The following is a 138,278-nucleotide window of genomic DNA, read 5'->3' as shown; positions in this document are numbered from 1 at the left end:
GAATTTGGTACATTAAATGCTTTGTTCAATCATTATACCCCATGATCTATACCAAGTGCTGCAGTGATGCAACTTGGTGGTTTTTGTTTTTCAGTCTGAATTAACCTGTACTCTGAGCAATTCTCTTTCATATGTACACAGTGTAGAATTAATTTTTTTCAGAGCAACATGAGATGTATAAATTTGGAATCTTGTAATATATACAACAATGTGAAAGATTCTAAATTAAACTTTAAGTAAGTGCAATTTACTTTGTGCAAATTGTAACTGACTATTATCACAGTGATATATCTGTGATATCAATTCCGAATCTGGTATTGTTTTCTCTGACTGAGAAGAAATATACCATTTGTTTGATATGGTGAATGTGTGTTAATTAGGTCCAGAAAAAAGATGTGAAGCAGTGTAACTATAAGTTAAAGAAAAAGGAATAATATGCCATTTTGAAATATAGAGATTTAGGATGATCAACACTTGTAATCTTGTGTACATTACTTATTGAATGTCAGTTTAAAAATTTGTTAATAAGTTTTTGATGCATTGATTGATGCAACAGTTTTGTGTGTTTTTTTTTAACTCCATCCCACTGATTGTGAGGTCACAGAATTTTGAAGGTATATATTAGATGATGATATATTATGTTAATGATATAAAAGATGTATGTATGATATTACAACTGTGGCCCTGTAAGTAATTCAAATCTCAGCAGTCAATTGCTTTTCATCATTAATTTGATCTAAGAAAGGAGGAAATTGTCACAGATCTGAGTATCAATAGGGATTGGTTGCTGAGTTTTATATCATAGGGTCCACTTTACAGTCTGTGGTTTAAAAAACATGACAACAACAACAAAACAGGAGGGAAGATTGCATCTGGGTGTTACGTACACCTTAGTGAATGCATAAATACGTATAACTACCATTTGTAACCCATAGACAGTAAGGTTAGCCTGTAAAATTCTAGACATTGAAATGGAGATGTTTGCTACCAAATGAGCACCCAGCGCATAATATTGTCACAAGGCTTTGCATATATTTTCCAATCTCAATGGGCTATTGTAAGGGTATCCCTTGTGTAATCAATGAAGAGTGGCCAAAGTCCTGTACCTTGTATTAATTATAGCCGTTGTGATGGTGTAATGTACAAGCCCTATGCAGACATACATTTCTATTGCCCTACTGAAGGAAGCAAGCTTCTCTTTTCTGTGGGTTCATTACTAGTTGCTCCATGTACTTGACTCAATTTTTGCCACAATGTAGTAAGATGTCTTGTTACCATCAGATTTAGTTTGTGTAATAATTACATGTAGTACCTGTAATGTAGGACTACAAAAAGTTACTTTAACGTTTCTCCCATATTAATTTTTGCTGTTCTCCCAGAATAATTTTCTGAAGAGATCTTGTAAACAAAGAAAAAAGAGTGTTCAGGTAAATTTGCCTCGAGGTAATATGTACCATTTATCATTCCAACCATGTGTACTTCAATGCTTTCTCACATAGATGCTTTGACACCTTCATCAAATATGTTGAAGATATCTCATTGTTCGTTTTGATGGATATACATGTATTTATTAATGTTATACTCCATTTTATGGCTGAATAATTCATTTCTACTCTTTGATATAGAAAAGTAGATTTAAGTACCCTGTATTTATGTTGTAAGCACAACAGATTAATACTGATGTTTCATGACTCAGTTTGGTGAAATCAATTAGTTATTGTTACAAAACACTGTATTATATGCAATGAATAGATAGATTTCTGATTTCACACTGTCATCTCCCGTGCAGACAGGCTGGTCTTAATCACAGGACTGCCTCGCTGTCATTTTGTCACTTGTTGAATGCAGGTCTTTCCTCATCGTCAGTGAGAGTGGAACCTTCATAACCCAGAGACAGCACCCCTCCATCGCACTCATTCGCCCCTCAGTGTCAGAAGACAAAAAAGCTCTGGTGATCAATGCACCGGGGATGCCCACGATCAGGGTTTCTCTCGTCAACAAATTGGGATCCATCGTTGATGTCAGGTGTGAACAGATCAAGATTGTAAATGCCAAAAATCACAATTAAATGCATGAAGGAAATTCCTGATGGTAGTGTCGCAAGAACACAGACTGAGACATGATTTGTTTTGCATGCTGTCGTATCAATTGCCGTAAAGTTTTCCAGTTTCGTCAACAATTTATGTAGTAGTCATGCAAAACGTCCACTGCGTACCACAATGTTCCTGTTTTCAATGTGTTTGACAAAAACTTTAGTACCGGTAAGGCTAAACTTTACTGACTGTAACTGGTGGACCCAATTGTTATGCCACAAAATGAACTCTGTAATATATACGACTAGTTCCTTATGAGTTTTTGGTCGAAACTGATTTATACAGCATAGTAATATATATATAATATATATATTTTTTTTTTAAAACTTCAGAAGGCCCATCTTGCTAATTTGCAGGTCAGATAATCTCTCTGCTTTCTTATCCATGATGTACATTTGTTGGCAGGCATGTCTGCCATACAGCATAGTTGTTTAGAAACTAAAGATTGATTACATAATCCTTTTAGTCCCAGTCGTGTGAATGAGTTGTCAAACTTTCACCACATTCAAGCCCTTGAGGGGAGGGGTCCATTACATGGAATGGCTTGGCAAGTTACAACTAGGTGTATGGACTTGTGAATTAACAGTGTTGGGATACAAGTCAGCATGTTATGTCTCAAGGTTTTTCTTGCTGATTTGCATTATATTTTACCACCTGAATTTTCACTAATGTTGCACATTATCACATTGCTTCCTAAATACCCTTCCCAGAGATCTTCAAAGTCAGTGCAAAATCCTTATTACCATTAATTGTCAGCAACAAACCAGCACCATGCTTGTTATGTTGGCACTGTGTGCTTTAATTTCCCATCCCTTCTTAATGTCTTCCTCAAACTGTAAATGAATTGGTATTATGTTGATAGCCCTATTGTATTTTAATAGCCTTTGTGTGGGACTAATGTGGTATGTCTCCACCTGAATGGGTTGCTAAACCAACAATAAGCTCAAGCATGTGGGGGCGTTAACTGAAGCCAATAAACTGGCACCACATGTTTCGCATGTTTACACAGCAGTAGATAAGGACACTTAAAGGGGTTAGCCTACAAGTCAGCAGGTTGCTTGAATGATCAAAACCTCTCTTGGTGACTTGTGTTAGAAGAGGGAAGCTGCCATGATGGACATGACTGAGAGTAAATGGCTCTCTGTCTCTTTGGCTGCACTTCAGGGTGTGGAAACTGGACCTGAAGGGCGAGGACTGTGGGGATGAGGTGGGTCAGTGGCTGGACCAGTACCTGGGCACCACAGGCTACCGTCTGCTGCGACACCAGGACAAACTCGGTGGGAAGTTGATTCAAAATGACCCAAAGTGGGGCATTAAGGCCAAGAGAAATGAAAAGGTGAGATTGATGTCAGTCACCATGGCTGAATCGTGTTTGCATTTCACCCTTTTGTTTTAAGGTTTGTGAATTCAAGGAGACTTTTCTGAATGAGGTGAATTGCTCCAATTGAAATCAGTGAAATAAAAGTTACACAAGTGACTATATCTGCAAAGCCATGCTGTTGTTACCATAGTGATGATGAGGATCATTCTCATCATTGATTTCTCCCTCATCAGTATCATGTTTTTGGGGGGCAAATTAACAAAAATAAAAGGAAAAGGTGTGATCGTTGCTTCCATTTTTAATAATCATTTAGTAAAATAATGTGGGGTTCAATATTCACATCAGAACAGAACAGCTCTTACAGTGGCATGAATAACACAGATTTCACAAACTCTAAGCACTGCCACTGATGCAAACCCATAATCTGCAGTGCAATATATGTAATGTCATTATACGATACACCTTTATGCATCTTCCAGAAAGAAGCCACTTCTACTACAGTATGTGCGTTAAATGAAGAGTTTGAATGCTAAAACAGATAGATGCAGTTTTCAAAGTGTGTCAGTAAGGTTATCATCAGATAGAGAAAAATTGAATCTTTTCAATAGTACTATACTTAGTACATTGATAAATATTTTAAAAGATGTTACCGGTATTTAAATTGTTGTATATATGTTCATTAATTTCTTTGTTTTTTTAGCAGTTTCAATCTCATATACCTCTATTTGATAAAATTGATATATCAGTTTTTGCTTTTAAAGTCTGAAGACTCTTGGGTATGAACTTTTTCTGTCCTACTTGTTATGTATACGTAATCTATGAAAGTCAGCTTGACCCACAGAATGCAGTTTTTCATGGAATGGTGAATTTGTTTGTGTATTTGAGAGTTTGTGACAGTGACTGTACAATCTAGACACCCTTTAAAACATTATTCCATGAAGTGACATTGAAATCTCCTAATTAAATTTTGATATCCCGTAATTGGCTTTGTATGTATATTCAGTTATTTAGTTATCATGTACAATTTTGTGTTCTTCAGTTTTTCTATATGTAAAAATCCTGCATTGAGTTTCCTGTAATCTTTATTATTGGATGATTAAAAATGAATGGAATGGAATGGAATGGAATGGAATGGAATGGAATGGAATGGAATGGAATTGAATTGCCACTGATTGACAAGGAATCTCTAAATGTTGATGCAGGCTGTGTACCAGGATTGTGCCCAAATCAACATCTTGGGAATGGCTTCCCTGACTGACCTGAACTCGCGCCTGGAAAAGCCTGTGGACATGAGGAACTTCAGACCAAACATCGTCGTGGAAGGGACATCTGCCTTCACTGAGGTGAGCTAGGGGTCACCCCGAGGTCATACATGCTTGCATAGTATAGCAACCAGATTGTTCAGCAGTGCAGTGCGGCTTTAATTATTTTTTTTTTCTCTGCCACAAGTTTCGTTATCAGAATGGCAGTCTGTCACCCAATGAAAATTCTTGTCTAGATCCTTGCCTCATGTTAAGATATTATCTTGTCAAATTTCTGGCATACATTCGTTTACAATGCATGCAGCTAGTCATCTGCCCAAAAGCTCCAGAGCCCTGAAATCAAGGAATATTCAAAAATCTTCTTCTCTCGACTCAGAAGTATTAGAGCGAAGTTAGTGCTATGAGAAAGTACATTGGTGACTGTAGTTTTAAGTTTGTTCATGGAGGATCCAAGAGTACCCCCTCGGGGCCAGGGGTGGGAAAACCAAATTGGTGGCCAGTTTTCACATTTTCTTCATGTCCTGGAGAACACATCGTCAGAATTTTCTCCAAACTTGGCATGTATTTTTGCTGGAATGATGGAATGTATATTTGCATGAATGGACACTGTTGCCCCAATTTGGGCAATGCCCAGAGAACCCCTAAATTAGAGAACCTTTAACCAAATCTTCATAAAACCAGAAATTCTCTGAGTACCGGTACCAGTAAATACAATGTACATTGGTGAGTGTACTTTCAAATTTGTTTACAGTAGATCAAGGAGTGTCTCCCATAGGGGCAGGACCAAATTTGGAGATCAGTTTAGAAATTTGCTATGTCCTTCTTAACAGATGATAGTCTGCAAGAATGCATCAAAGATGAATTTTCAATACTGGTACTCCCGTAAGAGCTAGCCCCACTGGGTCTTTTAAGGTGTTTTTTTTTCTTGTCAGATTTCCAAAGACACACCTGTCCCCAACATACAAAATGCCAGCTGTTGCAGATACCGGTAGTTTATATTGGAGTCTTCTTGATTTTAACCCGTTGAGGACGGATTGATTTTGCTACAACACGTATTTCCCATAGACACCTGCCCGAGTATACTCGGGACTCGTCCTCAACGGGTTAAGAGGGAAGTCCACTTTAATATTAACACAGTTCTATCTATCTCTGTTTCCTCCCCCTTGACTTTACCAGGATGAGTGGAAGTATGTTCGCATTGGGAAAGGTGTGCAGCTGCGGACCACACACATGTGTGCCAGGTATGTCATTATAAAGATGTTTAGGGCATTCTGATTGGTGCAAATTTATAATGGACTGGTACATGATGATATCCTTTGAATGAAATGTGCAGGCTTATTGTTCTTTATCACATCCAGTACTAGAATCTAGAACGTAGAATCTAGAGCACATCCATGTAGGATTTCTTATTTACTTGGACTCGAGGACGGATGATGTCTTGGGATGTTGATCAAACTAGATTGCAGCAGATGGGGTCTGGTCTGGTAGCAGAGCCATGATATGACATTCGCACCATGAATATGCATGTACTGAAGATCTAAATGAGTTGAATCTGGATTGACAAGAGGAGTGAATGGCAACCATATCATATGGTTGCCATTCACTCATGGCTCCCCTGGAGAACCAGAAAGATACCCATACCTGTACACAGAGGAACTTTACAGACATATGGCTCATTAATGCAAATGAATGGTTTAATAGTCAATAGGTCATAATAGTCTTAACCCGTTGAGGACAAGTCCCGAGTATACTCAGGCAAGTGTCTATGGGAAATGCGCGTTGAAGCAAAATTAACCCGTCAATGGATTAATAGTCATCTTGGTTTAATAGTTACAAAGAATACTCCTGCATGGATATCAGCCATTCACATAGCAGATATCTTGAGCAATATTTCATGAAATTGATTGAGCACTGTGTTGGTAATATTAAGTCGGACACACCCATGTCTTTGGGGTAATACTAAATATTTAGTCCATTGTAGGACAGAGTGATATATATGTTTGTTGGGTTTTTTTTTCAGGTTTGAGCAGTTTCCACATTTAAGCAAATGTAGGCAATGTGCCACTGACCAGTCAGAAAACATTTAGGGCAATTTCTTATGCAATGTTGTAAACAGTGGCAGCTCTGAGGACTTTTCTTGATGTTGCTGCGATGATATCAGCTTTTATACACTTCTCCCAATGTAGATGTCGTCAAACGACTGTTAATCAAGACACAGGGAAGTTCATGGAGAATGGAGATCCTTTGACCACCCTCAAGGAGTAAGTATTCGTAACAAGCTTTGATGCTCTTTAGCTGACGACTTTTCAGTGGCTAAATATGGCAGATGGGGGAAGGAGGTCTCAAATAGATACTGAAAAAACAAACATTTGCCGCATGAAACTTTCACGAATTGTCACTGGCATTCAGTGCATTGTGTAAGCAAACCTTTCGTTTGCATTTTACTTTCACGACTTTGGCTCCTCGCGAAATTTGAGAAAGTTTTGTGTATGCGAAAATTTCTGTTTTGACAGTATTAACTCAGTGTAGCTCTTGATATCCAGGTGTGTGGTTTAAATTTTGCAGCAGCAAAATAATTTTCTCAGTGAACACCTATCTCTATTTTGGGACCATGGAAGGACATTTTAATCATTTAAAGACAATAAAGGACTATTCAAGGAAGGAGCAATTTGGCTTTCTCACTTCTGAGTGCTCCTGTACTTTAAGCTTATATGTGAATTCTGGAGCCTACATTCCACATTTCTTCTCTAGAGGGATGAAGAGAAACTTTAAAGGCTATCAAGAAGCCAACTTTCAAAGGAAGCCTTCAATTGCCAATTTGACTCATCATTAAGGCCGTTGGAAAAATGAGCCAATTATCTTTCATGGTCTTATGATGTTTAATGTTTAAGCAACTGATTTATGCATATGTCGTACTGAATAACCTGCAAGTTTGCACCTGTATCTCAGCGGGATGTGCAATCATTTACCCTGTTTCTATTGTTAGTGATATCTTATGTAAGAATTCCTCAGATACAATTGATAAAGATAGAAGTGATATGGCTTCACCAGCAAGCCCACATACTAAATAGAATGCAACAGTTTGATGTAGGGTCATCTGCAAATACACTTGTACAATGGCATATCTGATATCTAGTAGGTATCTAAAGGCGTGTCTTCATCAGCCCGAAGTTTCAAAATAGCGCGCTATCTTGCGGTTACCAAACTAGTCCGATGTCAAAATAGCGCGCTATCTGTGTAGTGAAGACGCAGATAGCGCGCTATTTGATCGGGAAAATTTCCCCCAAAATCTTGGTCTAGTTCGTCAACTAGAGCGCTAATTCGTGAAATAGCGCGCTATCTTGGGTGCGTCTCCATCAGCCCGAAATTTTCTCGATCCCTCCACGCTTCTGGTTAGCCAGCTGGCAATGGAAAGCGCATGTACAAGCAGCTAGTGATTGTGTATAGTACTTGTTTGTACATTACACACACGGTGTATTCAAGGATCACATGTGTGTACTATAGGCCTGTTGTTGTCATCTTTAAAACCAGGGAGGTGATTTCTCTCACCTCCCTATTAAAACTCAGTGCAGTGCATGCTAACTGTTTTTTGTAAACTTCTTCTTCTGGTCCACTCTATCTTAGCTGAAGATTCTTGCAGATTGTGTGCATTTTGGATTTGTTTAAACATTGCAATTCGTTAATTTCATATAAGATGCCTCACTGGACAGAAGAAAGAGTAGCGTTATTAATATTCCTTTGGAGAGAATTTGCTGTACTGCTCACCTTCCTGGTTGTAGAATCGTACATACTGTGATATAGGAGATTTTGAGCAGGGAAATCCACTTTCGAACCGCGAGCCAGGCAGAGTAATATTGCAAAGTGCGCATGCGTCAATATTCGGACTAATTTCCCGAAGCAGGCTGTTCGAGCTGATGAAGACGCACATTCGCTGTATCGGGCTATTTTCTAAGACCGCAAAATGTCCCGCTAGTTTGAACTTCGGGCTGATGAAGACACGCCTAATGTGATATCAACCTGTTTCTTTTTCATGCTGTCTCCCCCCCCCCCCCCAAAGGGTGCTAGAGACACTATTTATAGGAAAGGTAATATTTGTAAAGATAGTGCCTCTATTTGTTCCGCATGTGATCTTGCAGGTTCCGAATGCCAAGCTCAGAGGACCCTGACAAGCACCGTTACGGCCCGTCTCCCCTCTTTGGAACCAACCTGGCAGTGGAGTTACCTGGACGTATCAAGCTAGGGGATGTGGTCTATGCCTCAATGGATTAAAGACATCTCCATTCTCCTGTGTTGACGCCACAGAAATAGTGGCTAAGTATTAGTTCATTTATTGTTACTTTATCTCATCAAAATTAAGAAAGTGAATCTTGTACTGATTATTTTGTTTAAAAAAATACAAACAAAACAAAAAAGATTAAAAAGCAATATAATTTCAATGAGGTAAAAGATATTAAAATTGGATAATTTGTGTAGTGCAAGGTAGTGGTAGATTTGATAGCTTGTATTCAGTCTTCGTGCATATTCCATGTCGTTCCTCATGCAACATTCCATGTGATTTAGAAGAGACCATATCCCAGATGATTTTATATTTCATTAAGACATTAAATAAAAGCAGCTGATGAACTTGAAGCTTTATGAATTCAGAAAGAGGTGGGTATTGCAAAGTTATGGCTATGAAATTTATATGTCACATAGTCACAAGCTTTCCACAGACATCATGAAAAAATGGCATGTATGTCGCGTGGTCAAGGAAGACAATTCTTTATGGACTCTGTTCGACACGTAGCCAATGCTGCACACTGGCATTGTTCCGACGGTCCAAGACCAGTAAAATCACTGTTGAACCAATACCTTTTTCAGGAATGGACCAGTAAAAAGTGGAAAAACTCGGTACCTACTGGACCGACAGACAGGTTGGACCAGTAGAAAATAATGGGTTAGTGTGCAGCCCTGACTTGGCACTGCCATAATTAGTTTTATTTTCCCGAAGCATGCAGCACGAAGGGAAAATATTGTCTCAAGGGAAAATTATAACTACCAAACGACCGTCTGTGGTATATTACAATAGACAGGGCAACATACCCTATATGCCATGTACTTAGCGAGTCTGATTTTTTATTGAATCGGGACTTCCTGACAATTTCTCAAGCGGTCAAATTTGCAATCATGGAGTACAGTAATGAATGCAGAAATGTATGCATGCACTTTGCATTTACCTGTATGTTGGGATCAGAGTTGATAATTCCATGTGTTGCTGAATTCACAAATAGCACGCAACTTGCGAAATGTGCAAAGTTTAAAAACCCTGCAAATGTATGGCGTATACCGTAAGGTCGGCATAATTACCTCTGCCAAGGGAGGAGGTTATGTTTCCGTTACTGTTGGTTTGTGTGTTCGTTTGTTAGTTAGTTTGTCTGTGTGCAAAATAACTCAAAAAGTAGTTAACGGATCGGGATGAAACTTGCAGGAAAGGTTGAGAATGACACAAGTAACAAACGATTAACTTTTGGTAATGATCCGAGAATTTTTGGGAAATTTATGAAGGATTTTTGATGTTTTGGCAGGTAGGGTCAATGAACTTGGGAGTTCAGGCTGCGCGTATTTGAGGTTTGCCTGCGCGCACTAAAGTGCGTGCTGTAGTTTCTGCTGAGACGAGGCGCGCCGTGCAGCTGAAGGCTTATGATGTAACAAAGGCTTCTATATTTGGAAATCTGGCGACTTTTAGTACCGATGTTGTGTGTACGTATGATATCTCTATGGAAGAACAAGATCAGTGTAGTGGTGGAAATAAGCTTCATGCTTGGCGGAGGTCTGTGCTCTCAGAGTACTTTTCTAGTTACACATCTTTTCATTCTCCCCTATCAGCAGCCAGTAATATTCTGGAATAATGATGCTTGATATGATGTCACTGCTTGCAGTAGAACGATTTTGATCTCCACTGCATTAGTCATGTGATGACATTGTGACCAATCACCAACCAGTATTCATGTAGACCATGTATACCAATATTTCATGATCCCAGTAGAATGCCACGTTACAGGCATGTGCCATCCAAAAGAATTGTGGGTCAAATGGTAATTTCTGTGGTACTCCACTGAATTTGCTAACACTTTCAGTGATCAGTTACTTTGAAGTAATTCATTCCTGGCACCAGATCGAGATGTCGTTTCAACCAGCATTCTTTTTGGGGCGACGATTTATTTTCATGTAAGTAGCATACTGTAAAAGTGGATATTTTTGCGTGAGTAATTATTTGCGCTTGGCTGGGTAAGATGAATTTTGCGTATTTTTATTCCATGGAATCAGGACATTAATTACTCAAACATGTGGCATGCAAATACATTTGTGTGCTTTCATTTTCACGCTAGCTCGTGGTTGCGCTAAATGCCCAAAAACTTCCACTTTTACAATATTGTGTAAGTAGATTGTGTAAAACGTATATAGCGTATATTGAGGAAGTGCAATGAGAAAAATTGCTCAGGAATAATATCTCACCTTAATGACTAATCCAAGCAATGTGATTTGTATGGCATGATTCACTCAAGTACAGTATTCTCAAATAGTAAATGTTGATTATGAATGTGCAAAGTTAAATGAAATCAGTCGGTGTGAAATACAATGTGCATGCATTGATGCAAAATACCCATGACATTTGATGTATGCATTGTAATTTATGGTGAAGTGCTTAGTAAAGGGAATTCATTTTATGATTGTTTTGCATATGTCATGTTCTCAGTCATTTCGTTTTACAGGTAAAGTATTAATTAACATATGGGTAAATACATTCTATTCAAGATTGATTGAAATTAACTTCGGCAATGAGGTAATACAACAAAGCATTTAGAGAGTGAAAGTAAGATTGATTTTGTTTACTTCATGGCATTGAGATGGTGGTGAAATTTTGATATGTTGTGTAAAAAAAAAAGTCTGAACAATCCTGCAGTTGCATTTGTATAGAACCTGTCATAATGCATTGATGTTGAGCCTAAAATGCAGATTGATTTAGTGGTGTTCACTTCATATCAGACGAACTGAATAACTGAGAAGTGCACAAATCTTTGTTGTGTCAGTTTAAAAGAAATGAAACTTGACAATTGTTATTAGTTACCTTTGCAATAAACATGCCAAAGTTTGTGTGTGACTGAGAGGCCAAAGAAACTAGTGAATATATCTTGAGCTCAATCAAACAGGGGCAATGTAAGTATCTAACGTGAATATGATTGGTACAGGTTTTGAATATACAAATGTACGTCCTAAATGGATCAGAAACTTGCTGCATGGGTTTCAAGAGCTCTTATTTATGAATCACATGAGGCAACGGTGTAATCAACTCACATTTCCTTCATCTGGGCATAAAGTGTATCATAAAATAATTTCTTCATCAGTAGTATAATTGACATTTATTTCCTCCTTACAACCCACGGTGGTAAGTCATTTCAAGTCTTGAATTCTGTGATGCATAGGATCAAAGAAAGGCAAAATGAGTGTTAGCAGGTCAATGGAAGTGATGCATCACTCTAGAAACAGCGTTAAAGAGACTGTACAGTATTGGTTGAAAAGGTGATTCATGTTTTGAATATTTCTAAGTGGGATAATGAAAAACCTCTCATGAAATATGAAAGATCATGTAAGTTTAAGAAGGATTCAACGTTTATTTGATGAAAATTGGTTTTCAAATGGCTGAGTTATCTAAAAAAGTGATAATAATACAAGGCGACAGGCCACGCCTTTTATTAGGATCTCTTTGTTTCACGTTGTTTTGGGATATCTCAGCCATTTCAAAACGGTTTTTCATCAAATAAACTTTTAATACCCGTTAGAATTGCATGCTCTTTGACATCTCATAGAGTGGTTACTGATTACCTAAGCTTAATCTTCACCTCGACCAGAACTGTACACACCCTTTAAATCACAGTAAAATGGATAGAAATGTGGCGTGAATGGTTGTAACAAACAACAGCATGTTGCACTGATACAACTTGCAGAATACATCTGTTGCAGGTCATCCTGCCAGCATCCAGTGCTGAAATTCATGTGAAATTATCAGACATGCCACCCAGTTGATAATTGCTTGTGCATTTGGATCTTAGCTCCTCCTATGCTACTTGTTATAAGAGTAATTTTGTGTTTGCAGGCTGCTATAGCATGTATGTCTTTGGAATGAAGTAATGATGTAGAAAGAGCTAATCTTGAATGTAAACTATGGACACAGATATACATCTCATTTATGTGTTAGGCTATACATGTACTTTCTGGCATCAGTGTCGGTGATATATGATTCCTAGTAGAAAGTAGAAAATGATTTATATGTATGTAAATGAAGTGGTGTTGAGCTAGGTAGGGAGGGTGATTCTGTACTTTACTAGAGCAGCTGTTCACATTTGATTCAACTTGTGATGACAAAGTGAATAGGTAACTGTTGCAACTATCAAGAGTATGAAGATCTTGCAAATTATTGTGGAGTGAATACAGACATACAGACCTCGTGAAGTGATAATCAGGGTATAGCTGAAATACGGCCCTGTCAAATTGTTAGTGTAATCAAGTGCCTTTTACTGTCAAAGCAATACTGTAAGCAAGCATTCCTATGTATCCAAGTTATGCTGTTCTTTTTAGTCAAATGGCTCTGTGAGATGTTGCTCATATTGAGCAATTTTATATATATACGGCACATTTGATTTGTCATGATTATTGGTGTATTCATATTGCATTAAAGTTCGTTAGATGCCGTATGTCCACATGATCCCTCAGTGTAAAGGTTTAAGCTGTCATATGTGCATATCAATGGAGCAATCTTGAGCAATAAAGCATGGATGAAACAAACCACAAACAAGGTATAGTCCACAACATCGATTATTACAATGAAGCTCTAAATGAATGACTTCATTGTCCTTTAAGCTGACCACAGCTTCTACATTAACCGTAAGAGGATCATTGCCTGAAAATTTAAATTGAATATTGTATAAGCTGTTATTTTCGTGACGATTTAATTTTTGCAGAATTTCGCATATCATAGTTTGATCGCTAGTTTAACAACACGCTATGGAAATAGTGCATTTATAATAGCATTGGTGTCAATTTGCGAAAAACAACATCTCGCAAAAATACATCGTATCTGTAACCTCATTCGCAAAATATCTGTACGCAAAAATAACAGCTTACACAGTAATTGAGAAAACATGAAAGTAAACTTAAAGCTTAATTACCTTTTTCCTCACTTTTCAACAATAATAGGTGTCAAGACAGCTTTCATTGAACCATAGCAGTTTGTAAGGCACCCACTGTGTATGTACCCATTCATTGCAAATCATTGTCAATGTTTTCAATTGCATATGTCAAGATGAAGATACATTCATAATTACGCCCAAGTGAGTATGTTCCTGGATGCGTCTTTTCCAGTAGACATGTATTGGTTCGAGTATTGAATCTGGAGATGGCAGCACTATTGTAATCACAATTAGACTGGTCTCGAGATGTAATGAGTTCGCAAGTCATTTGAAAGTTCTTTTTTTTTTCAAACATACAGTACTGCTGGGTTGCAGAGAAGTGATACATTAGAGTGTAAAAACAAATTAAAAGCAATTGCAAAATTTAGAATGAAAGATGATTATGATAAAAAGCAAGGGGGAAATTCAAAATCTTGGAAAAATTCACATTGCTGAGCTAGCAACATGGGGTTGACTTCTGGTACTGTATGTTGCATGGCATCTCACTGCAAATGTTGCTTTCAGACAAAGTATTGGGGGGGGGGGGGTAAGCTGGATCAGGCAGGGAGGGCATTTAACCCTTAGACACTTTCTTCCATTGTATCCAAACAGCAGTCAATAGTTGCCACTGAGTTAAAAAAAGAAACTTCCCATTGGTATTGGCCCAGAAAATTAAATAATAATAATGAATTAGTGACACTTGGTCTTTATTCGCTTGTCAATTTCATTGTGATAATTATAGCAATTGCTGATCCCGTCACACCAGTCCATGCGAGATTAATACAAAGTATTGCAGTTACCACAGCAATTTCAAATGAAAAGGTTTATGTGGGTCTGTGTTTTGTTTGTTTTCACATGTGCCGATGTGTTAATCATATTTGAGAGGGAAAGAAGAGAGAAAGTATTACTGACAATTAAATTCACATTTGTAACATCTCCATGCACATATGGACATTTATATTTAAAATGTAGCTTGACAGATAAATAAATTGACTGAAAGGTAGATGGATATGTGGGTACGAATTGCTACGAAAACAAAGAAATGTCTTGTGAATGATTTGTAGGGTCCATTTCTTTAGATTTTATTTTATTTCTGCATATTTATTCCATATAATTGAAAATAAATTACATCTTATTTGAACGTATACAATGATTATCATACATATAACATGGTAGCTACAGAAATAGTACAATATGTCACACTTAAATTGGAAAAAAGCATTAGACTGTGATAGTGAGCTAAGCATAATAGAAGCCCCAATATGGATAAGAAAAGAATGAATTTCGATGTATGTATCCAAACTCACACTATGCATTAGACTGTGATGGTGAGCTAAGCATAATAGTAGCCCCAATAAGGATAAGAAAAGAATTAATTTCAATGTATGTATCCAAACTCACACAACAAATATATGTGTACACTTGTATTTCTGAAAGAAGAGAAGAAAGTTGTGTGTTAAATAATTTTGCTATGTATGCATTTGAATGTGTGCCTAACACAAGAGACACCATTCTGACAGAACTCCGCCACGATGTGATATTAAAATGAAAGCTGGACATCTCCGAGAGCTAACAAAAAAAAAAAAAAGAGCAATGTCTTTATTCTTTTTATAGAAGTGTTGACATACACTTGTATTAAAAGAGAAAATTTTGTTAGTCATCATCACAAACTGAGACAGCATATTGATTTCCAACTGTAAAGAGTGCCACAAACCTCACTTCCACTTATACTTATACACTCCCACTTATGTACTCTTTTCTTTCAGGTCCAAGAAAAGGTGACAAAATTAGAACATTCGTCATCTCTCGGACTGTTTTTCACACTAAACTCACAATGTGTGCACTATCTTTCATTCATTCAAATTTCTACCACAATTGGCACAAAATTTCAGGACTATACGTTTCACTAATGCCAGATGCAGTATGAAGAAGACGGCCTCAGTGGGAAAGTGTGAAGGCATACAGAGAAGAACTACTGCAAGAACAGATTAATGTCTATATTATTGATGCTTCTTCCTGCTAAAACACTGTGAAATGTTAAGCAATCATATTTCACTGTAGAAACTGCATGTGCCGTGGCACTCAAAGAAAGAAATGAAAAATTCCCTTTTCATCCATACGTAGATTTGGGACGAGGCTTGAAAGCCCCTGAAGTTGTGACCAAGTGCAATTCAAATTGTTATCATCGCTCTGCACTCACAAAAGTATGCAGTTTGTGACACTGAATTGAAACTGCTTGTTGATTTACTATTCTATTCGGCTGTCTGGCAAGGATGGAAGTTCATCAAAGAAAAAAGAAAAAAATACTTCCACTCAAGGTCATTGGTGGATAAATGACTCAGAAATTTACACAAGATGTGCACTTACAAAATACACGTAATATACACTGTAGTACAAATATTCATCATTGAGATGCATAAACCAGACTACTGTAATAAATAGTCAGCTGAGAATGAGAAGGGCAAGGTGCTTTGAACACCATGGCTTTTGTGGCAACCTAAAGCCCTTATCATTCTCACCAATTGAAATAAGCTCACTAAATTAGGAAGTCCACAGAATGACTTGCTCAAACTCAAATTGAGTGAGATTTCCAGTACCATAGAAGAAGAGGAATCTTTCAGATTCATGCTTTTTTTTTTCAGCTCAAATTCTTGCATGAGTAGTTTTTGTTTGCCTTTTTATTGCGATGGGGATGGAAAAAACACTTTAAAAAAGACAACAAGATAACACCACTTCACAATTACATGTACTATGGCATCAAAAACATCTTACAATGTATGTCAGAAAGCACAAAGGCATCTTTTGCCTGAAGAATAAGACTGCTTCAAATGAGTGGTTTCAGCAACAGGAGTTCAGGTAATAATATCTTCTAGTCTTCATCATCTGAAAAGACATCTGTGGCTTGAGAAACAGAGGTCAGCTGCCGGCTCACTCCAGCTTTAAAAATATAAAAGAGAGATATACCGATGAATTGACAGGAAACACTCTCTGGACCACAATTTAAAAAAATAAAGAACAACAGAAGGAGGAGGCCCACATAACAGTACACTTACTTATGCTCATAACTTTCAGTGCATATAGTCTCGCTGCAAAATTTGGCAATTTGCTGTAATTCTGCTCACTCGAACAATACGGTATTATAACTAGTGGAATCAGCCATCATGTACAATGTTGAGCCACTTTCTATCAAAACAGAAATTATTTTACCAAGCTACTCTGGCTGGAGCTATTTATTAGTATACCCACCTTGCAAAGGCGTCGTCTTCGTTGGTGTACCAGCAAAACCAGCACTGTAATAATGATAAAAGACAAGACAAACCCAGAAATTTGTCAAATTTTGTGTGTAAGCTGTGAGAAACAGATGTTGCAGGCTTGCTCTAAACTGACATACAGCGTACTAATATTATCGAGTCAATACACTCTAGTGCTCGACTAGATAATGTAATCACACTTTGAAAATAATCTCACCTATACATTTCTAGGTGCATAGCTTATTTTTCAGCTCAAAGCACAGCATTAAAATTTTGCAAAGAACCACTGTGCAGAGACTCCAACTTCCCCGCTTTCGACGGGAGATCTCCCGCCGAAAGCCCATTTTTGCAGGATCTTCCGTCCTCCCGCTGGAGATTCAATTTCTCCCGCTTGAAATGATTTCTTACTTAATTTCAATGTATGTTGAAAAATAAGTCTTAGATAGCACGAGAGAGCATCTAGAACCCTAGACCGCAAGGAACTTCGTGCTCGTATTGTGCGCTTTGCGCACAACAAGTTGGAGTCTCCCGTTTGATAGGGGTCTCAGGCGGTAGAATCTCCAGATCAGAAGGTGCTTCGGGTTGGAGTCTCTGACTGTGATCATTAGTATTTACACATATAGTAATCACAGATGTTATCAAAACTCCTTATGCATTGTCTTTCATACATTCTTGCTACACAGAACTCAACAGAACCATTCACTGTATGGAATTCCAGATATTTTGGTTGCATGCGAGGTACCTATATGCACCCTTGTGCTGGAGTGTACTAAGAAGTGTGGCAAGAGGATACTATCTATACTCACTCCCGCTTTGACTGATCCTCTTCTGCCTCCTCATCTTGCTCGGACCCAACAGGGGCAAGCGTCTGAGGGTTGAACTGGTTCAGTGGCTCTCCAATGATGCCGATACTGCAAGATGAAATGAGACAGGCAAAACGAAATCAATCATCAATAAAAGCGTTATTCCCATAACGATGCATAATCACTGATGTACTTTGTTTTCTTTTCAGAACTATCTCTTCCTCCCTTTTTATTGCTGCATTTTTGACAAACAAAGTTTGGGCATTCCCATTCCTATTTCTACAAAGTCTTCAAGGTGTATATGTGCAATTCCTAATAATATAAAAATATAATAAGAATGCAACAAAAAAATCAACAATCTACTCTCTCTCTCTCTCTCTCTCTCTCTCTCTCTCTCTCTCTCTCTCTCTCTCTTGTTTAGCATTGAAAATGCAAAGATCAAAAATTGGGATGCATACTTGTGCAGCAGTATACACAGTCAACATCAGGCAAGAAAATGACAGACAGATCAGTATGGTTTTTTTTTTAATGTATGAAGATATGTCATCTAGATTATTTTCACTTACTTTTTCTTGAAAAATGCTGGTTTGCCCCTGGGTTGAAGTGATTCTGCTGGCACTGATTGGTTTCTGCACAAACAAGCAAGACAAGAGATTAATGTTATGGTAACATTTCTTTGAGACTTGCTTCTATCTGAATCATATCCAGATAGAAAAAGAAGGAACATTTAGCACAGCATGAGCACTGCACATAACTGCAAAAGTGGTACTCTGTTTTATGAGACTTGAATGATGAAGGGGTGGGAGGAGGGGAGGGGGGAGGGGGATGACAATTGTACAAAGTGTCTTAAAAATCACTTCACTGCATCCAAAGGTAGAGTATGCAGATGTGACAGAGGAGGTTAGCAAAAATTCATTCAGTCATGACAATTCTAGTACTCCCAAGTGGTTTTCTCCCAAGACCAGGCATCATATCGTCTGTTGAGAATGAGAAGGGCGTTAAGTTGTCTCGAACACTATGGGTTTTGTGAGAACTTAACGCCCTTATCATTCTCAACCGACGATATCTGCATTTTGTGACAGAAATGACATCTACAAACCCACACCAACCCCCCCCCAAAAAAAAAAATAACAAAATAACAAAATAAAAATCCATAATTTCAACTTTTGTCACACATCAGGATGCTTCACACTTAATTGTTCAGTCTAAGATTGAATAAGAAATATCACAAAACAACATATGAAGGAAACAAGGCAAGTGCCATAATGTGTCTCGCCCATTCACGTACAAGAAATTGTACGCGAATGGGATATAACGGATAAAAAAAGAGATATAACAGATAAAAAGAGATATAAAGGAGTAAAAACTTATGACAAAAAAGAAACGTGCCATAAAAACTTAACATTGAGCCCTTAAAGTTCGTTGACCCATGCCTGTGACGTTTGACCTTGTGGTGACCATCCACTCCCCAAGAGACATCTACCATCCAATTTTGGATCAAACGGACCTATGGATCAAAAGTTATGACCCATACTAGAAACGCGCCATTAACACTTAACATTGGACTCTAAAAGTTCGTTGACCCATGCTTGTGACCATTGACCTTGTGGTGACCATCCACTCCCCAAGGGACATCTACCATCCAAGTTTAGTCACAAATGGAGTTATGGATCAAAAGTTATGACCCATAATAGAAACGCGCCATGAAAACTTAACATTGGGGTCTAAAAGTTTGTTGACCCCTGCCTGTGACCTTTGACCTTGTGGTGATCATCCACTCCCCAAGGGACATCTACCATCCAAGTTTGGTAACAAACAGACCTATGGATCTACAGTTATGACCCATAATAGAAACGTGCCATAAAAACTTAACATTGGGCTCTAAAAGTTTGTTGACCCATGCTTGTGACCTTTGACCTTGTGGTGACCATCCACTCCCCAAGAGACATCTACCATCCAAGTTTGGTCACAAATGGAGTGGATCAAAAGTTATGACCCATAATAGAAACGCGCCATAAAAACTTAACATTGGGCTCTAAAAGTTTGTTGACCCCTGCCTGTGACCTTTGCCCTTGTGGTGACCATCCACTCCCCAAGGGACATCTACCATCCAAGTTTGGTAACAAACGGACCTATGGATCAAAAGTTATTTTCCATGTACCATCCAAGTTTGGTAACAAACGGACCTATGGATCAAAAGTTTTTTACTCCTTTATATCTCTTTTTATCTGTTATATCTCTTTTTTCATCCGTTATATCCCATTCACGTACAATTTCTTGTACGTGAATTGGCGAGACACATTATGGCACTTGCCTTGTTTCCTTAATATGTTGTTTTGTGATATTTCTTATTCAATCTTAGACCGTTTCATTTGACAAGAAGTACACTGTTACTTTCCATTACAGTCTTTCTGTTACTCACCCTGAGGAATCTAGTGTCAGCTTCCCAAACAACCACTCATTTGCCTCCTTGGGTGTAGGCAGTACGGATTTCAGCACTGGAGACCTGGTTCTGAAACATATACAAGTAAAATTCACAACACTGCAGCATTAACACATGAATGGAAAGAACCTGCATATGATATCCCATCATACATCTGAAATTTCGCTCTACACTTTAATCTATTTGCATGATAGCATGCCAGTCAAACTGCTATTTCAGGTATACCAAATTCTTTATGCCAAATATATTCAATGCAGTAAGAGAAGTTGCTACACATAAGTAATAAAGAAACAATGCCAAGTTTGAAAAACTTCTCAAAAAGCAGGCACACATCTCGCAATAAATATTCTTCATGTTACTATCATATCATATAGAATCTGATGAAAAAAAAACCCAGGAATAAATCTTGGTAAAGAACTTCTGCAAGACTGTCTTGATAAGTTACATTTATATTTCATTTCATGTCATTTCAAAACAATTCCACAACATCATCATATGACAGACTGTTGAAAGGTTGTTGATCACTTACTTGACTATGCTTGTAATTGAGGGCCTGTCTCTGTTGAAGGAATACAAAGTCATCAAGTTAGTTTACTTCAACATTCTCTGGCCTATACAAACAGAGGTTAACATTCTGATCAGGTGCAGCATAATCAACTTAAATTTAACACAGACAATATACATATAATATGATAGACACTAGTTAAGAAATACATCAGTAAATGTGCACAAACTACATAGTGCACTACTTCTGCCATTTTCCTCTTTTTGAAAAAATATATAAAGTTTCACGGAATTTGACGGAAAGCTTAATAACATCAAATTATTCTGAACTAAGATATGTATTCAGTTAAAGCTGGTTTATTTTTGGTTGAGACCTAACTTCAGGTTTCTATATAGCATTTTTTTTTGTGTGTGTGTGTGTGTGTGTGTGAGATAATGAGAAACTTCTTATGAAATGCCAATAGGGGATATAATTCTAAGGGGAATTCAACGTTTATTTGATGAAAATTAGTTTTATTTTGAATGGCTGAGGTATTCAAAACAGAGCGATTCTAATAAAAGGTGAGACCCGCCTTTTATTAATCGCTTTGTTTTACTTTGTTTTGGGGGATGTCTCAGCCATTCCAAAAACGATTTTTATCATATCATACACTTTGAATTCCTTTTACAATGGCTTGCTCTGTAATATTCCATAAGTGGTTTCTTGGTATCTTGCAAAAAGTTAAAAGCCAAAACCTCATCTCCACTAATACTACATCATCCCTTTAAGCACTGATGGCCACATTTTGTCTAGTTTTTATTTTGTTTTTGTTCTCTTTTATGTGTGAGTGTGTATATAGTGTTTAAAAGGAATGTCAGTATTGTGATCATGTACTAAGATTTTATATAGGTATCCGCCTTTAAACATGTACCACTTCAGAGGTAACATTCAATTGTGCATAGAAACATCTACACACTTTTACCAAACACTTTTGACTTTGCGCATCTGAATGCTATTTGTAAAATGAATCCTGCAAACAACAAGCCAATGTGACATTGACTGACAGAAAACTTCGGATTAATGCTTCGCTTCGAGATTCATCAAATAAAAGTACCTTTCACTGAGTGTACATATGTCATCAACTAACAAAGCATACTTGCTGATTCAGTTGTCCACATTTGAAGGCATTCATACACACTCATACACAAGCACACAGCATCCACTGACCTTCATCACATAATGTAATAAATAGCCACTTTGATACCTGTTGATTCTTCTCCTTTCTGCTGGAGTGATGCTTGGGGTAAATGTGAACATGTCCCTGGCCAATTCCTCATCATTTTCATTGTCTTCCTCGGGGGAATTCTTTATCCTCAGTGCTGGGTTGAAGACATCTGACCGCAATACCCTAGTTCGTCACATGGGGAGAGAAAATAATAGAAACGTTAATGGTTAAATGCGTCTATGTATTCAAGAAATATTCTAGAAAATAAGACATAAAAACAAAACAAACACAGGACCAAAATGTAGATTCGTAGAAGTAATGGCATGAACACTGATATTTCAAAAGTCACATCATCCTGAAGAGAAATTATTCAAAAGCATATGTCAAATCAAATCGAAATGGAGAAATGATCTGCATATTTTTTACATTAACCAATGTAAGAGTAAAAACACAACAATAAAATCGATAAAAGCATAAAATAATGGATTCAATTAAAGATACATCTAAGCTCTACCTACAGGATATTGTTCTTCTGAAAGGATTAGAAAAAAGAAATCATTCTACACAGAAAACATCACATTAAAAGGAAAAAAAAAAAAAACCTGCACCATTATCACATCCACCTCACATTGCTTGACAATAAATTTGTGACGTTGTAAAATCAGCTCACCTCCCGAGTTCTTTGTTAATGAGGTCGTGATCTTTTCTGCGGAAAACCAGCCAGACGAGATAAACACAGAACTTGTACAATGTCTGAAAAAAGGTCGGATAAGCAAAGAAAAAAAAATCAAACATTTCTCTGGTATGGTGGAATGAAATTTTCTTATCACCTGCAGAAAATTTACCTCATTCAAATAACTTGGAACACAGAATATTCAAGAAAATAATACTACTCATCAAATGACACCTAAAGAGCACACAGCACCATGATGACAATGAATTATAACTTACAGTCAGATCATTATTCAATCAATTCAATTACAATCGGACTTTCTGCAATGATAACCTTAAAAGTAGTGAATCAATCAAACTGCAATTTTAGGGTATGAAACTTAACTTATTACTACATCCTGAAGAAAACCTCACTTGATTTGCTTCAGTATCCACAGACAAATGGGGATCTTTGTAAAGCACGTCAGAAGTCCCTTCCCTCTAAGTTTTGTAAAGGAGACACCTTATCCATTCTGTTCATTGCACACCTTACAAATACCAACTTGTTCACTGCGTTCTCTGACAAGAATCTCTTGAAAAAGTGACTACTTGTTTCATTTCAACTAAAGAAATGAGAAATGAATTACATCAAAAAGGATGCAAATTTCTGAGTTTTGCAAACATTAGTGAGATGTGAAAATGAATAATTAAGAAAGATATGAAATTGTTAACTCATTGAAGACTGGATTGAGGTCTTCCTTTTTGACTTTTTCTTTTCTTTTTCTCTTTTGTTTTCATCAAGATGATCATTGCCCTGTTAGTTGTGAACAAAACATTTTCATTCATATGGATGCCAGGAGCATCCAAGTGCTAAACTTGGGAGAAATGGACCCATTACATGTACAGTATTACTAAGATCCACATTTCTTCATAACCACTGAACCAAATTGAATGGGGTTTCCTGCAAGATGTACATGACAAGTTATAGTTTCATACCCTGAAACAGCACTTAGATTGTTTGAATATTTTTAAAGTTATCAATGCAAAAAGTCTGACTGTAATTTTTTTTTTTTTGGACATACTGTATATTTTTGATTAGCTGACTACAGAAAATTATAGCATTTATGACTCACCTCGTATATCTCTCTGTCTTTGTATGTTGAAGACTGCCTTTTACTGCAAATGGGGATGAAATGTGTGTAAGACTTTAAATCTACATCATACCGAGATCATTATAAACTTTGGGTTATGGCTGATTTGTCTGCTTTATATTTCTTATAGCTTTGCTTCAAGATTGTGGATTGTATTTCAATGGAATCATAATGTAGTTAATTTTTGACATAAGATATCATCATATGGACACAGATTATCCCTTACAGCAACATTCTACAGACTGGACACAATGCTACTAGATCCCTGGTTCATATACATACTTGCCACTACCCATGTGATGATGTTCCTGCAGGCCCAAACCAAGGATGAGAATGCAGTAACTTTGTGCAAGATGCCTCTTAGCAACATCCATGCGTTCTGTGATTTCTGCCATGGCCTCCTGCTCAGCAGCACTTGGCTCCCTACATCACAAGAAAGTGCAATCGTATAAATCATATGAAATATGCAAGCATACCACCAACATTTGAAAAATACATGTAGTACAGTAATAATAATTTCTTTACGAATACAGAGAATGTAGGAAAGTGGACTGAATTACGCTGTGTATGTAAAACAAAATCTGAAGATTATACCTTAGGTACAATCTATTATACATAATTCTTTATAGAACCAAGGGCAACACCAAACTATTATCAAATATTTGTAACATATTCTTGGCAATGATGCAGGGTCCTACATCTCACAAGTTTATCTCTCATATCCTTTAGATATATTTGATTTGAAGGGATACCGGCATGGACAGACAAATAAGGAGAAATTTCCTTATAACAGGTAACCATCATGGATTTTCAATGATAAAAATCCTGCTGTAAAAAGGCTTAGTTTTTGGATAAACTTAACTATAAACACACTGACAGAGCAACAAACTCTCCTTTACGTTTTCATTCACTTTGCACTTGACTGAATTTCATCTTCGCATCGAACCTGTCATGGCATAATATGGTAAGGTCACTAAAGTATTTGATTTTGAGCTATTTTAACAATTAAGCACATGATGATCCAAATGATACTTTTCCAAGATCTATGGAAACACATTTAAAAACTTACGTTGTCATTTGCTTTGGTTTCTTCTCCAAGGTAAGTTTGTCAAAATAGCTGGCAAAATAGTTCAGCAGACCAATCAGGAACTCATCAAATTGTCCAAGCCTTATGAAAGAAAGGCATTAAAAGATTATGTATTGGAATTTGAGGAAAACATCACAAAAACAAACAGTAGAAATGAGGAAATGTTAAATAAAAATACTAGTCTTGAAACACAGTGACTCAAATGCAATACAAATCCTCTTTTTTTGCAAATGATGCAACTTGGCAACTTGCTTTCACAAGTTAAATGGAGTCAATATGAAAGACTATGCAGGCACATTACCTAAAACATGTCTTCTCATACAGTGACTTTCCATTAATTGGAAAACAGTGACTCACACGCAATGCACACAATTTGCAAATGCAAAGCGGTTTTCTATTTTTTAGTAGAGAGTCACAGATAGACTATGACTTTATTTTGTCTCATTCTTAAAGTCATACTGTTATATCAACACAGATTCTTGGGGTAACCTACCGTAAGGCATGCACACACCATGTACACTTCTAAAAGCATGGAAGTTTAGAAACAAACCTAATACAATTAGGATTACCTTGGATCTTGAAAACTTTTGGGAAACACAAAACTTGGATTACAGGCAAAATAAAAAAAAGAGAGCATTAAAAAAATCCTATATATTTGGTACACTAATTTTAGAAAAACACACTACTTGAAAGCAGATAAATAGAGAAATGGTATCATTTTACTCTATTCCATTATGCCTGCACAATCTAAATTGGTTTATCATGAGAGATATGCAAGCACATCACCAAATGAAATGTCTTAATTCCTCATACACTGACTTTCTAAAGTTTTTCTGCATAATTTCAATACCACATCATTATAGATCTAGGATGTATATTTAATCTGCTTGGCAGATCTTTGGATCTATACAGAATATCTGCAGTTCAAGCAAGGTTACTGTAATCTGCTCCCATACTTACTCATACAAGCACATCTCAAAGGAGTCAGTTGGGAAATTCACTTCATTTAACATGAAGAGAGCAACAGCTGAAACAAAACAGAACATAATAGCTATACATCAACGGATAGCAATGATTATGTCTACAAAGGCATTGAATTATATATTCATTTATCATTGCTCAATCATTCTAATTAAATGCACTGCTTTTTTCTCTCATAGTTCAGGAAATGCAGAATTTGAAGTAATTAGAGAGTGCAAGTTATTTTGTAAAAATGGTATTGACTTTGTGATTTGAAAAGGGAAGATAACTAAGAGCATGAGAAGTCAGTGCTGACAAATCTCTTACAGCAGGCAGAAAGGCTGATGAACACTTACATCTAATTGACTCAAAAAGGAATAAAATCAATTCACATTGCAAGTTATTACTAGTGAGAAAAAAAAAATGATAGTGAAAATTTGCCAACACATTACAGTACAGCAAATCTATAAGCACTGTTCCTCTGGGATCAGAGATTTCATATGAACACTTGGCCACTGTCCATCTTCTACTTTCACGTAAAAAAAAAAACAAAAAAAAAACATATGCAGTTGAGACATTGGCAAACTTTGTGGACTTCATGTAGTCTTCATAAGTCCATTCAGTGAGACATACTGGGTGATTTCAAGTGCGGTGCTAGTGCTAGTGCTAGCTCCCAAATAACTGCGTTAAATCGAGCTCCAACAACGGCGGTCAGATTAACGAAGTGATACCGATCAAAATTATCTATCCCAACACCGAGGTGCTAGCATAGCACCACCGCGCAGTCCGCGAGAATTGTGCGACGAAAAAATTGTTGCGCGTGACTACAGGCAAATATTACAAGATGCAGCCATGACTGCTTAGTTTTGGACACATAATGAGGAAGACTGATTAAAATACCACAAATTTCATCTCTTCTCGAAATCACAATTACCTTAATTTTGCTCTTATGCTCAGATTTATATAGCCATGTTGAGAGTGTTTGTGTACGTTACGTGGGCGACCACTGCATTAGCATTTAGACTTTGCACGTAAAACGTGCATCTTATAATGGAAGTGAATGCAGGTTTCGCACAGCAACGCTAACACCAGCACCGAACTTGAAATGACGAAAATGATAATCCCTAGGGGCTAGTGTTAGTCAATAGGGAAAAAGAACGTAAATCGCTAACACAAACGGCGGAGCTCGGTTCAGCAGACGACATTCAACACCGAGCCCAGCACCAGCAACCGGACATACATCATAATTTTGAGGTCAACTCCCAACACCGACGTGATTTCAAGTTCGGTTTTATCGCCGGTGCTAGTGCTGAGATAGCACTAGCACTAGCACTAGCACCGAATCTGAAATCACCCACTGTGCATCCATCACTATACTTGTTTGGCTAAAACTTACATTTGACTCTCTGCAAAGTGACCGAGGTCTCCTTCTCTGCCTTGTTGGACCTGGCTGACCTTGCTCCTATACCGCCTCCCTGAATGCCTTTAGTCCCTCCTTGACCCTTCCCATCAAATTTGTTTGGTGTTGCCCTGGATTTGGAGAGAATTTTAAGAATTATAAAAACAAGCAACTCATGGTGCATGAAACCACAGCAGAAAACATCTAGTATGTATGGCTCACTGAACTGAATTTTCATATAGCAGCTCTAACTATGGCGTGAAAGGGTTTTTTTGTTTGGTTTTTTTGTTTGGTTTTTTTTTTGCTTGTTTGTTTGTTGTCGTTTTTTAGACATCCATACTAATAGTTTGTATGTTGAATTTCATTCTCATTCAAGAACCAGGTATGTTGTTATAAATATTTTTGTTCACCTGCCCTTCTGGGAAGTTAGAGATGACTCTCAAGTGCCATCATGTTTAGAAGAGACACTCACATCAATTAACATACTCTTGGTTATAATAGTCACAGAATTATCATTGATCCTTTATTTCCCCAGATATGATTTCCACCTGTTTCAAATCAAAAGTTAACTTCTAATCTTATATTAGTTAACCGACATTTGATCAAATAAAGACCAGGCACTGTCAACCTTACGCTATCTTTGGAAGTTTATAACTCTTTGTGTACTCTGACAGTAAATTCCTTTCCACCTGCAGCAATCCTTTTATTTATATAGCACAATAGTTCCTACAGCAAAGTCACCCCTGCAAAAGAGAATCTTGAGAAACTACGTATTAAGGTCACACATCCTTTTGATAAATGTCACAAAACTTTGCATGGTTGAAGAATAATGTCTCCCTACATTGTGTATGATACAATTGTACCTTACAGCAAGACACCACAGAGATTTTTAAAAAGAAATGAAAAACAAACCTGATATCACTTGAGAATAAATCCCCCTTTTGTATCAAGAAAAATGGTTTGAATTTTGCAAGGTCCGCATAAATTCACTTGAAATCTGCGGTACTGTTTCCCCCTTTGTCATCAAGAAGTTTCCAATTTCTATTATTTTGAGGAAAGGTCTGAACTACCTACCACTCAATGTACCAGCTTAATTATGAAAGGAATCTGATTTTCAAGGTTGCATAAGGGACAAATGAACTTTAAAGGCATAATTTACCATTTGCGGATGATACAAAAACCCAGCATTAGAGCTTCAAAAGAGTTTTAAAATGTGAGTCAGGAATATCAACAACCAATGTAAAAATTTGAACCAGTATAATCGGTGTTAAGTACACTGTATTGTTAAATGTACAAAATGTGAACAATAGTTATAATAAAAATGTTTTCAGACTAAACCGTCTACAGTTATGGTTTAGTGAGAAAATTGTGATATCTCCTCATATCTTACACTTTATTTAAAAAAATTTTTGTGATACAACTGGCCTACACATATGCATCAAATGTGATATCTTCAACATTTTTTAAATCACCGCTCCCAAAGGTAAACAGGACCTTTAAGATACAACAGCTCATTGTAAAAGTTCCACAGATAAGTCTCTAATCTCCTTGTTATATTTTATACATTGTACTTACCTATCCTTCTTGCTTGTATCTCCAAACACATGAGTTTTCTTCCTCTGATTCTTCTTATCTTTTGGATCTATGGGCTGTGTTGCACTGCCACAGAATTATAGAAAGAAAACAAAAAACTAACATGACAGCAACTACATTAATCACTGTGAAAGTGCTGGTACATCTGTATAAGTGCACTATTACCATAATGAACATGGTTATCACAAAATTCTTGTAAAAATGGAAAAATGGAAGCAATCTGGGGTCCCTTAAAATCTTTGAATAACTGCCTGCTCGGCTGTATTTTCTTTTTTAAATATATGACGAAAGAAAACTGCCAGTCCTGAGGACTTCATTATAATGGGAGTGGCCTGTATACTTCTTCTTTCTTCTTCTTCTTCTATACCATGGACATTACTACATCAAATGATTGCATGATAAAGATATCTTCTATTAGCCATTCCATAATAACAACTGTATGACTTGAATGAAATGAGTCATTATTACAACACGACATGAAATTGTGTATTATTTGCAATAAATGATTCAAATCCAATGAATCTGAAAAATGAACCTGTCAGACTTAAGTTCTTTTCTTATGATTCAGAATGACATTAGTTGGAAGCAATCTGGGGTCCCTCTATATTGTAACTATAACAATGTAAAAAATGTGCAGCAATGCAATGAAACACATAAAAATGAATTCCATTTAATCAGATATCTACCTTTTCTTTCCATGTTTTAAAACAATCTCACTCTCATGGTTCAACCACATATAATGCATTGTAGGTGAAACTGAAGTTCATGTCACACATATCCTCGGCAAAACATGTAACTTGTAAAGGCAAAAAAAAAAATGAAAATAAAACAAAATCTGGCCTCGTATACTATATATCCATATTCCGATATTTCACTATTAGGAATTTAATAACTTATACGTTAGTCATAGATAGAATAAAAACATAGAATCTTGTACAGTCACTACTGATATTATGAACAATATGAAATCAATATAACTGATAGTGATAACAATGTAATTATTGCTTGCATAATTTTCATAAATCATGTTACTATTTGAATAGTATCATTATCATCATTACTACAGGTTTTCCCGGCCAATTTCATTGTTTTGTCATTCAATTTCATATTTGAAGTATTCATTTCTATCAAATACGCTCATGCAATGAGCGTATTTGATAATATTTTGTCATTATTTATACTATTACTAGATCTCTTCTATTCAGTACTAGTTATATTGCTATTTGAATAGTACTGCTACGTACTGCTAATATCATTGCTATCCTCATCATTACTACATATACGTGGCTATCACTTTATAGTATTCTACTAGCTAAACCTGGTTTTCATTATTTTGAAAGAAAAAAAAGGAAAATAAATAATTTTCTTAATTATGGATGTTCAATTCTAAATGCACTGCTGTACAAAAGTATAAACACACAGGCGAGTATTGAGAGGTTATTTTCTAAGAATACTGTTAATGTTGTGGAACATCTTTTTTTTTTTTCTTTTCCTTTTTTTTTTCTTTCTTATAAATGTAAATAAAATGACGGCAAAAACATTTTGTCTTCGCCCGGGTTCGAACCGGGGACCTTCTGCGTGTAAAGCAGACGTGATAACCACTACACCACGAAGGCATTCCTGCCGCTCACAATGCTTGCATGATATATATACGCAGTACAGAAGTTCGCCTTCGCTACGAATAATCGACCCAAAACAAACCTTGGTTGAAATTCCAAGCTGTTGGTTTCTTCCTTCCAGAACCATTTGCCTGCGGCAGCGATTGATGCCTGAAATAAACAATGAAACAATTCACGAAACTATAATATGAGCTTGTGACGAGAACAGACACATTTATTCCACTATTGGCAACTTCGATCACGAAGAAGACGCAGCTCGCAGCAGCAGCGCGCAGCGAGAGTAGCATAGTGCATCACACAGCACAGTGAGCACTAACATGCAATCGACAGGCGTGCAGCAGATGCTGAACTCGACTGCGGTCGCAGCGGGGCCGGGTGCGCTGCAGTGAGCTAACCGAACGCCAAATATGAAAGATAACACCTTCACAAATGAAACTAATTAACAAGCATTGTAATTGGAACTTACATCATCAGATATTGTAACAGTCTTTGCCATCTCCGTCCTGTTTTCCTACATACTCAGTTCATGAAAAAAATGATGAATGCTCACAACAGGTGACCGACTCGCAGTAAAATTTCGCTAAACGTTGTCATGGGGACTGTATAGGTCTTATCAATGAGGGCGGCAGATAGAGATTCTCTTTGATACACACGTACTGGGGTTACGGTTCTGGAGTTTTGTTGTGATGCTCCGTTTACCAGACAGCGTGTGTACTCACTAGTCAGTTTTTTACTTCATTCGTTTTCATATACACTGTAAAAATCGAGAGGCTGTTCAGCAATACCACTTTTGAAACAATTATTTGTTAAACAGACATCGAAAGAGAACATTGTCACATTTACATGATTACCAGTACCTCAGTAACAGGTCAAGGCAATTAAAAGTTTGTGATATAACTTTTACATTATTTTTCTTGGGATTGTTCTACCACTATACATGACGTAAAGAGAGGACATCATATTGAAATCAGCATTTAAAAAAAAAAGCAAAATCATCAATTTTGAACGATTATGTCCCCTTAATGTTTCACTCTGTGTTTTAGCTATATCTATTTTAGATATTTTGTGTTTGGAGAAAGTTCATATTTTCAAAACTTCCTATTTCTCCGTCCACGTTTTGCATCAGACACTAGTAGTACAACAAAGACTGACAAGCTCATTGTCGTATTAGTTACTCATGTCCTTCAAATCATTCTCTCAATCCATTCATTATAACAGTACTTTATCTTACGCATGCAAACTGTTTTCCCATTGGGAAAGAATGTCAATCTATTTTAAGGACAAGAGTCCATTTCTGATTAACTTATATTTGTGAAACAAATAATTAAGCTGTTGATCTAAACCAAAGCCGAGTGAACAAGAATTGACGCATAACACTACATAGGATTAGTCCAAGGATTGCCTCCAGTTCAGGATGCATTCCATTTTTGTTTCAACCTTTCGTCCCTCTGATGATTTTTTAAAACTTTTACACTGGTAGGAACCCTAATTTGTTTGCTTGTTTAACCTGTTAGAACGAATACATTTATGATATAGGGTAAGCCTACTAAAAAAAATATATAAACACAACTACTTCATTCCTCGAACATAATTTTTTACAACATCTCTCCCCCTCTCTCTCTTTCCTTCTCTTTCTTCCCCTATCTTCCGACCACTTTTTCCTCTCTCTCGTCTTTTGTATATATAATGGCACATTACAGTTGTCTTTTCATAACCATGGAACACTAATGACCCATGCATGAACCCAAAACGTACCCGCTATGCTACATATGCTTTGAAAAAAAAAATAATATCAAGTATATCGTGTGCTTTATGATAAAATGGTTTTAAGCGCATTCGTTAATGGTACTAGTGCATTTTCCTTTTCTTAATCTTTATAGTTGCAGGCAAGTAGCTCACACACGCGTTGTTCATATTTTAAAGAAAATATGAGAGACAAAAAATGGGACCCTATCAAACATATGATTTGCCCCCAGACAATGCTGATCAATCAAACCATAATAGATCTTAAGGAAATCAAATGTCATTATTAGATATACATTATAATGTCTCCACGAGGGAGCTCATAATGAATAACTCCACAAAGGAACATATACAAATTGTAATCATTATGGTAATATTTGGTAATAAAAATGATAGTCATATTATATCAATAAAAAGCTCATAATTTATTATATACTATAAGGAGACAGAATCTACGCTGATTTTACCTCACACACGCACATTTAATGAATGTTCATTTCACCCGACAAAGCGGAAATCGGGAACCATTGATTTTTAATAATGTTGAGAATGAGCCTTTAAACAGCTGAAGCTATTCCCTTTGTGTTAAATCACCCTATCATTTTTTCCCTCAATCGTTGTCTGTTAGTTAAGTAGTGATCTTATCCGCAGTTGCTTTTGTGTAACTTTCTCTTTCAACACATTATAAATCTTTTCTTCTAAAATCCTCCCTGATGACAAAATCTCTTCTCACCATCCTTCTCAATAACTTGTCTCTTTGTATGACTGTCTGCATTCTATAGGCCTATTTGCATATTTGTCACTGATACGTGTGATTTAACTCTTCAGATAATCAGAGTCGTTAATTCCTTGTACTGTATATTTCAGTAATATCTCCACTGCTGTTACCCACTTTATCATTTACTCTTTGAGGCTCAAAATATAGAATCCCTATAGGTAACAATAATTTATTCTTTGTATACAATTAGGGGGGGGGGAAATCTCCAATGCTTTGACCACTGTCTCTCTTCTATTTCAGGTATCCCCTTCTCTGTTCTTCTTGTTGTAGTCCTATATTTAACTTAATGCATTCCATCTACTGCACTCTGGTAGGGGTTGAAGTGACTTTTTAAAATCTGTCTTTCCTCCTTCAGTTCCAATCAAAACTTTGATTTTTTGATTTTTTTTTTGTTTTGGTTTTGTTGTATGGATCGTGTTACCCGAGGTCGTCAACCCAGTCAAGCATACTGCTTATTGATGGCGGTCTCCTTCACTTGTGTACCTCGAAATACATAAATGTTCACCTATGTCATTTCCATTCATGTACCTGTAGGCCCCTATGTCTATATTATGCTACGAGTAAATTTATAAGTCTCTGATTTTGTCATTATCATTCTGTAGGCCTATTTGTGTACGTGTATTTCTGTTTATATGTACGGTCTACAAGTGGACAAGTAAAATCAAAATGAAACTGAAACTGAGCTGAGTTGAAAGAATGATTTCTTGACAGTGCAAAGAACATATTGGGAGAAATTGTCCGATAAACACCAGAAATTTACTCTTCTCCTGTCTTATGTACTCGTATTAAATCCTGTCGCGATCAGAATATGAACTACTAGTATAGAAAATATAGAAAGCACGAAATACGAAAAAGGATATCATAGCGCGCACAATAACAAAAGGAAAGGAGGGACTTCCCCTAAATGACAATGGGCCACGCCCCTTTGTTTGCTTCCTGGATCTTGGTGTCGCCCTCTTCAAGTCCCTGTCACTGGTCCCTGTGTGGACAACAGGAAGTACACCTACTCATCATCCGCCACTTACTTTGTCGCATGCTATGTTATACGATGTACATGAATCGCCCAACTCTCACTTGCGCGTGGTCATCCATAGATTGATCGCAATTTTTGTTTCATGTTAAAACTCATTTGCTATTGTATTACATCGGTAATGATTTTTAAAAAAAAAACAGAGAGAAAGAGAGTCTTGGCGATTTTATGTGCTGTGGCATTGATTTGAATGACGAAAGTTGGCCTTTGTAAAAAAAAAAGTTACCAGAAGCATGACGATATGCAGTGATATCTAACGATAACATGCTGTTTCCTTTAATTATGTCTTGTGGCAAAGTAGGGCCTATCGGCCTACTAGAAAATAAATGTCTTAAGAGGAAGAACACTAAATATATTACAACTTGAACGTTCGGATTATTAGGCCTACATAGTTTCGTGACCAATGAGCATACATTTAATTCATATTGAAAATGGGATTCCTAAAAAAAAAAAAAAAATGGCTCAAGAATAAGCCATCAAAATCACGAGAGGACAAATATTTGGGAACTGAACTGTTGAATGATTATGTCAAAAGTCATCAGTCGACGCCTTCAGCTGCTTTCATCTTGGCTTTTAATGTCTGTGTAAAGACATTCAGATGTGCATGTCTATCCGGAAATGTACCCCAAATTAATTTTTAAGACTAGAAAAACTCAGCCACACAAATCGTAATTTTAAATTGGAAAGTCGCGCCGAATTGTCGTGTCCGAACATTTCTGCGATCCTTGACCCCTTTCCCTAGATCGTCGTCCTCTCGCGTCACGTGACCCGCGCCATGTTTATTTTCAGCGAAATGACGGAACTCTGATAGAAGCACTGGGAACACTGAAATGGATGTTGGCTCATCTGCTGTGCCCGATTCTGTCTTACGCCGCACCCTGATCGCGAAAATGGAGTGCCAATGAACAGGTATCCTGGAGAAGTAGTGCTTGCACATTCTGGACCCTCTTTGTTTGTCGATAAAAGGAGAAACATGGGCGAAGAGTTGCCGCTCCAACCACCAACAACCCGACCGGGCTTGGTTCACGGAGTATCGTTTGCGGTGCAAATCGGATTCGTGCGAGAAAATTTTCAGATCCCCCCAGAGGGCGGGGATCCCTCCATTCCACTCATAAAAGAAATCGTTACCTCAATGGTCAGGCAAAGGGTAAGTAAACAGGGAGACAAACACTGCTGAAAGATGTGATTGGCTAAAAGCAACTTTGCTGCATGTATTCCATTGACCTACAACAGATTCTAAATATTCTCATTTCTCCATGGAGCAGCTACGACTCAGAACGAGTACACTAGTTCACTAAGTTAGTAATAGTGGAAGTAGGCCCTACTACCGACCATACGAGGCAACATTCATACAGTGACAGTGTACACTGCATCATGCATGCATGGGCATGGGGAGCCGCCAGCCGGGAGATGGCTTATTTACTGTGGATGGGTAGTGAAGAAGTGGAAGAAAGTCATTTAGTCACAGACAGACTGGGGTTTGCAGGCGCTAGTGTACTTTCGCTCCTCCTCCTCGAATGATTTCTAACCGTTAAACATGCACAAACCTTAGTTATTCAGTAACATTAAATAATTGCATCTGTGTCTCCGAAGTCAGATACAAGTTACGTTTTAACGGTTTTGCAAGTGTAGGAAAACCTCAATTGCTTGAAATGCTGCTCTGCACACAAGCAATTTGAACAGTACGAATACGTGCAGCACTTGCAAGCAAGGGGTGATCATTTGGTATGAATGTAGCGTTTACAGTGGCTTTGTCTATGGAATCTTTGAAAAGCTAAAATTTGTTTTTCCCTTTTCTTCAATTAATTCGTGCGGAAACGGTTTTACAGAGCATTTGAGCATATGTGTATGCATACCTTTATGTCTTTCTCTTTCTTTTCTGTCTTTGATTCTTTTTTCCATTTTCTTCAATATTCAGGTATTCCTAACTTTGCCTTTCCTTCCTTTCTTTGTGGACTTCCCCTTGTCTTTTTTTTCTCTGTTTCCTATTCAATCTCATTTTCTGCCGATAGGGTCTAGGTTCTACATCTGTTTTGGTTTCCTTCTGGTTATGTTTTCCTCCATCTCCCTTCCTTTCTTTCCAATCAAGTATCTTTTTCTTATGTTTCCTTTTGATGCATCTTTTTCTTTTACCTGTGCAATTCTCTTTCTTTCTTTCTTTCCTACTGACCTTTCCTTTCATCCAGTTTTGATTCATTTCTCATTATTCTGTTATTGCATTTTTGTTTTCAATCTTTTTGTATTTGCTTTCCTATTTTTTTTTTATTAATGTTTTGGTTTATTTTTCCCAGGTTAGCCTTTTTACTACTTTTATGAATTTCCCATTTTTCCCATCCTTTCTCTTTATATTTTTATATATCACATTTTCACCACCTTATTTTTATTCAAACGCACAGCCTCACACACACATGCACATACATATACACACACACCACAAACAACACAACAACCCCAAACATAGCTCAGTCGCTACCGCACAACTGTACAAGCTGGAGGGAAAAGCGGAAAACATATAAATCTTTTTTTAAAGATGCCATAGAAGAACTTGCTTGTGATTGCTATGAGATTGCTGCATTCAGATTAATCACAGCGCTCGCAGCCCGTAGGGCCGTGCCATAAACGTGTTTCATATAACCAGTGTCACGCTGTCTGCTTCGGTGCAACGCAGTTAGCGCAGAGTGAAATATCTGTGATCAACCATTAAAATTGTCAAAACAGAGGCTATCTCATTTCTACTGGACTTGAATCTCACTTAGAGGCAAATATTTTGGTTATTGAATATTTAGAGTGAGTTTGTGCATGTTTGGAGATCAATTAATGAGGAGGTGCAAAAGTACACTAGCGCCGGGTTTGCATATTGACATGAAGAGACTCAGTTTAGGTCTGCCATGTTTCATGTATGGTGTCTACATGTATCTGTAAGTACGTGTATAGAACCTGTACCAAGGGTCGACCTCCTGTTCAACCTCCCGTGCCAAAATTTGACCGCGTGCAAGTGCGGTCAAACCAGTGCCATAGGTTTCTACGTACAGTAGTTGTGGTGGTCAAATTTTGGAGAGCATTACGGTTGAATTATGGGTGGCTTGCTTTAAATGTAAATTTGTGGCCAGATCCTTGGTTTGTTACATAATGTATCTTTCCTTCCTTCGTCCACACAAGAACGTGAAATCTGCAGCATATGATTAAAATGATAACAGAGAAGAAACAAACATATTATGATGATCTGTCAAATTTGAGGAAATTTAATGATAGCAACACATACATACACTGTCATTTCTGTCTCTATGGTGTCTAGGTCTAACTATTTCATGTGTGATGACTCAGCACATACTATTCGCTTGTATTTTGAGATAAGTGTGAAGACAACATGTTTACAACATGGCCTGGGGCCTGTGTTTGTGTATGAGCAGCAAAATGTTGAGAGGCCCAGACTTCTTGTCTTGACTAAACACCATTGCACGCTCATGTTCGTGACCTTAACAGAATAAAAGCTGCCTGCAGCATGAATATTTTATGAATGTATTTTTGTGATCTGACATTATTTGTGTTACATTTATGTCATTCTGTCATTGCACTCATTTGCTTTGAACAGAATGTTTTATTTTGTTTATCAAGAAGGAGATATACATACAACTATAATATTAAAAGCATTTTTCATGACTATACCGTACTAAAATACAGCATTCAATGTATACATTTGTAGTTGTTTTTCCTTCCTAGCAAGTAAACCTGTATAGTATGCATTTTTGGACACCTAGAAAAATTACTTGCCACTAAATGAGCAATTGATGTTCCAGTAAAGATGCATACCTTTCGTGATTATGCAGGAAAATATGCATGAAACCTTTTGTGAATTCATATTTCTTCAAAGCCCTTGGTAATCATGCTTACATTTAGGACCCCCTATGGTTTATACAGCATGTGTGTTCAACCCGCAGTAACAGTTAAAGGACAAGTTCACCTTCATAGACATGTAGGTTGAGAGAATGCAGCAATATTAGTAGAACACATCAGTGAGGGATTGAGGAAAATCAGACAATCCGTTCAAAAGTTATGAATTTTTGAAGTTCCTGCTCAGTCACAGCTGGAAGAGAAGACTACTATAGCTTGTGATGTCACATGTGTACAACGATATAAAGACAGAATAAAGAAAATTCAACATATTTTCACTTTTCTCTCATAACAAAGGAATACTTGACTTCTCTCTTTCAGAAGACAGGGGGAATAATATTACCCTTAACATATGTCAGTAACAAGTCGAAGAAATGTGCACTTTATTCAAAAAGTAAAGTTTTGTGAAATTCCCTTTTTTTTCCCTTATATCGTTGTACGCATGTGATATCATACACTGTAGTAGTCTCCTCATCCAGCAGTGACTGCACAAATACTTTAAAAATTCATAACTTTTGAACGTATTGTCAGATTTTCCCCAAACTTTCACTGATGTGTTCTACTAATATTGTTGCATTCACACAAACCATATATGAAGGTGGACTTGTCCTTTAATGATAGTTTGGTTTCTAACACAATGTAGCGTATGATTTTGCGGATGCAGCATGCAAGTGATGCAGCAGAGTGTACACATTCATAGTACGACTTCCTGTTAGTAGGGTACAAATATTACAGGACTTAGGGCAATTGCTCACTGTGATGTCACAAGACCAGATGCCTTTTTCTATTGTAATCTATCTTAGGCAAACATGCCTTACGTGTATTCCCCAAATACTGCAATCTAATTTTTTTTTTTGCATTAATAATTTGGTCAGTTCAGTTGAGCTTCACTTATTTATGACTTCACTGATGAGACCATTTCTTTTTAAATAATTGGAATCACCCCAATATTTGTACAGACAAAATGTTATTATTTTGTACCAGTCCAGTGAAGTGCACAATTTGTGAAAATGTCCACAATGCAAACTAGAAGAGCACTCAGACCTCCGCCAAGCAGTTACTTTCCACCGATGATCTTGCTCTTCCCAAAGAGACTTTTTTCCTCTCCACCTCTGGGGAAAAGCTCTTTGGGCTCTTCCATAGAGATCAGTGATTTTCGTACCCACAGGTATACATGCTGAAAAATCGCCTGATTTCCCAATATAGAAGCCTTTGTTACGCCATAAACCCTCAGCTACGCACCGCGCCTCGCCCAGCTGCAGAAACTGGAGCACGCACTTTAGTGCGCGTTTGAAAACCTAAAAAATGCGCAGCTTGAACTCCCAAGTTCATTGACCCTACCTGTCAAAATACCAAAAATCCTTCATAAATTCCCTTAAGAATTCTCGGATCACTACCAAAATTTAATCGTTCGTTACTTGTGTCATTTTCAACCTTTCCTGTAAGTTTCATCCAAATCCGTTAACTACTTTTTGAGTTATTTTGCACAAGGACAAACAAACAAACAAACAAACAAACAAACAAACAAACAAACGGTAACGAAAACATAACCTCCTCCCTCGGCGGAGGTAAATATTCCACATGCGCTCAGTGAGGAATGACAATTGTTATGCATGCTTCTATCCAAAGATACTATACAGTTAGCACATGAATACTGAATGAATGTAGACAGGACAGTGCTTGCCTGCAATCAAGATTAATGCCATAATGAGTAGGTCCAAATTGTACAAGTACAACCATGTTGCGCTCTTCATTGGTTAGACTTTAAAGTTGGTTAATGCCTACAGATGAGGTAGTTTGCCCTAAGTACACTGTAGTATGAATTTTTGTACATTTACAGATTTTATGACAGTTCATATAGTGCACATACATGTACTATTACTATTTGATAGTAACTCAAGTTAGGAAAAATGCAAGAAAACCATTTGAAGTCAAATAAGACTTAAAGGTCAAGTTCATGTTCATAGACTTGTGGGTCAAGTGAATAAAGCAATATTAGCAGAACACATCAGTGAGACTTTGAGGAAAATCGGACAATCCATTCAAAAGTTATGAATTTTTTAAGTTTCTGCTCAGTCACGGCTGGATGAGAAGACTACTATAGCTTGTGATGTCACATGTGTACAACGATACCGATATAAAGAAAGAATAAAGAAAATTGGACATTTTGTCACTTTTCTCATGTAATAAAAGATCATTCGACCTCTCTCTTTCAGAAGGCAGGGGCAGTGATATTACCCTTAACATACGTCAGTAACAAGTCGAAGAAATGTGCACTTTATTCAAAGAGTAAAGGTTTGTGAAATTCTCCTTTTATTTTCCTTATATCGTTTTACGCATGTGACATCATACACTGTGGTAGTCTTCTTATCCAGCAGTGACTGTGCAGATACTGTAAAATTTCATAACTTTGGAATGGATTGTCAGATTTTCACCAAACTTTCATTGATGTGTTCTACCAATATTGTTGCATTCACTCAATCCACATGTTCACGTATATGAAGGTGGACTTGTCTTTACGGTTGCACAGTGATTACTGATGCACATGCAATGTATACTGTATACAGACAGTAGTATGTTAAAGGGAAAGTGAACCCAAAGAGCAATGTGGATTGAGTGAAAGCAGTAATATTAGTAGAACACATCAGTGAAAATTTGAGGAAAATCGGGCAATCGATGCAAAAGTTATGAATTTTTAAAGTTTTGGTGTTGCAACTGCTGGGTAAGGAGACTACTAGAGGTTATGACGTATGAGTGGACTACAATATAAAGAAAATAAAAAGGGAATTCAATGAAAATTCATTTTTCATGAAAATTACATATTCCATCAACTTGATACATAAGTGACATATGTTAGGGGTGGCACTTATTCCCCCTGGTTTCTGAAAGCGGTTAGTCAAGAACTCTTTCATTTTGCTAGAAAAATGAATTTTTGTGGAATTCCTTTTATATTTTCTTTATATTGTGGTCCTCCCACAGGTCATAACCTCTAGTAGTCTCCTCATCCAGCAGTTCCAACACTAAAACTTTAAAAATTCATAACTTTTGCACTGATTGTCCGATTTTCCTCAAACTTTCACTGATGTGTTCTACTAATGTTACTGCTTTTACTCAATCCACATTGCTCTTTGGGTTTGTGTTCCCTTTAAGATTGATAATTCGTAGACAAGATACAGAATGATGAATAAAAGCACTCTGATAGTCCGACTTCTAGATGTTCATAATTCTTAGACAAGATACAGAATGATGAATAAAAGCACTCTGATAGTCCGACTTCTAGATGTTTATAACTCTTTCAAAATTATGATATTTTGGATATTATACTGGTTCTGTGCAACATCTGGTGCTTACATTGTAGTCGGGGATTAAACCTATGTACAAAGTACAACCATTTGTACACGTAGAGAGTCAGAATTGTGACCCACTTTGTATCAATAAACACAAGACCACATTGCTATGCAGTACATTAGGGGGCATTTGGCTCAACTTGTACCACGCAGTTACAACAAAAAAGCCAGCTAATTTGTCCATGCATGGAAACCTTTTCACAAATGTAACAATGCTGACAGTGAGACATTATGTATGATAATCCTGAAAAATTTTGGTGTCTGCTCATGACTACAATATGTGTCATGTGCTCATCGAGGGTAATTATGAGACTAAAGAGTCAGTATTTTTTAGCTGTAAGGGGAGCCGAGTTGATCGAGAATAGAGCTGTATTACGCTGCTGTAGGCTGATGCATTAGTCATGAAACCAGAGGTTATAAAGCTGTCATGAACAGTTGTTCTTGCAGTCGCATGTTGAGCTACATGTAGGTAAGTTATTCAGGTACTATCCATGCAATGTAACCTGCAAGCACTTTATTTCTTCAATATACACTGTACATGCAGATCTATAGGACACCAATTTCAAGCTAATCTGAAGTATTTGCACTATTGAAGGCTATGTCCAGTGGTCTTCAGACCATGATAATGGGTTTCTGGTTGCCCTATGAGGCAAGTGACTAAATTCCTTATCCTTTTAATTTTGTTTTTTATTTCATTTGTATGATAAACAGTACATACAGGTGTATATATAATTTTCCAAAATGTTTTGTTCCAGTACAGTCTGTACCTCTTTCTCAAAAGTGGTAAGAAACTACAGCTCATGCCTCAGTATACAGCATCAAATGATTACAGCACCCTTCCATCTTAAGTTTGGATAGGGTTGCACACAAATGTTTTTTTTAGTGTAGTGTTTAGAAACACGATCAAATGAAAAGAATAAGGCATCAACAGCACAGCCTACAAATTGTACAGTTTGGAAAAGAAAAAATCCAAGCCAGGGACAAGTGTCAAACTATAGCCCATGCCTTCATGCCAGTTTGTACTGCAGTATCCATCTGTAGCTAGTTGAATACATGTCTTGTAGACTGAAATTTTCTCACCCAGCATACAAATGTACTATGTTTGAATGAGCACTGTCATTGTGACTGGTTAATCAGGAGCTGTCCTGTAACATCCAGTCTCTACTGTCTTTCTGCTCATCAATCAGTACCAGCACATTACAATGTATATAATGTATTTCTGACTCACCAACTGTTTATGCTTTAACCTCAGGCAATAACATATCTCAGTTCACACGAATTAAGTGATGATTTTTCTTTTGAAGATGCAGTAATGACTTACTGTATTCAGTTCTTTCCAAACTTCTTTTCCTTATGCAGTGTATATCTAAGAAGAAGAATTATAGTATTATTGAATAGAGTAAGCAAGCATTGCTTGTTGCTACTTTGTACATCAAACCAGCCTCAGGCAAACTTTGTGTTCTTGAGGAACATTGGGAACAATACTTCTTATGAAAGTACAGCCAGTATGGATATAAAACTTGCTTACAGTATGTAATAAACAACTGAAGTCCTCCTAATAGCATCAAGTGTAAAAGTGGAGTGCAAGATTATGTCTCTCAACCAAGGTTGGCAATTTAAATGAAAGTTGCTCATTAATCTTTCCAAAAGCTTTCTTTGTCTACATGCTGTACTTGTGTAATCTTCCTCCTACATTAATATTGAAAGTGTAGACTCAAATTGAAAGTGTGGACTCAGTATTCCTATGATTATTTCAAAGTTATATTACCGGTATGTAAGTGAAATTTCTTTGCTTGGACATGGCCTTGTTTTCTCTTTATGGTACAATACCTCCTCACCAAAATGTCATGCGAAGGAGGGTATTCCATGTGAAAATGATTTTATCCCTCTGAGAAAATTGTCTGTAATCCAAGATTGACCATCAAAAGTGACTGATCAGTGATACAGTTACAAATGTTGTAAGTGAAATCTGTGATTGAAGGAAGTGCTAAGACCATCTTAATACATCATGATATCAAACAGATATAGTCACTAAAATTCATTCGTCCTTGTCATTACTTGTAAGACCACATCTCCTGGGTAGTGCGCATATATCCGGACACTTGTGTTCCATTAATTGTCTTAGGGGTGGGGCTACAATGTATCATCTTTAAATTAGATGTTTATGAAACAGTAGCCTTGACTCTCATTACCGTTGCACCAAAGTGTTATTTTATCAGCCATAGATATTTCCTATGAAAAACATTGCTCATGTTTTCTTTGGTAAAAATTGTGCTATTTCTTTACTTGTTAGATGTGATGATTACATACATTATATCCAATAATAAATATTACCCAGTGCCTATTATGTTATACAGAGACCGGCAAAAGTAGGCAAACTTGTAGTGCTGTGCTGTATTTCATTCATACAGTTGTAAGCGCATGTTTGTATCATTTTATATTTTTAACAGAGTGTATTGACTGGTAGTGATAACAGCTGTCGTTAGGTACTAGGAAAATATTTTACAGTGTACAATGTATGATTAGATAGTTGAAATTATGTTTCACTCACTTGAAGTGAGTGATACATTGTATACGTGATTCAGATAAAAGTGTACAATTGTATGTTGTGTGTCTAAAAGCAGAACTGCACAATATGGTTTTGGACCATCAAAGCTTCATATCATTAGTCTTGTCGATATACATTAGAAATATGTGCGTCGATATACAGTAGAAATATGTGCAGACAGTTGTTCTATACACATGATATCCATTGCCTCCATCACACAAAATCATTATGACAACACTTTTCTCCTGAATGCCATGTTGTAAACAAAGAAATGATAAATGTATGTTTTTTTTTTAATCGATTATATGCATGTGTGGGATCATAACCCCCCCCCCCCAAAAAAAAAAGAATGGCAACTTACACTATCACTGAAGTACCCTTGGTAAAGAAACAATTTGCATATGATGGCAGGTAAGATTTAGAAAGCCATTCTGACAATCTGAGTTTTGATGATTTGTCTTGTTTTTGTTATATAGAATGTTCAAAAATGGCTTGTAATATTTTCTTAGTGCAACGTTATGCATATCCACACACCATTTGCCGAGGTCAATGTCTTTCTAAAGTGTACATTTCTATTGCCAGAGCTGTTAGGGCTGTACTATACAAATTACAAGTCAATATGTTGTATACACTTGTTAGCTGAAATTTTCACGTACAGTCAGATGCCACAAGTTTGTCAAACCTTTTGGCATGTTGTTAATATTGCAGTTGCAAGGGCTTAGTAATCTTTTGACATTACTTCGCTTGTTACGAAATGAATAAGAATGAGTAACAAGCAGTAATAGTAGTACTGAACGTTTTTACGCAGTGATTCCTTGTACATAAACAGCAGTGTGTTCTGCATTCAAAGTACTGTACTAACGTGATGTTACGCCTCAGCTATCATCAAGTCATGGCCCATGCTGCGTGCTAGACCTACAGTATTGTACATGTAGTTGCGTGCAGTGCAGTGCTGGTTTTCTTTTTTAAAAAGAAATTATATTTTCACTTCTTGTTTTCGCACATTATTTTCGCGTTTCAAAGACACTGCATGAAATTTGTGAAAATTAAACCACTGGAATTTTCAATTCATGCAGTGTATACAGTGACCATGTTGTAGAATGCCCATACCAAGAGCTTTGTCACAATTATGAATCATTTTCCATGTACTGCTAATGAGGAGTGGTTTCACATCAAGGAGCTATGAGCAGTGATGCAGACTCTCTCTTTCCTTGCCCTTACACAGACGTGGACTTAAAGGGTGGAGCATTTGCATGAGTGTATGTGCTGAGAATATGATCTCTTCTTCTTTAAACTGAAAGAAAATCTTTCTATTTAACATTATAAAATTCATGTTGATGGGAACAATGGTATCCCTTGCAGGCTTGAAAAAAAGTGAATTGCCATTGATTCAATAGTGTACGTACCATTGTACACGGCTACATGTAGTGACGAATATGTATTTCAAGCAAGGAATATATGATTGTCCGTACTGTTTATTGTGTGAGAACATAACTGTCCTCATAGATTTTTTTGGGGGGTAGAAAATCATTAAGTCCAGTCTTTCCCTATTTTTCTTCCTCATTCCCTACAGGCTTCCAGAAACATCAGATATTTTGGTTGTCCGTGCCCAAATCTTGTGGTTTAAAGAAACCTTTTGGTGATACAGTCAAACCTGCCTTAGCGGCCACCTACTGTATACACCCACTGAAAAATCCCCCTAGTAGAGAGAAAAGCTGTGTTAAAGACAGTATGCGTAGTGGCCACTAATTTGGTTTCCCCTGATAGATTTTAACTTGTGTATAATGGCCACAGACCCATATGAAATGGCACCCTTAGATGGCCAATAATTCAGCATATTTTCTGCTTTTTAGCCGTACCGGTCAAGCATGGTGAACAGTTCAGTGATTGCCACAGCTGGATTCACATGTCACTCAGGCAGAGTGATAAACTCTTGAAAAACTTGCCAGCTGTATGCACGCTAGTGTGCAGTAACTCGATCAATAATTGTCATTTTCAGTACATTACAAACGTATGTATGAAACATCTTGTACGTATACATGTACTGTATACATGTACATAACAGTAAATGTACATTCATGTACATAATATACACTTGTGTATTTTGTGTATAAAGTGTTATTTTACAGAAGTATAGTTGTCGGGGGCAAGGTTGGGAGACATGTTTTTCTCCTGTTTACGCAGGGCTCCACCTGAACTGGTGACTGGTATTGGCCTTTGAAAATCACCCCACATGAATCACAGTATGTGGGCATTACACTAAACCATGCACAGTAAAGCTACTATAGCCATGGCAACAAGTGCACACTCACTATGACACCCAGAAACAAAACTGTGATAAAGGTACCATAGAATTCTCATAGTTAATTGTACCACTAGAACAAACCTTCCTTCAATGGATCAACCACAAAAATAACCCTTACATAGTTTATTGTTCATAGCAAGTCATGATGCTACCTTGCTAATGCATATGAATGTGTATCTGTTGGAATGCCATTCAAGTGAACAACATGTATGTACACTATGACACTTGTCAACAAACTTGTTTTTCTCATACAAATTCGTTTTCATTATCCCTCCTTTCTCTGTTTGTCACAGAGCAAGTCCAAGATAACACACGCGTTACGTATGGGACATTCAGAGACTTTTATGACCTGAAAAATAGTGTTAATGGCCTTTGATCATATTGAACTTTATCATGGTGATTGATATCTAGGAGAAGTATAATCATGTAAAAAATTGCGAAAAATGACCTTGACAATTATATTCTAGAAGAGAAAATATGTGCCGTTACATATGGGACCAGAAAAATTTTGTTTTTTTGAACATTTTTTTCAACCTCAAAACTCTCTGAAAGTATTTCATTCTACAACTTGTAACTCACTGTGATGAAAGTCACAACACTCCAGATTATCACAGGTAAGTTTCATGTCATTAGGCAAAAAGCTCTAATTACAGTACAGGTTCTAATTAAAGAGAGACATGACGTGTTACGTATGGGACAGTTACGTATGGGACACTTTGTCCCCCATTCATTTAGTGTGTGGAGAACCATGTTTATGGGTATTTTGCATAATGAAGTAAAATCAGTTGAAACTACTCAAATACTGATCCAGATTGTCAAGGAAACAATATTCCCCAAATATTTATCATAGTCATATTCAATCATATTTTCATATTTTTATGACCAACCTGAGTATGCATGCCCTTTGTCCCCCATTCGTTCAGTGTGTGGAGAACCATGTTTATGGGTATTTTGCAAAATTTTGCAAAATGGCAAAATGGCAAAATACCCATAACCAAATTTTTGCATTTAATTATTGAGGTGGAATCAGTTGAAATTACTCAAATACTGATCCAGATTGTCAAGGGAACAACATCCCCCAAATATTTACCATCATAATCATATTCTATATTATTTATGACCAACCTGAGTATGTATGCCCTATTTTAATCAGGATAGTTACTCCTAAAAAAATGAATATTCTAAAGTGTTTACTTCCATTGATGAAGGGCAGTTTGCCATTTAGTTTCAATAAAAAACAACTTGACACAAGAAATATTAATCTTGATAGATAAGCAATACCTGCTGTGTGGAATTCCGGTAATTGAGTAGATGTATGATGTCTGTCTAGCAGTCAGGTGATTGATTTGAGTCACACCTCGGTATGTATACCCATGAATTTTGTTGTGGCTACTATTGAAGACTGAATAAGGACAATTTGTGTATCACTTGCAATTAAAAAAAAATCATTTTACTTTATTTTATTTTTTTTTTATATCACAACCATTTCAATTTGGATCTCTATCAAATTAACTTTGAATTCCTCTAGTCTTAGAATTGTATGCTTTTTAGTAATTCATATTGTTGGTTTCCAGTCATCTCATAAAATGTTGAAAACTGAATCCCCATTTCTACAAAAACTATACCATCCCTTCAATGCTGATTTTCTTTGTGTATTTTGCTATCTTCCCCTCCCCCTTTCTGAAAATTGTTCAGTCAAATACATGTATTGTTTCAAGTGTCTATAACTCAAAAAGTAGCTCCAAAGTTGGGATGCTTTCTCCAGGATGATTGATCATTTGTGCACTGAGAGACCTTCCCAGCTAGCTACAATGTACATGTATTCACATGCAATATATATGAGGATGTCCCATACAGTACGTAACGCATTTGTCCCATACGTAACATTATTTCAATGCCTAATAAAGAATATTTCTTTTACTGTTTTTTCTTTTTTCTATGGTATTTAATTTATCTAAACAATAAATTAGAACTTTCCAAAAGGGCATTCAAATAACCTTAGCAATTTCAGAAAAAAACCTAAAAAATGACCTCATTTTGTTATGTATAGGACATCTCATGATAGGACACGAGCTAATTTGCATAATCATTTGCATAATCCCTAAATTTTCATACCAAGTTAAACTATTTGATGAACTTCTTATGTCCACATGTTAATCAAATATCATTTGCTTTCCTTTGAATAAATATGAATTTTTATAAATGTCCCATACGTAACACTTTGTTTTACATTATGCAAATGAAGCCCTTGAAATTTGCATAAATATACATAATATCATTTTTTCCTCCATGGAAATCAAAACTTCAACTCATAAGCTTCAAAATGATACCAAATATGTCGATATTGAGCAAAGATGAAATTTTGCCTTCTGAGGGGACCTTATCTTGGACTTGCCCCACACACATACTGTATACGTCCATAAACACATACGTACACGCTGTACAGATGCACAAAGGGAGAGTATGAACAACTACATGGGGAAGGTGACTCTCCTTACACTGAAGTGATGGTACTTAAAGTGCATACGCTTACTCTGATAACACAATTTCAGTTTGGTAACAATAAAAATGTAGATATTAACCAATTAGTATGCTGACACTATTGTAATCTGGGAACATATCTCATTGTTGTTGCTATTCATTGTATGTAATGTTTTATAATCGACAATCGACAAATCAAGCCATACCAGTATTCATTGATTTTTCAAGGCGAGAGTGAATTACATGCACCTTGTTGAAAACAATCGGTAGGGCACAATGGACCATCACATAGCCTTCTGCGTATGCACTACTGAATGGGGAGGGAGCTTATTTTTCACTTTTGATCTCAATTTTTGTCCAGAACAATTCATTATTCTGGCAAATTGCATCAGCAAGACAAGTTTGTTGGCAGACCCTTTTGATATATTTCAAGCAAATTCTAAATGGTGGAAGATAAATTTTGAGCCTTTTTGAGAAGTATATTTCCTGGAAGGAAATTAAATCCCTGTGATTACTTTTAAGTATTTAGCTCATTCATTTATTTATCATTTTTAGACATTCATGATGGATGAAGGAAGTGTTCCAGGGAAAAATATGTTCCGATAGAGCAGTGAAAATAACACATAAAAAGTTTTTTATTAAATCTTATTGCACCAATATGGTATTAGCTAAAGAGGGCGAGCATTGTATGTCGAAATTCATGTAGCAATCACAGCTAAGCAGAGCTTTTTTCTTTCTCTTCTCTCTCTTCCGTGCCTCCACATGACTCAGGTATTCCATTAAATCAGCTATGAATAAGCTTTGAAGCAACATGCTCCTTCTATCAACTTTTTCCTTGACATTTTGCTGGCAATGCTGCTCAGGCACAGACTAAATGCAATTTATTCAGACATGCTTGGCTGTGTGAAATAGTGTTTTGTTTATGCCGGTAATTTATCTCTTCAACAGACAAAAGACCTAGCTGACAAGTATGTCTGTAGCCTGGACTACCATGCCCAACACAGAATATGTCCTTCAAAGTTCAACGATAAACAAAAGATGTGAAATAAATTATTTCAGTTCAGTGATACAAAGTGTGAAAGTTGTCAATATTTCCTTCAAGGGACTCTTTGAACCTGAAGGTGATATTTTCAATATCTTTTTCTCTTTAAATTCAACTGTAAGTCCCATATCCCCCCTCCCCCTCCCCCCTCCCCCCTCCCCCCCCCCCCCCCCCCCCCGACAAAAGAGGCAGTCTATCAATTTTTTATGTCTATTGTCACCCAAAGTAAAATCACATAATTTGACACATGGATGGGAGTTGACTTTAAAAGTGTGACTAGTGATGGATTGAGTATTGTAGCATCTTCGGAGTGATGGTGTGATAGCAGGATAAATGCCTAACCTTCATACGATTGCATCAGTTGAACTCCATTTGTACATTCTGTGCTGTACACTCTCTAGTTGCCACTGATAAAAATGGCTCATTTATGTACACTTTCATGAATTGATTATCCCTCTAAACTCTGCCAATTCTGCCAACAGTCTGCTGCAGGCATCATTGTTGGGACATTCTGGTATACTTAGATATATCATGCTTTCCTGAACTTTAACTTCCCTGATTTTCACAGTGTATGTCCTGCACTTGAAGATGGACTGGTATCACTGTTTTCTGGAGCAGATGATTGAAATGACTCAGCATTTGATAAGAATGATATATCAGATCTTTTATCTTTCTCTCCCTATCTCTCTGTATGTAATGTGATTGTACTGTTAGCCATAATTGTACAATATTAATGATATATATGTATACCCTTAAGCCCCAATTCATGAAGGTGGTTTAGACTTAGACCATGGTCTAAAATAAGCATGAAATAAGCATCGGTACCTTTGACATGCGCGTAGCAATGCACATTTGGTACTGGGCGTCTGTTGGCATATGCAATCTGTCAATCGTATGTACGTAGAAGAAATTTGCATAAGCCATGATTTAAACTATGATTTCAATTGTGCCACCTTGGTGAATTTGGGCCTTAATGTCTATAGCAGACAGCTGCTTTCTCTTTGCTCAGTGTTCTTGTGGAGAAAATGGAAAGTGAAATTATTCTATGGCATCATGCATTTTGCAGTGCATGGCGTATTGCACCACATCATGCTATGTTTCAGTTATCGATATACAGCAATGCATATTTCATGGGCAACCCAGTGCTGGAGGCTAGTGAATGCCATGGAAGATGTCCACATTTTCATTTTTTCCCCTAATTATGGGAGAACCCAGCCTGTTTGTCCAGCAGCAAAGATTGGTGATTGGTATTCATCTAATGGGGGTGAATATGATTATGAATGTAAAGTCTTTGCAGTGGATAGGGACTGCAATAGATGCCAGACCTCCTGGGATGTGGATGCTTCATTTCACTGGCATTTGATCTCACTTTGTTGTCATTATAATGCCAGAAATATTTTCCAGGGTGAAACTTTTCAGCAGCTCCTAAATATGAACTGTCAGGCAAGGGATATATAACTCCTGTATGAATTCTTTAAAAAAAAGAAAGAGAGAGGACAGGAATCTGATCACATGTCATGTGCACAAAGAATTGTTGAAAAATATATGCACAAGGAGAAGGCAAGTGTTGTACATGGTTCTGATGAGGATAGAACAATTCTTGTGTCCCTGGAAATAACCTGTCATCATCAGCATTGTCATCATCAATATTATTATCAACATCATTATCATCACTATGATGATTATATATAATGATTATAATAATACTAATTATTACATTCAGTATGATGATTATTAGGATTATCATTATGATTATTATTATTAGTAGTAGTAGTAGTAGTCATCACTATTATCATTTTCACTTACTTTTGTATAGATTGACATACATTATGTATCCTTGAGAATTTCATTCTTGGAATCCATTCTGCGTGTATTACATCGTAGATGTTCCTACTTGTACATTGTATGTTGAAAAAGTCTGAGGCCAGCTTTTTGGCTGTTGGGAACCATCCTTGTGTACCATAGGTATGCCTAAAATCTGAGCATGTACTTGAACTGTTTTTATGTTGGTAAACAAGTCTGCTGTGCATTATAGCCGTGTGTGCATGTCTGTGTGTGTGTGTGTGTGTGTATGTGTGCCATTACAATATGTGAGATATTAATATGGTATTTGAAGACAGATCCGTTTGGGTTTTTGCTAGCTGACAAGATGTTACATTGTAGGTTGTTGGTCTTCATGTCATAAAACAACGAAATTCAGTTACCAGCCATTTGTGGCAACAAAGAGGTTCAATACACTCTCCCCACCCCTGCATTGCTGTATTCGTATTAAAAGTAGAATTCATGGCGTAGTTTGCATTTCAGAAAAGCTGTGCTAAAATTGTTCTGAATGGTTCACTTCTCAGAATTTCATACGCTCTGACTTGTTTCAGCAAGCCAGAAGTAAACAATGCCCGAGATTGACTTGTTCACAAATAGTAAAAGGTGTGTACACAACTTGAACTGTGTACACAGATCTTCTACTACTACCAGTCAAAAAGGGGAATGCTTATTGCCTTTTCACTTGAAACTTAGCTCGAATGTACATTTTACTTGCATTGAGATGAATATGTGGTATTTCAAATCATTATGAACCAAATATACACAGTTCTGCACTTTGATTGTAAAGCATTTTCTCCAGGTGAGGGTTTACTTGTGTATAACTTGCATGATGTGCCCATGACTCGTGATGTACATACTATGTACATGTAATACCGTCTTTTCCATTTGTGGTTGTGAAGTAAAGGAAAGTCTTGCCCTTATATACATGAAATTTACCAAACAAAGTGAAATGAAATGTACTAAATAACAGCATCTTAACAGACATAATATAAAGCACAAAATAGTCAAAAGTAAAAGAATATTACAGTTACATGAAAAAGAAATAGCAATATCAAACAGGGTGGGTAGTCAAGGCCACTCCTTTCACAATACAATCACAATACAGGGATAAGTTTTAAAGTGTATTTGCAACTCGCATAATATATGTACATGTACATATATTTGCAAGCTTTTACAGTACCAGTATGCAGAATCATTGAAGCATAATTTCTGATGGTAACAACAACAAAAAAAGAAGGCCTACTTTATTGATTTCCTGATCATTCTCCATGCATGTGAGACATTCATCAGATGTGCAGTCTTGTGGTGATGCTGCTTCATGTTTGCTTTTAATGACATAACTTTTATTTTCTTCAACAAAAACCTGAACTGTAAAGTGTCATAGAAGAATTAATGATTGGCACTGCACTGTCATTCAGGGATTGTTTTTATTATGCTGGTTTAGAGAAATTATGATTTTAACTGACTGTCAAAGAGAGTACCACATCAATTGTGCTATTGTTTACACAGTATCTATACTTTGATTCAAGTGCAAACAAATTTTGCTGTTGTGTGTTCTTAGTGATGATTTAGATATAGTTACTACGACTATTCAATACAATGTGTGTAGTCTCGCAGTAGGTTATTTATTGAAGGGTCATGTGTACAAATACTCTGCATGTCAGGCTCTTGTCAAAATCCTTTCAGAGTACAGTGAAGTATATGTGTACAATGTGCTGTCATGTAAGTTATGATGAGGGATGATGTATTGTGTATGATCACTGGAATGCAAATTACATTCTGTGCCCGTGGAACTAGATGCAATGTATTCAGTATCAACCATACAGACAAAGGAACACAGTGTCAAGTGTTCACATGTTCATGACAGCCATCCACCACTTTCAATTGATCACAAAATTGTATTCTATACATATTTTATGTCCCACTTATTGTAGAGTCCTTGTGTAGTTTAGATGATGTTATAGACTTTAAAAAGAACTGCCCTTTGTTTTGTTCTGAATGGTTAATGATTGCAGTTCAAACATGCTATTGAGTAGAGGGACCATTGTACGTAGGTAATGCAAAATAAGGAAAGCTTGTTGAAGAACTTGTAATTGGAATTAGGGGGGAAAAAAACCACATACATTGTATTGAGTATATTGACTAGTATTCTTTCACCTCCTTTGTTTGTGTTTATCTGTCTGCATGGGGGCTACATTTTTGTGTGGTCAGTGATGTGTCACCAATTTCACATACAACATCTTGCTCAAAAGGAGGATTTCCAGTCAGCACCATACAGAATTGGCATGCAATCTGTACAGTAAAGGATAGATCTGTATTTGTAAGATAGCAAACGTCGGTCAAACTATGCATTTTTTTTCCCCTCTTAGTGTCAGCTTTCCCAAATTTTGCACTGCCTTGTGGTGATTGTGCTGAGGTATAATCATGGCTAATTATACAATTGTGGCAAATTAGGTCCATTCATAGGGTGTTGCCTGACATCGTTTCCCCCCTGCAGTTCTCATGATGGGGGTAAGAGAAAGGGCTCTCCCTGTCTCTGTCCCTGGAGTCTTTGACCTTACGATGATTGATAGATATTCTTGGTCTCATCCTCCCATTTCTCACCTTGTCTCACAAACCCTGTCCTGCAGACCAAGTCCTAATCATGTCATTTCCCACCTGCATTACTCACTTCTCTGTGGCACCCAATTGGGTTACCTCTGCAGGTCTCTTGGATAGACCATGGAGCTACACTTGTAGCTCCATGGATGGACATTAGTTAGGCCTTTGCTTGCATCTGGCGCTGTATTACACAGGTGACACAAATCATCTGTAGGTCACCAGGGCGCTATCTACCTCTGGTATTGTTGTCTTCACATGATATTCCTCCAGTTAAGATGTTTTCTCTAATGTTCCATTTAATAATATAGTCTGTTCCATTGAATAATCTAGACTTTACCGCAGTCTTGTATCCATTGTAACTGTCTGTGCTCGAGAATGATACCATCCCAAATCACAGAAATATGTTAATGATCATTTTTCTAAATTGAAAATAAGTGCGAGCAAAACTGTCATAGGAAGGACACTGAAAATACCAATTTGGGAGCATCAACAAAATTAATTCTTGTCAATTTCATGGAATACACAGTTGGAGTGAATACTAGGACATCAGGCATTTTTGTAATGTTTCCAAATTTATGGATGTTTCATTCCAGGGAACATAGTGTGTAGAGACAAGTATAGATTCCATTAACCTGCTCTTCAATGAAATTGAATTGCTGGAATCAGTTTGCATATTACTTGTTGCTATGTCAGACCAAGGAGGCACCAGCACCTCCTTGGTCCCCCTTGGTCAGACAAGCCTCAGACAAGCTTTCATGTCAAGAACAACCTCTTTCAAAAGGTATGCATAAAAGCTGAATATGTTACAAAATCTTCCTATTAATAAGTGCATATGCAGAGGTCATGGACATGCATGGATGAATGATTTTTATGTGTACAAATCATTAATTTGCACTCTTTAAGACAATCCATTTTAGTCAGCAAATCATCAGTTGTAATCAAAATCAGTAATCAAATTCATGTGAGGAAATATGACTCAGAGACAGATACATGAATGGGAAGAAATAAGGGTGATATTCCTAGTACAATTTTTGTGATGGATTTTCCATTGGTGTGATACAGCTAAATCACAAAATTTCCTTTTCTTTCTGAATGTTTCCAGGATGTCAATGAGATCATGTTTTAGTGTTGTTATGTGTAATATGTGATGCTTTTCTTAGCCATCCCAGTACCGTGTTCTTTGCTTCAATCAAAAATGTTTTGCTACAGCTAGAGAAAACTTGTTCTACTTCTGTTCATACTGTATGCCTTAGGTTGAAATCAGTGACAGGTAGTGAGCTGGGATGGAATGGGATGTAAACACATGTTGACAGGAAGGCCAAATTTCCAACAAGGAAATGGGCCAGTAAGAGAGCCGATTGGTTGCAAGTGTTACAGCTCAGTGTAGCATTGATCATGGAACTTTATTTTGAGAGGAACCAACTAAAGCTTGTTCTTGACTTTGTTTTTAATGGCTGACTACACAAACTTCCATGTACATGTACTTTGGATTTGCACAGTGCCATACAATGTAGTTCAAGCAAAATGATTAGTGCTTGCTTATGGCCAAAGAGCCAGAGAGTGCAAGCAAGGGCATGATTTTATGGACTCTCACATTTTGTCTTTAGAAGAAAGATGTATGCCAGTCATTTTACGATCAAACTTTATATCTTTATGTAATGTTCACATCAAACTTTGATTTACATGAAGTATGTCTTCTGTGTGATCATGAGGTAATCATACAAATTACATCACTCTCCTCCCCCCCCCCCCACATCCCCTAAATGACTGCCCAGAAACAGTGCTTGAAAGAAATAGAGAATTGTTATTATTCTCCATAGTATAATGGATGTCTCAAACATCCAGACAAGGTAACCAAGTCATTATGCATATCATAACATGTATTGTATGTCCTAAAAACAAACAATCACAACTGGACCCTCCACAACATTAACTTTAAAAATAGTGAATCAATCCAAATGCACTTTCAAGGTATGAAACTTTAACTTATTACCCACATCTTACGGAAAACCCCATCCAATTTGCTTCATTGGTCAAACAGAAATGAGGATACATGTATTTGTAGAGCATGTCAGGTATCCCTTCCCTCCAAGTTCTGTCCATTGTGTTCTCATATTAACATGCAATTCCCAGAGCATCCAAGTGCTCAACTTGGAAGAATCAGACTCATGACATGCTTTGCAACGATCCACATTTCTCTATGACTACTTGAATTAACCAAATTGAATGGGGTTTACTGCGAAATATAGCTAAGATGTTATATTTTAAGACCCTGAAATAGCATTCAGACAGAACATATTTACAGTGCAGGAGGTTATCAGTGTGAAAATCTGATCGTAATTTTTGTGGGGACATACTATATTTCATGCTTTTAATGCATATTACTTGATCCATTATATAAGGTCTTTAATCTGAATAGCATAGATGCCAGAGGCATTCATTGAAATTGAAGGAAGTTCAAGTACCGGTAATACTTTCCTGTCCCGCCTCTTACTCCACATGGTGTTTGAGCTGAAGCTGTACTTATCTTTGTGCCATTAAGATATCAAAGTTTTATTGATATTGGGAGGGTATCCTGAAGGGACTACCACCAGTAACACATCAGTTTGTGCAAGCTACAAGTTGTAGAAGTTCGTGTTTTCATTTGTTTGTCTTGCATACTGTTTTTGGTACAGTAGATAAACCAAAAAGAAATCCTCACTGTATGGTATACATTGTATGTCAGTTGCATGCCCCATCTCTCTACGCAAGCCGTGCTGAGACTGTAAATTACAAAGGCAACATGACCTTACAATATTCTTATAAATGACTCATCTGACTTCTGTATTTCCCTGTGCAATCGTGAATTTTAGTACATCATCTTAGGGCAGCTTCTGATGTATCTTTGAGTTTAGTATGTGGCATGTGCTGCGCAGTTGTGCAAGATTTGGCATCTTCTTTTATGTTAGTGTATAGTGTACAATTTGTACATGTGCTGGCATGGTTAGAACTGTTCACACAATGTGCATACAATATGTACATGTACACATTTGGAGAGGAAGCATGGTTAGAACTGTTCACACGTGTGCATGCAGTGTACATGTACATATTTTGAGAGCAAGCAAATCGAAAGTAATGGGCACAAATATTCCAGCATTTTGTACTCTAAAATGGAGACTTTAGCTGGTGAGTTTCCTGACTGTAGAAAATATGAAAGTTTTTTTTCTTTTTTTTTCAAAATGGGTATGCTTTTTGCAGCAAAGTTTGACAGTGAATGAGGCTTTGAGAGCGGCTACCAAATACTAGTAATCAAATGAATGTAATGTGCATTGTGGACTGGTAGTTCATCTTTATCCCCAAAGTGAATGGTGTTTAGCATTGCTTCACTAAGCCACAATAATGACCAAACAACATTTTTATTTTTCGAATTGTGTCAATGCTCTTGTTCTAATCAGGTAACCAGGGCCATACAACACAAGGAATGATATGGTCATGAAGCTCTTTTAAAACTGAAGTCATAAAATTCAAATATGAAAACATTCTGATTTACAAAATAGTGAAATGATGCTGTGATGATAATGGTGATGAGGATGTTGTTTACAAAGCCAAACCTATGGCACTTATTGAACCTGAAATCTATTTCCTAAAGTAGTACTGGTTCTTCTTCTGGATACAGAGTAGAGTAGAATTTTATCCAGACAAGGTCACATGACCACAATTCCAAATGTGACTGATTCAGAGCTGAGTAAATGTGGGTTCACTGTTGCCAGCACCTTATGGTAACTGATCGCGACCTGTCAAAGTTTGTTTGCCGTGAATGGCTTCTCGCAGGAGTGCGTAATTGTTCGCGCACTCCGCAGTTCAGTCACAAACCCTCAGCCATTCACTATCACATGAGTCACAAATGGCAGAGTGGTGTTTCTGCAAAAGCAACTGTAGTACTAAGAGATTAGCCTGGCTTCCAGGCTTTACCTGTAGACTACCTTCCTCCATCTGCCGGGCATTTAGTTGTTGTTATTTTAATTATGAAGATGTATTTGACACATGTGCTAGTCTGGATTAAAGGCTTGTCTTCATTCTACCTGCCGGTATGCTAACTACAATGTAGGCCTGGGTCGATGTTGTTCGACTTGATAAAGACAGTGAAAGGTTCTGCTTTCATGCTGTCGTACAATTTTTGTATTTTTAGTATCAGAAAGTGAATATTTAGAGGGATATCAGAGTTGGAGTATGGGAGAAAAGCATTGTTAGACCACATGCAGGTCAGTGGGGGCAAGCTAGAACTGTCTGGTTTTTAAAGGTACCGGTAGTAGTTTTCTGTCTCATTTTCTTTCAAATTTTCTCGAAGTTTCCAAAAAGCAGAACATTTGATACGGCATAAAAGGTACTACATTTTGTGTTGATGTTAGCATTGCATCATTAGTTGAACAAGGTACAGTATGTATAGAAAACAACAGTACCAGGATGTGAAAATATCTCTCTGATATTATGCAGATAAGTGCAATGTAAAAGAGATATGTGCCATTTCTCTGTTGTTATAAGTAATGACACAGTTTGGCATAAGGTAACCCATATGACAGCAAAACACTGTTCCTCTGCAATCATTGTCAACTAAGTTTAGATCTAATACAGATATCGAACAGTAGATTTTAACAGAGATGCCAACTGGATTTTTTTCAGTATTTTGCACTGTTTATTGCAAAAGAATACTGCAGGTTTCAAGGAAAATACTGTCTTTCCCAAATTCTATCACTTCACATGTCTATTGCAGGAAAGGTAAAAATGTTGTTTTCCACCGAAAATATGCCTCTTTCACCCCTCAGAACACTGCAGTGATACAATTGTATTTACAAGGTTGGCATCCCTAGATCAATGATGTTAACTAGTGATTGACAGTCAGTCGTCACGCCGTATGCAAATTAGGCATAATGAGGTTCCGTGTGCCAGTGTTTACTCGATGCGCATGACCGTCTCGCGAATTTGAGGTTTCACAGGATTTTGCGAGACTCTGTACAAGCTCCAATACAGTTGCCATGCACTTAGTGCTAGTGTATACGATTTCGACATGGTGGGGTGAGTCCAATTACCCCTTTCGTACTCTCCATTTTGATATAAAATTTGTCCATACTTAAGAATATTTTCAATGTTTAATCTCTCGTTAAATTTACCTTATATTTTGCTCGTAGTTTTGATGTATTCGAAACATAAACCTCTATTTTGCTGGATCCTGGCTGGTATAAAACTTTTCATACTCTATTTTTTTTTTTAATTCGGCAGAGGAAGCATGTACCGATACTTGTTTTAAAAATCGAAAAGATGCAATATCTGTAAGTTACTTAAAAATTCGTTCAAAAACTGACTAAAAAGAGACTTGCACCGGAAGTTGCGATCACCGAAGTCTAGGTTTTTCCTACATATGGCGCGAAGCTTGGCGTGTCCTTGAAAGTATTTTGTTTGCATTCATAATATAGAGCTGCCAACATTGAAATGCAATTATCAGGGAGATTGATCAATGACATGCTTCTGAAACTATGCTGGTTCATAATTGTTCATTTCCAGAGAGTCTTCTGTGAAATCAGGAGTCACCCCCCCCCCCAAAAAAAAAAAAAAAAGAAAAAAAAAGAAGGGGAGATTAACATTTTAAATGATCACCCTGAAAAGAAAACGAAACTGCTTGCTTCATGAATCCAGGCCTTCGGGCTCTAGAATAATAATAATAATGATGATAATAATGATATAATAATAATAATAATAATAATAATAATAATAATAGTAAAAACATGTGGCATGATTAATAGTTCATCAGATTATTTAAGATTAACATTCATGCAAATCACCAGTAGTCCCCAGCTGCAGCTTCCAAGTTCCAGTTAAAAAAAAAAACAATTAAAATAAAAAAATAAATGGATAAATCATAATCTAGCGGACATATCATCAAAACGAGAAATATTATTTGAAGGAGTGAGAATGTCCAAGGAAAAAACAGACACAAGGTTATTTTATTCATTAAACTGTAACTTGCAAGACAACTTGATGTAAAACTAAACATGAAAAGAAAATCACAATAAAACATTTCAGAAAAGAAAAGGCATGAGAAACAACGTAACACAAATATTAGTATATGGGACTAAACCCAAGTGTTTTTTTTTTTTACAACGTGTGAAATTGCTGACGTGCTCGTATCTGCAAGTAGTCAAACTAATGACAAATCCATACGAACACAAAGTGGCGATAACGAATCCTTAAATGATTATCTACAAAATTTTGACAGAATATGACAGAATAAACCTATTTTATACACGTTTAAGCCGAGTTTCAGTCTTCGAGACCGGACACAGGAAGTTAAAAAAAAACCACAGTAGCAGACGATGTGATGACGTCATGCGACCGTCGTTTCTGACCAATCACAATCCAGCATTGTACGAAGGTGTGACATACTGCTGTAATTTGCTGGATCCCATGAGGTACAAAAGATAGAGTGACTTGATTTTTCCATATTTTGAAAATAAGATAATCAAGTATCCTCTTTATTTAGTTTGAAAGAGATGCAAGGTGGTTAAGAACGTATTTGACCCACTTCTTTCGGGTGTAAATTTTATATTTTCAACGCGTGAAATTACTCGTATTTTTACCCTAATTCCCTTTCCAGTATTATCAAATCATTGTCATTAAATTAGACCTTGAGCTTTTTTCTTTCATTTAATGTAAAAATGAGCTGTAAATGTTATGCTGGGGCTGCACAACGATAGTTTAAAAAGAACACTGCACAGCTAATTATGTATTCATTACCGCTCTGAGCGTGCATACGTCCTCCGCGCTCTGTGCGAGATTCGCACGCCGTGACGACTGACTGTTGATAAGACCTCAATCCTAGAGTTCATCTCTTTGATCTTTTCCACAAAGAATGATATCATTGGGTGTAACGTGTTGAGTATAATCTGTGCAATATGAATTGATTGGACATTGATGGAACACACATGTCTGAAATGAAACTTATTTCCATCATAAAGCTAAGTGATGTTAGGAATGAATGCAGGGAGACGCACTTTGTTCGCCATCTACCAGATTGATTGAATACCGTAAAGTTCCATGTATAAGACGCACCCCTACTTTCGGACCTAAAATTTAAAAAAAAAATAAAAAACACGAAAATTTCCACGCAAAAATTGCGTGTGTCATGCATATTATTTCAGCTCAAAATTTCCCTAGAATGCAGCATGTATTTGCTCTATTTTTCGTTTCCTTTTATACTTTCTTTTAACGGTATTCATTGGACATCGGCAAAATATGGTAGACTCAAAATGCGAGACTTGTCTCGGTACTCACTTGCTATTGTTTCGCCTTTCAATCGTGTTACATACATGTGTCATGCATATCGTACTCATGAGTGTACAGTACAATCTTTGCTGTCATGCATAGCAGAGGGTGTCTCGCATATTGACGCATGTCAGACTGGAAGGTTCATTATGAAAAATAAGAAAAACATCAACAAGTGTAGCAGAGGGATCATACGGCGAGACGTACGGTGTGTACGGTAATTACACTCACTGTTGTTTCGCCCGGAGGGATTACCAGTAACATGTGTGTCTCTTGTACCATGCTTGTATGCACAGTGCTAGCCTTTTGCAAAAGGCAGCTCACTATGATTTCAGCACACGCACACAGAGAGCAATGGACTTGCAAACACAGCGCGCAACGGGCAAGCGCGCTCCGATCCGATCGCTGTGTGCACGCGAGTCCATTGCAAGAGCCTCTCTGCAGCTGCTGCCTTTGCAAAATGCTAGCTAGCTAGCTAGCTACAGTGCAGCTATGCTATCCTAGCTGGCCTCGTGAAATGAAGAGCAAACGAATGACATGGATATGCATGCATGCATCACACATCGTTCATATTTACGGTGACATAGTGTCGATCCTACTCCGTATTTTACAGCTTTTGTCTATGGCCATATTGATACTAGTACATTGATAAGTTTTACGGTATCGGTAATTTAGTGATGATACCTGTACATCGCGTATTCCAGCTACTAGGTTGGCTGTTGGTAGCTTGGTAGACTGACATCGGTAGCATACAGCAGTGATGTTACAGCTGTTGTCTATGGCCAGATTGATACATCGTTACTGCACAAGGCCGATGTAAGTTTATCTCGTATTTGCAGCTTTTGTGTGTGTCCAGATTGAAAGATCGCTCATTTATCCGTAAGTTTTAGTGATTGCTTACCTTCCAAACGTCGATGGGCATACATGGCCCCAAGTTGGCCTTATAAAATTTGGTGTACATGACAGATTTTTTTCCGTGATTCGACTGTACCCGTGTATACGACGCACCCCCGATTTTCAATGTTTTTGCGACGAAAAAATAGTGCGTCTTATACACGGAACTTCACGGTATATGTTCTGTCCTTCCCATGAATGTAATTATCTTCATCATGTTATGAACTCAGTGTTAATCAGTTTGCCTGCTGAGAAATGCTTAATATGCAGTTTATTATTGGGGCATTGGTTGCAATTAGTTAAGTACGGATTTTGAGCCTATCACTATTAATCATTTTTATGCCTCCGCCACGAAGTGGTGCCGGAGGCATTATGTTTTCGGGTTGTCCATCCGTCCGTACGTCTGTCCGCATTCGTTTACGCAATAACTTGAGTAATATTGAGTGGAATTTTACCAAACTTGGTCCAAGTATAAAGTATGATGGGGCAATTCTTTGAATAGATTTTGGGTGAAATCGGCTAAAGGCCAAAGGTCAAGGTCAAATCATGAAATTGTATCCGTTTGCGCGATAACTCAAGACTTGATCAGCAAATTTCACCAAGCTTTGTCCTAGGATGATATATGATGGGACAATGTACTTGATTAGTTTCTGAGTGAAATCAGACAGAGTTCAAAGGTCAAAGATCAAGGTCAAATCCTAAAATTTATCTGTTTACATGGTAACTCAAAACTGGATGAAGCAACTTTCACCAAATTTGGTCCAAGGATGACATATGATTGCATGGGGCAATTAGTCGAGTAGTTTTATAGTGAAATTGGCAAGAAGTCAAAGGTCAAAAGGTCAAGGTCAAATGCTACAAATGTTGAGCACATTTTCCAACATATCTATGCAATGCCCGAAGGTATTTTCTTGAAACTTAGTGTAGACATGTACTACTGTGTAAAGATTCTCCAGAGAGATTCATGTCGGTAAGATCAAAGGTCAGGTGAAAATGTTACAATTTCACTTTTCTCACAAATGGTTCAATGTATCTTCATGAAACTTGGCACATACGCATGTACTGACTGGCAGGGATTATCTAGGGAATTTAGGAATCATGGGTCAATAGTCGGGTCAGAAGTCAAGGTCAACTCCTCAAAATTTCACCATTTTCCTCATATACTAGTATACAACCGTGTATATGCAATGCTTACAGGATTATTTTAAAAACTTAATATATACTGTAAATGTATTACCTAATGGAAATTCTCTGGAAAAACTCCTGCTAGAAGGTCAAAGGTTAAGGGTCAAAAGCCAGGTTATAATGCAAAAAAAAAAAATCTATTTTGTACAGTAATTACACTTTTTCTACATACCTTGAAAATTACTCAATGCATAAAGTTATAAAAGGGTTGGTCAAAAGTCAAGTAATAGTCCTCAATTCCCCAAAATGTGTACAGTCTGCACTCTTAGACAATTATAGCAAACCTATTTCAAGGAAAGTGAACATTCAAGACATTTCTGACAGACCTGTCATTTCAATATTTTGCCAGTTATGTGGAACTGTCATTACACATTGTAAAGACATTGTACTATACACCTATTGGGAGAATCATGCATTATGGCGGAGGCATACCAGTCGCCATAGCGATATTTCTAGTTTTAAGTATTCATTAGATGTTTCCAGTCATTCATGGACAAATTCTTTCACTTGCACACTTTGTATTCATGAACGCGACAGAATACTCCATAAAGAGGAATTAACTTCAGTGATTAGATTGCTTTGAGTAATAGCAGGAGCACTGAAGTGACTACAGGGTTGAAATTTGACATGACTACCAGGATGAAATTTGATAATAAGAAAACGAATAGTAAAATGGTACATGTTATCTACATCAGGAGCATATTTGATATTCAACACAAATTTTAGTAATGTGTGGCTGATATGTCTGGTGTGTATAATATTCAAATGATAGGTTTGCACACACACACACACACACACACACACACACACACACAAATATGATTTTTTTTCCCCCTTTAACTTACCTTTCCGTTGACAATGTGTAAGAAGATGGCATCCTGGATATTTCTCAAGCAGACTCACAGATGTGAGCTGACTTGCACATAGGACACCATTTTTGTCAATCTTCAAGCATTCAAATTATCGTAGTGGTACTTTAAAGGCATAATTTACCATTTGCAGATGAAACAAAAAACCCAGCTTTAATGCTTCAAAATAGTACTAAAATGTGTGTTAGGGATAGAAACAACCAATGTAGAAATTTGAATCAATATGATTAATGTTAAGTTTTGTTACCCACGCCGATGAAAATCGGCAGGGGGTTATGTATAAGGTTCCGTATGTTTGTTTGTTTGTTTGTTTTTTGTTTGTTTGTTTGTTTGTTTGTTTGTTTGTTTGTTTGTTTGTTTGTGTACAAGATAACAAGCGAACGGGTAAACGGATTTGCACGAAATGTTCAGGGGATGTTTGGATAATGGCAGGAAAGAATCGATTAGATTTTGGTGATAATCGGTTGACCCTTGCAAATTCTGTGTGACCTTGAAGTTTTGACCCCATAGTAGTGACCACTCCGAAAATTTTCTGTTTCTCACTTTGCGATTTTCCGCTACCATACGAAAACATAAACTCCCAAACGATCCGACTTCGCTGCTCAAATGTTCGTAAGAATTCCGAAATTTACGTTTAGGCCTATTTGAGGGACTATGTCCTTCTAGATTTATGAAAGTTCGTTCTCCGTCGTCACAAACTGGCCCGTATTTTGATGATTTTTCAAATTAACATTGATTGTTTTTTTCGTTGGAGGAGCATTTGCTCGGTCGCAGTCACACTGCACGATATGCGCGCTCAATGTCAATGCGTGTGCAAGGCCGCTGACAATGCATCGCGCTCTACACTGTTGGTGCAAAATTGCATCGGGGACGTTGCGGCGCTCGTTAGTGACCGAATGCTGGTGCAGTAGACATTTGCATTCAACCCTTGCATTGAATAATTCCCGTAGACACTAATCATAGGGGTAATTGCCTGGAGGGTACGTAAATTTTGTTTTTCTTTTGCGCTTTTGTGGATACCATCAATGATCGTACACTCATACGACCTTTGATATCATCACACTCTCGGCTTGCTATAATCAAAATATCCCGCAAGAAAACGGCGTATTTCTCGATTTTTAGCGCTTTTTCGGCGACCCGTTGCGTAGACAATACTCTTAAAACTGGACTTAATTCGCGTGCGCTTGGAAAAGTTCCGATTCTGCACTTTTGACGGTGGAATTTGGGATATTCGATGGATTTTTGGAGGAGACTAAAGGACTTTCCTATTGTGAATGAGTGTTACCGTATGTGAAATGATGTGACTTTGCGTGTGATGTGACTGTAGAACCAAAGATCGTACACCTCAGTGTACGATCTTTGGTAGAACTCACTGGCTGGTGATAAAGCACACTGGCAATTAAGTGACCGAATTCTGGTAGATGACCGAATGCACATTATGTTTACCCCGACTTTGTACTTCAGGCGTGGGTCTGCCGCCTTTGACGGCCCCTCTCTAGTTACATATACAAACTGTGAACCATGGTTACAAATAATAAAACGGTCCTAGACTAAACCGCCAACAGTTATGGTCTATTGAGAAAAGTAATGATATCTCCTTATGTTTTAGGCTTTATTGCAAAATTTTTACATTGTAGGATGTTTTGTGATACAACTGACCTACACATATGTATCAAATGTGATATCTCGTACATTTTTTAAACCACTGCTTCTAGTGGTAATCAGATCAGTTGATATTTTCTTATTAGTAAGTTTTTTTTTTGCGCTTGGCCAGTTTAGATGTATTTCGCATGTTTTCAATTCTGCAGAATCAAGATATCAACTACTGGAACATATGGCAAGCAAAAACATTTTTGGTTGCACAAAATGCGTGAAAATTTTAACACTGTGAACATTTCCACATTTACAGTAATACACCAAAGTAATTTTGCCTGAATTTTCACAGCTTCATTGTGCGTATAGGGTGCTATTGATTGATTGATTGATTGATTGATTGATTAATTGATTAATCGGGAGTCCACGCGATTGGAGCTGCACGTTTAAAGGTCAAAAGTGCAGCTCCGATCGCGTGAACTTCCAATTATTCAAAATGGTCATCAGTGAAAGACAATGTACCATTCGCACACACTGCATATAATCTTCGTTTTCGCTAAGTTGTGAATTGTGTATCATGCCAATATCGATAACATAGACATGGAGTCTAATTAATGAAGATTGTCTCTCAAGAGTTTGAGGTGACAAAAATTATGTCAAGTATCAAAACTCAACACGATCGACGTGTTCGCTTTGTTGTTGTGCACCATCCTGGTACAGCCCTGTCGCGTTTTTATAGTGACTAGGCTGTGTATAGTTACCGTATGTTATATAATGACTTGTGTTTGTACATACCAGTCGAATAGAACTATGCATGCTGTAATTCATAAGGGTATTAAACTTAAAGTAGTTTGACATGCTGGAATACTTTATACGCCATATATTTCGCGAGTCTAAATTTTCGCGAATCGGGAATTCCGGACGATTTCACGAGTGGTTAAATTCGCGATCGTGGAGTCCTGTACTGAACAGAGAAGTGTATACGCGTATGTCACGTTAACATCGGGATCAAAGTCAATATTTTCACGTGTCTTTAAGGCCGTGTCACACCATAACGCGGGCTTGTGGCGAGGAGGTAGTTTCCAGCACGTAGAAGATTTTCAGCGGGCGAACAAGAATGTTTGCAATTTTCATTCATGCCTTGTCATACCGTACGGGGGAACTTCTGGGGCTTGACTTGCGGGGAAACAAATTTACTCCAAGGAGCTCTCCGCAGTTGGTCCGCACCTGACAGTATCTAGCGCGTAGTTGCCCGGAGGTGCTCAAGCAAGTCCGATTTAACCGCAGCCAAGTTTTGAGCATGACCAAAACTTTTTCCGGGTGAGTCGCGGGAATGCCCGTAGAGGTCCACGCAGAACGCCAGTAGGAGACCCTTAGCGGCAGTACTTCCCAGGCAATTCCCACGCAGGTACTTCGCAGTCCCGTATGCAGCCAAGATAATGAAATTCTGTAAGATTTCAGCCATTCCATTAGAGGAATTCCTTCACTAAGTTGTCAGCCCCCATGCGACTGGTACAAAGGTCACACAGTATACTCGCAAGTATAACGCGTCCAGCAAGTAAGACACATGCGCTGACTCGCACAAATCCTTTTCCGCCCTCAGGAATGTCCAGTATGCTAGAAAATCCCTACACGCAACAAGCCCAAGTAACTTGCCCGGAAAGGTGTGACAGGGCCTAAACACGGTTGCGGGTAAAAAAATATGCGTGCGCACCTCCGGGCGACTACTTTTGAGATACATGCTAGGTACTGTCATGTGCGGATATCTACGGGGACCTCCGGGTAGTCAAAATTGTTCTTTGCAAGTCGCACGCAAGGCTGGTGTGACATGGCCTTTAATTTCGCGAATAGCACCTGACTCGCGAAATTCGCGAAAATAAAAACCTCGCGAAATATTCGGCATATACAGTATGTTGCGATGCTTCTTTGCATCAGATAAATTTCTTTAAAATAAGGAACAATTTGATTAATGGTAATATGACAGCATTAATGATAACAATTCCAGATCTTTGCAGCTAATTGACAAATTGCCCTACATTGACGTAAATAACATCTCGAGGGAAGAATTTCATGAATTTGAATTCTAGATCTTTCGTTGGTAATTCTTAACACCTGTCCTTACTCTTCATGAAGTAATGACCCATTTAGTTGGAGTGACCTGGCTGTATGTTTATTTTTCCAGTTGGCTGATTTTTCAAGTTGCAAAAAGCATGCATACTGCGTATTATAAAATTTGCAGAAGGTATACTTGTGTTAAGACTCCAAAGCAAGCAAATTTTATGTTTTATACTGAATTGCCATTTCATATTTGTTACAACACTTCTTCAGAAATGCTATTGATGTGGCTATGGTTAAGTGCAATGCTCAAAGTTGAGTGTGCACATGTATCATACATGGTAGTATCTCTCTTTTTTTTTCATATGATCATGAGAGAATTTACCAGATGTTTTTATTATTTTTTTCTTTAGTGATATGGAAAAAAAAAGACAACCAAAAACAGAGAGAGAGAGAGAGAGATAGGGACTAGAGCTGACATGGAATATTCATCACTTTTCAAACTTGTTTCACCCTGAGGTCATGCTGTTGTGTTTGGAATGCTCTTTTTATGGAAGGAGAAGTTATATATAGTTGTCATCCACAGCGGAGACAATGCTGAGCTTCAGCGCATGCTGTGGATGTTATGGGACAAGGTTTATGTTCTGGAATTATGCATGTCACAACCCAGAAGGCTTGTTCATGACACACTGACAAAAATAAACTCCACTAAATTAAACTCATTTGGAGTGTGGCAGAGACACATTAGTCATGTGGTGTATTTTTAGCGCAAACACCCTCATCATTCCAACCTGTAAAATCTATTCTGGTGCCCTGGGTGTATTTTTGGTACTTCAGGTTTGTATTTTTTATGTGTTATCTTTTTTGTTGTTGTTGTTGGGGCTGTTGTGACGGTTCTCTTCTTCAATGTGGATGCGAAGAACTATGCCAACCTGTTAAAAATAACATAGGGTTTCAGCATCAGAGGCAAAAGTTGAGTTGCGTAGAATGCTACTCTCATATTCTTCACTTCCTGATGCGTAGATGCTAGAATATTGGCATAATCAGTGCGGGAGGGATTGGTATCAGTGTCCTTGATCAGAATTGACTTGGAGTGATAGAGGAAACAAGACAAAACAGTACAACACAGCTCAACACAACACAACAAAAGATGGCTGTAGTTTTGTTTTCAGATTTCTAGTAAGCACAAAATGTGTTTCGACCTGCTGAGCTCTGAGGTTTGTTATTTGATGTAAGTAAACTTATGTGCTCATGACCTTGATTAATGATTCACTATTATATTAGCCTTTCAACTGCTCTGTTTACTTTGATTGATGATTACTTCGTCTGCAACATGCATTGGAATTAAAAGGAAGGATTGAATGCTTTTGTTTTATTTAAGTCTGCATAGGAAACCAAGCTGTATGAATTATGAGAAATGTTTCTTAACGTGTGTTTAGGAAAGCAGTAATAGAATTAGGACTGTTTGACAGAGGGGTAGAGAGAGAGGGAGCAGGTTTACGCGATAAATCAGGTCTTATGCGTAAGAAACTGAAGTCATTCTACTTTTACAGAAATTGTCTGACGTAGTAACATGTTTAGAAGAGGTATGCATACTGATAAGACTTGCCTTTCGTAGCAACAAATCACAAAAGCATAGTGAATTGTTCCCTTTGCAATTGATGGGGGAAAATGTACATTTTAAGCTCATCTCTCTATTCATAAATTCAAGAAACATGCATACATGTATATTTGAACATATGCTGGTTTAGCCAAGGAGGTACCAGGCTCGCCTAGTACCTCCTTGGTTTATCAGCATTATTTAGAAATACACATTCATTAAGGAAATGCACTATGACTGTGCACATATATGGCTTGTAATGATGACCCAGAGATGTCTGAATGGGAGATAAACAAGTTGATTTTTGTACATATTTACTTTGCAATTAACCCTTTGAAGACGAGTCCCGAGTATATTCGGGCGGGTGTCGATGGAAGTGCGTGCTGTAGCAAAATCAGCCAGTCCTCAAGGGGTTAAACATGACAATCTCTGTCTGAAAATGGATTCAATGGCCCATTTCAAGCCAGCAGTTTCCTTCTCCCCCCCCCCCCATTTTTTTATTGCTTGCCCAGGTAAGATATCTATTTGCCCCCCCCCCCCCCCCCCAGCATCAGGAATACAAATTTATGTTTGTTTTAGAGCCTCAATGATTGTTGGTTAAGACATTACATGTTACAATGCTCGCTTATGGTAATTGGTATGACTTTTCATCAGCATGGCTGATGGTTTCAGACTGTCTCACACACAAGCTATGCCAGTCAGACAGGGTTTTGTGCAGGAAAGACAATGATTACGTAAGGCTGGCTGTATGACAGGAAAAATGCCTTCCCCTCTCTTGTCTGTTGGGCATTTTTTGAGAGCTGTTCCAGTGTTACAAGTCACAGGTGACTTCACATGGAAAAAGTGATCGGGTTGATTTCATTTGTTGACATGTTTTGTGCTCTATCAAAGAGGAATAGAAATTCTACTACTTGCTCGTAAAGGAAGGTTAAATTTATATTCTTATACTATATATGCTGTGAGAAATATGAGATAGGTCAGAACAAGCACCTGCGAGTGTGAAGTATTGATACAACTTTGACATCACATATACATGCACACTGTAGATGAACGTAACGTCCTTAATTTACAGTGATGTCTCTGCAAGTGTGAGCGTCATGTTGTTATCTTACACTGAGTCAATACAGAATCTTGACTTTTATTTGACTGACTATAAAATGAAATATCTTTATGAGAAAATTTTGTATTTACAATGGTGATAATATCAGTCAATTACGTTTATGTATTTCTGATATACTATCAAAGTCCATATTATCAAGTATAAAAGCCATAAGTACAAGTGTTACTTATGAATTGTGATAAACAAAACCTGTCATGTGTTTATTTTCAAAAGCAGGCAGTCAATTCATCTGTAAAGTCTACTTTACATACAGACCATATATAGTTGCGTCATTGTTAACTCCATTCAATATTCCACGATATCTCACCAATTCTACAGTATATTTCACATGTGTCATGTTTTCTTTCTTCTTCTTTTTTTATCCCCCTCCAGTTTCCAGAACATGATTTCTACGGTGTCTACGACAAGCTCTTGCTCTTCAAACACAACCCTGGCACTAGTTATTCACTCACACCTGTCACGTCCGTCAGTGATGTCACGGAGGGAGCCCTCATTGAGGCTGTGTTGTCGGGTGAGAATAGTGTGAATGGCTGTCTGTGCCCGCTTTACAAGCAATGTGCTGCCGTAGACATTTATACCACTTGGCTGTTACTACCATCCAGTTCACGTTTTGGTCTTTTCAAGTGAGCATTTTGGTGAAGACTGTGTTAATGAATTAGTCTGTTTCATATTTGCCCATAATTCTTCCCACACATTTATTTTGCTGTTGTGAAAACCTTCTTCATGTTGTTTTACTTACTTGTAAGTCATGCAGCAGTCTTGAAAGAACCCCCAAATCCTGTCACAACTTGAAATATTAATATCATTGACTAGGGGCTGAACTTTCACCAAGATTAAAGGAGGACAAGTCCACCTTCATAAACATAAGGATTGAGAGAATGTAGCAATATTAGTAGAACACATCATTGAAAGTTTGAGGAAAATCGGACAATCCGTTCAAAAGTTATGAATTTTTGAAGTTTTTGTGCAGTAACCGCTGGATGAGAAGACTACTGCAGTGTATGAATAACTTAGATGTCACATGCGTACAACAATATAAGGAAAATATAAAGAGATTTTCACAAAATTTCATCTTTTGAAAAAAGTACACATTCCCTTGACTCGTTACCGACATATGTTATGGGTAATATTATTCCCCCTGCCCTTAGAAAGAGGCAAGTCAAGTGTTCTTTTGTTATGCGAAAAAAAGTAAAAATATGTTAAATTTTCTTTACATTTTCTTTATACTGTTGTACGCATATGACTCATAAGCTTTAGTAGTCTCCTCATACAGCGGTTCCAACACAAAAATTTGAAAAATTCATAACTTTTGCATCGATTGTCCAATTTTCCTCAAACTTTCACTGATGTGTTCTACTAATATTGCTGCATTCTCTCAATCCTTATGTTTATGAAGGTGAACTTGTCCTTTAAAGGTACATCTATAGATGACTGATCAGTCCAATATTCTGGCAATTTAAATTCCTTGTCTGTACTGATCCAAGAAGCAAAGTGTTTGATTGTAAAGCATGTGGATGGTAACACCACTTCCATTTTTATGTCCTTGACAAAATAGACTGTCATTTCGGTCAGTATTCCTTTATGCCACAGTTGGGGTCCACTGAAACTAGCCTCTAAGATGAAAGATGAAATTAATAACTTACAGCTGACATACTTTGTGAAGGCCTCAGCAATTTAAATTTTCTTTCAAAGGAGGAATTGTCTTGTGGAACGCATTACATTGTATCTTGCACAAAAGGGGTGAAACTGAAGCAGCAGCCTTGTCTAAAACTGAACAATCAAACAAACAGAAAATTACAGCCAATGAATGGCAGTGCTTTCAAACACTAATGCAGTGTGTCCTGCATGTGTCGCAATGATGTAGCTACTTGAAAAACTTCATTAATGCCATATGTGTATTAGGCCTTACATGTTTTCTGCTTGAAATATCACTAATTTCATACTTTATCAGATAAAGCAGTTTGTCCATGACTCTGCTCAGTATGTTTTATACATCTGTGACATGTACTCCGTACAATGTATGTTATACGTCTTGCAGTACAGAGGAAGTTGCAAGCTTCATGCTTGTATGAAGAAGAAAAAAACAACAACAAAAAACTTGATGGTTGATGATATTTCATTCATGCAAGAGGCATAATGTCCAAGTGACATTCTTTGCTTAGCAGCCTTTGGGAGTCTAAATGACACAAACTACGTGCATTTCGAACATAAATTGTTATTCTTTAGTTTGTTAAAATGTTTAAATATCTCTGCTGCTTCATTGTAACAACTGTCATTCAAAACAACCTTCATTTTGGGGTGAATTTTTCATAAATGTAGATAGTTGACCCTGAGTAGAATCTCAGGAAAGGATTTGGGAGAATCACCTATCCTTGATTTTTTTTATCTCAGTTAATCAGGCAGAGTGAGATTTACAATTCACTGTGAATTACAAGGGTTAAATTTGGCAGGGAACTTGCTGATGCCAGTTGTTGTGTTAAATATTTCTAGCCATTGTCACATAAAAGAAACACTTTACTGCAAGCAGCCTACCCTCTGTATCAGTGGCCATTCACACAGCAAGGAAATGAGTTTTCTTGCTGTTTTTAAAGTCATGTACAAGAGACCAAAACTTTCAGAGCCTTTTTGTTATCTAATCATCAAAATAAGAATGTCTGTGAAAATGACTTGGATTAATTTTTCACTTTAGAAGAGTACATATGGTCCTGTGGGTGATAGTAATTACTTTGTTCCCCTCACATCCCCAAAGACAAACAAACAAACAGACAAACAAGGAAATTACAACCATAACCTCATGGTCTTTCATATTGACAGATGTTTGTCAACTGTTGGGGAGTTCCCTATATACAGTCCCTCCGCCCTCTGAACTTGGGACCCATATCAACATGGTCATGTAGTGGGTGTTATGTTCCAACATTGAGAGCTTCAGATATCACTTTTAAAAACAAAAGCCTCACTTGATACCCATGTCACCTACACTGTACACACTGCCATCAATTGACTATTACAAGGGGACAAGGGTCAGTTTAGAAACAATCGTTGCAGTGCATGGGCATGCATGCATGGCACATTGCAGTTATTTCCTGCAGGGGGCAATTCCTCTCAGTCCACCCCCCCCCCCCCCCAACTAAATTGTCCCTTCCAAAGAAAACATGCCCATGAAAACACACACCCCCGTTAACACTTTGTTGCATATTTTCACAACACATAATCATGTTGTCTCTCCCTGATCCCATATCCTGGTAGGAAGCAGTTCATATTTTACAAAGAATTTGCCAGACACATCTCCCTTTCACATGTCCAAAACACCAGCAGCCAGCGGTTCATTACTGTAACATCTAAAACTGGGAACTTGGCCGTAGTGCCTGTCTGTATGCGGAATAAATGTTTCTGTGTTTTGGAAAGAGCTCTCAATGTGAAATGTTCCGGTCCTTTTCTCTATTGTATGTTATGATATTGTGATGGAGTTGACACAAGCATGATTGCATGCTTTCTTTATATCTACTTTATTATTTTAGTAGAAAGTATTCAAGCAGCATTGATTTTAGTATGCTAGTATATTTAATTTTACTAAAGATTAACATCTTCAGGGATCAATTTCAATATCAGCTACTAAGTTATCACATATCACTTGATTTTAACTTTGTGTGTTTTTGTGCATGAGCTTAAGTATCGCAAATTGTTTGTTTAAGCAATATTGACTTGGTTAACGATTTGTCTAGTCCTTTGTAGCCAAATGAACAAATGTGAAGCATTATGTCTGTTTCATTTTTGATACAAAAGGCTACCTGAGCTTCTCTTGAAGAATGACTTTAAAATGGCAAGCCCACATTTTGGTCCTCTCTGATGTCAACATTTAGTTTTCATTCAATGGTGACACAATTAGTATCATATGAATATCAGTGAATTAAGGTTTTGAATTCCATTAATGAAACTGCAATGCTTGGTAAATTTATGCATATTTTCAGGCCTTAATTTACAAAATGCAAGATTGTATTATATATATATGGGATACTTTATAGGAATCATGAGGATGTATATCACCTAATATTAGATACGAACGAGACATCACTTTCCTATCATTATCATCAACAATTCTGTGTGCTCTCTCTAACTTTCCACGGCTTTGAGCTGTGACCACCAAACTCACACCACAGATATATAACCTAAAATTGCAAGTCAAGTTTGAATATACAGTAGGAGCACTCCAACAAGGTCAAAGGTCAATAAATTTAACCTGATAAGCACTGTACTCACAGTATTGCATTGGAAAACGCTTATCACAAATTATGATGATATGCGGGCTAGATATCACTTTGCATTTGCCTTTTTATGCCTCCGCCACGAAGTGGTGCCGGAGGCATTATGTTTTCGGGTTGTCCGTCCGGATACGGACGTCCTCACGGTGATATACTTGTGTGTCTACCCCTTTGTTCTCCCTTTTGTTAAAATAGACACACAAGCAAAAATTTTAGCCACACAAGCCTGACGGAATAAAGGCCATCTATTGTGCACTATTGTTCTCCTAGCCACACAAGCATACTCTCGTTAGCACGTCCTTGCGTCCGTCCGTCCGTCCGTTCGTCCTTCCGTCCGTAATGAATTTTGTGGACAGCATAACTAAAAAACCTTTTGAGGTATCCTAATGAAACTTGGCATGTATGTGTATTAGGGGGTGAAGTTGTGCCTATCAACTTTTAGGTGCACATGCTCAAGGTCAAAGGTCAAAAGGTCAAGGTCAAATACATAAAATTTCACTATTTCCACTATATCTATGCAATGCCTAAAGATATTTTCTTTAAACTTAGTTTATATATGTATTACCCAATTAAGTTTCTCTGGTGAAAGTTTGGGGTCATGAGGTCAAAGGTCAAAAGGTCAAGTAAAATATTAAAACTTCACTTATTTCTCCGTAACTTGGAAATTGTTCAAGTTATCTTCATGGAACATACATGTACTGACTGGCAGTGATTATCTAGAGAAGTTAGGGTTCATGGGGTCAAAGGTCAGGGTCAAAGATCAAGGGCAACACTTCAAAATTTTACTATTTCCCTCATGTTTATGCAATGCCAGCAGGATTATTTTTTTTTACACTTGGTGTATGCATGTATAACCTAATAGAGATTCTCTGGAAAGTTTTGTTTTCCTTTTTTTTTGCCTCAAAGGTCAAAAGGTCAAAGATTAAGTGAAAGTGCTGAACTAACTTTTTCCTCCATATCTCGGAAGTGGCTCGAGTTATCTTGAAACTTACTACATATTTATACATGTTCTGCCTGACAGTGATTATCTTATGAATGTTAGGGTCAAAGCTCAGATGAAAATGATAACAATTTACTATTCAATACAGAAATTGCACTTTTTCTCCAACCTTGAAAATTACTCAATGCATAAATGTATGAATGGGTCAGAGTCAAGTTAAAGTCCTGAAATCCCCGAATACATGCTCTTCTATTCATCCAATTAAACCTAGGTCAAGGTGAACATTCAACACATTTGTGACAAACTTGTCATTTTAATATTTTGCCAATTTTGTGAAAATGTAATCACACATTGTCCACATGTACAATCTAGACCTATTAGGAGAATCATGCATTATGGCGGAGGCATACCTGTCGCCATAGCGACATTTCTAGTTTTAAAACAAATTTACAAATAAGCACTTACTTGTATGGAAATTACCATCTGAAAAGAAGCAAATTGTATTCTAATCAATCCATAAGCTACATTCTCATTTCAAATTATGGCATATACCAAGTTTGTGATTCACAAAAATTACAAATTTTATCATATGCAAAGTCCAATATTTACCATTTCTTGAATGGTTTTGATTATCAAGACAAGAGACATAAATGAAAAATGACCATAGAATGAAAGCATCGGAATGCTAATCAACAGTTTGTACATTGAATATATTAAAAAAGAAATGAAATTGAAAGAAACCAAGCAAATCAGTTTTTATCCACATAGTCTTGGAATGACCCATGTACATTATATGAAATACAAAAATAATGGGATGTTGGCAAATGTTATTCATTTAAAGCAATTTTTTTTTTAAATATCACATGCATTTGTACCTGGATAACTGTAATTGGATTTATATGTTTACAAACTGTTTAATGAGAACTTGCAAATTGATCAAAAACCATTAAGTATTCCTTTTCGTTCAGAAATATGCAGACATAATACTGAATTGCAAGCTGTTCAATGAAACATTTTTTTCCTGGTCCCATGTGTAATGGGTCACACTTTTTCTTTATTTCATATCAAGGTCAAATGTCAACCATCATCTGCAACTTTATTCTTCTTCTAAAGAATGAGAGGGATTATCTTTAATATCCTATGTCATTATTGTGTTTTATTTTTATTGTTTTGATAAAGAAAGTCTCCTGAATGTCCCATGTAACATATGCCTATTACTCCGGATAAATGCATGTGTGTGGGGGAGGGGAAATCTTACCAAGAATTGTTGGGACTTTATCATGAACTTGGTTGTAGCATACTTACAGGATAGCATGCTTAATTTGAATATACTGATTCTGCATAAGTTTATGCTATTCATGCTGTTCCCATGATCGTTTGCAGTGAATTTGTAATGTTACTCTCTCTACCATCCTCTAAAGGATTTTTTAAGGTAAATTATCGTATCTGGCATGAATTCAATGAATGGTACATTTATACCTTAGTATAAAATGCCACACTGATGCATGTGTGGGTACATGTAACTGCAAGGGAGAAATCTTTTAGAACAAAAGTGCACCTTATCGTTTGTTCATGTAGATATATCTGAATTTTTAAATATGAAATATAGAGTACTTAACATTTATGTGACTTAGATACCATGTTCAAAGATTTGATTGTGACTATATGTAACTGCTTGTAAGTTATGCATGAGGTTTTCCTTTTTTTTAATGGGATGGAAGAGGTATAGATTCATTCCTATTTTGAACAAAGTCTCACACTTGATGGTGTTTGTAATGGTGTGTGATGTCACAGAGGGTTTGTCATTTTTAGAAAGCTCTTACAAACTTTAGCATTCTCTTCCGACAGTTTTTTTTTCCTTTTTCTGAAAGGTGCTTCTTAATGGCATGATTGTGCATGGACTGACTATTTTAAGTTGTGCATGATGTACGTTCTGAATTCTAATTCATTTCCTTCCTTTGGACCCAGTCCTTTTTGCATGGTAGTTATCCAATGGTTTCAGGTTTATTGATGCTCGCTGAATTGCTACCCTTCAGTTTGCATCTTTTCGTATGTGCAGCTGTATATGCATGTTTGATCCCTAGTTCGCAGAACCTTTTTCTGTTAAGCGAGATGAGTTATTTTGCCATGAATACTAGAGTTGACTTGAGTTACATTCTGTAACCCTCAGACCACAACGATGCCCAAGAGTGATGTGTTATGAATATTCAACCACTTTGACAAAATTATTAGGCTGTTGGCAAGTTAGAAGTACACTTCACCAGATCTAAATCTGCTAAGACAGAAAACAACATGTTAGAAAAAAAAAAGAGACAAGAGCAGAGCTTGTAAATGAGAACAACTCAGTAGTAAAGGCAAATAAGGCAGTGTTGTTTCCTCAAGTCAATGTTCTATGATATTCCTGTTTGACTTGATTTGATTTTAATTTCAATTGAGCATGCTTAGTTTGTTTATTTTCTTAATTTTAAACCAAGATATGATTTATGGCTACAGTTTTGTTTTTTGTTTTGTTTTTTTAAATGTGCATCAGTTTGTTTTGGTATGCAGAGGTTAGCAGCTGTGATGAAGGCATTCTAATGTCACTCAGTAAATGTTTTGTGTTCTATATCTCTTTCCTGAATGATCTACCCTCCAAAAGACTCTTTATTTATTCCCAATTTAGCTTACTGTAAAATTAGAAATATTTGAGGCATGAATTTTTGCGAACTGGAGCCAACAGACGTTTTCGCAGCATGAAAATTTTGCAAATTGCCACTGGCATTCAATGTGTAGCATAGATAAGAACTTTGGCATGCATTTAAATTTTGTGAATCACAGCTCCTCGCAAAACTCGCAAGAAATTCATGCACACGAAAATTTCTGGTTTTATGGCAGTTGCAGTAAGCCTTCCAGTTCTATGTTACATAAATATGTTCTGTTTGCTGCTGTAAGCAACCCTAGTGCTGCATTATTCCATAATATCGATGTGCATTGTGGCACTTGCTCCCTTTTGATATGTCATGCATGTCTCCTTTGTTTTTCTTATGACACTTATTACTCTTTTTCCTTGTTTGTTTGGTTTTTTTTTTTGTTAGTGTGATGGAAAGCTTTGTTGACACCCCTCCCCATCACCGCTCATTCCTTCTTGTCCATCCCCTTCCTTCATTCATTGTCTTGACTGCAGATCAGTGGGAAGGTAGCCGAATGAATGTCTGTTCTGACCATCACTGTGACATGGTCAGGTCATGTCCAGAACACCTCGACAGCCAAATGTCCTCCTCCGGCAAGTAGTTTGTATATTGAACAAATAAAGCTTACTTCTATTCACTATACCATTGACGAATCTAGTCATCGATACTGTCAACATTTCAGATCATCGGAACTTCCTGAACATTGGTGTCATTAATTACCTATGCTTCTCTCATGTCAAGCGATTTAATTGTCTTTTTTTTTTTTCATTTTTAAGTTCAAATTTCACATCATATTCATATCGCTCAATCCTAACTGCTTCACTATTATTACAAAAGTGAGTTTTCATTAACAGAAATATAGCACACTGAAGTTATAATCATACATTGTACATTGTGCAGTGAACTATCACTGTATCAAAGCATCATTTAGAGGGTACATCTCAGGAGCATGGGCTTATGGTATATGCAGTGGATTTATATTGTCTTCAGGGGTAACATACTTGCTTGGTCATTCTATCATTGTCTAATACTGTGCGGGCTTTAAGCACTACAAAATCCTTACTTCCATGGCACAAGAGCCCAGTTGATATTCATCACATTAGTTCTTCAGGGAATGTGGGCCTATTATTAGTATTATTTTCTTCTGCATTCCATTCATAATACCTTTCCGAAGAGAGTGTCACATTGTACACAAACAAAAGTTATGCTAGAAAGTAAAAGAAGAGAAGATGTATTGTGGCTGTGGCTACAGTTATTGTTGAATTTTGTGTTATTATATATGCAGAAATGGCTTCATTTAATATATGAGTTATTTGATTTTTTTTTTTTTTTTTGGGGGGGGGATAAAACAACAAGAAACAACCCAAAAGAAAATAAAAGAGAGGATGAGCAGAACAAGACAGATTCAAACTAAGAAAAATAGCACAATGTTCCATATGAATAAATCGCCTTGATATTTAGTGTTTGAAAGTAATAACATTTTTCAGATTGTATGCATCTTTTTGCAAAGATTCTTTGAGTGAACTTTTTAGTTAAGAATTTGTTTATTTTAAAAGTATTATCTCACAGCCGTTCAGAATGTAGGAAACTCCATGCTCACTCACCAACCTTGGAAGTAATCTGAAGCACTGCACTCAGCTGCACCCAACTGGTATTGCCTTATGCAGCATCCACAATGTTAGTAAACTTTAAATTAAAGATATTTCACCAAATTTGATATGTTTCAGCTCACTTCCCAGACAACAACCGGTGGTTACTCACAATTTGGTTTGCCTTGAACATACACTTACACACAAAAGTATCAAAGCTTAACATTTGGCTGATTATCCTTGGTATCGCAGTTTCTCCCTGCAGTATCAATTCTCATCCAGCATTGAGCTTGATGTTTGTTGGAGTGTCAGTGCCATAGTAATTTTCATTAATAAGTTGCGTATCATAGTTTTGAGATCATACTTGAAGTATTTATGTAAGAGTTATCATTTGGTGATCTACATCTGTACCTGACTTTCCTTCCGCACAGCCCGGCCATTTGCACCTCTGTGTTTTAGTGTGGACTGTTCGAATTGCGCAGTGTGGTAATTTGTAAAGTTTGTATTAAATTGTAATGTGTGCAGTGTTGAAACCAGTGATATTGTTTTCAGGTACCATATGCTATCTTTGTGTTGCTGTATGAGGTGTGCTGTGAGGTAGCTTTAGTTTGTTATTCTGCTTCAGTCATATCTTAGAATAATCATTGCATTTTCCAAATCCATCATGGTACACCATGTTTAACTTCATATGATATCACCTCATTAACTTATTCAGCACCCTTCACTACATGTTAATTGGATTACATTAAATATCATATTCATGTATGTATGAAGTATGTAGAAAGGAGATGTTTGTCTTACCATTGTATATGCTGCATAACTTGTTGTATAGCAAGTACTCTTTACTACTGCACATTGAGTTGTGTCTATTCGCTCGAGAAAAACAAAACAAAGCAAAAACAAAAACAGGGGGCCCATGAGCTTCGGTGTAAAAGTGAATCACACATGTTCAGACATTGGCATGCCCCACTCTGTCCTTCTCCCAGGCCATAGCATTTTTGCCTGAAATGCTGTTGCCTTAGTCATAGCGAAGACCCAGAAAATTGCAGTGTAACCAGGATGGCTGCTGACTTTGTAATCACAGGAAATGGAAAAGCTGTGGCCGGTTTTCTGGGAATTAGACTTGCCGTAGTAGGGGTCAGAAGTGCTGGCCAAGAGAGTTGAGATGGTCAGCTCGTTGGGAAACAGCTTTTGAGTCCGTCATGTGTTTGTATTAGTAGAAACATATTCCAAAAATTCTTTGATTATCAAATACTACTCAAATTCTCAAAGATCAATTGCAGGATAGTGAAATGTTAGTGTTGTAATTCAGTAGAAATCTCTCCAGAAAGTTTTAAGTGTGCTTATCTGGTACATGTCAGAATGATTATACATGTACTTATCAGAAGTGAAATCTCAGAAGCAGTACAGTGCTCCATTGCTTTGCTATTTACTGTAGGCTTGCCTGCTAAAATGTGATATTTTGGTTACTCACCATTAAGTTTTCTTAGCTAGAATTTGAGATTATGAAAGACAATGAAATGAGCCAAATACAAGGGGGCATAATGTCTCCCATGTACAATTTGTAGCTTGTCAATACAGTAACATGTTATAGGTTTAGTGTTCTGTTTGAATCTCTTATGAAATACAGCTAATCAAATCAACCTTGTAAAGTGAAAATGTGTATAGTCTCTTTCCCAGCACTAACCATTAATCATCACAAGGACAAATCACTTCAAGCAAAATAGAGCATTTGTTTAGTTTTTTACATTAAATGAAATAGGAACAGGCAGTGCTCAATATATATGAATGAACTAGATCAAAGCTTATTTAGTGTCATTTTTAGCATACTAGCTTGTATTTGTCATTTATTTGGATTATTTAGAATGAAAATGGAGCAAATAGAATAGAACCCTGTATATCTATACACATACATGTACTTGAAAGATTATCAAGGTGCTAATATCATTTTTAGAAACATGAATTATTTGAGCTCATGGAAGCAGCTCTGCATATTAAGGAAAGAACATGTTTTGACTCTGATATTGCTCTATGAATTGCAGAAAAGCATCTAGTATTGGGGGATATCTTGAATTAAAATAGAATTGTAGAAAAGAAACTGTAAATATTTGTGATTAAAATAGCCTGACACTTGGCAAATGATTTGTAAATCAATGTTTGTGGTCTTGTAAAGTCTGTAGATGGGTAATATGCTTTTTTTTTTTTATTGTGGTGACATATTATGTGATGTTAATGTTGAAATTCAACTGAGTTTACTTACTGCTACATTGCAGCTTTTTAACTGACCATCTTTTCTTACTTTTTGATCAGAAATTAAATGATTATATAACTTCCAGTAGATCAAAAAGCTTGACCTCAATGTGATGTCCATAGGGCTGTTTACTTTTGCTTCTTTCTTATCACATTATAATCTCATGCAGAGCAAATGCATTTCAAGATGTCTACATATTTTAACATTCATAGACCATCATGGTACATTCATGGCAGATTGATACTACATGATGCTCAAGGTCCATCAAATCTGAAGATACAGTAGAATATACTGCTTATTTTATCATAATGACATCCAAAGTATGATATTCATATGAAATAGATGTACGATCAAACTTTAATGAATGATATGTGGTTGTGATCATGAATTATCAAACATGAATTTGACTGAGTGAGGGACATGAACCAGTCGTATTTCACTTGCAGAAGAGTTTGTCTGCAGATCCAAGTTGGACAGAAACCATCAGTTGTCATGTGTATGTGCCAGTTAACAAGATATTAGAAGGCCTTCAGAATTGTGCAAAATCTGTCAAACTTTGTATCAAACTTAGGGCCCCATAGTCTGTCACCAGTTCACCTGTCCTTTCGTCTCTAACTATTCATTCCCCTTTTTTTGTGTGTGTGAAATGCAGCATCGGCAACCGTTGAAGATCGTCAGATTCGCCCTCACACATTATACGTCCACTCCTACAAGAGTCCCACGTTTTGTGACTTCTGCGGCCAAATGTTGTTTGGACTAGTCCGACAGGGGCTGAAGTGTGATGGTGAGTGCTAACAAGAAAGGCATGCCCCACTAACACATTTTGCTTTTTGTGGGGTCATGAGGGATATGTCTTTGTGTGTGCTTGTGTGAGTGTTTTGTGTGTGTGTGTGTGTGTGTGTGTGTGTGTATGTGTGTGTATGAGTGTATCAACATTCCAAGTGTTGATATTGGATGGTGACGTCATGTTGTGTCCAGCTGCAAGCCGTCTTGGCTTTGTTTACAATGTGAAAATTAGAATATGAAGTAAATTCTCAGAATATCCATGGTAGGTAGCAAGGTGCCCTATAGTGACGTGGAAAGAGTCATCATATTCCCATGACTTAGTTTCATCTTTAGAATATTTCTTGCATGCTTTGTCCACACTGCAATGGACACACACACACAAAATCATATTTCCCTTGAAGAAATCGCTTTTGCATAGTCAAGGGTGTTGCGTGGTAACAGGGTAGCATTGCTCTGTCTCAGGTGGAGTGATGAAGGATATACTGTATACGCTATAATTTTCGCGTACATAAATTTTCGCGAATTGCCACTGTCACACATTTTCGCGAGTGGTTAAATTCACGATTGGGGGACCAGAGAAAATATGAAGTGGCAAAGAAAGTGTGAATTTTCAACTTATTAGCAAATAAGAATGATACTAGTTATACACTGCATGAAAAAAACTTACCAAACTCTGCTAACTAGTAAGTTAGAATTCAACATTTTTGAAGTGGTTAAGTCCATCGCGCTAGATTTCTGACGAGTGGTCCCCTTGTGATAATGGATTGGCTCTCAACAGTATTCGTAAGTAGACGTTGACGTGCTATATGTACGTAAACAAGCTTAGCCAGTACAGTACTGAAAGTATATGGTCTGTTCGGTAAGCCATGACATGGTACATTTGTATTCTGCTAGTACTGAAATTTTCGTATCATCAAGGCAAGGGATTCATTTTGGAAGGTAATATTTTCGCGTGTTGTTAAATTCGCGAATAGCTCCTGACTCGCGAAATTCACGAAAATAAAACCCCCGCGAAATATATAGCGTATACAATACTGGTACATGGAGTAATGAATACTTAAATCAGTGACTTTTCACACACAAAACAAATTAAGATTACAAACAAGCAATGTCACAGTTGGATGAGCCCAGATTGTTCTTTGAAGGTATCCATTGAATGCCACATCCCATGGCTTGTGAAAATGAGTTTAAAAAATGTGTTTGGTGGTAATACTTAAAAGGGTATGTACAGTTCTGGTCGAGGTGAAGATTTAGCTTTTAACGTTTTGTGAGATATTCAGAAACCACTCTATGACATGTGAAAGAGCATGCAGTTCTAAGGGGTATCAAAAGTTTATTCGATGAAAATCGGTTTTGAAATGGCTGAGATATCCAAAAACAAGGTGAAACAAAGAGATACTAATAAAGTTGGGGCATGTCGCCTTTTATTATTAGCACTTTCTTGGATATCTCAGCCATTTGAAAACCAATTTTCATCAAATAAACGTAGAATCCTTCTTGAAATTACATGCTCTTTCATATTTCATAAGAGGCTTTTCATTATCTCACTTAGGAATGTTCAAAACATGAATCCTTACTTCAACCAGTACTGTACAGTCCCTTTAACCTGTGGGGGACGGACTGATTTTGCCACAACACGCATTTCCCATAGACCCCTGCCCGAGTATACTTGGGACTCGTCCTCAACGGGTTAATCTTCATATGTGATATCAGGCCCGTAGCCAGGGGGGGTGCGTCGGGTGCGTACGCACCCCCCCAAATTCTGAAAGGTCCACTTTTTCATAATAACGGTTTTTAGCAATTCTCAAGATAACAATCCAAATAAATATAAAGACACATTATATGCTACGTTAAGTAAATGTGGAAGAGTACGTTTAACAATGTTAAAAATAATTGTACGAAACCCTTTTGTTGTATGAACCATCGGATCGTCCCCATGCACACAAACACAAATGTTATGTATCAATTTGTGCGAGCTATTATTATATTGGCACTGCATGCCATGGCCCTTGGCGCGTGTGACCGGTGTTTTTTTTTCCACTGGCCGCCCGAGTACGTGCGATTCGTGGATGACATTGAGGTTGACACTTGCATTTTTTCACAGGTACAGAGGTAAGTGGATGAAAATCTAATAGCCTCAAGTTTACATATAATGTGACCCTGCACCTCAAAACAAACAAAAAGTCGCCAGACATGAATTTTTAGTTAAGACCATATTCTGAAAGAGCACACTTTAAGCTTTAAAATGATGTATAACTCAAATCAAATGGACTCTCCTAACCTATCTAAATATTGGAAAGAAAGCACAAACTCAGGAAAAGTATGAACTGAGAAAAGAGGCTCTTATTAAAGTACAGTGTCTATTCAAGCGCTTAATCTTTACCAAACCGTGCTGGCTGTGCGATGAATGAGACAAAAAAACAGGAAGTAAACCACCAGAGTAACAACAATGAAGGGATTATCAGATTAAACTGAAATTAAGCAAGCCTCATTAACACATTCTGTCCATAATCAATGCCAACTTTCAAAGCGGTAACACTATCTTTTCAAAAGTTATCAGTTGAAAGTGAAGAGTGTGGACAAGGTTTTTCAGAAATGAAAAAGGGATTCTAAAGACACACCTAACCACACTATTCTACCAAAAAAATGTTCGAGATAAACTGCTAAAAAACACAGTAATTCCTGCCCATTTTATGATACCAAATTTTAGCATAATGTAAAGGAAGACCCTCTCTTTCAGAAAATATGAAAAAGTCAAGTTCGGTTAGGTTGACCCACTTCACTTATTTTCAGTCCTCACGCAAAATCAGTGTGTGCGACTTTATGTTCGTTTTGAGGTGCACGGTCACATATGATAAAAATTAAAGAAATTCCTCGAAATTACTATAATCGAAAACCTGAGACATTTTATATCTACGTCTCACAAAGATATAGTACATGTACATATAAGTACATGTTGGCATGATAATGCCTGGGGATAGATTATTATGTCAACTATTTTCCATTATGAATGCATGCTCCAATCAAATTGTGAAAAGGTGGTCATGAATTAGCATTTCTTACGAACGATCAGGAGAGACGAAACAAAATGAAAGGCCTGTCTTACTCCAGTTCTCTATTAGTTATACATTTTCTCATGTTGTGACAGTTCGATTGGTTCTCATTTTGAAGTGAGCCAAAACCTAAGAACATTCTCACTTATAATTTCCAAAGAGTATTATGCAGGCACGCAAACTCAATTTAGTTGTATTTCATTTAAATGTAATGGGTAAGAGGGTATGAGAGAGAATGCTGAGCTATGAAGTAAAATGGTAAAGTAAAAAGTTTGTCAGATAGTATTACAAAAGCCTGAATATTGCAAGAGCTCCGGAGTAAAAACAGTCAGGGAAAAACCCTATGTATGATAACATTGTGAGAGCGTTAGACTGCACTGTGACGCGTCGTTATTTAATTTACATTCTTTATTCATCTTTTTCATAAAAAACACAGGTAATGAGCCGGATTGGGTTAAAATTCTTACTTACAGCTTTGTAGAAGTCTGAGTCAACAGTATCACACAGTACTTCAAGACGTATTAGTACAAACGATTTCTTGAGCCTGCACCGTTTCAGGCTCTGTTCTGGATACGGCGGTAGAAACTCATTCTTTTTTGTTGTTTATTTTATCATTATTTACTAATCTCTTTTCTAACTTACAGGTAGCGGATTTCTTTGCAGGCCAAATTCGGAAATGTACTGTTGATTATTACTTATACATTTTCTCATGTTGTGACAGTTCTATTGGTTCTCATTTTAAAGTGAGCCAAAACCTAAGAACATTCTCACTTATAATTTCCAAAGAGTATTATGCAGGCACGCAAACTCAATTTAGTTGTATTTCATTTAAATGTACTGGGTAAGAGGGTATGAGAGAAAATGCTGAGCTATGAAGTAAAATGGTAAAGTAAAAAGTTTGTCAGATAGTATTACAAAAGCCTGAATATTGCAAGAGCTCCGGAGTAAAAACAGTCAGGGAAAAACCCTATGTATGACAACATTGTGAGAGCGTTAGACTGCACTGTGACGCGTCGTTATTTAATTTACATTCTTTATTCATCTTTTTCATAAAAAACACAGGTAATGAGCCGGATTGGGTTAAAATTCTTACTTACAGCTTTGTAGAAGTCTGAGTCAACAGTATCACACAGTACTTCAAGACGTATTAGTACAAACGATTTCTTGAGCCTGCACCGTTTCAGGCTCTGTTCTGGATACGGCGGTAGAAACTCATTCTTTTTTGTTGTTTATTTTATCATTATTTACTAATCTCTTTTCTAACTTACAGGTAGCGGATTTCTTTGCAGGCCAAATTCGGAAATGTACTGTTGATTATTACTTATACATTTTCTCATGTTGTGACAGTTCTATTGGTTCTCATTTTAAAGTGAGCCAAAACCTAAGAACATTCTCACTTATAATTTCCAAAGAGTATTATGCAGGCACGCAAACTCAATTTAGTTGTATTTCATTTAAATGTACTGGGTAAGAGGGTATGAGAGAAAATGCTGAGCTATGAAGTAAAATGGTAAAGTAAAAAGTTTGTCAGATAGTATTACAAAAGCCTGAATATTGCAAGAGCTCCGGAGTAAAAACAGTCAGGGAAAAACCCTATGTATGATAACATTGTGAGAGCGTTAGACTGCATTGTGACGCGTCGTTATTTAATTTACATTCTTTATTCATCTTTTTCATAAAAAACATAGGTAATGAGCCGGATTGGGTTAAAATTCTTACTTACAGCTTTGTAGAAGTCTGAGTCAACAGTATCACACAGTACTTCAAGACGTATTAGTACAAACGATTTCTTGAGCCTGCACCGTTTCAGGCTCTGTTCTGGATACGGCGGTAGAAACTCATTCTTTTTTGTTGTTTATTTTATCATTATTTACTAATCTCTTTTCTAACTTACAGGTAGCGGATTTCTTTGCAGGCCAAATTCGGAAATGTACTGTTGATTATTACTTATACATTTTCTCATGTTGTGACAGTTCTATTGGTTCTCATTTTAAAGTGAGCCAAAACCTAAGAACATTCTCACTTATAATTTCCAAAGAGTATTATGCAGGCACGCAAACTCATTTTAGTTGTATTTCATTTAAATGTAATGGGTAAGAGGGTATGAGAGAGAATGGAAAGTGCTGAGCTATGAAGTAAAATGGTAAAGTAAAAAGTTTGTCAGATAGTATTACAAAAGAAACTCATTCTTTTTTGTTTGTTTATTTTATCATTATTTACTTATCTCTCTTCTAACTTAAAGGTAGTGGATCTCTTTGCAGCCCAAATTCGAAAATGCTTAGAGACAGCTAGTAACCAAATATGCTACTATAATTACTTTAATAAATAAGAAATAACCATTCCAGTATGTATCTTAGTGTGCACAGTAAGACAGATCAAATCAAATAGGATAACATCTGAGCACTAAGCCTGAGGTCTGAATTTGCACTCAACTTCTTCCAATGGCTAACGGATGTTTAATTTTTGAATTTCACTGACCTCCAAATTTCACAAAGAAAACCTTCTTAGCATGATGGTTAATATGACATTTGACTGATATTGGAGATGTTTGCGAATCGGATCTACTACCTTTAATATTATTAAATCTAAACTGATTATTTGAAAGTTCGGAAATGCTGGAAATATCCTACCACAAGGAGGCAAAATATAAATGGTTCACATTTACAATTCATTTTGTTTTAAAAATTTTCTTATTTATTTTCGTTTTGACAAACTCGCATACCAACGGCTGATATACTGTATAGTAAAGTGAATGTTTCATCTTCCAAACAGCATCCAATGGGATGGAAAACTCCAACTGAAAGGTGGACACCGTGACCATACTCGCTAAAGAAAACGCGTAATAGGGGTCGTTTTTTCTCACGGATTAGATGGAAAGTGTGATGTACGAGCGTATATAATCAAAGGGTATCAAAAAGGCCGAAATTTGGGAAAATGGGATATTGTTCAATCATGATGAAGTACTTCTTTAGGGTGCAGGAAACATTTAAGGAATACTTGTTTTTAAGGCCCAAAAAAATCATATGATCATTACTCGTTTAGGGGCCATTTTGAAAGTCCATGCATGAGCATGGTGTCCACCTTTTAATTGTCGCTACCCCTCCCGGGACAGTATCAAAGGACCGTTTTGTTAATTAACGCAATCCCCCCTTCCTTTAAAAATCCTGGCTTCAGGCCTGCTAACGCGGGTATACAATAGAAAAAAAAGTTAAAACAACACCAGGAAAATCACTATTCTCAATTTTGCGGCGCGCTACGCGCGCAGAGTCTCGAACACAATTAAACTTTGCAACTTCCTGGCAAAATGAGTTTTTACTATTTCCTAGATGAAATACCGTAACGCGATTGCATGCAACAGACAAAAATACAAATTTCCTCGATACTTTAAAACGTCATTAAAACAGTCAAAATTCACAATTTGCGGCGCGCTTCGCGCGCAAATTCTTATACAACTTTTGTAGTTCGGTCGTCCAAAGAATATATATATATATATATATAATTGTGTGTGTGTGTGTGTGTGTGTGTGTGTGTGTGTCATCATTGGTATTAGTACCGAAGGTCCATTTTTTTAGTGACCGCACCCCCCCTTGAAAAATCCTGGCTACGGGCCTGGATATGCAGCTCAAATAAAGCGGTGGAGTCTTTTTACCAGCTTTCACTGACTAGGTTGTACATCAGGATCCCAATTCCCAGTCCTGACAATGCATTTTGTTGATTTATTTCCACATCAGTATGTTTCAAGTGAGCTTCTGATCATCGTCTGCCATGACTTGGGGATGTTTAACAGGCTAGTGCCACAGAGAAGTGTGTTGGAAGCTAGTGTGCCTTGTGCAGCTGTGAAAGAGGCAAGGTCACTGTTCTGGTTTGAAATATGTACGCTGCTGCACCGTGATGAATCACACGGCCCAGTGTGTGAGCAAAAAGTGTTTGATGGACCTGGATGACAAGTCATGCTCTGTTACCGCCGCCGCTCTGTTACCACCATGCAGCTAGTTTATTAGCGGAATTACTCCTTCAATTGCAAGAATTTACCCCTGTGAATTATTTTGGTAATTTCCTCTGGGTGTGATTAGTGCAAGTGGCATTGTCACATTGTTAGTCACTTGGTCCCTTTTCACAATTTGTGCAGAAGATGCATGAGCTACTCTAGTACTTCAAATCAACCTGATTTAGAAATCATTGGTTTTTTTTTTTGTGTGTGTGTGTGTGTGTTTGTGTGTGTTGTTGTTTTTTTCTTTGAAGAAATCATTAAACTTGTCATCACTAAATTGATTTCTTTTAGATGGGCAGATAGATATGTTCAACTTTGATGGCATGAATATTCTTCAGAATTTAGGACAATTAGCACAGATTACAGTGGTACAGTGGTACAATAGGTCAGATCAAATTTTTATAAACCATTTCTGTTAAAAAAAAAAACTGGACTGAAGTAGCCAAGAAGTGTAGATTCTCTAAAGTCATTATGCATTCTTGTAATTCAGACAATTACATTTCCTTGTGTCTATCTGTGTGTGTGTGTGTGTGTGTGTGTGTGTGTGTGAGAAAGAATAAATATACATATTTAGAATATTTACACACAGAAATAACTTGAAGGAAAATAACTGTTTCTCATCGATGCTGCTCTTGACAGGATGCGGGGGTAACTACCACAAAAGGTGCGCTTTCAAGATTCCCAATGACTGCACGTTATCCAAACGGCGGCGCTCTTCCCTAGCGATCTCATCATCCAGTATTCCCTGGTCTCCATCCGAGTCGAGTCTGTCTAGTGAAGAATCACAGGTAAGCTCACAAGGAGTGAAGATGATGATGAGGGGGTACAAAGACATGTCTGCTCTCCTTAATGACATCAACACTGTGAAACTATTGTAATCCTTTAGTTTAACCTTAAAGCTTTCTGTGCGAAGAAATTTAGAAATGGAAATGATAATAATTTTTCCCCTTTTGAGTAATTTTCAGGGACATAATCATCCAATTACATGCATGATGAACACTGTCAATTAAGGAGGATATTACAAAGGCAAATTCCCTTTTCACCCTGTGCATTTAGGATCTCATGAAAGTTGGGAGGATGTACTTCTACTTTCTGCTCTGTTTTTGCAGCTATTTTGTATAATCCTAATGAAATACATACCATAACACGTACGTTTGTAGGGTGTTTGCTTGGTGTTTTAGAGGAAATATGTGAAGCAGCATATTTCCTTTATATTTTTCTTCACACTGAAAATATTTCCCAGCTATCAAACCTCAGAAATGAAAGCCAGGTCATGATAACAGTTCTAAGGAGGTGCTAGACCACTGTGATTTCATATTTGAATGGCTGCACAGCCTTGGTGTAACCTGAAGCCATTGTTGTTGTCAATTGTCCCAGTGTGATTTTTTCCCCAAATTTCCTCCATTCGTAGTGGGTGGTGAAGGGGAGAATATGAAGTTCTTTTTTTTTTTTTAAATTTCTTCCATTCGTAGTTGGTGCTGAAGGGGAGAGAAAGAAATTCTGTACTTCACATATTCAATGCACCATACTTTTTGGCTCTTATTCAATGCACTGCTAAACTTGTTAAAGTACAAATATGTAGAGAGCATAGAATTTAGTCAGTATTCAGCCCTGAGAAACTCTTAAGATTGTGTGTGAATATGATAGACTTGTGAAAGTTTGTTTTGATTTAGTGGCAGTCAATTGCACACACACACACACACACAAAGTTTTTTTGTGTGATTTTGTGCTCAGCTCTAAATGATTTTTACAAGATCTAGAAAACACACAAAGAGATATAGTATTGCGACATTTCATTTTCCTGTATTATTTGTTTCCTGCGTTGAAAAGTAAAAATCGAGCTCATGATAAAATGTCCCAAATAAGGTATTCTTGTATCTGTGCCAGCACGTATTTCCCATTCAGAAGATTCTGTGAAATCATGTCATACCTAGATTGATTTGCAGATACTTCTATGGCCATTAACAGTGCTCTGATACTCAGAAAGATCTAATGATATCTTGCTTCTCTTTCCTGTTCTTTGTGAGAAAACAACTGCTGTGAAGATAGCTTTCTCTCTTAATACAACAGACTTACAACCCACTGCAGGCATGTACAGGAAGCTGGAAGATCCTGAATTTCAGCCTCATACACATTATGGTTGTAGTGACCCTATACTTAGTGAAGTCTGCTTGCTGCAGTAGTAACAAAACATGACTGTCATGAAAGTGAATTGAAGGAATATTTAACATATCATAGCTTGGTAGAGTTGCTAAAATTTGAGTGGGAGAAAGTTACTTTATTGTCTATAAGGGATGTGCATAACTCCATCATGTGATTGGACATGGGACCTTCTTAAAGCTACCAATTTTCTGATCAAATACTTTACTTGACAAGCATTTGATCAATGCACCATTCAATCATTCCCATGGCTTGGTTTGCATATTATTGACTTCATTCTGTCATTGTACATTGTGCTATATAGCCATTTGGGGGCAAAGCTGGGAATGGAAACTACTGTGAAGTGTTGGTATCTTGTAGAGGAAGTGTACATATCCTCAGTCAGCGTACTTTTGGGATGTGAACCACAGCGCAATTTGCCTCGTTGAAAGTGCGTAATGTTAACAGTACTTTCTTCTCTTTCCTTTTTTCTTTTTTTTTTTTTTTTTTTTTTTTTGGGGGGGGGGTTAAATTAAAAATAAAAGAAAAATAACCGCAGTCGAATAAAGTGGAGTGTGTTCCTGTTTCTTATCTGTGTTCTCCATGCACCTGCACCACGTATTGCACACCTGCCAACTGTTCAGTTTTAATCTGAATATTCAGATTTTTCACTAAAAAAAAACCCCACATTATTTTCAGTATGTTCTGATATTTTGGAAATATCTGTTGATAGCAAAGTATATGAAATATATGAAAGTTCAGATTTTTAAGTATTTTTTCTTTGTTTGTTCAGATTTATTAAGTCTCAGGGTTGGCAGGTATGGTATTGGCTCAGGAACCTTAAATTCAAATCATACAGCTACCCTCCCCATGTGTGGGTGATAAAGTAAATTTTTGAAAGAGATTTGTAATTTGGTAAATGACGTCACAGAACATTTAGTGCTTACATTGTACTATATAGCCATGCACTATAACCATAAATTCTTACACAATGAAGCAAAGCCATAAATAACCCATACCATACTTGATTTGCTGAAGAAAATGGCATGTGCTCTGCCGTGCATCACACAAGATTATATGCACACTTAAATGCATAAATTGCCCTCATGGACTTAATCATGCATCTTTTATGCTCGTAACCTTGTACAGTGTATTTGAAATCAAGCACCGTTGAAACCCAAAATAATTATTAGAGTAGTTTATCTTTGAAGTGATCTTTTGCTGCTTTTCCAATACTTAGTGGCCATTTCTTGTACAACACTGCTTACATTCATAGAAGATATTACAGGAATATATTGTGTAGCCACAAGAGAAAGTGGATTTGAATAGAATGTGAAAAAAAAACCCTGTAAGAGTTACTCTGAAGGAAGATACTACATGAAGAAAAACAAGGATGTGACCATTATAGTATACATAAACATAAAACGAGCTTTTAATGACCTGTTTTGAACTGAACACAAGATACTGTTTTCACTTTCTCTTTCAAAACTAAGGTGTAATACAAACATTGAGTGAGTGTTATCCTGTGATATATTTAGTTAAGTGTTCTATGTTATGACTTACAATGAAGACATTGAATGCGTAGTGCGCATGCATTTCCAAATATTGAATGATGCAATATACATGTATTTTAATTAATAAGCCTCTTTATGTTAATGTTCAGCCATTGCCCTGTATTTTTCAAGAGATTTTGTCAAAATTAATGTCAGATGTTGTATATTTGCATATGCAATTCAGCTGCAAATCTGAAAAAAAAAAAAAAAACGGTGCTTACCAGAATTGGGATGAATTATCTGGATCACTAAACTGTTACAAATGTGTTGAAAATTCCATAATAAAAGTTGTAAAGACATTATCACCATCTGTTTGTAAATGTTCAGCGACAGAGTGGCCTCATTGTTTGAAATATGATGGAATAATGAAAGAGGAAGTACTCTCTTTTTAGTGGTAGTTGTTCAGGTGATTGAAAGAAAAGTGTTTTCGTAGCCTAGAATATAATAGTTTGAGGATGTTATCTGGAAAGACCTATGAAATTAATGCATTTGCACTTGTGAGGATGTAACTCTGGCATTACCACTGAAAATGTGTTACATGTGTGTTTGTGTGTGTGTGTGTGTATGTGTGTGTGTGTGTGTATATGTGTATTGTCAACGCCATCTTGAGATGGTTGTTGCAAGGGGGTTTAAGAATGTGACCCTTGTTAGGATCCGTGTTGTATTCTTACATCCCAAAGTAACCAATCCTCATGGAATCCATTCAGCAGGCTGATGTTCAGTGTGTGTCACATAAAGTTACTATGACTCAGCAGTTTGTGATATGTGTGATATGCAGTTTGTGATGTGTTTGATATATGTCAAAACCCCTTATGTATGAAGGGTTTTATGATGTAGATGTTTTAGATGATGATTGTTGATCTACCACGGGTAATTATGTTATGTAAAATGTTTTGACAGCTTACATTTGTCATGAAAAACAACAATACCAGTACCTTCATGCTTTATAACACTCCTGTGTCCTGCAAGCCGATATTTGTTCCTTGAATGATAGCATGAGTTTTCACCCATTATGTTTACTTTTCCCCTAGCAGCAGCTTTCAGTGTTTGTGACACAACAGACTCCCCTGGTGAAAAGTGACAGCTACAAAGAGCGCCGGTCACCCTCTTGGGGCAACCGCCCTCTATGGGTGGAGCGTGCTGTCGCCAGTCGGATCAAGGTGCCACACACGTTCGTAGTCCACAACTACACCAAGCCAACAATCTGCCAGTACTGCAAACGGCTCTTGGTGGGACTCTTTCGTCAGGGACTCCAGTGCAAAGGTAGGGTTTATCATGATGCTGGAGTTCAGTACGCTGACTCAGTTGTCAGGAAAACTATCTGGAAACCAATGAAAACCTAACTTTTGAAGTTTGTTGTTGGGTTTTGTTTTGTTTTGTTGTTTTGTTATTTGTTTGTTTGTCTTTTTGTGGGGCTCTTTGCTTTGATATGAATGAAAGCATTATTCTGAAATGCACGGGAAAGCTTTCAGACAAGCAATCACATGATATCCAATATTTTCTTGTGTACTTAATTGACTGCCTTTATCAGGCAGATTACAATTTTGAATTATCAATTAAATAGTATTCATCTCACATACCAATATTCATGTCATTGTCAGTAATTCAACTCTTTACTTACATGGCCATTGACATTTTGCAGATCTTTGTAGTGCTTGCCTTTTCAGTTTATGCTACAAAACCAATGTTCATTTAAATCCCCTCGGAATCATTTCTGTCTAGATTTCCGCACAGAAAAAGAGCAGATGAGTTCCAAAACTATTCTTGACCACAATTACATGTACCTTCTGTGAATGATAATGATTACCTGAGAATTCATCATTATTTGTTTTGATATGATTCAGTGTGGGGACTCTGTGTGAGCTTCACAAAGAGTCACCTTGTAATTGTCAATTGTTGTTACCTTTGTCAAGGAGGTTATGCTTTTGTTGGTGTTGATTTGTTTGTCTGTCTGTTTGCAAAATAACTAAAAAGTTTTTAACAGATTTGGATGAAACTTACAGGAAAAGTTGATAATGACACAAGGAAGAGATGATGGAAATTTGGTAGTGATCCAGAAATTTTTACGAATTTTTGAAGGGTTTTTTATCTTTTGGCAAATAGGGTCAATGAACTTTGGATTTCAAGCTGCGCGTATTTGAGGTTTGCATACGTGCACTAAAGCGCATGTTCTGCACGAGCCGCCGCGCAGCATGCAGGAAGCTGATGAGGTAAACACAAGGCTTCTTTATCACTGGGATATTGGGTGATTTTCACTATGCATGTTATGGGTGGAAATGAGCTTCTTGGTGGAGGTCTGCGCTCTGTGAGTGCTTTTCTAGTTATCATCATTATGAGCATGATAATCATTGTGATTGTGGCTATCATCATCATCATCTTCATCATCATCTTCATCATTTTCAATTGTACCATGATTTTATTATAATTATTAAGTTTGAGCATGTAAGGTTCAACCATATGAATGTTAAGTTTTACGGTTATATCTAGGTCCCTGGCCACATTGCTCTTTGCCACATGGATATCTTTTCAACAGGGTGTATTCTTGTTCATTTATTTGCTCAACTATATTTTCATTTGGAATGCAATTAGCACGAATATGAAGTTATGTGTAGTTCCCTCCTACTCTGGGATAAAGAGGTTTCAGAATGGACAGGAATGATGATCTTACTAGAGATCTCTTGTCACACTTTAGTAGAAAAGTTTAGTATCTATTACAGAAGAAACCATGCTATTGCTAGTGTCAAGAAAATATATATGACGCTGTTTCATGATTGCCCCAACAAAGATTTACTTTCTCAAATGAACATGATACCTGAGAACATATTGGTGTCCTTTGTAAATTGGAAGAGAAAAAAAAAAAATAATTTAGAGTCACAAATAGAAAACTGCTGTCCTTTCAGAAATGTGACAGTAGGGACATTTAAAGATAATAAAAAGTTTTGGTACCTCAAAAGTTTCCCTGAATTTCCTTGTCTTGGTTTGTGTTTCAGGTTAAAGTATGTTTTCTGTGAGAATTACTCGCCCCAAAGTGCTCTCATGTCTTAGTAATCATGCAATAATAGTTTCGTACCAGAGCCGTCGCGGTACGATAACTATTGTACGAAACCACTGACTGCGACCAGCAGCGTGCAGCCCATTGTACGCATAGCTAACTGCGACCAGCAGCCCCATACGCATAGCGTAATGGGGCTTCGCATTGTAGCATTCAGGATCATGACAGAATTAGTATTGCGGGTAAATGTCAACTTAAAGTCCAAAAATTTCTTCGATTTGAAGACTTACCAATTCAGTTGAAGTATTGAAAACAGGCTTCGAACAACGTTTGGTTCTGCCAATAGTCCCTTTATGTTCGAATTGATGACAATGTGACTCGGTCGAGAGGACCTTGGGAGAGCTACATACACTGAATACTACGGCCAGCGCATGCGCACACAAACATCTTATCCGTTCATGGATGTGAAATTTGTGCGCATGTGATGTGTTCGCATGCACTGGCTGTAGTATTCAATGTATGTAGCTCTCCCAAGGTCCTGTCGACCGAGTCACATTCAGTCATCAATTGGAACAGAAAGGGACTATAGGCAGAACCAAACGTTGCCCGAAGCCTGTTTTCAATACTTCAACTTAATTGGTAAGTCTTCAAGTTGAAGAATTTTTGGGATTTTAAGTTGACATTTACCCTGCGATACTAAATCTGTCATGATCCTGAATGCTACAATGCGAAGCCCGATTACGCTATGCGTATGGGACTGCTGGTCGCTATGCGTATGGGGCTGCTGGTCGCAGTTAATTGCATGATTACTAAGACATGAGAACACTTTGGGGCGAGTAAGTCTCACAGTGTTAGTTATATGAAAGGTACTGTAACCTGAAACACAAACTAAGACAAGGAAATTCAAGGAAACTTTTGAGGTACCAAAATTTTTACTATCTTTAACATACAAAATGACTGGAATAAACAAGGAAGGAAGTACTCATCCATGTTGCCAAGATAGGTATTTGCAAAATGATGGATAGGCTGGCATTACTGATGACTGATAATCAAATAGTTAGAACTATTCCAATCTGATTTCAAGTGATTCCATAGCCATTTGTTTTTTCTTGTCCTACATTTTAAGTAAATGTTCAATATGGGTCAATTATTCCTTCAATTCTACTCACAGCTTGAGATCACTGCACTACAGATGTAAATTCTGGCTTCTCTCCTTTATATTTGTCATAGCACATATATTTGGAAAAAAACAACAACAACAACAACATAATTTGGTATTGTAAATATTCATTTGAATAACACCTTTTACCTGGTGCATTGTAGCTTCCAAAATCAGTTCCTGGTTTAAAGCAAATGGCTTTAAAAATAGTTTGTAGGCTCAAACAAAATTATGAAAGAGTAACCCTTTTATATCAAATATTGGAAGTAATGTAACAGATTATGCTCCCAGTGATAAGTTGTCAGGTTTTTATGTTTTTGCTCAAGCCATTTTAAAAACTCACCTTTCCATTCCAATTTAGGCCATCAGAGATTCCACTGTTTCACTCATTTATCTGAATGATTACTTATTCCACTGCAGTCAATGCAAGCCCATTTATAAAGCGTGCTCTCCATTTCTAATAACTTGTACCATTTCCTGTCATCCCACAGATTGTAAATTCAACTGCCACAAAAGATGTGCTGACAAGGTGCCCAAGGATTGCCTGGGGGAGACACCATTACAAGAGGGTGAGTTGTGTCCCATGGATTCAATGTCTAGCAATGCCTATCATTGTATACCAATACCTTCCAGAATGTGGACACTAATTTGTTTGTCCAAGACTACACTGCCACCTTTCAAAGGTAACTTCAGTTTATAGACAAAGACCTCTAGGATATGTCCAGACCCTCTGTTTGCGGCTGCTCTTCATCCAAACAAGGTGGTAATGAGATTAAATTCTAGCTGGATGCCGATGTGGATACTTGACAGGCGTACCAGAGGAATAAAGAGTCTGGAAGCGAGGCTACTCACCAGTGACATTGTACACCCATTTCACATTTCCCCAAGATGGACCCCAAAACCACATCATGGTAGAGAACTTCTCATACAAACCTGGCCTTCAGCTGAATGAAATGCATACTAAAGATGCTCAGCTGTATTGCATGATTCCATTGTGACTTCACCGCATTAAAAAGGGATGAGCTGTGATTAATCAAACTATCCCCAAGATCTTAACAGGAGGCAAACATTAAGTGGCAAGTCTCCAGTGTCTTTAAACCTGCAGAGAATGAAACTGGCAGTTGTGGCAGAAGATATATATTTGCCCAACTTTCAGCTAGAAATGTCTCTAATCATGAATTTCTTGCTCAGTGAGTGAAACAACAGAAATGAGAGACAAACCCTCAACACTTTTCAGAAAAAAAAAAAAAAAAAAATTAGAAAATTGCACTCCATTTCTCAAAGTCTGAAGTATGATACGCTGGGTAGTTTGATGTAAAACAGTGAAATATTGGAAAAGAAAACCCCCTAAGTCCTTTCGTCATCTGAAGTGATATTGCTACAGTCCTGTATTAGTGTAATGACATTGATTTCTGCTGACTGCATTTTTCTTCTGTCTGTTGGATTTGTGGTTAGGTGGGGACAATGAGGACCAGGAGAGGCTAAATGAGAGTGATGAAAATGAGGCTGAGGAAAATGAGAACGGGTCCAACCGGGATAGCATCGGGGATGAAACACTGCCAGAGAATGACTCGCCCATCAATGAAAACCCGCTCAGGTAAGAGCGCACACTTCCCCCCTGCCCTTCCCTTGCCATGGGACGCAGGTTCGCGGGGTAAATGCATTTCTTAGTGTTGTGTTGCTTGAAGTTAAGAGATGGAACTATGAGATATGACACCATCAGAGGGAGCAGCCATGACACATTAGAGAGTAGTCCTGAATATACTGGGGCAGGTATCTACGAGAAATGCAGGTCATGGGAAAATCACCTTGTCCTCAACAGGTTAATATTTTTTGCAAGCTTCCACCTGTCTGATTGAAATGGGGTGTGTGGCTTGTGGTTGCAGAATGTCTTATCTCCTATTGGTAGTATGTGCCGCAGCTCACAATTGACAGTTAACGTTGGTAGGTGCTAAAGTGAAGGCTGAATTCACGCAAACAGGAGAGCATTTCAGGAACAGGTTTATTGACGAGCCCACCGAATGTGGGGAGACTAAGGGATCGCTTGCGGCGTCTGTCTGTCCCTCGTACGTCCGTCCGTCTGTCTGTCGTCCATCTGTCCGTCCGTCGTCCGTCCATAACGCTACAAAAACTTGAATAACTCTCTACTGAGAACTTCAATTTCACTCAAACTTGGAAGGAAGAGTAGTTATCCAAAGTTATGCATTTTACCAAACATGAAGGTCATCTCAAGGTCAAAGGTCACAGTCAGAGGTCAATGAAGTGTAGGGGCCAATGTTAAGTTTTTACGACGCGTTTCGATTATGGCTCATAACTTTTGATTTATATGTCTGTTTGTGACCAAACTTGGCTAGTAGATGTCCCTTGGGGAGTTGAAGCGCACCACAGGGTCAAAGGTCACAGACAGGGGTCAACGAACTTTTAGGGCCCAATGTTAAGTTTTTACGGCGTGTTTCGATTATGGCTCATAACTTTTGATCCCTATGTCCGTTTGTGAACAGACTTGGATGGTAGATGTCCCTTAGGGATTTGAAGGTCATTACAAGGTCAAAGATCACAGACAGAGGTCAACGAACTTTTAGGGCCCAATGTTAAGTTTTCACGGCGCGTTTTGATTATGGCTCATAACTTTTGATCCCTATGTCCATTTGTGACCAAACTTGGCTGGTTAATGTCCCTTTGGGAGTTGAAGGTCACCACAAGGTTAAAGGTCACCACAAGGTCAAAGGTCATAGGCGGGTCAATGAACTTCCGGAAGGTAGAAAAACATTAATTCCTTCTACGCGAATGGGCGAGACACAATTTGGCACTTGTCTAGTTTGTAGACAACAAGATCACCAGTCACAAAGTTGACCCCTTTTTTTCTTCATGATGTTTAGTTCTTCAGTCTGCTGATAACTTGAGCTTGTTGACCTAGCTACACATTATCAAGGTCATCAGTTAAAGTTGCATGGTAGGCAGGTTATAGAGGGCACTTCTCATAATGCTCAATGTCTTTGCTCAGCCAGTGCCATTGCAAACAAGAAGTCTCAACTAAAAATCCCAGCCAAACTACTGCATTCAACGTTTGAGTTATTAGTTTTTTATACGTGCAGTAGTACACAGGTAAGGGTAATTCATCTTGATCGAGTTATGATATGCATAAAGGTATGCATAATGTAATTCAGGGTAAAATGTACACAGGACCACCCACCAGATTCCAATAGGCAAATAGTTCAGTTATGCAGTGATAGTGACATTGTGGTGTAATGTTATTAGTTTCTTGTCAATTCTCTGCTGGCTTTTATTGTCATTTTATCATCTGTCTCTACCTTTCCTCCCCCCCCCCCCCCCACAGTCCGTGCAAAGTAACAACATTCCACTCATGCGCATTGTGCAGTCGGTGAAGCACACCAAGCGAAGGGGATCACAGGTCCTGAAGGAAGGATGGATGGTCCATTACACAGATAAGGACAGCATGGTGAGTATACTACACCACCACACCCCTCCTACATGGCCAGACACTGCTGGACATACTCTTCCGGTCTGGAGGTTATGTCATAAACCCACAATTGTGGGTAAAGTGTGTGTCTTTTCAGGCCAAGGAAAAAGTAATTTAATTCTTTACTTTCTTTAGTTGTTTGCTGCTTTTGTGTGTGTGTGTGTGTGTGTGTGTGTGTACTTACGTGCTCTTGGTTGTGCTTTGTTTTTGTAGCTCTGCTCGTCCAATCAATTAATTCATTTGAAACACAAAGACAAACTCAAGACTAAGTAATTAGATAATGTTGGTATTTCAAAAGCTTGTAAAAGCTGCTTGAGCCCTCAATATGGACGGTTGGTTCTGAAGAAAAGATTATCAAGGGGAATAGGAAAATGTTCGATTGTGTAAGCAGCAATAGAAAACCACTTATTTTGCATCCCGCTGTTGTATGGTAATTCTGCAGATGCCATGATATATGATGATGACACTTAGTGCTGTGCCGTAATAGTTAACCATTCTTGGCTGAATCCTAGTGACAGTTTGAAAGTGGAATTGATATTTAATGAAGGTTGCTCGATACTCACATATGGATTCTCTTTTCATTGTTATTCTTTTTCTTGCTTGTGTTTCTTTACTGCAGCGCAAGAGACATTACTGGAGAATAGACACCAAGGCCATCACACTGTACCAGAGTGATAGTAGCACAAGATACTACAAGGTACTCCTCGGCACTCCTACTCCATACCACGATTTGATAGATGCTTATGAAGGCAGGAATTTGTGTAATTATTCTGCTATGAGCAAAAATGTCTAAATGTACATGGAATAACCATTCTTTTTTTTCTCTCTCTTTTCCTCTGGACAAATCTCAAAAATAAATAGATGAATAAATAAATGAATTATGTAGAGCAACAAGAACAAAACAAAAGGGAAAAGCAAGAATGATGGGTTCACACATTTTCTCAGATATGCTGTGGATGAAGCTGCAATTAATGTACAGTGCAATTTTTTTTTTCCACCAAAGACAGTGGCAGAGTCACTGCTGTCTTGTAGAGAAATTTAATATTCTGTGTGTCGAGATGTGTGGGTGTTGTGGGATCCAACGCAGCTATTTGGTTATATACTGATTAATTCAGCTTCACAATTAACTACACAGGACACGTAGCAGAATTTCCTTCTCTTCGACTAACCAAAGATTTTTAATTGACATCACTGTCTTCTCATTGTTTCCTATGTGCCGTCTTTTTTGCATAAAAGTGGATGGTGGTGTGTGTAGCCTTCAAAAGATCAGTCAGCACTAGTCTTACAAAACACAGTGGCTCAGTCACACCTACCTGTGTGTTCCTCGTGATAGAGGGAGCACAATTCATGATGTGATGATGATAATTATAATCACCGTATTTCTTATCTGTCCAATCCATTGTTTCTATTTATGAGATGGCAGCTGACCGATGTTGTATTACGAACACTGATTACCATTACCGGCCCCTTTTCGCTTCTTTGATGGGCATGTGTATGCTGCAGGAAATCCCTCTCTCAGAGATCCTGTCCGTCAGAATGGTAAAACCCTCCCAGGATGGCAGTGGGAGTGGCAGTGGCAGCAGCACAGGGATGAGCAGCGGTGCTCTGGGGCTGGTCGGTGGGGACGGCTTCACCTCCCACTGCTTCGAGATCCAGACTGCCAAGACTACTTACTACGTTGGGGAGCGGGCGGCGGCGGGAGATGGCCTCTCCGACAAGGGCTCGGGTGGAAGCTCCACCTCCGCCTCCAAGCTGCCCGTCCCCTCGGGCTCCTCGGTGGACGAGGAGCAGGAGCAAAGCTGGGTTGGGGTGGAGGTGGCTAAGGAGTGGGAGACCAAGATCCGACAGGCCCTGATGCCAGTGACTCCACAACAGAGTACCACCAGCATCACCAGCACATCAAGCCCAAGTAAGTTACCTCTTCCGATCCTTCCAGGCTGCAGATTGTGGGACATTCACTCATCTCTCGTGAAGAAATATGAGAGGGTCATTGTAGTAAGAAAAAAAATCTATGGAGATCTTTCTTGAATTTTCACTATAGTTTGCTCAAATTAGACAACTATTCACAGTCCTAGTGCTGATGCATTACCAGGGAAGTTCTGTTTGCAGATATTGCATGAGATAAGATGACATAGATGCTGAGTGATGCATCACATTGTGCTGGTAATGGATTGTTTCATCATAGCTTATACTCTGTAGAGATTCACTATCTTATGTCATAATTAGATCTTTTCTATTTTACTTGGACATCTCAATTATATATTGAGCATATTAATTGTGTTGTAGAGAAGGAAAAAATGTTTAATATGTTTTGGCTTAGAGGTTGTCTATCTCTTTTAATTGATCTCCTACACTTTGTATTCCTGGAACTACTGTGCCTTGATCTTCCTACTATGCTTGGTGAATCCCTGTGAAAATTGTGAATGAAGTGTAATCAAGTTTTGCTACAGTCAAATGCCTGTCGGTGTGGTTATCAGCCCAAACTGTGATACTGGGGCCTGTATCTCGTATATTCCAGCCACCCATAGCTCAGTAGAGACAGGTGATATGAAATTTAAGTGATAGATGGTGATTACTTGCGAAGAGCCTGCCTGAAGATTTGAGGCCACCTGCTTACCTGATTTTTCATGTGTCTGTTCTGTTGGTCAATTTGTTCTTTAATCCCATTGTGCGTTCATACCAAACATACGCGGGAGCTTCGTGTAATGCCAAACACAGCCAGCGTCGCTCTCAACAGTCGTCCCATCGCAGCAATCGTACGCGTAAGTTTGCAGGCAGTCACTGGCCCCCACCCTTTCTCCATCCCTGCAGTGGGACTTTTTGTGGGGGATCACTCCAAGGAGAATGGCTGCTAGGGAAGGGAAGCCAGAGGCTGTATCACACACTCCTATCAAGTTGCTAGTAGTAGGAAACACATGTATATAGGAAGAGAGGCTTGTTACCTGCAATAGCTGGCCGATGATTGGCAGGTCTTTGATACAAGAAGCAGGCCCCTGTAGCATAGCTCACACAATGGCCAGATCCCCTTCACGTGTAGGTGCTGTCTCTCTCTACAATATCTCTCACACTCTCTCTTGCAGGCCTTGTGTGAAATGTGCTTAATGCACTTGTGCTTGTCTTAGTGCAAGGCATGTGCGCTGGTTTCTCTTGTGTCCATGACAGCCTTTTCCTGACTGTGAAATTCAGTGGTTTGCCGAACTGTTGTCTTGCGTACTGCATCAGCGTCTTATTCCATCTGTTCTGTTGTACAACGTCTTCCGCAAAGGCAGTGATGTGCTTGTGTGAAAACTCTTTCCTCCTGGTGTGAATACCTCCATTTCTCTCTCTTTTCCTTGTGTCTCTCAATCCTGCCTAGATGCTGATACTGAGTCACATTTTACAAATCACTTCTTTATGATCTAGAAGTATTTAGCACTCATCTGCACACACCTCAATGTTCTATTCTTGTTGCTGGCCTCTTGCACAACAGACGCACAACAGCACAACATTGCCATATGCCCACAATAGCTGTTGATAAGGAAAACACCACATACACATTCACACACTCTCATATTGCTGTTGCAAATGTAAATTAAGACATGGATTTAGTGATTTGGCAAAAATGATAATGGTAGTTTGAATGTAATGAATAGGACACAATATGTGGACTTTTAATTTGTATTTGGAACAGTGATGAGAGGAACTGTGTTACTGGTTAAGTTACCATATTGCTTTTGCAGTGCTTTAGTGTAACTAAAATTGATTTATGTATGTTCTGTAGATGCATTGTTCTGTACATGCAGCTCCCGTATGATTTGAACAAAAAGCTCCTGAAATGAACCATTTTCAGTGTGATGGTGTTAATATGTATGTATTGAGTCATCATTGAGAATGTGAGCTGTGTATCATATAAGCTGATGTCTCTTTTTCAGGAGCTAATACCAGCTGAATGAAGTGTAGTAATTTTGTTGTTTCAGGTTATCAGTTTTTGTGTTTCATAACTTGCAGGTGCTTTATACTTTGCTCTTGTGTGTGTGTGTGTGTGTGTGTGTGTGTGTGTGTGTGTGTGTGTGTGTGTGTCTGTGTCTGTGTCTGTGTGTGTCTGTGTCTGTGTCTGTGTGTTTCTGTGTTTGTTTGTGTGGCAAGATCTCTGTGGTTGTGTTTGTGTGTTTGTACTTTTGTTTATGGTTGTGTATATGTTAATTAAGCTCACAAGTGATTACTGCACGCCAGTAGATTTCATTGTGGCATTGCACAAAATGGATAAGTGCGCTTCGGTTTTACTGTCATGCTATGTGTCAAAGAAGTGGCATCTTCCACATTTGGGTAACCATGTGTTTCAAACACATATATTGTTTGTACTAGTAATTTGAAAGAAAGGAAATTGTGATGTCAGTTAACTTGTAAGTGTACTGAAAAATGGTCAAATCAAGTCACTGACATATCATCAACCTGCAGAAGAAAAGTGAAATGCTTTGTCGGGAATGCAGTGACCTCCATGCAAGAACAACATACTGTTCAGCTTTGTCCTATGTTGGGTAAATCTGATGTTGGAACTTACAAGTATTAAGAGCTTTAGAAGAAGTATTCTGAGGAGCCAGTAGCGAGCAAAGTATCACTGTAATATTCTCCTGATAATGCTGCAACTGTGATCCCACCAACCTATGATGCAGCAGAACAATAGGTATTAATACCCTTTTACCAGGAAGAAAAACTGGTGGAAGAATTCGTATGGGGAAAAAAACTGTTGGAAGTGGAGGAATAAGGGAAAAAACATTTGTGAGCAGTACACATTCACACAAACATGTACCCTCTATTATGGGTGACATTGTTAAATTTAAGAGGCTTTAGAGTTTTGTAGAAGATGTATCCTTCCTGAACTGAATTTTCCATTTAGGTCTTCTGTGTTGGGCAATGTCAGAGGGTCAGCATTTTTATTCTTTCTTATTCTTCCTCAGTGTATGAGTACCAGCTATTTGTTGAGCAATGGTTATTTTGTGTCTTCAGTTCCAGACCTTTGCATAATCTTGGGTCACCATTGATCTAGTTTTACCCCCAAGTGCCTTTGTTATGTTTGTTTTCTCTCTGGCCTTGGCTAATCTGTCCATGACAGAGTGCTGCTGCAATGTGTGAGCGCATTTTGAAGATTGGTAACAATGCCTGTACCTGTCAATTTTGTTTGCCAGCCTCTGCTCTTTCCTAAATCTAAGCCTCAATGTGAGCCCTTTCTTTCTCTGATAACGTAACCCTGGTTCTTAGCATAATTTATGAGTTTATTGCAATTCAATTGAAGTAATGCTTTAATGAAAAGAGGGGGAAAATGTTGCAGCAATACCATCATTCGTGGAGATTTGATACGCTACATGCAGATTCATAAAATGAGAAAATTGTGTGTACTCAATGTTTCAGTTTTATCTGAGTAATGGTGGTGACAATTTTATTTCCTCTGTCCAATGTGTGTATATTTTTTCAGGAGTTGAAACAAATTCAGGAGTAATACAAATTCCACGAGGGTATAACCCTACACGACATCAAGATCGCAAAGAAGGTAAACACAAGAATGGAGTGGAATTTTGTGTCATGCTAACAAATATCATGCCCGATTCATTGTAGAGTAGAAATGTTTGAACATGGGTGTACTAATGATTTCTGACTGCAGTCACAGATATTTCAGACAATTAACAGGTTTGGCATCATTGTAGTATATAGCACACTCTATGAATGAAAAAAAAAAAGTCTGAAATTGAATCACTTAATTTTTGGATACGAATAATTCTTCATGAGTTGCATAGTCTGACACACAGTTTTAATGAGATCACCTGGATGATTATTTATTTCAACATTATAATGGTTTATGACAACAGTTAGACTTCAGCTCTGCTGTGGCTTTGCAACTGGTATTCCATACCCCTGCCTACTCACCCCAGCTCCACTGAAATACAAGTGTAGCCTGAGAAGAAAGGATCCATTTCAGATTTGCTGGCTTGCATTGATAGTGTAAATTATCACCATCCCTTCTCCTCCCATTCAGGAACTACCAGTTTAATTCTTCTCTCCCAATTAATCCCCTACCCATCAAATCTGCACACCCCAATTGACTAACAATAGTGATAGGGGATTAAGGCATGAACACTTCTGTACCAGACACCCACCCCCTGTAACAAAGAATAGCTTTACCACTCTACTAGTCCTGTTACCCTATCATTCACACACCAGAGAAAATGAATGAGAGTTTGCATAATGAGTCTAATTAAGACAGGTGCCTGTGATTGGTTGAGTGAGAGTCATCCCACAAGTGAATGTACCATCCCTCTTCTCGCACCCACTAACCCATGCAACAGTATCCTTTATTGAAGCCTTGCTAGTAACATCACACATTCATAGTTTACTTCTGTGCATTACAGTGCCTTCTTGCTCATTAACATCCATGACACCATATCATCACTAATATCACCCAGAACTGATTGATACTTGTGAAATCTAATACCAATCAGGAGGATTGTACGAATGTGCTGCAGGTGCTGGGACTTCCTTCTCTGAAGACAAGATGGGATCAGTGATTACCAGATCGTAGAGAGATTATTGTGTTTGTATTATTGCTTGCTGAGTATTATCTGGGAATTTCTTATTGCCTGTTTCGACTAGTAGTAACCCGAGTCCAGATGCCAGGATTACTGGAGGGTGTTTCACCCTCACTCGTTAGTACCTCTCCCTCACAATCAGTGTTAGCACCTAGCATCCCTATTCACTGCTGTGATGGGGCCTTCTTGGCAGGTGACCCCTGGCAACGGGGTGTCACACTGCCGCAGCTCCCCTGTGTCTGGTGCAGAGGGTCCCATGTCGTCGACCATCACCTCTGCCTCGGGAAGTTCTCCCACGAGGCCATGCAGCATCTCAGCATGTCCTCCACTAACCAGCAACGTCAGCCCAGATGCCAGATACTTTCGGGTCGCCCACGCAGTCTTCACTTTCACCATCTCGACACGAAAATGGACCACAATGTGTGCTCTGTTGGTAAGAGTAAAGGGGGGCAAACTGGGTGGGTCTGTGAGCAAACTGCCAGACCTACTGCCAATCTACTATACCCTTTCTGTGCGGCAAAGACTCCAGTGAATGAAATGTATGTGGGGGGAACTGCATGTGTTCCCCTGCCTGTGGTCAGTCAGTCCCTCTTTGTGGACTCCTACAAAAGACCTCAGCCAAAGTCCAGTGGAGTCCCTAACTGCTCCTCCCTCACTTACTCTCTCCAAGGTTCCATGAACGCCACAGAGAATGGTGATGAAAAGTATGCTATGGATACATCGTCAGTGGTCAATAAACGAGAGAACAACGACATCAGCCAGCACTATCAGATCTTCCCTGATGAAATTCTTGGATCAGGACAGTTTGGTATCGTCTATGGCGGTGAGTTAAAACTCTTTAGCAACAGTTAATACCCCAGGAAGAAGGAGGCCCACATTGGTTTATTTTGTTGTGTGGTGGATTTTTTATAGTCAAGTTTTGCAGCTGACAAGAATTTCATTCCATGACCTTTTTCTCATTGACTCTGTGACAAATTATAATTCCAATTTTTGCTGTTAGTAAGCAATAGGTAAGGAGAGCATAGCACATATTTAATTTACTACTTTTAAAGAATAATTCTGCTGTTCAGTAATTCATAATGGTCCAAAATAGCCTATTGTATGTGGGGTCCATCAAAACACCCTGTGAAGGTTGTGTATTTAATTGTTTGTTTATGTTTTTGTTGTTTTTGTTCTTGTTTTTTTTTTTTTGTGTGTGTGTGTGTTTTTTTTTTTAATGGACAAAATGGTAAATGCCAAAAATTAAGTGTGAAGCACTTTGAACTTTGATTTAACATCTAGGTGTGCATCGGACGAGTGGAAGACAGGTTGCCATCAAGGTCATCGACAAATTCCGCTTCCCAACCAAGCAAGAAACGCAACTCAAGAATGAGGTGGCCATTCTACATGTAAGTTCAAGGTGCACTGAGGTATCGGAGAATCCAATAGTAATGTTGTTTATTTCTTCTTCAGATTTGATAGTACTTTGGGTCTGCTGTTGATGATACTGACTAATCCAAGCACAGTGGTTAACAGGTGCAATCCTTTTGTAAGTTTGTTGTCATTGTTTTCCAAAATGAGGAAAAAGGTGCTTAAATGCTGGAATGAGATGATGTGTGGAGAGATTGTTTTGTCAATCATGGCTTCTTCATTCAAATGGATATATTTTGTTTTCCTCAGTATTGCCAGTAAGAGAGTATGGGGGTATATTCCAAGTGATTGGTTTGTAGATGAAAATGGTTGTCTAAAAACAGAAGTGGAAGAAAATATTGCATAAGTCCCTGGCTGGCTTTTGACTTTGTACTAACCAACTCTAAGTAGTTGTACTTGTAAAGTCGGAATCAGAATATGGTAATCATATTACTGTATTGCAACTCTGTGGTATACTTTTCTCTTTTCTGGGTGCAACTGTTCAAAGTGTTCCATAAACTGATATAAATGGTCAGATTGCATCACAAAGTCCCCTTTGCCAGGACAGATGGAGTGTATCAAGTAGATACCAGTCAAGTGTCCACCTCCAATCACTACTGCTAGTTGTCTACTGGGTAACGTGAAGTAGAGTGAGCAGACGCATTAGAGTCTGAACAAAGAATGAAGAGGATTGAAAGTGTCGTGTGGGAGTTCAAGATTGCCTCAGAGTTGTGTCTTTCTCTCTGTTGCAAATGGAGATGTGACTTAGTGGGTAAAAAATGAGCTTCACTCGATAATGATGGATGAGTAGTGTAAATTACATGAGTAAAAGGAAGCTGATGTCTGCTAGCTGCCACCAGACTTGTGGTCTGTACAAGTTCTTTGTTCCTAAAAGACAAAAGCATCACCTCTTGGTCTGTCTAGTGAGGGCATGGAGAGGACAATAAGTCTTGAAGCCAAGCCCCACTCTGGCTCCTCTATTGTTTTGTTATCCTCTGCTAGCCCTCATTGTGATGAGTAGGAATCTTGTTCCTAAATGGTTGTGGCTACCAGATGCTTAGTGAGACCAAAGAGAATGGATTACTTAAGATCATTCATAGTCAAAAGCCAATGTAAAGTCACCATCACTTTAGGGAATGTACCTTGATACACCAGATGATGCGATGAATGATGCTCTGAATTGTCTTGGAGAAGAAGGTACTTGAAAGAAAGATATTATTCAGAGGGATGAAGGTTCAGGTGCGAGTTTCTTCACTTTGTCTCCTTCTACATCTTAACAAATTTAATTTGTAGAGGGAGACAGAGTGAAGAAACTCGCACCTGAAGAAGATACTTATATGAGAGCAATGATAGTAATGTGTGTCAGCAAACAGCAAATCATAACAACATGACACCATACATTGTATGTACAACCTATAGATGCACCCTATACACACACATTGATACCTCCTTGGTTCAAAGATTGCCAACAAAAAGTTCTAGTCCTAAAAATCTGTGCTTGTGTGTGTATTATTGTAGAGATGTTTATTTTGCAGGTACAAGTGTATTTTACATACCTTGAATTATATGATGATGTTGACAGCAGGCTTGCTCAATGTGATGAGGGGAAAGTGCAGGTAGCATTCTGTAAAGTGTTACTGGAATAAGTCTGTGCACCATGTTTTACTCCTGCATCATGGTTGAAAGTATGTAGGGCAAATGGTATCAGTGCTGTATTGAGTCAAAAGTATGTATGACATGTATTCTAGGAGTACTATGGAAGAATATAAATTACTATCTGTGGCAGGCAAATGACCCTATGTAGGTGCCTCATGTTTAGTACCATGCATTATCTTGTTTTAGTTTGTTTTCTGATTGCATATGTGTGCTAAAGCTTTGTCTTCTTTTGCTAAGTTGTCAAACGACAAAACTGTGAGGGGAGGGAGTTATATATTCCGTGGTCATGAAAGGTTTTCATATGTCTGAAGTAGAACACTTCTGTGCCTTTTCACTCCTGTTCTCTTCACAGCCTGTATTATTGAAGTTTTCACTGTCCAACATTTTTGTGTATCTGGTACCGTGCAGAAAGTTCGCCATCCCGGTGTGGTCAACCTGGAGCAGATGTTTGAGACACCGGAGCGCGTCTTCGTCGTCATGGAGAAGCTGAAGGGAGACATGCTGGAGATGATCCTGTCCAGTGTCCACGGCAGGCTGTTTGAGAGAGTCACCCGCTTCCTTGTCTCCCAGGTGAGATGACTGATGCTCGTTGTCAGCTCTTAAAGGGTGTATACAGTTCTGGTTGAGGTGAAGATTTAGCTTTTAACGTTTTGTGAGATATTCAGAAACCACTCTATGAGATGTCAAAGAGCATGCAGTTCTAAGGGGTATCAAAAGTTTATTCGATGAAAATCGGTTTTGAAATGGCTGAGATATCCAAAAACAAGGTGAAACAAAGAGATACTAATAAAGTTGGGGCATGTCGCCTTTTATTATTAACACTTTTTGGGATATCTCAGCCATTTGAAAACCAATTTTCATCAAATAAACATTGAATCCTTCTTAAAATTACATACTCTTCCATATTTCATAAGAGGCTTTTCATTATCTCACTTAGGAATGTTCAAAACATGAATCCCTACCTCAACCAGTACTGTACAGTCCCTTTAACATATTAATTTTGTTGCTGCTCTGATGTTGTTGTTTTTTGTTTGCTTGTTTCAAATCCCATTATAGCTTTACTGGTGTGACAAAGTTGCCAGAGAAACTGTTTTGGTGGGGCTACATTTGAGGGGCTGCAGTTTCTTTGTGTCTGAAAAAACAAATGAAAGTGTGGAGGAGAGTTGTTCATGGCATTTTGGTTTACTCTACATAATGAAAGGACTGAAAATGATTCAGTGACTTATTCGTAATGTTCAATCCGTCCTATTGATTTGTTTTAATGAAGTATCTTTGATAAGGCATCATATACAAAGCAATAAACAATGGAAAGCTGATTCAAATTTGCTGTTAGAGATGTAAAATCATTGGGTTTTGAATATATGTCAACTTTTGCATATTGCCTATCATATTCCCTGTTGGATGTTTCATTGTATGATAAGCAGGTCTATATGACCAAGATATGATTGCATTTATTGTAAGGGTATCTTCCCGTATTCTTTGTCACTTAAACTCTGATAACACATAATGTGCGGTTCACATTTTATTGCAGATCTTGATAGCCTTAAAGTACCTCCATACTAAGAACATTGTCCACTGTGACTTGAAGCCTGAGAATGTCCTACTATCATCTGATGGGGATTTCCCCCAGGTAAGCATACGTACATACATACATACATACATACATACATACATACAAACAAACACACATTGTGACATTTGCATTGTGCCTTTTCCAAAGGGTACACAACATAAATAACAATATATCAGACATCATAGATTACAACTTATAGAGTAGTAGAAAAAAAATAACAGTGTAAAATATATAACATTACTGAAATAAATGGGATTTAAATCCTTCTCAAACAGTGAAGTGGATGATGTATTTGCTAATGAGGGGGTAATGAATTTCAAAGTTTGGTGGCAATGTGTGTGAAAGAACGATCTCCAGCCATTTTGTGGGTAGTTGGAATGACTGAGGAAATTTGCTTTGAAGATTGTAAGTAGTACATAGATTCGTGGATGTGGAGTTGTTCGTTGATGTCTGATAATGAATTATTGGCCCCTTTATGAATGGAGATTTAGACAGTGGTTAATATCTTATACTGAATTCTTTGGTGGATTCTAAGCCATTGTAATTGAGCAATAAGGGGAGGGGATGTGTTTAGGCGTCATGTAGACAAGAAGAGCAGCTTTGTTCTGCAGAGATTGAAGGCATACCATATTCTTCTTTGTGATGCCATTGAGCAGGGAATCACAGTAATCTAAGTGAAATGTAATTAAGGCCACAGTGTAACATGTGTCTTTATCAATATAATACTTCATTCTACTCTAATTACATACTGTATATGATATGAGGCTATCATAGTGAGATCTAGCACATTATGGAGAAAGTCATGTATAGGGCTACACCTCGGGCATTAAGTCATATATTGGAACACAAATGTCAACAGTGTAATTTAGTTTCCTTGTGCTCTTCCCAAGTCCGATAGTAGCACAGATGATAGCTATTAACGATGTGGATATGATGCATTGATTTTGAATTGCATTTTTTTCACAGGTCAAGCTATGTGACTTTGGATTTGCCCGCATCATCGGTGAGAAATCATTCCGTCGCTCCGTGGTGGGTACCCCTGCCTACCTGGCACCCGAAGTCCTGAGAAGTAAAGGCTACAACCGCTCACTGGACATGTGGTCTGTTGGGGTCATCATTTATGTCAGGTAGGTGGCTCATCACTGGTACAGTGTCCTGGTACTGACATGGTGCCTCACTGCTGTTGTAGGTGTCCACTTATTGGTAGAGGTTCACCTGTACCAGTATAATGCCCTAGTATTGGTATGGTGCCCCAGTCCTTGTATAGTGCTCCAGTATCGGTATAGTGCCCAAATACTGCTTTAATACCCTTGATTGTTGATTTGGGGTGCACATGGTATGTACACATGTAATTTTAAAGTTTTTTATCGCCATTTATTTTCAAACATTCTTACAGCTCAAAGGTGTAAACCACATAATTTATCCGTAGGCTTCTCCTATTGTGCAAATATCAAGATACAATTAATAATACTTTTACTTCCACAATATAACAGAAACTGCATATGGATATGAAATACATACTGTATCGAAGCAGGCACATGGAAACTATGGTTGTCCATTAATTTCACAAGATGACATATACTGAAGTTGATCAAGACATACTGAAGTTGATCAAGACTGCTGAAACTGTTAGCTTCCTTAAATGAGATGACATATTGATAGCAATGACTGAAAAGTGAATGACACTCCTATTCATGCATATGGGACACACTTACCTCAGTAAGCTTTTGTTACTTTTACTTTATTGACTACCGCTTGGTATCTTTTGCTCTCATCTATGTTTATGTGCATCTTCCTCCTATGTCATTGAAGAGATATGGCATGATGATTGGTACTTAAGTGAGTGAAGGACTGAGGTATGAAAAATGAAATCTGACTTACTGTGACTATCTGAGACTGGAAGCTTGTATGTATTTACCTCTCTGCCCTCCTTTCCTTCCCCTAATCACACAGTCTAAGTGGAACGTTTCCCTTCAACGAGGATGAGGAGATCACAGACCAGATCCACAACGCAGCGTTCATGTTCCCTCCAAACCCATGGAGTGAAATATCAGAAGCAGGTTAGTCAAGCTAAGTGAACACAAGAGGAAGTTTTTGGCATGTTCACTCAATTTATGCACATCATCTCAGGATTACTCCTCAATACAGAGCTTTTAACAGAGAAATTCTCTCTCTTATGAAGTCACCAGTTGCACTTTGCCAGACTAGATGTACTGATGGTAAAACAAGTAGTATTTGGTATTGGTTCGTGATTACAATGAATATAAAGAAAGCAATCCATTATCATTTTGCCTATTGTGAAAACAGAGAGCTGACACTAATTGGATGAGATACTCAATGAATTTCTCACATTTGACAGATTGGCAGTTCAGCAGAAATGTATTCGGTGTCTATGCTTTCAAGTGCTTTCCTTTACAAAGATAAACTTTTGCATGTTCCTAATGGTGTTACTGTATGTCAGAGATGAAATTTGCATCAAATTCAGGCAATGCCAGAATTGATGCTTAGCAGATTTTAAACTAACCACACAAAAAGTAAATAAATAAATAAATGAATGAATGAATAAATAGATAAATAAAAAAAAAAATAAAATAAAATAAATAAATAAATAAATAAATAAATAAATGAATAAATAAATAAATGAAAATGATCTGCTGACATAAGTAGGTTACAATGTTTGAAATCTAAGAGAAAGAGAAAGAGCTTTGATGATGGCTGTCATAATTGATTTATTGATTGAATGATCGCTTGATTGTTTGACTGACTGTCGGACTGACTAGCTGACTGACCGACTGACCAACCAACTGACTGATTGCATGAGTGATCACAAGCGTGATGTAATAAATTATGTTTTTGTCTGGTACTTTTGTGTTCCACAGCCATTGATTTGATCAGGAACCTCCTACAAGTGAAGATTCGCAAGCGCTACACAGCCGACAAGTCCCTAGCTCACCCGTGGCTGCAGGTAAGTGCAAACACAATTCATGTTACTGTAAGGGATAGAGAGTAAGATTAGAATGAAAAAACACCAAGGCTGACCATGTCCACCTGTGTTCCCATGGAAAATACCCAAATTTGCAAAGAAACAAATTGAAAGCTCGTAAAGTTTGTGATTCATTTGCACTTCTTTCTACCGATCTTAAAGGTTGTCCGGACACATTTATTTCTGATAAGAAATGCTTACACCTCTGAAGAATGGTTGGGGGGGGTTAAAAAAAGAAAGAAAAATTCTGTGACTTTCATCAGTGATTTCATGCTCTGAACAGATATTTGTCTCCTGCTCACCACCTATTATGTCACTACTTTGTGTGTAACTCTTCACTCCTGTACACAGGACTACCAGACGTGGCTAGACCTGCGAGAGCTGGAAGCCATGGTTGGCCAGCGGTACTTGACACACGAGAGCGATGATGAACGATGGGAGGCCTACCGGCAGCAGCTGGATGCTGGCAATGACCCTTCCTCTCAAAACCCAGGGGGGAACTCCCCTGACACCAACTCCACCCACCTACAACTCAGCCCTGTGAGGCACATGGACCGTGTCAGCACGCTGTGAGTCAGCTAAGGGGGAGTGTCGCTGAGCCCCATTGTGTGGGACTGCTCTCATTGCATTTGACACCACTCGTCTAGCTAGGAGATGGAGATGGCGGGAGTAAGTGCGTCATTTGAGATCATCCTGTAGATGTGTTGTGAAGCATTGGAGCACTGTGATGCCAAAGTCACCAGCAAGTGTTTAGTCATGTTGTGAACAAACAAACGGAACATCCAGACAGTTGTGATTTTTTTTCTTTTTTTGTTCAACACTCCCTAACCCCTACTCAGCCTCTCTGTCTACATCATTTCAGTAATGTCTGTCATGTCCAAGAAAACAGGAAGAGGAGAGCACCCTTGAGGTACTATCATCATTACCACAGTCAGTTATGTAACGTCTTTGAACTGGCTCGGCCTAATGTAGTAGTAATGAATGATGATAACCAGACTAAGGAAAGCAGTGACCATCTTTTCACCATGCACAAACGCGGTCCCTCCATTGTTGGCTTTTCCATTGATGACATCAATCTCAAAGAAAAGTGTTGAGGAAACGCCAGCACTTATTGCAACCTAGTTTCCTGGAAGAGTAGTGCACAGTGATAGTCCGAGCCAAATGCATCAGAGAATCCTTGGGATTATCTTCCAAGTGTTTGCACACCTACACAACAAAGTGCCCGCTCACCATCTCTCCCATGCCGCCATCCAGCTGCAATCATGCTAAGTGTATAGCGTTTCTAACAAGCCCTGCGGAGAGATTCTCCGCCGATAGAGGAAAGGAGATCCAAAGCACAGCTCAATGCAGCGAGCACATTGATGATGTGTGTTATCCCTGTAGCCGCCAACCTCTATCCTGTCCTTGGTAACTCCCGAAGATCTCCAGCTAACCGAGGCGACTTGATATTCAGGGGCTGCCCCCATTGTGAGCACAGGATGTGGGGCTGAGCTTGGTGACAGACTAATGAATCCTTCTAGACTCTCTGTGGCATGCAATGTATTATTATGGTGCTGCAGGGGGACAGAGCAGGCAGTGAGACATTTAGCGATTCTCATCAAATGTGTCATCAGATTAGTTAAAAACGAAGATGTGTTGTGTTGATGCTTTCTTTCCAATAGAACTGCCTGCGTGTAACGTAGAGACTTGCGTCCATTTATACCAGGTTGTGTTCTCTGTGAGAAATAACAAAAAAAAAAAAGAAGACTCTCTGCGCCGGACAATTAAAGGAGAAAAAAACACAAAAAACAAAAAGACAGCTGTGTGCCTTCACGAACATACACAATTGACCTCTGTGATTGATGAACATTGGAGATAAAGACTTGAAGCAGACTGAGATGAACAGACCTGACAACTCAAATCATCACCCTTGCTTGAGAAGTATTGAAGAAGTTAGAGGATGTGAAATGTAAACAAGCCTAGCGTTGGAATCAGACAACCACTTTCTCACCGGCTATTTTTAAAGTTCTCCCAGTGACCATGTGTTCTGCACAAACGTGACCCATATGCTGTTGTTTATTTATGATTGGGTTTTTATTTATTTTTTTTTTTTTGTGGTTTTCTGAACATTATTCATCCTATGGAGACTGAACAAATTAGCTGGATTTCATGGACAACAAAGAGATGGACCTGTGTTTGTTTGATTTTTTTAAAGTCTGTTAAATCTTTCATTGTCACATTTTTAAAAGTTTTGTGCAATATATAGCCCCACGAGTGGAAAACCTGGGGTGTTTATGCTGATATAGAGTGTAGTAAACAATTGTGTGTATTTAGACATGAGTGTATGATATAACTATCAGGAAATATGATATCAAATGCATTTTAGGGAGTCAAAGTTGATATGATGTTGTGTTCTTATCTGTAAATGGTCAAAGTATGCACACATTTCCCCCTCCCCCTCCTTTTTTTTATGATTTCCTATTTTATACAAATCAGTGGTTTGCTGAAAGTATTGCTCTTATTACTTGGTCACATTATGAAAAAGATACATGGACACAAATTGGTTTTGTTCGATTGTGAAATTTGTGACAAGATAACCTCTCCTGTCCTTCCCCTTGACAATGAATTCCCCATTCTTTGTTCAGTATAATGTATTGTAAAATTTACAGTGTGTTGTTTACATGAACAGAAGCTCTCTACAAGGCTGTATTATTGAATCCTAGCTGTTTGATGTACATTTCTGCCAGGCGTTTGTTGTTATGATTCTCAAACTTTTTTTGGTATGTTATGGACTTTGCTGAGGAGAAAAAAAAAAAGAGATTGTAATTGTCGTCAGTTTTGATTGTCGTTCGCGTTTCTAAAAGATCTTTATCATTGGCACATATTGATAACTTGGCAAAATGACAAATACAGTAATATTCTAATGATGTGACATTTTTACGGTAGTGTAATTATACATTGGTAGTCAGTGCCATAGGTAACAAGGTGTATGAAAGTGATCTTATTGTTTGTCCATATTTTGACCAAACAACCTCCGAGTGAAGCAAATGTTGATGAGTGAATGCCATAATGAAGATTGCTGGGGGACCCCCGAGGATTTGTGGCGGATTTGCTGAACACTGCCCAAGTCATTTTCTTTCTTTTCCTTCTCACAGGAGAGGGAAGTTGCCAATTGGGAGACGAAAGGGAAAGTTAGAAAGTTATGACTGTATTTGTGTTGATGCATTGCTTGAACTTAGGTTAAACCTTGACTGTGTCACACCCACCTTTTCTTGAGTCACATCTGCATTGGAAAGTAAGGTGGCTTGAAATTGAAAACAAACAAAATTATCTTATTTTCATCAATATTCATATATTATTATTAGTTTTTTTTTAATATTTTGCTCTTGGATGAAATGCTCTTGGTCAACTGATATTCCTTTATTAATTTTTGATTGTGAACAGGTGGTATGTCTGCCGAGTATAATGTTGACAGTGGGGGGGGGGGGGGGGGGGGGGAGGTACACAACAATTGTAATGTCCCATTGCAGGTTTCAGTTATAATTTATTTCAGTCTCTTGGGTTAGATAATGCCTGCAAATATGAAAACCAGATGCTTTGTTATGCTTCCACATTTTTGTTCTTACAGCAAACCTTGCAAAACACCTCATCAGTTTCGTGTAGAGGACCTTGATTGTCAGATACCATCTAGGGAAAAGTGTCTTGATGGTATACTCTGCAAGAGAATAAGGAAGTTGGGATAGGATGGAATAGTTTTGCTGAAACTGCACAGAAAATAGTAACTTCTCCTTCTGTTATGAACAAAGAAGATTTTACACAATTTGCCTGTACTACAATCACAAAAGCACAGCTGGTTAACTGCCCAAAGAGTGTAATTTTTCACCAATTCTCAATTCATCTGCTCCCAAAGTTTGGCTGTTCTTTCAGCTTCATGTTTGAGTGAAAGCAAAAGAACTTGTTCATTGTGTGCCATAGAAATAAAATTAGCTGAATTATTACAGGGTGGCAGATTTTGTTTTTAGACTTTGAGAACAGGATTACAATTTTGTTCTAGCATAGTGCTTGTGGTATTGTTCTCAACAAGAGATGAGGTGCAGAGGCAAGGATTCTACAGGCCACAGAATTTCATGGTTTCTTTTTTTTTTTTCCTTTCTTTTTCTTTTTTAAACATAAGAGACCCAGTGTATGTGGAGTTCATTTTCTGGGTCCAATGGTATTTAGCCACTTACTCTGCTGTACTGTAAAAGGACACACAAGAGGTTCTTGCAGCAGAATATTTGGAGCCATCAGTGTGCTGGTTAGTCATCTATTATATTTTAGAGGGCTTTCATAGATGTAGGATTAAATGGTGTTGTTACCTACCTCCTTGGAATGCAGGTGTCAGTAGCACATGGAAATGATATGTTGCCAGTTGAGGAAGAAATTAAAATTTTTCTTTCATCATGAACAGTTTGTAGGAATTGCAGATAACCTGGACATGTGTTGTGGCCAACTGTCAAGACTAAGTGTGAATCAAAATATAAAGGCTTCAACTGACTGAAATTAGACATATTGTTAGGTTTGTGTTTATGATTAAGTGACTAGCTGCGGTTTCCAATCATGAGGGCAAATTGTAAATGTGTGTTGAAACATTTAAAAGTGATGACAGATGTTTGATTTTTGCAGCAGTGTGTCTTTGATTATTCACTCTTTCAATTGGACTGCTACGTACCAATCTAGATTTTTGAGCTTGTGAGATGCTTCTGGATGACAAAACCGATAGGAAAAACATTCAAAAGCGTACTGCCATGAACCCTTGGTTCATCTGTGTGGTTTTCTTTTACAACATACTGTAAGCAGCTGTTTCCGGCTAAACTGAGGTGAAAATCTGGCCCCTTTAACACAGGAGACTTGCAAAAGCAGCAACCCACAACAACAGCAACCCATGGCACCATGCAATTATCTGAACTGTTGCTATGGTAGGTGCTGTTGTAAATAGGTTGCTGCTACAATAGGTGTTTCTGCAACGAGAGCCTGATTTCATTTCACAAAGCTATCACCACAATAGCATATGCAGTGCATAAACTACGTATCAATGCAAAACAGTTCATATGAACCTTTTTTTTTTTTTTCGGGCGGGGGGGGGGGGGGGGGGGGGGATTGTACGGGAGGATTTACTGTTTATTGTGAAGGTACTGGCATCCTTTTCTGCTATTCCTCCTGACCAATGGTGGGTGGACAAATGGCATAAGGTCATGAATTGTGATGTTTTTATTGATATACAATTTAATTGCAATTGCACCAAATCAACTATGCTTAAAATCATGTGTGGAAATGCTGATGTTACTTGGGGTGCAGTTTCTTGGGAAAATATGTTTAGGGGTGTTTTTTTTTTTTGCTTGTTTGGGGTTTGTTTCCAGGAGGGAAATATTTTGGTGCTGTAATTAATGCTCACTCTCTGTGCATCTCCCTCCTTTTGTCACTACCAAGGTCTTTGCTTCAGTGGAGAGCAGCGAAAATTGTTACAAGGAAAATGTTTGGGCTCTTCTCAGTGCTGGCTCTCCCCTCTCTTTCTTTCCATATTTTTTTTTTTTTTTTTACAATGTGTTTTGTATTTTGCTTGCCAAACAAACGACAATCTTTGCTTTCTTTCACTATTTCCCCCTTTTTAGAATCAAAATTACTTTTGGCAATGTGGAACCAGTTGTTTCTACTCAGTTGTCACTTGTGTGTAAACATCGCTAACTTATTGTTGTGACACTCCAGTAATGCTGTGTACCTACCCATGGTAGGTTGCAGATAGCCAACACATCATTCGGTGGACTCATAACTCTGTGCTCGCACATTCGGTGACTGCTCCATAATCATTGTCGTGACTTATACAGTCAAACTCTAGCTACATGATTGATATTTCGTGACTGTAGTAGTGCAATGTGGAAGAAATGTTTGTGGAGTTTAAATTGTGTGGATGCAGCATTTGCCAAGAGCAGATATTAGGACCGCTTTGCCACGGTATTGCCAAGAACGTATGTACAACTCTATTTTGTCTGCACTGTGCAGTCATTCCAAACACAGTCTCTCAAACGTGCATCTCTCGGTGCAGTTTGTAGCCATGAGAAGTATGAACATTTCACGTATACGATGTAGATGCATCAGCCACAATGCTGAATGATCAGGCTAATGAGCTACAATTGATAACGTTCTGAAAGTTGTGAGAGTAAGTTCAATATATCCTTAATTACCTGAAATGTTACTAATTGCACAACCAATCGCCACTTTTCTTGTTTTCGTAGATAAGTTAATCACATGATGCAACTTCTATCCAGCATTGCACTAAGTTTTGAATCCACCGAATTCTCTCCCTCTGCAACGTTCATTTCCAGAGATATGTCTTCAAACTGGTAGTTTGTACCCCAGAATGGATTGTAGAGCCACTAGGGAAATACGGGTTCACCCACTGAGTAATAGTGAAATGAAGATGCATTATGTAGACTATTTTTCTTGCCCTTATTTTGCTGAATTGAAAGTTTCAAAGCTGCAAAATATATGACAGCTTATTACATATTTGTTCATTATCACATTTTCTTTTTATGACTATGGGGTAGACAGTGCAATCTTAAAGTGCTTGTAGTATTTCTCATTTTCATGTGTTCTGGTTAGTGTGAAATATAAAACTTGACTGGCACGTACTTGCACTCAATCTTGTGAGAGCATTTGTTGTTTTTTCTTGAAAGAAAAACAAAAACAGCTACAACCTTGGTCACAGTAAGCACAATTTTATTTTGTATTTGCAGATCCAAAATGTGTACCTGATACTTGAAGTCCACTTTGTACTTTCCTCCACTTTATTTTGTATCTGTAATGAATTATGTTAAAAATTCCAAATGCATATGCTTAAAAAAAAATCCTTGAGTAATATAAACGAGAGAAGGTTGTCTCATGCAAAACATCATTGCTGATTGTACATACATTGGTCTTTACTTTCTGCTGTGTGTGTGTGTCTGTGCACCAAAAATGTGTGGCATGCGATGCTGAAAACAAAAAATTGCTCATTCATACAGTACAATGTATTTCAATGCCACAAAGATAAGTTCAGTGTAGATGTACTGTATTATGTCATTCACATGTGCCTATGGTACTCATCACACAGGAGCTCAACATACAACCTGCTTGTTGCACACTTAGCCAAATTACATGGTGATATGATTCATTTCACATGAGGATTAGTTTGTCATGTGATAACTACACACGTGGCCGACTTAGAACAGCTTGGCAACTGCAGATCACAAGGTATTACAATGAGTACACCAGCAACAACACAAAAATAAGCTTATCCTTAATCCACCCAAGGAAAACTTGCTGAATCAAAAATAAAAACAAAAGACAAACACTGCTACACATTGAAAACATATTAAAGAATAGCTAGAGGAGTGGCAGATTTTAATTCTATTATGCTTAATTATTTCTCAGCATTTCAGTGATCAAATGTGTTACTTCAAATTAGGACAAAATACAGACATGACTTTTTTTTTTCCTTTTGTTTTGGAGAACAGTATGAATATTCAAAATGTGACAAGGTTACTTGTGAGTGTTTTTTTATTTCTAAACCATGTGTATTGCATCATGTAACTAAAAGCTAAAAACGTGTTTGTTTTTTGTTTTTTAACAATTACTGTATCACCAACTTTGTCTTGGGGGGGGGGCAGAATAAGAGTTCTTTATCAAGTACAGATACATGTATTTTGATGCCTATTGGAAGTGATTATGGAGTTTATCATTTCAGTTGCAGTCAAAATAAACAAAAATGTATTCAAAGATGGCAAGTGCTGTCACATTATCATCTAAATAGGAGTAGGATATTCTGCGGACAAAGATCCATAATAGTTATATTATAATAAGCTTTTGTCAGAAAACACATAAAATTATAACTCATATAACATTTGGGAAGTCAGTAGCCTTTGTTACAGTTAAATTCCATCAGCCATTCATTATATCAAGATTTATTCTCAATCACATTTGATTCTGATTGATTGGCATGACAATGCTGGGATGGTACAAAGAGTCTTATTGAATACAGGTACAGTGTATTATGCAAATTTATGTACATATAGTTTTACATGTCTGAATACTGTGTACTCCGTTCTAATGAACACGGTTATAACGAAATTCTGGTTACAATGAAGTAAAAATTCAGGCTGCAACATTATCTGTTCTATGTTTTTTATTTTTGTTTGTTTGGTTACAAGAAAATTTTGATGGGTATATAACAAAAACAACTGCCGTTTCCGAGGACTTCGTTATGACAGGAGTCCACTGTACAAGCAATGGTACAAATATGTATCTCGAGTTCATTGTCATGTGGTTTGCCTAAAATGAGATAGGTGATGTGGTTATACAATGTAAATTGCTATACATAGATATTACAAAGGTTCTGCTATTCACAAATTCTGAAATTTAGTACAAATTGTCAAATACGCAATGAAGATATACATTAAATGCTTCTATGACTCATTACGCTATTAAACATTGGTACATATATAAATACATTAACATATACACTTGTATGACATGGAATTCAACATGTACATGTCTATGACTGCAACTTCTCATTTTTTTTTCCATTTGAAGGAAAACTTTCTTTCCAAGTCAGTAACAGAATCTTAAATTGAACTCTCACATACTGGTAACCAATGCAGTTAAGAATGGGAGTGAAGTGAGAGAACTTAGATTTTTACCTTATACTTGAGCAGCAGTATTCTATGCTCTTTAAAACTTTGGAAGTTGAGAGGATGTGACATTAAATTACATTGCATAGATGAAAAGAATTTAATAACTCTAGTAGCTTAATACACAATGCATTTCATTAACAATGATAGACAACGCATTTAAATTCAATCATCACAAATACCTATATCGATCTCACAGGGTGTTAATTTGTACTCTAGGTATAATTACATGGGTTGTGCTCAGATTCTGCGAGACATACACAGAAGCATATTGTTTTGTGTGTTAGTAGCAATAATCTCAGTTGGCCCAAAAGAACACTAATTACTATACATGCCATATATTTTGTGAGCATAATGTTTTTTGGATCAGGACTCGGAATACAGTTTTGCAAGGGGTTGAATTTGTGTCCAAGAACCAAAGCGAATGAGGACCAAGTACATACTCTCCCTTTAAAAGAAAAACTGAGTGATTTTACTAGAGGCAATGTTTTCATTCATTGTTAATTTCAGAATGATGAATTGAGAAATTTGCTTCACAAAAACACTGCAAAACATAAGGCATATAAGGTATAAAAATTATCTCTCTAAAGGTCAAGGGGGGGGGGGGGGGGGGGGGGGGGAAGGGGGATCACAGTTAGCCATCAATGCATGTCCAGTGAACTAAGTTTGTTGGGACCCTCATCCAGGGCATCAACTGAAAACTGCAATATGTCACAATACAGTATGTAAATGTTGCACACCTCTATCAGCACATTCTATTCATGACTAATGCCCAACTTTCAAAGCAGTAGCATCATCCTTTCAAAAGTTGTTGAGAGTTTAAAGTGAAGGGTGTGTAAAGGGTTTTTGAGAAATTAAAAGGGGGCTCTCAGAAGTAACTAATCACACTATTCAACAAAAATATGTTCTAGAAAAACTGCAAAAAAAATCAAATACAATTTCCCATTTGAGTAGAATTACGTTAGAAAAAAAAAATTGCTCTGTCAGAAAATATATAAAACCAACGATTGACTAGGTTGCATCTTTTCATCTATTTTGACTCCTTGCATAAAACTGTTTCGTGCGACTTTTTGTTGGTTTTGTATTGGACAGTCACATATGTCCTTGAATTAATCTTTCCTAGTGGTATGATTTTTTTTTTCACCAACCAGGCACGCTTCAATCCATGCACACTTAAAGGCAAACTGTACTGTGGGCAGTTCTCACAGTTGGATGGAAATATCCAAGTTTCAACAGTCAAGGCACACGGTATTCCACAGTCCTCCCTGTCTGGCTCATGTTCTGGCTGGAGCAGAAAGCTGACACAGGCAACTGCTGTCAGAGTGTTCAAATGACCTGAATATTTCTCAATCAGCAGTTGTCAGTGGGATGATCATGACATGATGTGTTCCAGGACTCCCTGCCTGATCAGAGGCTCACAGAGAGATCGCAGGAGGAAGTGCTGAGTGTGTCAACATAAAAGAGAGAACGAAGATGAGAGAGAAGTGTGACCAACGACACAGAGAATGCACAGTGGTGTGGATATAAGCTGGTAAAGACTGCACTTGTCATGAAGTGTGGAACATATTGCTACACTGTGTTGATATTGGCAATTCACTATGCACCAAAACAGTGGCAATTTGCTTTCCACTTCCTTTTTAAAAGTACAGCATTCGTCGCTGGGGCAACAAGACCTCGTATCTACAAAATGTCAAATGTTCAGGAGAGCCAAAAAACATGGCAGCCAAAGCACTATAGCGAATAGGATAGCCTTTCCTTGGACATGTCATGGTGGCTTCATTTTTGTGGTAAGACAGTTAGGATTTGGACAGGACATCACTTAACCAATTATTTGACCATTAATCAAACAAGAGACCCGCGGGTCTAGCGCTCACCTGAGTATCGCAAGTTCACCTTTCACGCAGTCACTAATCTAAATTATTCACAGCTCTACCAAAATTTGACCAGGCATTCTCAAGTAGAAGATGAAACTGTACAATAAGGGCCCAAATTTTTTAAGATTCCTTAATTTGGGGGGGGGGGGGGGGATTGGGGCCCCCTGGGGCCCTCTGGGTGGGGCATGGTGCCCATTTTTATAAATTGAGATCCTGACCCCCTAGGGATGCTACCTGCCAAGTTTGATGAAAATACATCATGAGGTTTTTAGGAAGAAGATGAAAATGTACAATTCAGGTCCCCATTTGGACCTTCCCAACCAACCCCCCCCCCCCCCCCCCTGCCCCCAAGAGGGGCACCCCTTGATCTCCTATGAACAAACTTGAAAATACAGTCATTAATGTACTCACTCATAGTATTATCTTACCTCTATAACTTCTGATTCTAGAGAAGATTTTTAAAGATTCCTTCATTTTGGGGGTTTGGGGCCCCCCTGGGGGCCCCCTGGGTGGGGAATGGTGCCCATTTTAAGAAATTGAAATCCTAACTCCCTAGGGATGCTACCTGCCAAGTTTGGTGAAAATGGGTCATGGGGTTCTCAAGAAGAAGATAAAAATGTACAATTTAGGCCCCATTAGGACCCCTCCTCACCCCCCTCCCCCGGGTCCCAAGGGGGGCACCCCTGATTCTGCCATGAACAAACTTGAAACTACAGTTATCAATGTACAAACTCATAGTATTAACTTAGCTCTATCACTTCTGGTTCTGGAGAAGAAGATTTTTACAGATTCCTTAAGTTTGGGGCGTTTGGGCCCCCTGGGGGCCCCCTGGGTGGGGCATGGTGCCCATTTTAACAAATTGAGTTCCTAACCCCCTAGGGATGCTACCTGCCAAGTTTGGTGAAAATGGGTAATGGGGTTCTCAAGAAGAAGATGAAAATGTACAATTTAGGCCCCATTAGAACCCCTCCCCACCCCCCCCTCCCCTGGGTCCCAAGGGGGGCACCCCTAATTTTGCCATGAACAAACTTGAAACTACAGTCATCAATGTACTAACTCATAGTATTAACTTAGCTCTATCACTTCTGGTTCTAGAGAAGAAGATTTTTACAGATTCCTTAATTTTGGGGGGTTTGGGCCCCCCTGGGGGCCCCCTGGGTGGGACATGGTGCCCATTTTAACAAATTGAGTTCCTAACCCCCTAGGGATGCTACCTGCCAAGTTTGATGAAAATCGGTCTTGGGGTTTTCAAGAAGAAGATGAAAATGTAAAAAGTTTACGCACGACGCACGACGGACGACGGACAACGGACGACGCACGACGCACGACGCACGACGCACGACGCACGACGGACGCCGGACGAAGGGCGATCGCAATAGCTCACTTGAGCCTTTGGCTCAGGTGAGCTAAAAAGTTATCTGTAAAGTATTTCATATATGTCTGTAAATTCCAGAATAAAACCCCTACTTTTGAATCTTTCCAGGCTTACTTAAATAATAATAAAGAAATAGAATATAGAATTTCTAAAAAGAAAGGCAAACTTGGTATTCATTTCCAAAAATGGAGGTTTGACATTTAATTTGCACTGTATATTTTTTCTACAAGGTATTTTTGTTATATTTGTTATGTGATATTTTAAGTATCCACTTTGTTTTGCTGCACTTTTTTATTATGTGATTCTGTAATTCGATTGATTTTTTTATTCTTTGCTGTAAATGGCATTTGCTTTTTACCAATAAATACTGAATGAAAAAAAAAAAAAAAGTCATTTTCACCAAAATTGCAGATACAAGGTCTTGTCACCCCAGCGACGATATGCAATATCCAACAGCCACTTATTTTCATTACCAAACATGCACTGTAGACCGTGTCAAGCAGCACACTGGCAAAAGAGCAAATACTCTCACAGATTTTTGTGATCAACATCACAATTTAATTCACTTTATTACATGTGTACACTAGTTAACCTAAAAACAAATGTACAGTAAGAGCAATATGAAAACTGCAAGTCAATCAACAAGTCATATCTTGGTTGCTGACGATACATGACATCCCTTGTACACCTGGTGAAACTACAAGATATAATCACTTCATACCAGAAGGTGAACTTCACAGTGATTTCACTCCACAAACATTCACTACCCTGTACACGATGCAGTACTGTCTTATTTACTTGTTACAATTAAAATTCTCCACCTTGACCTGGAAATATAAATCATCTTTCCTTCTTTCCACTGTCAAATATCATTTCCTATAGAAATTGCAATAATTCCTTATCACAGATTTTCAAAAAGAAGATGAAGCAATAAGGCCATAATAGTTGTCACAAACAGACAAATATGTGATACCTGGCTGTTTTTCTTCAACACAACACTGCTGCCATCTTCAGTTTCAAACTCCCCATAGTCCACAAGGCACCGCACCTGCGTATAAAGCACATACTGTACATGTAGTCGGAAGCAAACACAGGTTTACACAGACAGTAGCAGTTGACAGTTTATGTCTGTTTTCTACAATGACACTTTTTATTCTCTTGTGCAGGTAGGTGAAATTCCTGATTGACAACCACATTTTACACACTGTAATTATGTCACTAGAGACAATGTTTTTGAGAGTTGTTAAGTCTGTGAGTATCAGTCAACTTGTGAAATTCACAACTATCGAAACAGTGCAATACATATGCTGCATTCAGTATAATTCACTTGATTCTGTTCAAAGGCATTATCACTAAGCGTGACTTCAACCTTTCCAAAGACCATTATCTCTGTATGACTGATGTACAGAATGTCTCCAATGGCTTATGGCACCAGAATGCTTGCTGATACTGAGTGTATATGCTGTTATTTTTGCGAATGAGGTCACAGACATTTTTGCGAGATGTTGTTTTCGCAAATTGACACAGAGGCCTTCATAAGCGCACTATTTCCTTAGCGCATGATGACATTTTCGTGTGTTGTTGAATTCGCAGTCTAACTGTGATTCGCAAAATTCGTGAAAATTAAACCCTCACGAAAATAACAGCTTATACAGTATGTACTGAAATTGTGGACAAGTGAAATTCAAAAGAAGACAGTATGATCATATATGGGCAAATGTCCTGTCTTCTTAGTGTTATAAATTGACATTATTTGGTAAAATTTTCATATGAAGGGTTTACAAGAGATATTCTCACTGATTCATAATCCGAACTTAATCATTACAAAAGGGGGGAAAAGTCAAATCTTACCTCAACATATAAGCTCTTTGGAGGGCTTCGGTCCTGACAAGTAAAACAAACGAAATAGCTAAATCAAGAGTGAGTCTGCACAACATATAATTTTGAATTATCTACGCATATTTACTTGATTTGTCATATACAAATAAAGATGAATCCAATACCAAATTACAAGCACTGGCCTTCAAAAGAGGGTTTTCCACAAACAACCCCCAAAACTAAAGATTTCACTTCTTGGGTACTGGATAGGGAAATCCATTCTTCAGTATACAATCTCAACTGATTGACAAATCTTTTTTCTTTTTTTTATTAATAACTTTAATTCGGGGAGTGACAAGATTTGACTAGTTTAGACTAGTTTTAGTTGCCAAGATGGAGCAGCAAGAAAGAGACATTCACTTTATGCAGACAAGATATCAAAACAAAGGGATTACCATTTCATTCATAATCCACTAAAACATTTACTTGAGCTATGTAAAGCAGATTGAAACCCTGATTTGCAAAGTGCCCAATGTCTTCAAATGTCCACTAAAATATAGTACAAAGTCTCCAGAACTATTTCTTTAATCATGCAGCAGTGATGTGCAAGTTTCTTTTTGAGAGATAGGGCTATGAGTGATCCACATGTGGAACAAACCAAGGTCCACAGCCTTGGTTTAGTTTGTTGTTTGTTTGTTTTTCTTTTTTGTTCTGCTATATAAATATGTATCTTTCTTTTTCTTTTCTTTTTTTTTTTTTTGGGGGGGGGGGGTGGGGTGAGGAGACCCTGAGACTAAAAGTGAATGTTTTGCAGGGATACCAGAGCTACCAAGTCTCACATATTCTGCGTGAGACTCAAGCATTTAGGGGCCGTCTCACGATCTCATGCATGGCACCTTTTTTTCTCACACATTGGGTGAAGTCTGCAACTTGGGCCTACAATAATGAGCATACCTAAAAAGATTAAAGTGATAGTTGCAATTGAAGGTATATTTTCTTTTCCGAGATGCCAAGTCATGAAAATCTCACTCATAAAAATGTTTTGAACTTGGCATCCCAGGGATACTCGTCTGACAAAATAGGTAAAGTGGTCTGTATTGACACCCACCTGCGTTAAATCTAGTCCATTTTCTCCCAGTGTCCGCATGTATGAGGCTAGGGACTTATTGTACCTGGTAAACCACTGCACCTGTAAGCACAAGGGAATGTGAGAGAAGGATGATGAGATGTCACTTTCAATGCACTGATACAAAAATGGAAGGCTTATCAGGATGTGTTGATTGCACTAATATTTGACAGGGCCTACCTAAAGGCACCCTTTGTTTAGTAACCCTGTAAAATTTGTCTTAAAATTTGGGAAGGGCATTGCAGATTCACCCAAGAGTGCTGAAAATTCCCACCATATAAACCATGTCAAAGATGTGGAAACACAAATGAAAAGAGGGCTACAAACACTTCTGTAATACTGATATATTAGCTATTACCATATGTGACTGCAGTAACATTTTCCTCAAAGAAAAAGAGAATGGTTACAGCTCATGATAAACTGCCTTCCCAACCCATATCCATTCTGGTAACTGATAAATCAGCAAAATCTATCTACTTTTATTTTTTATTCGTTTTGTATAAGTTGCTCTCTTAATTCACATTTGAGGCACCAAAATGGAATCAATATAGTCCATCTTTCATTAAAAAATGTTAGAAATTTCTTTCAAAAAGTTTCCAGAGTACCTGCTCGACCTTTTTTTTTTGTTGTTGTTGTTCAATAACTAACCTATGACTTATATCTCGATAAACCATCAAACTCTACATGCTTCTCACACATTATGGGACATACTACTCAAATGCAAACATGAAATTAATTTATGTGTCAGTTTTTATGCCTTCTGAACAAAACAAAACAAAAAAAAAAGAACACTGGGACTTCTAAAGAGTGTCAACTTACGAAAGACTTTAAGTTGAGCAAGGTCTACATCAACTATACATTATATGTCATCACTGTTCATATTAAGTGAAGCATTCATGATCAATTAGGGCAACATCCTCTGCAAACTATGCTTTAAAGTTTCCTGGTTCACCCTGCAACATATGCTGTGCATTGACATTTGGATTTCAGAAGGATGACCAGACACATACCTCTTGCTCGGATAAATTGTACTTGACATCAGCTGGCAAGACACTTCCAAACTCCCATCTCATGTCACGGATCATGTGTAACCTGTTGTGTCTGCACAGCATGGGGGGAGGGGGGAGATAAAGTAAAAAACAGAAAGAGATAGTTGGAACACATTAAAAATGATGCATTACTTACCATCAATACTGTTCATATCGAGACAAAGCAATAAGTAGCTTGATGCAGAGATCCACATAATACATCAATCCATTTACAGTTATTGTTCTGGTCCTGAATATTGTGTATTTGGGTTGTTGTTACATGGATTTTGTGAAGATTATAATAGATTTCAAGAAGCTTCCATACAGGTATATTCATTACCCCAAAAATAGAATATTTAAAGATACTAACCTTCTTGACAAAAATCAAGTTGATCTTTCAATTCTAAAATGTTTGACATTGACTCTTTGCAGTAGTAAAACAATTTGATAAGAAGCATCATCAACCAGCCTAAACTCGCCAATGATGAGTGCACTGCAATGGCATACATACAAATAAGCCAGCAGACATCTTTTATCTCTCTCCAGACATGTGTGACGAAACTGAACAGCTGGTAGGAGATCTTTCTCCCCTTGAACTGTTGCTTCCCTGTCACGTAAGAGAAAAACATTTTGTGGATAAAGATGGGACAAAGAACAGAAAACGATGTCAGCAGTTCATGGTTTCACTACTTGAACAGGACAATATCACTGAACAGAGAAGATATTAGTCAGGTGATTTTTTTTTTTTTATTTCAGCAGAGATGTCACTTCAGTCACTACTACTCCTACTACTAGTGATAACTGCAGTAATGGTAAGACTGCTACAATTTCATTTCAAAGAAACTACAAAGAAAATCATAAAAGCATTGTAAAGTTCTATATGAACACCTCTATGCTTAACTCAACAAATACAAGTAGTGTTCATTCAAAAAAAAAGAAAAAAAAAGAAGAAAACTAGCAATGGCTCAAAAAGATACAGCATGACTGACCAGTGTAATAATACATGATATAGGCCTATTTGGTAGACTGTACTATGAAACAAAAGTGAATCTTGATCTTGAATGATAAACTGTGAAAGTGGACATTTTCGCTGAGAGAAAATTTTTGAACATTTTGCACGACCAGAAACTAGCATGAAAACAAAAGCATGCAAACATTCTTGCATGTAATATGTGGCAGTTCCACTAATAAATGTCTTGATTCCATGAAATCAAAAGCACGCAAAATTCATCTTACCTAGCCGAGCATGAAAAGTTACTTGCTCAATAAATGTCCAATTTTACAGTATATCTATCTAGTCTACTTTGTTGTACTTACACATCACTCTGGTTTTGATCATAAAGGGCCTTCATTTCTTCAAGAACTTGCCTCACTCCATCCTCCTGTGAAGGCAGAGTGTAATACATTGCAAATAAGTAACATGTAGTGTTAAGTATTAGTACTCAGTAAAGTCAAATGAGGTAGAGCCTCCGTAGAACTATTGTCGAGATCTAGAGTCTACTAGACCCCCTAGTAAAGTTTAGATTATACTAGCAGGCCTTTAACTAGCAGGGGTTCACAGGGGGTCCCACAACCCCCCCCCCCTTTTTTTTTGCTTGTCAGCTGATTAGAAAAAAAAATCCGTAAGTGGATATAAAATTAGGCCCACTTTTTCTTTTTTCTATTAGAGCTAACATAAAATTCTAATTCTGAACCCTCCTGTAAAAATCCTAGTTATGGGCCTGTTGTAGTCTCTGAAGTCATCCCACCACATGACACTCCCTTCGAATTCGAAGGACGTCGAATCTACACTAGTGGGTGGAAAAAATTATTTCTCCATATCATTTTCTAAATTATATCGTACTGATAGACTTAAATAAGTTTAACATTGTAGAAGGCTCTACAGTTAGATTCTAATATTTCTAATGTTAGGTCTATTATTTAAATCCACATTCATAAACATGATGAAATTAACATATAGAATCTAGAGGCTATGTAGCGCGACCAGACGCTGTCAGTACGCTGTGCAACTTACAAGTTACAGTGACTGGGCCGTGTATAGTTAGAGGCTATGAATAATGATTCAATTCAATTCAATTCAATTCAATTAAATTAAATTAAATTCAATTCAATCAATTCAATTCAATCATAGTTTTATTTCCAATCAATGAGAATCAAAACATAATACAAAGTATACATGTCATGAAATAATATTGTTCAAACATTTGAAAAGATTCATGTAGTATCAAGATAAATTATATAACAACATATATTTATATATACAATAATTAGGAGGAACAATACATATATACTTCGTGGGCGTGCGGAAAATAGATTCGATTATGGAAAATTGTGATCCACTAAAAAGCAAAGCTTGTGGGACGTGGATCGCTAGATGAATAATGAACAAATAATATATCATTCGAGGGTTTTTTTATAGCTATTATATTTGATATAGATTATTTAAGTCATTTGTAAAGATATACATGTAGTTATATTGAGATACGCAGGTCGGGAAAAAAAATAAGAATAGAATATCAATGCTGTTAATGCGCTGCCCGGACACTGTACACTGAACCACGTGTACCGGGAAAATATGACGAGGACAACACACTCGTACACACATTACCCACACACATAAGACGCGAGACAGTACCGATCGAGAGGAGAGAAGACGGTAACAATACAAGTCTACGAAGAACAAAAGACAGGAAAGGAAGAGGAGAGAAGATGATCAGCTTCTTAAGGGCTTTATAACTGAGCTGAAGTCTGTCATTCAAATTTGTAATATGCTGAATGAAGACAGCATTACCGTTTTTTTTGAGTTATCTAACTGTAACACTAGTACTAGCTTGGTGATTTTATTTGCTTCTTCCACACCCTCCAGTTTTCACAATCACAAGGCGTGTGCGTTTATAGACAGAAAGATCCGTCTGTCCGGAGGACTCTTTTACATTTTGCCATTAACGCTGTCCTTTGTATACGGAGGGGATCCGTGAAGCCAGACGCAGTCTCCGCGGAACATTCCCCGACGGACAGATACAGACCGATCTTTCGGTCAAGTGCGTTTAATAAACAACACGCCAAGTGGAGTAACATCAAATAAAGTTAATGGGACTATAGTGATCGTTACACTTCGATTATACTCACGTTGAACGGAGATAACGCACCATTTACCGCTCTGTGTAACTCATGTATAAGCTCGATTGCTTTGTCTCCATACATGGTTTAAAATCTACTCTTAAAAATACAGGCAATCAATTGCAATATCAGTGTACAGTGGGAAAGTTGGAGTTCAGGCGTAGCAGTTACTACGCTGAGCTGCTCTTTCGCATTTCGCGCTAACAAAGTTTGTCGACCGTGCGTGTGTGAATATTCATAAGGACGTACATGTACGTATTGTAAACACTGCAATCTCGCGTTCGATCGCTGCGTGCTTCGACCGACAATCCAAATATCACTCCCAGTCTTACTAATCCTAGTATTTGCTTGTAGGACAGATCACTACTTTGAAAAATTGTGTCTTTGTAGCGTAGTTCAGAATCAAGGTCTGATGATAGTTCAAAATGAACCGACATCGCGGTAAAACGAGTTCCAAGAACAGCAAAGAGGAGCATTCACCAAAAGAGGTCTACAACGGAGTGGAGTCGACGCCGACCGGGCCCGGGCAGGATTCGGCCAAGAGGGCGAGCGGCGAGCACGTGAGGAAGCGGTGAGTAGTGCTCTCCTCCAATTATGAGTGCTACCGGTATCAGTAGATTTATTAGATTCTGTCAGTGGAACCAAATGAAAAATCAAGAAGCGTTCCTAAACCGGTAGTGAGAAAGATAGTTTTGAGTTGATTGATTGTATTTTTCCTTTTGTGAGGCAACTGAATGAAATGTAACATAACATTGGCATGCATTAAAGGTAGGATTTTAGGAAGTAGGACTAGGAAGGGATGCAGATGCCGGCTGTCTCATTTTGTGCATGGATTGATTTTTTTTTTTTTTTTTAGATACTCCCACATATCTACAAATCACACCCAGGAATGTTAATCCCTAAATTATGCAGATTCAAGGATGAGGGTTTCAGGCTAGAGCAGTGTTTGTTTGACATCATGCAAGCAGTGGCTGTAGTAGGAAATCGTATAGCCTGTTTTATAGTGTGTGAGTCAGCCAGCGTGCTGTCATTGAGAATGTCAATGTCACTGGCATGATGCATATTACCTGCAGGAAAAAGGACCTGGATTCCTTTCTGCCTGTATGAAATTGCTTCAGTTCAGAGTCATATAGAATATTTGAGTGATCTTCAGTTCTCCACTACAGGACTACCACCGTGGTAGATGCTCATGAGGAAGCTTTGAGGAATTGAACTGAGTAATATTGCTCAATCATTTCATTTACTGAGTAATTTACTGTATCTGCTCAAGTGATATTTCACTTCATTTCATATAATGTGCTTGATCAGGTAAGAGGAAATTCAAGCATAGCAATATTGCTGACTACTGGTATTACTTACTATCCATGTAGCAGAAACAAAGTAAACAGACAATTTCAAAAGAATGTGCCAAACTCTTTAAAAAAAAAATCATCTCACACTCACAATATTTTGATCCCAGCTGACATTGTTTTATCTTGCATATAAAATTATGTACTTCAGCCTATCCAATGCATGATGATATGAATTCAACATGTCCTTTCAGGACCCACAGGTGTTGTGTGGAATGCATTGACTTGAGTTGATTCATGATACCCTCAACATAATTTATGTGGCAAAAAAAATATCTAGATATGTTCCATATTCATAATAATTTTTCTAATATTTTTCTTCAGATAGCTTATGCCCACAAAAAAAAAAAAAAATACTACACCAATATTCTTCTTGTGACTTCATCTGTCAATCATTGCTATAGTACTGGTATGATTAGCAAAAGACATTGGAATGCACCTTTAATTCCCAAGACCGAGCATAACTTGTATGTTCCCCTGCAATGTCTTTTGTTAGTCTCAGTAGAACACAGAAACATGCAAGTTCTGCTCAGATGAGTGGAAGGTGCATTCCATTGTCTACTTTGGAAGTGATTATGCACAGAATATTGGTTTGGAAGGGTTTTTGTGGGCATATTCAAGTAATCTGAAGAAAAGTAGTAGAAATATTATCATAAAATGGAATATATGTAGATATTTGTTTCACAACATAAGTGATGGTGAGGTTATCATGAGTCAACACAAATGAACATGCATTTGCATTACATAGTCCCTTAAAAAGCAAATCAAAAACAACAGTATTACGATGCTTAGAGCTTGGGATATCTGACATTAACCCCTCACCATTGCCATCTTGCAATTCTATTGACATTCTAAATACATTGATTGCGGGACTGAAAGAGTTACGGTATATATCACACAAATTAGTGTACTTAAAACAATTTGTCAGAGAATAATGCATCCCTAGCATTATTTGTATAAATGCAATTTTAAAGTTATGTTTTGTCTTTTTGTTGCAACTTTCTGCCTTTCAGGAAGAGGGCCGTCATTTGGTCATGGACTTGGAAAATTTGCATCCTGAATTCTTTCCTGTTTTATTTCATTGTGCCCATCCTTATCCTGTGCATACCAGACATTGCTTCCCAGCTCATCTTTCTTAGCTATGGTGAGTCCAAAATTCAACATCCCCTATTGTGTCATACGAATGTGAAGGATGATTTTTCCTAGGGAGAATTTTTCATTTGTATGAATAAGGGAAAGATTAAACCAATGGGTCATTACTGATTTTAGGGATATCAGAAAAATGTAAATACATTGTAGAAAGTTTTAGCCATTTGAATATACAGTATGTCCAAAAAAAAAATTACAACGGGGCCCTCCACAATGATATCTTTAAAAATAGTTAATTAATCTAAATACAAATTCAGGGTATGAAACTATAACTCATTGCCCACATCTTACAGAAAACCCCATTCGATTTGCTTCAGTGGTCAAAGAGAAATGTGGAATTTTGTAGAGGATATCAGGAATCTCTTCTGTCCAAGTTCTGTCTATTATTCACACACAAGATCATCGAAGCGCTAAACTCGGAAGAATCTGATTCATGACATGCTTTACTACAATCCACATTTCTCTGTGATCGCTTAACCAAATCGAATGGGGATTTCTGCAAAATAGAGCTAAAATGTTATGTTTTAATGCCCTGAAGTAGCATTAAAAAAATTTAATCTTATTTGGCGTTATCAATGCAAAAATCTGATTGTAATTTTTGGGGGGACATACTGCAGTCAGGCAGTAAGTCGCCCCAAAATTTAAAATCAGATTTTCAAATTGATAACACCCGATACGATCAACCTGTCTAAGTGCTACTTCAGGATCTTAAAATATAACATCTTAGCTCTATTTTGCAGAAAACCCCATTCAATTTTGTTCAGCGGTTACAGAGAAATGTGGATTGTTGTAAAGCATGTCATGAATCGGATTCTTCCGAGTTTAGCACTTCGATGATCTTGTGTGTGAATAGTAGACAGAACTTGGACAGAAGAGATTCCCGACATCCTCTACAAAATTCTGCATTTCTCTTTGACCACTGAAGCAAATCAAATGGGGTTTTCTGTAAGATGTGGGCAATGAGTTATAGTTTCATACCCTGAAT

At 37.7% G+C, this 138,278-nt stretch overlaps 5 protein-coding genes and 1 non-coding gene across 7 annotated transcripts in view; 3 read left to right on the top strand and 3 right to left on the bottom strand.

Moving 5' to 3' along the window:
- Positions 1–9,903, top strand: part of LOC139723526 (mitochondrial amidoxime reducing component 2-like) — a 14,563-nt gene extending 4,660 nt beyond the window's left edge. For both annotated transcript variants that reach the window (XM_071634764.1, XM_071634765.1), the window contains exons 3-8: positions 1,849–2,025; positions 3,258–3,429; positions 4,617–4,757; positions 5,853–5,917; positions 6,863–6,937; positions 8,813–9,903. In XM_071634764.1, coding sequence (XP_071490865.1) covers positions 1,849–2,025; positions 3,258–3,429; positions 4,617–4,757; positions 5,853–5,917; positions 6,863–6,937; positions 8,813–8,945 — 763 coding nt within the window. In that variant the 3' untranslated portion in view covers positions 8,946–9,903. The remainder of the gene's footprint in view (positions 1–1,848; positions 2,026–3,257; positions 3,430–4,616; positions 4,758–5,852; positions 5,918–6,862; positions 6,938–8,812) is intronic.
- A 6,848-nt stretch (positions 9,904–16,751) lies between these two features.
- On the bottom strand, positions 16,752–31,044 carry LOC139723525 (protein phosphatase 1 regulatory subunit 36-like). Its single transcript, XM_071634763.1, has 16 exons — positions 31,015–31,044; positions 30,631–30,698; positions 28,912–28,995; positions 27,334–27,467; positions 25,938–26,004; positions 24,960–25,058; positions 24,173–24,313; positions 23,873–23,915; positions 22,759–22,841; positions 22,128–22,271; positions 20,909–20,938; positions 20,359–20,448; positions 18,503–18,565; positions 17,940–18,044; positions 17,129–17,172; positions 16,752–16,819 (listed from the first exon to the last, which is right to left on the bottom strand). The coding sequence occupies exons 1-16, from the start codon at positions 31,042–31,044 to the stop codon at positions 16,752–16,754; spliced, it is 1,293 nt and encodes a 430-aa protein (XP_071490864.1).
- Trnav-uac (transfer RNA valine (anticodon UAC)) lies at positions 30,473–30,545 on the bottom strand. The gene has a single exon. It is a non-coding gene; the product is annotated as a tRNA-Val (tRNA).
- Positions 31,045–34,900: 3,856 nt separating the features above from the next.
- On the top strand, positions 34,901–116,439 carry LOC139723559 (serine/threonine-protein kinase D3-like). Its single transcript, XM_071634799.1, has 21 exons — positions 34,901–35,246; positions 71,120–71,258; positions 79,110–79,208; positions 83,108–83,239; positions 90,925–91,073; positions 95,009–95,240; positions 98,620–98,697; positions 99,584–99,725; position 99,800; positions 101,466–101,588; positions 102,229–102,306; positions 103,113–103,518; positions 107,062–107,136; positions 108,840–108,992; positions 109,451–109,557; positions 111,623–111,784; positions 112,746–112,844; positions 113,754–113,914; positions 114,741–114,847; positions 115,667–115,752; positions 116,122–116,439. The coding sequence occupies exons 1-21, from the start codon at positions 35,001–35,003 to the stop codon at positions 116,341–116,343; spliced, it is 2,997 nt and encodes a 998-aa protein (XP_071490900.1). The 5' UTR covers positions 34,901–35,000; the 3' UTR covers positions 116,344–116,439.
- Positions 116,440–125,591: 9,152 nt separating this feature from the next.
- LOC139723524 (DNA replication complex GINS protein PSF1-like) lies at positions 125,592–134,879 on the bottom strand. The gene is made up of 8 exons (XM_071634762.1): positions 134,805–134,879; positions 132,993–133,057; positions 132,187–132,282; positions 131,658–131,748; positions 130,630–130,710; positions 129,555–129,587; positions 128,677–128,751; positions 125,592–125,895 (listed from the first exon to the last, which is right to left on the bottom strand). Exons 1-8 carry the CDS (start codon positions 134,877–134,879, stop codon positions 125,827–125,829), a joined length of 585 nt encoding a protein of 194 aa, XP_071490863.1. The 3' UTR covers positions 125,592–125,826.
- Positions 134,880–135,220: 341 nt separating this feature from the next.
- LOC139723469 (lysophosphatidylserine lipase ABHD12-like) overlaps positions 135,221–138,278 on the top strand; it is a 14,788-nt gene continuing 11,730 nt past the window's right edge. Inside the window, exons 1-2 of the mRNA XM_071634715.1 lie at positions 135,221–135,366; positions 137,158–137,288. Coding sequence (XP_071490816.1) covers positions 135,221–135,366; positions 137,158–137,288 — 277 coding nt within the window. The remainder of the gene's footprint in view (positions 135,367–137,157; positions 137,289–138,278) is intronic.

Source organism: Diadema antillarum, unplaced genomic scaffold, assembly GCF_040938485.1.
Source record: "Diadema antillarum isolate AM-2024a unplaced genomic scaffold, OU_Dant_1.0 scf00000192, whole genome shotgun sequence".
NCBI lineage: Eukaryota > Metazoa > Echinodermata > Echinoidea > Diadematoida > Diadematidae > Diadema > Diadema antillarum.
The sequence above is the reverse complement of the archived record's forward strand: the minus strand, read 5'-3'. Positions and strand labels throughout refer to the sequence as shown.

Coding starts and splice junctions, on each gene's coding strand:
- LOC139723525 (XM_071634763.1), bottom strand. CDS start 31,044: ATGGCAAAGACTGTTACAATATCTGATGAT. Junction 27,468..28,911: donor GATACAAGCAAGAAGGATAG/GTAAGTACAATG, acceptor CTCCAAATCCAG/GGCAACACCAAACAAATTTG. Junction 20,939..22,127: donor GAAAGGAGAAGAATCAACAG/GTATCAAAGTGG, acceptor TTCCTTCAACAG/AGACAGGCCCTCAATTACAA.
- LOC139723559 (XM_071634799.1), top strand. CDS start 35,001: ATGAACAGGTATCCTGGAGAAGTAGTGCTTGCACATTCTGGACCCTCT. Junction 107,137..108,839: donor ACATCAAGATCGCAAAGAAG/GTAAACACAAGA, acceptor ACTCTCTCCAAG/GTTCCATGAACGCCACAGAG. Junction 108,993..109,450: donor GTTTGGTATCGTCTATGGCG/GTGAGTTAAAAC, acceptor TTTAACATCTAG/GTGTGCATCGGACGAGTGGA.
- LOC139723524 (XM_071634762.1), bottom strand. CDS start 134,879: ATGTATGGAGACAAAGCAATCGAGCTTATACATGAGTTACACAGAGCG. Junction 130,711..131,657: donor ACAATTTATCCGAGCAAGAG/GTATGTGTCTGG, acceptor TTGTGCTTACAG/GTGCAGTGGTTTACCAGGTA. Junction 129,588..130,629: donor ATGGACTAGATTTAACGCAG/GTGGGTGTCAAT, acceptor TTTACTTGTCAG/GACCGAAGCCCTCCAAAGAG.